This window comes from Rattus norvegicus, chromosome 1, assembly GCF_036323735.1.
Source record: "Rattus norvegicus strain BN/NHsdMcwi chromosome 1, GRCr8, whole genome shotgun sequence".
NCBI lineage: Eukaryota > Metazoa > Chordata > Mammalia > Rodentia > Muridae > Rattus > Rattus norvegicus.
In genome coordinates, this window is record NC_086019.1 from 216,757,574 (window position 1) to 216,865,949 (window position 108,376).

Consider the following 108,376-nt stretch of genomic DNA (forward strand, 5'->3'; position numbering starts at 1 on the left):
GGGACACTGAGACCTGCAGAATGTGGCTTACCAGGATCTGTAAGGAAAGGCAGAAAGGCACCGGAATTCATGGTTTCTGGGCTTGGGCAGTCTCTTCCTGGGGTGCCGTGGGGAATGGATGCTGAGCGTCTTGAGATGAGGAGACAGAGATGCTCAAAGCTATGGGCAGCTGTCAGATGTCTGTAGCTGCCACACATTGAAATTCTTTGCCTGTCTCCACAGCATGCCAGACCCGCAGCCTCGGAGCAGGAGACAGGGACCATAGGAGCAGTCACAGCTGAACTGGCAGCAGGAAGCCGCAGGTGGTGCTACAGGTTAGCGCTGGATCATGCCCAGCTTGGCAGCCCACAGTGTTTCCTCCTCTCCTCTGTTAGCATGGCAGTGGCTCATAAAATCACAAGCACCTTCTACTTGGACTTTACCAACTGGAACCAGATGTTGTACGAGCCATGTCTACCCTGTGGTCTGCACACACCCTGGGATAGCTAAGAATGTGCGTGGCCCAACACAAACTTTGAACTTACTCAAAATATTATGAGACTTGTTTTGTGTGTGATTTTGTCGTTGTTGTACAGTTGTTGAATGTGAGCTTTGAAGTGACATCATGTTTTGGGGTTGGAAACACATTTTCGTCTTTCTTTGGGGAACCCATGGTTGGGTTGAGCAGCTTAGATGAGGCTGAAATTCGGGACTTTTTGCCTCTGTTGCTTGAGAGCATTCTTGGAGTGTAGAGGGCCCTGGAGATGGGAGACCATACATGCTTCCCGAGGTTCTTGTGACGGGGATCTAGCTGGGAAATAGGGCAGGTCACTGGAAAAGGTCAGGCACTTTTCTGTCCCAGTGACTGCCAGGCATAGGCCTTGGAACAGGTGCTGATGCTAAGTTCATGTTTACCTGCAGAGGAATGTAGGAAGCAGGATCTACCAAGGTGGGGCCATCGCTGCGTGCCACATGGTCACATTGGGGAAGATTAGACAAGAGTGTTTACTCTCTCCCTAGCTCTATCAGGGGCTGGGTACACCTTCCAGGAAAACTGGAGAGGGCAGACAAAAGCAAACCAAGAGGGCAGAGCCATTGTTACAGGTAGACATGAAGATAGGAAGCTTATCCATGTGGCCTGAGCCCAGAGTCAACTTGGCTTGGTTGGCAGCCCTGACTACCCTACCTGGATCACAGAGAGCTATTCACTTTCAGCCCAGGAGTCAACTATGAATGAGGCCTTGAGGTCACGATGGGTAATGGGGTGCGGAGGTCCACTGGGTGACTGTGTTAGATTCAAGTACAGAGGGAAGGCTAGAGGGCAAGCTTGATTACCTCAGGTCCTTGCAATTGCAACCCCTCCTTTCTGGGATGTTCTTTTAATTATGGTTTCTTTTCTTCTTTAAAACATTTTAGTTTTATTATTATTATTATTTTTTTCAGAGCTGAGGACCGAACCCAGGGCCTTGCGCTCGCTAGGCAAGCGCTCTACCACTGAGCTAAATCCCCAACCCCAGTTTTATTATTTTTAAGTGTGTGTGTGTGTGTGTGTACACGCATGCATGTCATGCATGTCTGTGCAGAGGCCATAATGGGGCATCGGATCCTCTGGAGCTAGAATTAGAGGAGGTTGTGGGTTACCTGACCTGGGTGCTAAGAACTAAGCTTGAGTTCCCTTTAAGAGAAATACAAACTAGTGAGCAATCTCTCTAGCCCCATCATGGAGTATCTTGACAGAGGATGAGTTCTGGGTCTCTCCTTGGCATTACACATGGGGAACTAAGTGCCAGGAAACAGAAGGGACTTGGCTAAGATTAATGTGGTTTAGTGGCACAGCATGAACTGGGACTTGGAACTGGAGGGTCCCAGGTTGAGTCCTGGCAAAGTGTCTTCCAGCTGTGAGGTTTAGTCAGGTAGCTGGGAGTGGTCAGCTGAAGAGTTGAAAGGTTAGTTTGTGGCTTCCTGGCCCAGCCTGTGGGTCCAGAGGTGTCCTGACCTCCAACTAGTGTGGGGCTGCTTTGGGGATTCTATGAAGCCATGTCAAGGCATCCTTCCTAGTGCCTCCTTTCACAAGAGACCATTTCCTGTCACTGCTCTCCCTCCCTCCTATCATGCTCCAAGTCTGGTTATTCAAAAAGTCTACCACCACAGCTTGGCATTGACTGACCCAGTGTCTGCAGCAGGCTCTGTCTATTTTTCAGGTTCTGGTTGTTTGGGCTTTAGCTTTAAAAGTTTCCAGCACCTGCATATAATGATGCACAAAATGGAGTCTGCTTGTCAGCTGAAAATTAAAAAAAAAAAATCACACAGCATAAGAGATGACAAAAACAGTGAGGTTCGCTGCCCTGGCTGGCTCTCCCAACCATAGAGAAATTGTCAAGCAGGCTTTCTGGAAGCTGCTGTTAACAGTCCTCACTCTGACTTCTCGTTCTTGCAAAATGATATATTTGCAAAACAAACAGCATTGAGCTCCAGCGTGTTGACTGGCACCCAAAGAGTTGGTAGGTAGCACCTCAAGCAAGGCATCTGTGTGTGTAGCTGTCTTCTGTCCTGATTCCTTCTGAGTAACTGTGCTCAAGGTAGGGGATGTGGTTCAGCTGGCAGCGTGCTTGGCTAGCATGTGTGAGGTCCTGGGTTCTCTCTCCAGCATGGCAGCTGTGCACCTGGCAGGGAGAGGTGGGAGGTTACTCTTGACTACTTTGAGAGTTCTAGGACAGCACAGGTGACTCGAGACCCAAGAACCCTGTCTCAAAAAAAAAAAATCTGATTGATGAAGGTGGATTATGTGACACAAAGCCCATGAAGTAAAGGGGAGGAAGTTCTGACCAATGGGAACGATGATGATCATTTTAGATCTAGAACATGAAGTAGAAAATTTGGGATATCCTGTCGAAATTCGATGACCTAAAAGAGAAACTCATGAAACAGACGTTCCCAGGAAAAAAAAAATGGCCAGGGCTCTGTTTATAAGGCTGGTGACGAATAAGAACTTGATTGTGGGGGTTGGGGATTTAGCTCAGTGGTAGAGCACTTGCCTAGCAAACGCAAGGCCCTGGGTTTGGTACCCAGCTCCAAAAAAAAAAAAAAAAAAAAAAAAAAAAAAAAAAAGAAAAGAAAAAAAAAAAAGAACTTGATTGTAGGGGTTGGGATGCTGCAGATACAAGGTCACATTGTCCCATAATTATTGTTAGTCTCCTTAATAACCATTGCTCATGTCTTACCACATATCAATGTGATTATCAGGTAAACCTTTTGGGATGCAGACTCCAAAGCTAAAATGTAGTCAAACAGCATCTCAGACCCAAGCAGAGATTTCTCCTAATTCCTCATTATCTACTGACCTGATGGCCTCAGAAATGTATCTGAAAAATGCCTTGGTGTATGCCTTGTTCTGTTACTTTACAAACTTCACAAAACACTTCTACATTGGAACAGGTTATTTAAGTCAAACTGAATTTGTGTCCCATGTCATGGTCACTCTTACTTGACTCAGAACAAAGTGTCTCTTATTCCCGTTGAGATGAGAGCTGCTTTGTGTGGACAGAAGTCAGATTCAAGTGCAGGAGGAGGCCTTGCATGACAGAGCCCAGGCATTGACATGGTTTTCTTAGGCTGGAAGCTAATATCCCAGGGTCCCCATAACCACTGTGGCCAAAAGGGAATGGCGTTCACCTCTTAGGTCTGGTTTGTTCTTATCCCTTCCTGGAGCTTGTCACCCTGGGCGAGTGAGGATGGATGAAGTCTGATGCTTACACAGAACTACCCATCTACAGACGACTAAGTGCAATCTAGGGTCCTGACAAAGGGTACATAGCAGGGTCTGAAGGGGACACTTAGGACCTCAGCCATTATAGTCTTAGGGTCAAACTATAAAAAGGAGTGTGCACAGCAGGTCAGGGATACCATGGTGCAAGACTAGGCCATTTGGACTTTCCCTTTGGAAATTCCATGCTTGTTTCTCAGGATACTTCAGAACTTTTGTCAAATGAAGCCAAGCCTGCAAGTCTGCGCAGGCGCACTAGTAATGGGCGGAGCCCTGCGTCGGGGGCGGAGTTAGGGGTGGGGCCTTCTCTGCGCGGGCGGGGCCGAGTGGCCTTCCGCGGGTGTTGCTCCTGAAGCCACCCGCGTATGAGTGCCGGTATCGTGGCCATCCCGAGGCCCACAAAGCAGGACGCCGGGAGCGCGGCGGAGGGGCACTGCGGCTCGCTCCCGGCTGGACGCGGGAGGAAGTCACATCCGGTAGGGGCGGGCTCGTGGATTCCGGAAGTGCAGGCAGCGGCTGATTGCCCGTGGCGGCGGCTCCGGTAGGTGAGCACCGCTGGGGAGGGTCTTGGGCAGCGGCGGACGGTGGCGAACCGTGCTGGGGGCGTTGCCGGCGAGCTCTGAAGCCTTCCGCCGGCTGGGTTCCTGGCCGAGGCCAGCGATTGGGCACAATGGGCGCGTGACTCCCTGTGGGCCTGCGCCCCTGCAGCACGGTGGGAGGGATGGAAGGTGGGAGGCTGTCCTCTCCGGTTGCCTCAGCCCCGCCCCCTCCCACCTATCCGCTAACGCCACGCAGTCCTTCACCCTCTGTAGGAGTATCTTGTGGTCACTATGTCATTGAGAACCTCTTTGCCTCTTGTACGGTTTGGGAAACTGAGGCCTGCGTGTATTCTGACTTGCCCCAGCGATATAGTGGAGTTGGAGGGACTCTGACCTTTGTTTTGCTGGCCTGTGTCTTTCCCCAGGGTAGCAATAGGTGGGGTTCTTCCTCTTTCTTCTGGATCCCGACTTGGATGTCCAGCATGGCTGAGCCATCCTTACTTCTGGGTCTTCCAGGTGTCAAGGACAGCAGTGTATGGTCCCAGCATGTGTCTGGTTCTGCTTTGATTCTTCCCTCACAGCTGGTTAGGGGTGTTCTTCCACTTTTTTGGCGGATCAAGACATTCCCAGAGATGTGTTTGAGTTACTGGTAGAGTTGACTATAATCAGGTTCACATTTCTTGAGTCCAGCCTATACCTTGTCAATCAGATTAGGGCTATCCAGCTTGAGCTAAGGAGCCTCACAGAGTACCAGGGCTCCTTCATTGCTCCATGCCTATTATCCAGGTGTCTCTACCTATAGTGTGTCACTCTATATTCAGTGTCAGCCCTGCAGCTAGAAATGGTGATGAGATAGGGACTTAGAAGGGAAAGACTCTTCTTTGCTTAGTACCTAGGAAGGGACCTGATCTGGGGATTGTGGAATGGAAGGCTGCTGTGTGAAATGGTGGACTCTGAAATGAGTCTTTGTTCTTGGCCATCATAGTGCCCAGAAAAGCCTTTTTCGTAAGATTGTCTTGGAAATCTGGCCCAGTGCCTTTGTCATTTCCATTAAGTAGAAAACATGATGGAGTGCTTCAGTGGGGCTGTTTTTCTGTTGCTGCTTTGCCAAGCAGTAGTTCTGGTTGCATGTTCCGTTGTCCTGTGCTGGGTACTGTTTTGGGGGATGTTTTGAACTGGATTCTAGATACAGAGAACACCTCTGAGTGACTGGTAATCCCAGTTTACGGAATTGGCTAGTATCAACTAGTGAGTGGCTGTTAGGATTTGTTTAACTCCCTTGTCTCTTTTCAAAGCAAATGTGACTTTAACTCTAATACTGCCTCCCAGATGCCTCAGTTGCCCTAATGTGTTGGAGCTTAAGAATTGTTTATGGTAATTCTGGTTGAAAATGCAGAGCCCCCATCTCTGTCTCCAGATGTTATCTGGCCAGAGCCCCAGGAGTTTGTTTTTAACACACACACTGCCTGGGTGATTCAGATCTTGATGCAAATTTGTAGATTTGCTGGGCCAATGGAGCTTGGATATGAGGTGGATATCAGGATTCTTGTTGCCTCTTGCTTATTGCTTTGGCATGTGTTAATGTGCCATTCAGAGGGCTTTGAGATAAATAGCCACATGACTCATTCCTGGACACTTTTGGCTCCTAGTAGTGGGGTTTTTCCAGACGGACCAATGAGGTCATTGAGGACCTGCATTGGAGCAGTTGAATTGCTGTTGTGGGCGGCGGCGGGGGTGGGGAGGTTGTGTTAGCAGTTTCCTCTTGGGATCTGGAGTTCCTGGAAGGTGCTCATCTGTCCCTACCCAGACTGCCCTGTGACACAGGTTTCAGTGATGGCCACAGCCTTTAGGTTGTGTGGGCTTTGGCTGCATGTTCCACAAATCCCTTCCTCCATTCTCTCCTCTTTACCTGCTTTCCCTGGCTGTCTGGGAGAAGGTAGATATCAAACAGGTTTGCCTTGATTGGGCTGGAGTTGACAGGTGAGGCCCTGGGGCTTAGGATGGGCTCCAGAAGGGAGTCTCCACTGTGAACTTCAAGGTAGCTTCAGCTAGCTGGGCCTCTTCACTGAAGACCTGTGAGTGTTTTAACCCCCACAGCGAAGGTATCCATCTCCCCGACAGGTTCTCAAGCAGCAGAAGGAGCAGGCTAGGATTGTGCTGTTACTTTATTTTCCTGCCCCATAAACAGCAACTTTGCATTTAATATCTTTGTGAGCAGAGGGCTTAATGTGTTGGGTACTTTTCCTATTGCTGCGGTAGAAATACCTGGACACAGTCCATCAAAAAAGTGAAGGGGGTTAACTCAGGGCACAGACCTTTCTGAGGTGGAGTGATGGTGGCAGGAGCTTGAGGTGGTTGATCATGCTGCACTGTTGTCAGCCATCAGAGCCGTGGATGCTACTGCTCAGCTCATGCTCTCTGCTCAGTCCAGGACCTCAGCCTATGCTGCTGTCCAAGCTGAGGTGGGAAGACCTCTTTCAATTAAGTGAGTAAGACAGTCCCTCACAGGCCTGCCCTGGTCTCCTAGGTGGTGAAAGACCTGTCTCATTGACAAACCACCATGGTTACTTTTTATTTTATCATCTTTAGATGGGGCCTTGTGTAGGCCAGACTGGCTTTGACTTGCTCTGTAACAGAGGAACCTTGAACTTCACCTTCCTGCTTCCACTACCCAAGTGCTGGGGTTACAGGCGTGTCCTACCACACCTGACTTGTGTCGTGCACGGGATCACACCCAGGGCTTCACCTGGGTCAAATAAGCACTCTTCCAACTGAGCCAGGCCTTGATTTAAACTGTTTTAAATTTGCCATGACTCGTGTTGTGTCCTAGGATGTGGTATATCTTGGCAAATGTTTTAGGAAAACTTCAGAAAAAAGCGTGCCCTGCGGTCGTGTGGAGTGTTCTATAAATTTCAGTGGTCAAGTCCAGTCTGTTGGGAGTGCTGGCCACTTGTTTTCTCTCGTCTTGGAGGGAGACACCCCAAAGACCTAGTACCCTTCATTCTTAGTATTATGGCTTTAGGTAAGTGGCCTAGGGTGTAGGGAGGGACCTCAGCTCTCTGTTTTATCTCTCTGAGCTTCTCAGCAGCAGCAACTAACTAGCAGCTCTTCCTTAAACTCCCAGCAGCCAGAGGCTCGCTGCTCTCCCACAGTCCCTTGCCTTTTGTAGCTTCTGTTCTTGCTCTTCACAGCTTTTCACCTCTGCAATCTGCTCCCAGCACGTCCATCTTTTTTCTCAGTCTCTGTCCCTGGCCGTAAGAGGCCACTGCCACCTGCTAGCTGCTGCTGGGTGTGGAAAGCTGGCAGCCCTGGAGTTACCTGTTCTTCACACAATCAGCTTGGCGTTCTCTACTCCTTGGCAACCAGAGTACCGAAAGGAAGCTTTCTTGGGGCCTGTGCTGCAGCATTCAGGACAGTGTAGGGGAGCGAGGAGGTTTCCCAGCAGAGGGAGAGCATACCTTTCTTAGCTGACCAGTCAGTCCTACAAACTCACTAGCTGTCCCAGGTTGGGGCAGAGCTCCTCCCTGACGGGGTTGAGGATTTGCTGCTATGAGGTCCCTTGTGATGAAGTCCAGAGTAGTAGCCATGGTCTTGGCTATCTGAAGGGCATCCTTGCTTTGATGTGGCCTCAAGAAACCAAATTCCCCCAAGTAAAGCCTTTGTGGGTGTCCTGGCCTTGACAGTTGTATGGTCAGAGCAAAATCCTTGGAGAATGACTGTGTCTGGCTTGGGTTTCCTCTGGGAGACTGAAGTCCTAACAGTCGGAGGGGTTTTGAAACAGCATGATTTGTCAATTTACAGAATTGTCAGAGAAGTGGCTAATTTATTGGCAGCTTATGCAATTTTCATGAAAATGGGGGTTTCTTAAGTTGGCTGTCTCTGGTAAAACTTCGGGAGTGGAGGAGGCCACAGTGTTCCTGACAACTCTCCCTCAGTCTGGGAGTCAGGGAAGATTTCCACCTCCTCTGTCCTTGCCCAGCCTAGGGCAGGTTGTTTAAGTACTGCTCTGGGTAATTACTTACATCTGGGAATGCTGGGAAGAAGGGGCTAATGGTTGCCAGTCAAATCCTACTTATGCCTGACAGCTTCCATAAATCAAAAGGAAAAATTAATTGACACTTCTAATAAAGATCTCTTATACAATAAACATTTTATTTACTTATTTTTCTTTTTTGAGACAGGGTCTCTACATAACCCTGGCCATCCTGGAGCTTACTCTGTAGATCAGGCTGTTCTTGAACTCAGAGATCTGTCTGCCTCTGTCTCTTAGGTGCTGGGAATAAAGGAGCCTCCCACCATGCTCACAAGTCTTGGGTTTGAAGTTAGGGTTAGTGGAGTTGACTGAGACTGCCAAGGAACCCTGCAACTGAGTGACGAAAGTTGACAATTAGAAGGTGGACAGAGGACTAAAGCAGTATTTCTCCAGAGAATATATGAATAATGACCAAAAGTCCCTAAACAGATATGTGTGCATCATTAGTCAGGGAAATGCAAATTAAAACCATAGTGTAACACAAGTATGCTGGCTGGATGAGCACTAAAAATAGGAAAAGAGCCTGGTGGTGGCTCAGTCGGTACAGCGCACAAGGACCGGAGAAGCCGAGTAAAGGCTGAGCACGTGTCACAAGCCTTTGCTGGGGAAGATGGAGACAGGAGACTCTGAAGCCCATTGGCCAGCCCATCTAGCCAATCAGCTAGCCTCAAGTTCACTGAGAATGCCTGTCTCAAAAAATAAAGATGACTGGAAGAGAGATGCCCAAGTCAGCCTCTGCATGCACAAATACACATGCACACACTAATAAGAATTTACATCACATTTACCACACACACACATGTATACACACACCAGTCAGAATATACATCACATATACCACACACATACATGTGCCCACACCAGTCAGAATATACATCACATATACCACACACACATACATGTGCCCACACCAGTAAGAATACACATCACAGGGGCTGGGGATTTAGCTCAGTGGTAGAGCGCTTACCTAGGAAGCGCAAGGCCCTGGGTTCGGTCCCCAGCTCCGAAAAAAAAGAACAAAAAAAAAAAAAAAAAAAAAAAAAAAAGAATACACATCACTTATACCACACACATTATTAAGAATATATATCACATATACCATATGCTCACACACATACATGTACATACACCAATAAGAATAAACATTACAGTCACCACACACATGCACATGAGTCACACATTAAGTGAAATAGGAAACAAGTGTTAATGAGAATGTGGAGAATTGAAGGCTTGTGGCAATGTGAAGTGGTTTACCCACTGTGGGAAGCAGCACGGTGATCCCGCACCTGATCACTTACTGAGTGACACAGCAGTTCTGCTTCTGTATCTGCGCTGAAGAAATGAAAGCAGGAACTGGGACAGCCATTTGTGTATGAACACAGCAGCGCTGTTTATGACAGTCGGAAAGCAGCCACTTCCCCAGTGTCTGTGAACAGGACAGTGACATGGAATGAGGTACAGGTATCCGGCAGCCAGAGTCCGACAGTCTCACATGGATGAAGCTCAGAGACAGCGTGTTGTGTGAAGGTGATGTCCAGAGAAGAACAACATTTTGTTTTCGTTCGGTTTGGTTTGGTTTGAAACAAGGCCTCACTGTGTAGCCCAGGCTGGCCTGGGATTCACTGCAGTCCGTCTACCTCAGCGTCCCACGGCCCTGGGATCCCAGGCATGAACCATCACACCTGACTGTGGTTTTTCTTTTGTGAAGTTTCTAGACTAGTCAGATTCATTGGTGATTGCCAGGTCAGGATAGGAAAAAGAAGGTCAGTATTTAATGGGTGCAGGTATGTTTGTGTGGGGTCATGAAAAGTTCTGGAGACAGATGGGTGGTGATGGTTGTACAACAAAGTAAATGTATCTAAATGTCCAAAACTGTACACTTCAAAATGGCTAAAACGGGGATGATAAAAGGGCTCAGTGCAGTGGTTCTCAACCTTCCTAATGCCGGGACCCTTACACAGTTCCTCATGCTGTGGTGACTCTTACCGTATAACTATAATTTTGCTACTGGGATGAATTGTAATGTAAGTCTCTGTTAGAGGGGTCGTGACCCACAGGTTAAGAACCACTGGCTTACTGGGTAACAGGCTTCAAGCCTGATGACCTGAGTTTAATTCCCAGGGTCTATTTGTTGGAAGGAGAGAACCAACTCCTGCAAGTGGTCCTCTGACCTTAACACACGTGCTGTGGCACACATGCACCCATATACAACACATATTATAAATGATAGAAAAAATTAAAAATGACAAAATGATAGGTTTTATAAATATTACAATTAAAGATTAAAACTAAGGCATGGCTTAAAATCTTATAAACTTTTAGTATTGAAGATGGATCTCTTACAGGCAGCACACAGAAAGGTGTTGCTTTTAAAAAAAAGTCAGAATTATTGCCTTTAAAACTTTTTAAAATTTTATTTTATGTGTTTGGGTATCTTACCTGCATGTATATCTATATACTGCTTGAATGCCGGATGTGAGACATCAGATTGCCTGGGACTAGAGTTACAGATGGCTGCCATGGCAGTGCTAGGAATTGAACCTGTATCCTGTGGAAGAGCAGGTAGTGCTCTTAACCACTGAGCCCTGTCTCCCACCCCCCAGTGTTGCCCTTCCTTCCTTCCTTCCTTCCTTCCTTCCTTCCTTCCTTCCTTCCTTCCTTCCTTCCTTCCTTTCTTTCTTTCTTACTTCTAAAGATGTATTTATTTATTTCATGTATGTGAGTACATGGTCTCCGTCCTCAGACACACCAGAAGAGGGCATCGAATCCCATTACAGGTGGTTGTGAGCCACCATGTGGTTGCTGGGAATTGAACTCAGGACCTCTGGAAGAGCAGTCAGTGCTCTTAACCACTGAGCCATCTCTTTAGCCCCCAGTGTTGCCTTTTCATTGGGGGTGATTAGACCACATTCCTGTGTGAGGGAGACTTTTGCTGTTCCTTTCCATCCGCCCCACAGTCTTTGTTCTTTTCTTCCATTTTTGTGATTCTTAGGTGCGGAGTGTCCTCACGTCCTCCTTTTGCTGTTCTGTTGGCGTCTAACAGGAGCACGTCTTTTTAGCAGCTGCTTTAAGCATATGCAGTGTGCGCTTCTCATTTGTCACAGCTCGTTTCAAGGGCCCTGTGCCTCTTTACCTTCAGGGTTGAACCTTGCGTGACGTGTCTGTTGCCCCCTCCACCACATCCTTCCTCCTCCCCCACCCCCGCAACCCCCTGACCCCGCTTCATGCTACAAATCCTAGTGCTCTGCACAGTTGCATTGTGAGGAACATAAAACAGAAAGGCCAAGTCTTCTGTTTGTTTTCAAGTGCTCTGTGTTCCTCTGTGCTGACCCGGAGCTCTCTCCTTGCGCGTTCCTCCTGTCTTGCCGATTTCTTTGAACATTGCTTGATGGATTCTTTCCGCTTTCAGAGGGCTAAGGGAAGTCTTTGTTTTTGCAAGAGGCCTCCCCAGGCCCGGTCTCTCAGTTCTTTACAGAAGCTGTTCCAGTGTCTACCGCTTGCTGTCTGCCACCAGTCTTTGTTCTTTTGTTCTTGGCGCTTCTTTCCCCACCTCTAGCTGCTTTCTTGTTACTAGGCTTAAACAGCTTATTTCTCAGTTACTGTATAGATGTTCGAGGTCCCAGGCATTGAACTTTGGGTTCACTTACACTAGGCGAGCATTCTACCACTGAGCTTTGTCCTCTTCCAGCAGTTTGATTGTATTGTGCTCAGCCTACTTTCTTCATGGTTCTCATTTGGGGATTCACTGTATTGTTCTGTGGCTTATAGCTTTCATTTCCAGCCATTAGTTCTTAAAGCTGTCATCCCATCCCTCTCCCTTCCTCTCCTCTGGGGACTTCCGTTATATGTGCTGAGTGCTTACAGTCACCCCTCAGAATTCCTATTCTTTTCCCTTATCATTTCCTCTTCGTGGTTCACTTCAATAGTTTATGTTTGGGTTGGTTTTTTCTTTTTTCCTTTCTGCAGAATCTAATCTGCCGATGTCTAGTCCGATATACAGTATTGTTTTTCAACGTAAGAATAACCTTTTCTCTTGACACAATTATAGTTCAAGTCAATATTTCCTGTATTCAACCTTTTAAAACATAAGCTTCTTGAACATATCAAATATAAATTATATGTGTGTGTATTACATGAAATATGCTTGCTATGTTAATATCCTTGCTTGCTAATTCTGTTACCTATATATTTTAAGGGTCCATTTTTATTGGTTGTTATGTCCTGTTTTAGTCTTTCTGTGTTAAGTTCTGATTGGAGGTCAGATGTACCTTGTTGGATATTTTATTTATATATTGTATGTATATTGTTACTTAAAAAAACCAGAGCCTTGACAGCCTGCTTCTACGCTTTGTTAGCTGTGATCAGACAGCTCTTACAGCAGAGCTGGGTTTCCCCGCTATGAAGGTAATGTCTTCTGTGGAACTCTAACAGCCTGCAAACACGAGGTCTTCCCTCATATGCTGGCCACACTAGTGCTGATTTTCTTGACTGGCTGGGACCTGGGGATCCTCTGTACATTTATGGGGCTTCTTTCTATGTAACTCCTGACCCCATGGTTCTCTGTCCTGTGAGTGCTGGCACTCTTGGTTTCCTGGACTCTCAATCCTCTTCCCAACTCCCCGAGCCATCTTGAAGTCTGTGAGAGTAAGCTGGGGGCAACCTTACAACTTACTTTGTCCTGTTTCCCTGAGCACCATTCTTCTAGGCTTCCTGACAGCCTGTATTTAAAAGCTATTCTGCACTTCTGTTGTCTAGCCTTTTGGTTCTTTGAGGTCATGAGTGCAAGTGCGAGTGTGTGTGTGTGTGTGTGTGTGCACTCGTGCGTGTGTGCATGCGTGAGCGTGATGGTAGGGGACTCTACTCTGAAAGTGGAATCCCTTAGGCACTCATTGAATGCCTGGTATGTGTTCTGCATTTGGGGATGCAGATGTGAGTGATGGGCAGAGAGCTTTGCTTCTTACTGGAGAACTATGCTGTTTTGTCATAGTAAATGCTGCATGATATTTACGTAGAACCGTAAAAGGGCATGGATTCTAAAGAGGAGGAGTGAGCAAGGAAAACTTCACAGAGATGTGGTATTTGAGGAATAAGCAGGAAAAAAGGCAGGGCCACACACAGTGAATTCCTTCAGAGCTGCTGTTATTATTACTGAGTGACTGGAAGTGTGTTTCCGTGCTGGGAGAAGGTTAGGCAGGGAGAGTTGGGATGAGCAGAGCAGCCCATGGGTGCTGGAGGGCTCAGGGCTGGATGGAAAGGGAAGTTCAGGGTCAGCAGATGTCATATGTCAAGCTAAGGAGCACAGATCGAAACACAACAGCAAGGCGCTGGGGAGCCATGGGAGGTTTCATAGCAGGGGCACGAGAGCTTCTAGGGTATTCCCCTGAGGTTTCCAGACATGTGGAAGAGGGCCGAGTCCTTTGGAACCCAGTAAGTCGCTTCTGGAGAGGTGGTTCGTGACAGTAACCACCTTTTGGCTTTGATGATGGCCTTCATGGTTCCTTCCAGAGCCAAGTGCGTATGAGGAAACTTTCCCCCAGTTTCTTGTTTTCTGTGCCTCTCCTGTTGTCCTTAGGGGACTAGTCTGCCTGTTTATGACTCTGCCCATCCCAGAAGTTTCTGGGGCTGGACTTGACCCTTGTGAGGGTAGGTTCTGCAGCCACCCCATCTAATCAGCCTGGCATGGCCGTCTACCAGGATCCCCTTGTTGTGAACTTGGAACAGAGGCACCTTGTGACCCAGGCCTGACCTCATCTTAATCTTTCTGTAGGGATGATTGACTGTCTGCTCAGCTTGTTCTGTGAGGGATAAGCTGGGAGGATGGACAGCTGTCTTCGCAGCTTTTAGAGACAATGGTTAGGGCATAAAGGAAAGGAAGGAAGGAAGCCTGTGTGTGGTCATTGAGCACAGTTTTCTTTCAACTCTGAGCCACAAGTTAAGGAAGGAAGAGAAGGAAGAGGCCCTGCCAGTGGCCGGGTGTCTCTTTCAGAAAGTTTGAAGACTGCTGTCTATTCAGACATCTGTTTCATGGCAGTTCTATTGACTGACGATGAATGTTATTGATCTGGTCAGATCCTGTCATCCAGTTCTATCACTCTGAGACAGACGATGTCTTGGGAGGAGTCCAAGTACCTGTTAGAGGAACTTGGGAAGTGCTGAGTGGAAGAGGTATGACCGTGTGACTATATGATTGGGCACTGTGCCAGCCTAGCCATGGCGAGCCCTGTCCAATAGCAGGGGGGTAGACCTTTGTAAAGCCCCCTCTAAGGAAAGGAACTAAGGCACAGGGAGATTGTATTCCCTGCCCAGGCTGCCCAGCCAGAGAAGGCTGTTAGCTTCCCAGATGTTAGGTCGGCCCCACAGAGCTGAGATCTGGGGGAGGAATGGTTCTGGGGGATGCTGTGCCCAAGCAGGCCCTGGCTGTGGACTTTAGCCTGAGTGCTGGTAGAGGATTGCAGGCTTCATACTGGGTTTGCTACAGATTGTGTTCTGTTGGGTTCTGAACATAGGCTAATAGGCCCTGCTCCTTGGAGGCTGGCTGCAGTCTGTCTATAGTAACCATCCTTTACTAAGTTTGTCCCCAGAGCCAGACACTGGTGTATAGTCATGGAATCAAGACGTATATGTTTAGCCTGGTGTGGACCCCTCTTTGCCCTACTGAAGATATCATAGCTAAAAGGAAGTAGAAGAATGGGGCTTGGGGAGTGGTGCAGGTCAGTGTCAGTAGATGGGGCAACTTAGGACAGTATTCTCCAGGCTTCATCCAGCTTCAGGAAAGAGAATGGGAAGCCAGAGGGACCCAGCTGACTTAGAGAAAGATCAACCCAGAGGGGCTGAACAGTTATGGCAGGGAGGAGGCTCTGGAGGTGGAAAATCATCTTAGAGTCTGTGCCAAGGCAGCAATGGCTGGATGGTGCTCTTCAGAGACTCGGGAACACCGACTGAAGGAAGCAAACTTGATGGTTGGGTATGGAAAGTGAAGCCCATTTCTGGCCTGAAGAGGGATACTGAGGCACTGGGGATGACTTTGAGAAACTGACGTAAATAAGTGGTTGCTGGAGGGAGAGAGAACCTGGGGTTGGGTATCTCAGCAGGTTTGGGAGAGGTCTCTCCAGCGCACAGACTAGGCCATCAACGGAAAGCGAGGAGTCTGCTGGGGACTCAGTCTCTGTAGCTTGCCTTTGCTGGTAGGGTGCTCAGCCAGCCGGTGACAGTCCAAGTATGGGCAAACCCGGTTGATACCAGAAGTCATTCTGGAGGCCCCACACTTGGCTTGGTGAGCTGTTCACTCCCTCCAGCAACGCCTTGCACCAGGCCCGGCTTCAGGCAAAGTAGGGAGTTTTTCAGTAGGCCTAAAGAACAGTGGGCTAATTGTGTAAATATTTACACGGAGGAGGCAGTCTCTTTCACAAAGCCTTATCCTGAGCGATTGCATTCCATGCCTGATGCCTTTTATTCGCAGACTTGTCCTTGTGGACTTGGTTCGCAGTGATGTGGAGTCAGTTTGAGAAGCTACACCTGGCTGCTCTGCTCCGATGCACACCTAGCAGGCGGGCAGCCTGGCAAGGCTGACAGGCAGCATTCTGTAACCATAGGTGTGAACGTGTTGTGTGTCGAAGTTGTTGTGTCCTGTCTAGCACTTTAGAAATTGTTACCTTCTTATTAAATCCTTCTAGCCCCTTGATGATGGTAGCATCAGAGCCCAACAGCTGAGTAGGTCACCAGAAAAGGCTCAGCGGATCCAGGTTTAGATGTGTTTTGCTACAAAGCTCTGATCTCTTTTGGGGACCCTTCACACTTGAGGGTGGGGAGGAGCCTCCCGCCCCCATCCTAGCATTGCCTAGAAAGAGTGAAAATCGGGGCCGGCAAGGTGGTCCAGCAGGTAAAATATGCTTGTTGCACAAACCTGGTGACTTGTTTGTTCCCTGGGACACACATAAAAATGACAGAACCAACTGCAGGAAGTTGTCCTCTGACCACTCTCCCACTTGCATACACTAATAATAAAGTTAAAAAATATAAGATTAGTTTGGGGTTGTCTCAGAAGTAAATCTCTTTCCTAATGATGATTCATTTTGGTTTTCATCCTGATCGGATTTAGAATTGCCTCAGAAACAAATTTCTGGGTTTGCCTATGAGGGATTATCTAGATTAGGTTAATTGAGCTGGAAGATACATCCTAAACATGGTGGTCCCATCTCTTCGTCCTTAGTGTGGATGCCTCATGGTCTTGCCAGCATGCCTTCCTACCCACAATGGACCATGTCTGGAGTGTGAACCAGAAGCCCTCCTTCCTGAAGGGTGGTGTCGGGTATTTTGTTTCAGTGGTGACATAACCTAATTCGTGTGAGGCCTGGGGTCCCATCCCCAACATGGCAGAAATGGCAATGATACCTAAAGTCCCCCCCCCCCCAATGACTTATATTCCTTCTTATATTTCCTTCTGTGATTTATATTCCAAGTTTTCAAATCACAGGGAAGATCAGTTCCATGATACTGGGGCTCCCTTGGGACTCCCATACTTGGGGCCATGGCTGGAGTCATTCTAGGAACAAAAAGTGGAGCAGGTAAACTAATGTTTCTGCTTTAAGCACCAGGATTAGGAAGGTTTCCAAGGCAACAGCAGGTATCTTTGCTGTTAGGGGTAGGTCAGGTCTAGTTCTCTGGAGCTTGCACTTTGTAGGTTGCTATGGTAGCAGCTTCTTCCCAGGCTCTTGGTAGGTGGAGGGGTTTATGAGAAGCTGAGGGGCATCACCTCTCCCTGCAGTGTGATATCAGGCTGGCAGGTAATGCTGGCTGCTGCAGTGAGTGGGGGATGAGCCCACGGAGCCTCATCCTAGGGATGTGTTAGGATTCGGTACTTTTGTGCCTTCTCCCTGAGCAGTTCTTCAGTTGCCTCTGCTGTGGGCTGGGGTGTGGCCAGAAATAACGCTCCAGTTGGCCTAAATCCACTGGTCCTAATCTGGCTTATGGCCTCCCCATCTGGGTCATATTGTGTTGCCGTTGTTCAAAGCTTATGGAATGGTTTGTCAAGATATGAAGTCATGAAAAGAAGGTGAGACCAGCAACAGTGTGGATGGCAGCAGACCAGCAAGACACAGGCCATCATTTTGTCACTGTGTGCCCACCGGGAGGGAGCATCAGAACATGTGTCGTGGCTTGGCTCTCCCTCCTTCGTTGTCTGCCATTCCCGTGTGCGTGGTCACCAAAGGGCATGGTGTCAATTTTAGTTACAGACCACAGCCCCGGGTTTTTGTGGCCCACCCCAAGTGGGGCCGTGCATATAAGCTGGGCATTGTAGCTCTCCTGGGGAGTTGGCCAGTCTGCACAGCCATCACTGTCTCCTGCAGTTAGAGTCCAGTGTGGGGTCAGGGTCCATGACTTTAAAAGGGTTCCTGGTCCTCATTCCATGCTTGGCCTCTGACTTGGGGGCCTGGCCTTCCCACATGACCATAGGTGAGACCCCTAGTGACGGTGAAGACTGCAGAGGAGGCACAAGTTAAACAAAGGAAAGCCAGGGATGGGGTGGGGTGGGGAAACAAGCCATGCTCTTTCCCTTCCCAGTGCCGGCTACAGGGGCCCATTTTCTACCCCTACTAGGAAGGTGCTGCTACTTCCCCTCTCTCTGTCAGTCTGATCATCTCTGCAGAGGTGTCAGTGTCACCTCCCTAAGACCTGTTACCCTGCCGTACCTGTGACACTGCACAGCTGCCTCACCAGGTCCCCTCCTAGAGGCTGCAGTGGCCCCTCAGACCCGCCCAGCACCAGCGAGCGCCTCTCTGGCCTTTGCTGCTCTGAGCTCTGGTTCTCTGGTTCTCCCCACCTCCCTGTCACTGACTCCTTCACTGGCTCACAGCTCATGCCTCTCCTCCACCTGTGTTCATAAGGACTTACGTTTGTTTGTTTGTTTTTTTAAAGGCATTTTTAGAAACTGAGTTCCATAAGAGGAAGGAGAAAGCTTTTTTTGTTTTGTTTTTTAATGTGTCTACTGGACCAGACTCATAAAATTCAACGTTTAAATACTTCCCTCTGCCCCAGGATATGGGACAGCATTGGTCTTGGCATATAGTAATTGCTCAATAAATGCCTGTAACTTATAGGGACAGTGGACATGAAGGAAGGCTTGAGCAAGCAGGAAACTGGGCTGTTCTGATTCTGCAGCTTGTTGAACTTGTCCTGGCTGGCCTGGTGTCTCTGTCCTCTCCTTCCACCTTCACTTGGCAATTCTGAATTGCCTCCAAGCAGGTCTGTGCTAGGTACTTGAAAGACAAAGATGAATGCCCATTCAAAGATGAATTACCCATTCTCACATGGCTCCCACTTTCCTTTCCCCAGCAGCCCACTCCACTGTCCTCAGGGGACCATCCAGCATCTCAGTGCCACAATGGTCATGAGAAGGGAAGTCTGTCAGAGCCCTGGCACCAAGGCCTGAGGAAATTTGGACTTGCCAGCCCTCTAGAAACAAAATCCTAAGACTTGGTCCCTAAATAATGTGTCATAAGCCGTGCTCCCCACCCCCACCCTTGCTACACCCCTGGTCGTTCTACCATGTTGGCTGGTTGTTGGAAGTTAGAAGTTGCTAGCAGCAGAGACCCAGCCACAGGGCCACAATTTTAGGTAGCTGCTTCACGGGCCCTGGGCAGAGTAGTTTTTCCTTCTCACCTTTCCCAAACAGAGGCCTGAACAAGTGCTTGCTGCTTTCAGCGGTGGCTCTGAAAAGCAGGTGATACCTGACTTGTGAGAGCAGCCCCAGTAACATCCAGGGGGTGATGCTGTGAGAGTTCTCACAGAGCAGCCTGTGCCGCTTGGTCCAGGGATGTGCTGCAGCTGCGTGGTGAACTACCACTAGCCAAGAGGCAGGGACAGCAGCCACCCAGGTAAGCAGCGCACTGCTTTGTGGGGCTTGTGACCTCTCCTTTTTGGCTTGGTCTTCATCACACTCTCAGGGCAGAACAAGTGTGTCAAAGGAAAACATCAGAAGACTGCCTCAGGGACTCTCAGCTCTGCTCAGGGCTTGTTGAATGGATTTCTCTGTGGGGAGAGGTCCTGGCGCTGCCGGGGGTTGCTAAACAGCTGTGTGTGTGGTTAGCCAGCTACCATCCCACCAGGCTGCCAGTGTCTACTGCGCTTAGCCCTGAATGCAGAGCAGCAGGTCCTGGGCTTGGTGGGTGGGGCTGTGCTCAGTGCAGCTGCTGTGGCCTAGCAAGTTCTTGGCTGCCACCCTGGAGGCCACCATGATCCTGCATAATTTCTGTGGTGTTGGAATCTTTGGCCAGCATTTGTTCTTGTGCTGAGCTCGCATGTTGTGTCACTGAGCCCGTGAGGGAGGTGCCGCCATTTGGTGCCTCTCATAGATGAGGAACCTTAGGCTGCGGGAGCTTCCATTTGGGTGAGGACGTAGCTGACAAGTGGCAGAACTGGTCTTGTGCTAGGTCTGCGTTAGTAAGCCTGCATTCCATGTGTTTGGGTATTTTCAAGTTGTTTATATTTTTGAGACTGGATTGAACTACATAGCCCATGCTGGCCTTGATCCTCTGGCTTCTCCCTCTCAAGAGTACTGGGATTTCGGATGTGTGTGTCACTATGCTGGTTCTGTACTGTGCCAGGGATGGACCCAGGGCTATATGCATTCTCAATAAACTGGGACTTTACAGGCAGTCTACAAACTGAATTTCATTCTCAGGCCTTTTGTGATTTTTTTTTTTTTTTAAATGAGGCAGCATTCACAGAGTCCAGGTTAGTCTTGAACTCCTGATGTCAGTCTGGGGTTAAGGGGATAGCGGGTCTCAGGACCTTTAAAGTGCTGTTCCTTTTTGCCACAGGCACAGTTGTGTTTAGGTGGAACAATATTGTTTCTCCTCAGAGCTCTGGTCTAACACAGGGCCTCTTCTCCTCTGTTCTGACTTCTAGACCTGGAGTTTGGGGGAGCAGTGTGAGGCGTAGACACAATGCACGGTGGGATTTGGGTTTCCTTCCTTTTGGGTCTTTTAGTTATAAAGAATTTCTCTATAAGAATTTCCTTCCTTCCTCTCACTTGTGTGTGTGTGCGTGTGTGTGTGTGTGTGTGTGTGTGATGTGTTCATATATGTGCAGACGCACATACATGTGAATGTATGCATATGTGGCCGTGGGTCCAAGGTTGAGATGAAAAGTCTTCCTCTATCACTCTCTACCTCTCTGTTTAACCAGAGCTCTCCATGGTGGGCAAGTCTGAGTACCAACTGGCTCCTACGTCCCTTGACTCTTCCCTTTAGAGCACTGGAATTAGAGGTCAGCAGCCATGCTGAGCCTGACGTTGCCTGGCGTCTGGGGATCTAAGTGCCTGGTTGAGACAGTGTAGGTTATACTGTAGTGTGGTGCTCAGAGTCTGTTGGTCCTGCATGAGGTAACAGGCGTGGACGGATCTTTTTCTTAGACCAGATGTATCCGTATCCCCAGGACGGAGTCTGGGTTTCTGGGCTCTGTCCCAGCCTATTGGTGCTGAGGCTTGGGTGGGCTGGGCACGTGCCTCCTGATGCCTGGCTAAGCTTGTTTAGAGGCTGGGTGATGTGAAGCCTTCAGGGGATGATGGCTGGTGGTGCTCCCCACTTAAGAAGCTCCTCATTAGCAGTGGACGTGCCACTTGTTCTCTAAACCAGGACAGTTGGAACCTGGAAGGAGACAGGTCAGGCCTAAACCAGGATGAAGGCCTCCGCAAAGGCAGCTTGTCATCATTGCTCATTGCTTTCTCTTTTCTCCCAGGGATGCCATTCCCTTACCATTACAGAGGGAGAAACTGAGGCCCAGAGAAGGTGGCTTCTGCCTGTCGTCACCTTGGCTCTTAGTTCCCAAATGCCTTCTAGGCCGAGCCATCACCCTGGCTCCCAGGCAAGCTCTATCAAGGGTAGAAGGCCCTTGATCTCTGAGGAGCTAGAACCTTCTGGAAACTAGCAACCTTTACAGTAAGAGCACCCAACATGAGCACTCTAAAGCATGTGCCTAGGAAGATAAGGAAACATAAGCATGGAAGGTCCTGTCAGCAGAAAGGCGATTGATTCCTGGTGTGTTCACTTCCTCCTGGCTGCCCCAGGCCTGTCTGTCACTTGGGGCAGTGGCAGGGGGAGGACTGCTGACCCCTGCCCTGTCAGAGCAACCTTCTGCCTGGATCAGTTGGTTTTTTCTCTCTGACTGCCCATGAAGGTGATCTGATGATTTTTTTTTTTTTTCTGTTCCAGTGAGGGCACAGATGTGACAGTTTCCTTCTGTGACATGTGGAGAGGACTGCAGTCGCAGAATACTGAGGGAGACCTGAGGTCACTAGAACACTGAATATAACAAGCAGGACATGGTTGGGCCTGTGCTGTTGCGGCGTGTAAAGCCCTTTGTGGGGGATGGGATGGGTGTTTACATCAGGTTCAGACAAAAGTAGTCATGGACTAACTAAAGTCTGGGGCCAAATTTAGTCTGTATCCCTGCAGCCTGGCCCCTCTCTTTTCCAGTCAGCTCCATGCCATCTAGTGCTGTGGCTGCCAAGTAGGTTTACAGATTTCTCATCTGTCTTAGGGTTTGGCGGGCAGAAATGGCTGGGGCTCCATCAGTGTATTCCCAGGGACCCTCATGTCTCCTTGGGGCCCTCCTGTGGAGGGACTTTGGATGACTTTTTCCTTAAACTGAGTATTGCTTTGTGTTTGTAGGAGAAGATGGAGGGGCTGAAAGACAAGACCCTGCAGGAGCTGGAGGAAATGCAGAATGACCCAGAAGCCATTGCCCGGCTGGCCTTGGAATCGCCTGAGGTACAGGGAGACTGGCAGATGCCGCTGCTGTTGCTGCTGCTTTTTCTTCCTCTTTTTCCTCCTTCTCTTCCTTTTTTTCTTTAAGTAACTGGTCACTTAAGGTCCTCAACAAATCAATCTATCTATCTATCTATCTATCTATCTATCTATCTATCTATCTATCTATCTATCTATCTATCTCACTGTGTGTGTGTCTGTGTGTCTGTGTGTCTGTGTGTGTGTGACATGTGTATGAATGTGCACCAGGTGTGTGCAGGAACCCGGAGAGGTCAGAAGATGCTGGACACCCTGGAACTGGAATTACTATTGTGAGCTGCCATGTGGGTGCTAGGAGTTGAACCCTGGTCCTCTGTAAGAGCAATCAGTACTTTTAACTTCTAAGCCATATCTTCAGCTTCACTTAAGGTCTTTTAAATTTTTATTACATTTGTTTAAGTATGTTTGCATGTAGTGTGTGTGTGTGTCTCCATGTGTCTCTGTGGGTGTGTGTCTGTGTGTGCGCACGACAGGTATAACTTACAAGAAGTGGTTCTTTATTTTTAAAAGATGTATTTATTTATTTTGTATATGAGTACACTGTAGCTGTCTTCAGACACACCAGAAGAGGACATCAGATCTCATTACAGATGGTTGTGAGCCACCATGTGGTCGCTGGGAAATGAACTCAGGACCTCTGGAAGAGCAGTCAATGCTCAAACCACTGAGCCATCTCTTTAGCCCCCCCCCCCCCCCCCCCAAGAAATGATTCTTAAGGGCCCCAGAGATTGAACTTATGTCGTCAGCTTGGTGGCAAGGGCCCTTACCCACTGAGCAATCCCACCTACCCTGCAAACACTTGTCAAGGATCTGTGCTTAGCAGGGGCTTCAGCCTGGACTCACCTTGTGCAGTGAATTTTACCTTGGATTTTACTAGAGGAGCCCTGAGGTTTCAAGCCAGGGCCTGGGTCCTCTGGGGCCCAGACGGCTCAGGAATCTTCACACTGTTCCAGTGTGGGTCCAGTAGCTCCCTGATGCACTAGGGATCCGGGCTGGGGGTGCCCGTCTTCCCCCATTGTGATGTTCTCGCTCATGTCCCGTACTGTTCCCCATTCAGCCAGCACCCCACCTCTTAGCTTCCAATCACAGGAATGAGCTCCACCCTCCCGTCTGTACAGAGCTGACTTGGCCCTCACTGTCACTGTTCCCCGTGACCTTCCTGTGAGCTGGAGCTCAGGTGCCTCAATGAGGTCACCAGGCTAGAAATACCACAGGTACCCCAGAGTAGCTGCAGCTGGTCATTGACCCGGAAGCATCTGTTTGAGGGAGGGAAGGAGGACAGGTAATAGTAAGGTCCTCCGATTTCCACTCATGTTTGCCCCTTTTCCTGATGAGCAGATATGACATGCGTTCTATGAATTCACTGTGTTAGAGAACAGGAAGTCGTTGAATTAGCATCCCAGTCAGCCCTGCTTCATGGCTGCACATGCTACATAGTCCTGTGTTCACCTCTGCTGTGCTTTCTGCTGCCACCTGCTCCCCAGCCCTGGTCGGGCTTCTCTGCTGGATTGGAGGTGACCCAGGGTTGGGTTAGGAAGACCTCCTGCCGGCGGAGAGTGGGAGAAGTCTTCCTGTGACACATCTTACAACCCCCAAGGCAGGATGATCTTGTTTCAGCGGCCTAGGAGCAAAGTCATGTACGGTCTGAGTGTCCCTTACCCCAAATTCTTGGGATGTAAGATTTTCTATGTCTTGGATCTTGAAATGTTTTGTGTAGATTTCCTAGTTAGATATCACAATACCAAAAAACTCATGAATTCTGGGACATTCTGAAACCCAGAACTTCATGAGTGTCACATTAGGCTCTTTGAAATCCAGAACAACACTGATAGGTGTCTGCTTCTTAGATTTAGTGTTGCTGAGTGTTTGCCATTAAACTCCAAGGGCCTCTTCTTATTGTGTCCTGTCTCTGTGCACACACACACGTGCATACATGCCACATCACAAGTGTGGAGGTCAAAGGACAACGTTCAGGAGTTGGTTCTCTCCTACCATTGAGGACCGAGGGTTCAAACACAGGTCAATCCAGCTTAGCAGCAAGCACTTTACCTACTGAGCCATCTTGTTAGTCCCAAGTATTTCTTCAGTCAGCAATGAGCAACAGAATGTTAAGGGGAGTCCCGGACTCGTTCCCGAAGGGAGCGGAGCTCAGCAAAACCAAGCCAGTACCCAGCTCTTGTTCACCTCTTCCTAGCTGAGCAGGTCCTCAGCACTATGGAAAAGCATAACCTCCTGTAAAAGTAAGGGATGCCACCTCCTGGCTAAAGGACAGACTGAACCTTCCGGTGTGGCCATGTCTGAGCAACTGAGTCGAATTCTCAGAGGGGGAAAATACTTACTGTGGGACAGACAGAAACAAAGTAGGTCAGCTACTTAGTCTTTCAGAAAGCATTTGGCTGGCTGTCACAGCAGTTTGTGTCACTGTGGGGCTGTGAGAAGAGCTGGCAGGAGAGAAAGGTGTTGGGAGTGTGTTCATCTATGTGGAGAGTGAGTGCAGGGGCTACACTCCAGGGAGCTGTGGAGCTCTACTGGCCTCATTGGTGTTTGTAAGAGATGGGCTCAAGGGTAGGGAGATGGAAATGTGTAGACAAGCCTCAGAGAGGTTGGCACAGCATGGAGGTAGTGCTCCAGACCCAGGGAAAAGCCATGGACATGTAATGGCGCTCAAGGGCGTGTGGCCAGGAAGGGCAGGCCCCACACTCATATTGGCCACAGGAGACAGGAGTGGCCCTGGCTTTTTTTTTTGGTATTGTTTAACTGACTGGCAGTTAAATAGGGGCCTGAATGAGGGCTCAGTGGTGCCGGCTAGGGAAGCATTTTGAGCAGACAGTATTGAGGGACTATACAAAGCTCTGTAGTCTGTGTTTGACCTGGGAGGCAGGGGTATCTTTGTCTGCCCCCTCCCTAAGACCTCACGGTATTTCTAGCTTCTGGTCTGATGTGGACTACATGGTTCTCCCTAGCAGCCTTTCGTGTGTATGCATGTATGGTGTCTGTCCTCATGTCTTTTGCACTTGGGGCTAATGATGGGCACTCTGGGTTTCATCCCTCCCGCTAGAGCGGATCTTCTCCCTCATCTGTGGCCTGCACAGCACAGAACCACTTACAGCTGCCTTTCTGTTGGGAAGCCGTGGGTAGCTGGTTAGCCTTGGTGTCCGTTTCCCATGTGTCATCCTCACAGGCTCTCTTGATCAGGATGAGGTGAGGCACCTGGGTCACAATGCCTGCGTAGCCTTTAAACCCAGGCTCCTGTGACTGGTTGAGGGCTGAGCACCAAGGTGAGCAGTTCCAGGAGCGCCCCCTGCTGGAGGCTGACCAATTACACTTAAGCTTATTGTTAGTTGTCCTGCTTTCCCTAGGTTCAGGACCTGCAGTTAGAACGGGAGATGGCTCTGGCCACCAACCGGAGCCTGGCAGAGCAGAACCTGGAGTTCCAAGGTCCCCTGGAAATCAGCCGCTCTAACCTCTCAGACAAATACCAGGAGCTGCGGAAGCTTGTGGAGCGGTGCCAGGAGCAGAAAGCCAAGCTGGGTACGAATGGCTGACCAAGGACAAGTACTCTGGCCATCTCCCCTGTTGGTTGACACTTCTGTTCAAGGCAGGATAAGGGAGGCAACTAGAAGAGCAAGGATGCTCGGATAACCAGGATAGGAAAGGGCCAGCAGCCATTGTAGCCACTGTGCTTCATACTGTGGGCAAAGTACTTTGAGTGACTTTACATGATTATAAGCAAAGACACTATGGTTAGTCTAAATGTTTGCATATTTATACATATTGTATTCCCTGGTGATTTTTTATAGTATTAAAAATGGCCTGAATTTACTATTTTTATAGATGAGGAAAACAAGGGCTTACCTGAGGTCACGCCACTAGAGTTAGGTGGAGCTGGGATTTGCAAACATAGCCTTTAACAGCTGAGCGTCTCTCCAGCCCTGGTATTGGGATTTGAATGTAGGCAGGCAGTATCTTTCACTGCCTCTGTCAACTTAGCCCTGAGCCTTGCAGAGCTGGCCTAGGCCTTGTGGAGATAGGAAGGATCCTGATGGCTGTGCCTGCGGGAGCTCTGTCCTTGAGCTTCTCTTTACTCAAGATGGTGAATACGTACATGAACCAAAAGGACCCCACAGCAGAGGGCATGTCACATGTCTTCCCTGAAATCAGCGTCCTCAGCTTTAATTAAAGCAATGCTTTTGAAATGTCAACCTTTTTGCCCTTCCTTCCAGAGAAATTTTCCTCAGCACTGCAGCCTGGGACCTTGTTGGACCTTCTACAGATTGAAGGCATGAAGATCGAGGAGGAGTCTGAGGTGAGGTGGGGAGTGGCAGCATCCTAATCCCTTGGTCAGGTCTCAGGGGAACCCAAGAACCACAGAACAGAAGGGTTTAGAACATAGCTTGGGTAGATGGCACTGGAGTACTAGTGCACACGCTTTGGTTGCAATGATAACTCCTGAAACCACAGTTAGCACTCACTTCTATGCAGACAGTACTGTTTTCCTGTACACACATGTCTATGATAAAATGTAACGTATAAAGCAGTCAGTGAGAGCTTAAGAACAGTAACACAGGCTAGGGAGATAGCTCGGTTGATAAAGTGCTTGTTGCCCAACCTGAGTTTGATTCCCTCATACCCACATAAAAAGCCAGGTAAGGTGGTACAGTGTCAGGAGGGAGGGCCAGGCAGATCCCCAGGGTTTGCTGGCATAGTCTAGCTGAATTGGTGAGCCTGTAATAGAGACTCTGTCTCAGGAAATAAGGTGAATGGTGCCTTAGGAATGATACTGGAAGTTGGTCTCTCAGCCTCCACATGCACTTGTGTGCGTGTTCACTCTTACTCATGTGTATTCATACATGCAAACACATACACACATGAACAGTAAGTAATAATAGAACAGTTATAACAATGTTTTATAACAAAAGTTACTTAAAACTTATAGATTATTTCTAGAATTTTCCATGCAATGTTTTTGGACCATCAGAGGATCTCTAGTGTCTGAAATCATGGTTAAGGGGGCTTTACTACACCAGGACCCCAGTTGAATCAGGAGTGGGTGACCGACAGAAGGCCCCAGGGAGTCACACACATAGATGGGTGGCGGTACAGAGCTAGGCCCCTGCTCCTGGGCTCTCTCCTCCCTCTGGAGGTGCCTTTTATCTCAGTTGACAGAGATTTGTCTTTTGGATGTAGCACAGTGGCCAGCATACAAGTCACTAGCATAGGCCCGGCTGTTGAACAGACTTGTGTGACCACCAAGGACTTGGCACAGTGCTGGGTAGAGGGGCAGTGTGACCATGGAAGACATGGTCCTGTCGTTAAGGAGCTGGCATTCTGGTGAGGGAGTCGCTCTGAGTGGGGGCCAGGGAAGGCTGTGGAAGGCCACTGTTGTTAACAGTTCTTGTGTCCTGTAGGCCATGGCTGAGAAGTTCCTGGAAGGTGAGGTGCCCTTGGAGACATTCTTAGAGTCCTTTTCTTCCATGAGGACACTGCTGCACCTGCGTCGAGTTCGTGTAGAGAAGCTCCAGGACGTGGTGAGGCGGCCTCGAGCTCTGCCAGAGCTGGCTGGAGATGCCCCTCCAAAGCGCCCACCACCCCCACGCCCGGCGCCCCAGGCAGCACCCCCTGAGACTGAAGAACAGACTCCGCAGCCCTCTGTAGTGACTCCCTACCCTTTGCCCTACAGCCCATCCCCAGGCTTGCCTGTGGGCCCCACAGCCCAGGGAGCCCTGCAGCCAGCCCCCTTCCCTGTGGTGACCCAGCCTTCCTCCTATGGGGGGCCCCTGGGTCCTTCTTACCCATCACCTCAGCCAGGACCCAGGGCCATGGTGGGTTACTCTTGGTCTCCACAGAGGAGTGGCCCGCCCCGGCCTGGCTATCCTGTGGCTCCGACTAGCACCTCTGGTCCAGGATACCCCTTAGTGGGGGGCCAAACTCCTGGTCCTGGTTATCCTCAACAGTCCCCTTACTTCCCATCAGGAAGCAAACCTCCCTACCCAACACAGCCTCAGCTCCCTGGCTTCCCAGGACAGCCCCCGCCGCCAGTGCCCCCTCAACCTCCATACCCTTCTGGGGTAACACCCCCCTATGGCTTTCACCCTCCAGGATCTGCCTGGCCTAGGTATTAGTCTGGTCCATGTCCATCTTCTTCCTTCTACACCACAGCCTTTGGCCTCCATTTGCTGAGATTTGAGGTTAACACTGGACCTGGAGGTGACATGCTCTGAAATGTTTGGACACACAGGAGCCTTGAGCCTATAGTTGGAAGCACATAGGCCTCCTGAAAGGCCCTGAACAGTACAGCATGAATCCTTCTGGGAGCTCCTTCTGCCAGGGACCAGCTCAGCACATCCTGAGTGGCCTGGTGGGGGGGAGCCCAGGGCTCTCTGGTGTCTGTGTGAACGGGTGTGTTCATGTCTTTGCACAGCTACCTGCGCTTGATCCCTGACAGCTGAACCAATGTAGAATGATCTTGATGGCAGGGTGGCCCTGGGTCTCAGACCCTGCTCATCCGGGCTGTCCCTTGGAACTTGGCATGTTTGATGTGGAATCACATGCCAAGTGAGGTCAGAGCTCTGACTGTCCATTTAAGGACAGTCTGTCTTATTTACCACAGTTGGGTCCTAGGAAAAACGGGGACTTCGTGCCCTGAGAGCCTTATTTTAGTTGCTGTGCCAATGTCAGGCAAGTGTATTCTATGTGCTGACAAGGACCACAGCAGCAGTGGTATCGTGAGAGAGTTGGGATGCCGAGGGAGACCCAGGCCTCAAACTGTATGGTTAGATGTCCTGGGGTCACCCTGGAGCCCTTGGCTGGAGTGGGGGACCAGGGTTACCTCCCAGCCATTTTCCACTCCTGGGCCCCTCCACTTCTGGCTGGCTTTTTCTGAGGTTCACCCACCCCTCCACTCCTTTAGTGCCTTGACTCTTATTTGCTAGCTGCCCCTTTACCTTGTGTATTTCCTTCCTTCTCCCAGTGTCCCTGCAGAACAGACACCAGACCTACCCTTTCAGAACATCCCCATGGTGCTTCCCAGACATCATCACTACACTGGGGCTGCTTTCTCTACACTCTGTTTCCAGACTAAAGGGTAGGACTGTGAGCGCAGCCCCAGCCCTGGATGGGGCCGAAGCCTGCTTAGTAATGAAAGTGACTACACCATATACTGAAGGGGTTGCAGCAGATGATGCATCTGTATGGCTGGTCCAGATGTGAACCAGGTCTCAGGGTGGACCCTGGAGCTGCTACGGGTTAGGAAACTGTATGTGCCTTGAAACATCCCCTGCCTGGGTACCCAGCCTCTGGTGGACCAAGGTGCTGGGGGTCAAGGAGGAACCCCATCTTCTGGTGCCACTCCGCCCACAGACCAGGGGTGCAGTACCAACTCGGCTTGCTTCTCCTAAGTTATTTATAACGTGGAATCACTAATGGAGTCTGTGGTAGACTGCTGCTGAACTGGATAATGACTGCCCGTCTGTTTGTGCAATTGCCATAATAAACGTCGATGAGTTCCGTGGTGTGTGGTGTCTCTGATGTACTTGTGGGGTGGTGGCTTCTGCAGCCTTAGTCTACCTTCCATCTGTGGCCACCTCTTGAGTCCCCCACTCCCACGCCACTTCTTCCTAGGGGTTGGCTCTTCCTACCTTCTTTTCTGTGGTTTTCCTTGGCTGTTTCTTGGAGCCTACAATGCTTGCTTTGTTCTAGGCTTCATGCGTAGCCACGCTGTCCCACCAGAGGGCACCAGTGCCTCAGTCCAGGTTGGGAGGTAAGTGCCCTGTCACCTGGTGAGCATGGTTGTGATCTGTTCATTTTCTAAACCAGGAGAGAGAGAGGATGGGAATCGGCGTGTGACTGGGTGTGCGCGCGTGCATGTTTCTGTCTCTGGTACCTTGTGGGGTTGGCTCTGTTCACAGCATTCCTTTAAGCACTGTTGCAGGATGGCTGTCCTGAAGCCTCCACGGATGTGGGAGACTGGCAGTCTCTAGTCATCTCTCTGCCCTTTCTTCCCGGCAAGGTGATAGAGGTAGATTGTCTGATAGATGCCCAGAGATGCTAAGAATCACCAGAATTACGGCATGTGTCGCCTAGTGTCCTCTCCATAGCCACCCTAGCCCTCCTTGCCCCGGGCTTAAACAGGAGGTAAACCTGTTTAAGTGGAGCAGTGACCAAGGTACAAATGGAGATAGGAGTTAGGTTTTGATCTGCAATCCCAGGGCTGCAGGGTTCCTGTACCATGTATGCACTGTGGTACTTAGAAGTCTCGAGAGAGTGACACAAGAGTCACCAACTTCAGTTCAAGTTCATTGCCTGTCACTCCCTGCTGTGCTTGAGCTGCCTGGCAGGCGTCCAGGGCTGGGCACACGAGACATCAGTCAGAACACATTGCAGACCTCACCACAGCCGTTCGGGTTATACCAGGGTGGGGGCAGGGGGCATAGGGCCAACTTTTCTCAGAAAAGACTTGGAGAGCCACGCGGTCTGCACGAGGCTCCGTCTGCCTTTCTTCCCTTCCTTCCGGCTGCATTGCTAGCACACACTGTCATGGGTTCTTTCTAGCTCCTTGGAAATAGTTACCAGATCATGTAGGCCTCTTGCTGCACCTCAACCGTGACAGGTCCTGGGTACAGAAAGGGCGGAAGAGATCTAGCCTAGAGACCAGCTGGGGAGGGCCTGAAGTGTCCTCTACCTCTGAGGCAGGGATTGCTGCCTAATGATCCAAGGAAGCTTCCTGTTACACTTTCAGTTTCTTTGACCTCTGAGAGGAGGAAGAGGTTCTAGAATTATGAGTATACAGATGCCTTCAGAGGAAAGTGGGCAGGAAGGTAGGGCACCGAGAGTGGTTCCTGCTCTGTTCCAGTCCTGTAAAATGGAGACCCCAAGCCCAGGTCACAACAGAGCAACCTTGGTGGGTGAGGGGGATGTGTGTCATGAACTTCCCAGGGGACAAGTGCTGGCTGGGGGCCTGATTCTGCATCTGAGTCTAGAACTTGAAAAGAGCTGTCAAGGAATTAAGTTGTTCTTCCTGGACTATGTGACCTGGCAGGTCTTGTTGGGACATATCTCCCAGGCCCACATAGCTTGAGAGTTTTGTGTGTATTCTGTATGGAGGTCTTCCTCAGTCTTCCACCTAGACAGGTAGGGTCTCTCACTGAACCTGAGCTTACTGGTTGAGGTAGGCCAGCTGACCGGGGAGCTCCAGCCCTCTGCCTGCTTCCCCCCCTCAGTGCTGGGAGTTTTGGTACTTTCTGCTATGCCCAGCTTTTATGTGGGCGCTGGGGATCTGAACTCGGGTCCTCATGATTGCAATACAAGCATTTTGCTGACTGAATCATCTCTCCAGCCCCACAGTTTTCTCTCCCCTCCCCTCCACATGGAGAGGTTTAATGAGAGAAGAAGAGTAGAGGAGAGGAAAGGCCGTCCATGAACACGAGGAAGGAAGGGGTGGGTGGGTGAGAGAAGGGACAGGGAAGAGGGGAAAGGCAGGGAAGTGAGAAACAAGAGCAAGAGAACAGTAAGAGTTTTCTAATGATTCCTTTTCTGCTAAAGTTTTTGGTGTATTTTTCTGTTAAATAGACTTTGGAAGCTTTGAAACCGCTGGTAGACATAAAGAGCTTTACAAGGAAGATACCTATGGTAGGCAGTGGCTGCCTTGTATCTTGCTTCTTTCTGGTAGCAACCCTTTAATTCCCTTTCACGGGGCCCCTTCACCCCATTAGGTATGAGCAGGCACATGGTAGACACTGTTTCTGGGTTCCTAGTGTGATTAGTGGCAGATATGTGACCTGGACTATTAGAACAGAGGCCTAGAGCTGGAGAGTTGACTCCGTAATCATGAGTGAATACTGCTCTTGCAGATGACCAGAGTTCAATTCCCAGCACCCTTCTAGGTGACACTCCATCTTCAGGGGTCTGAGCCTGCACATCCATTCACAGAGACACATCATACATTCATACATACATAACTAGAAGTTAAAAGAGTGAGGCTTGGACGGGCAGAGGGTGTTGTAGGAAGGGCAAAATACTGATCAGACATCTAGAATGGTGGTGATCCTAGCTCCCTGATTCTCTGTCTCCCACTTCACCCCATCTTCTAGTGACCCCCTCATTACTTTCCCAGAGTTGGATGTGATGTGTGGATCCCTGAAAACTGTGCCTAAAGGCTTCATGGCCAAGGCACAACCTGGGTTAGACTGGGGAGCAGGGGTAGGTGCCTTCCCCTAGCCCATAGTCAGGGATGTCAGAATGGTAGAGGAGACTGTTTTGTTGAAGGGAATTCTTTAGACTCTAGGAACACACCCATCTCCATTCTACCACACCTTGATTTGAAGGTTAGCTGACAGTGTTTGCACTAGGGATTTCTAACTATTGTGAGAAGTAAGAAGCCTAATGAGAATTGCCTGGGTGTCCTTTTATGCTGGGCTCTGGTGGGGACAGGGTATCAGTGCCCTTGCTGGCCAGTGGGCCTTACGCTCTGGAGGGGAAGGTGCCTTTGGATGAGGAATGCAGAGGGCAGGGAAAAAGAGCCTCTCCTTGGCTTAGGTGTGTAGCTGTGACTATGGTCTCATTAGAAGGTCGGGAGGATGGGGCCCTGAACACAGCAGCCCCGGAGTACTCATGTTCTTGGAAAGTAGAAAAACCATTATTTACAAAGAATATATTAAAAATATGCTTGAGAAAGGAGTTCTTGTACGTATCCCACTTGGGTGTATCACATCATTCGTTCATGGCGTCAAGAGTCCAAGGAGAAAGTCAACCTCGCTGGTCATTGCTCCCCAAAGGATTGGGACTCCTCTGGATACTGGGGTCTCTGCTTGCAAGGATCGGTTGCTTGAAGGCTCTGTCTGCTGAGTTTTGGCTTTTGGAGGAAGCAGCCAGGCTACCATGGCCACAGGATATAGGAGCTGGCCTGCCACTGCAGGGCCCAGGACCTTGTCCAAAGGACCTTGGCTTCTGTCCAAGTTCTGGCTGAGGTGGAAGTGGGCAGTACTCAGAGTGGTAAATGCTTCCTCAGGACAGAGGGATGTGCTTGGTCTTTGTTGCTGGCCTTAAGTTCTGTGAGGTGCAGAGGACACATGTTAGAGCGTTAACACTGGTGCTGTGCTGTGGAGGGGAACCCAAGTCGGGACATGGGTTTTTGCTTTGGGCTGTGATTGGGGAAGCTGCTGTTGTGCTAGGGAGGTCTCCTTGCTCGAGGGATGGTGGATCTGAAGGCTGTAACTTCTCATGATCCCTTGTGTGTGTGTGTGTGTGTGTGTGTGTGTGTGTGTGTGTGTGTGTGTGTGTGTATGTGTATATGTGTGTGTATGTGTGTGTATGTGTGTGTGTATGTGTGTGTATGTGTATGTGTGTGTGTGATGGGAGTACATATGTGTGCACTTGCACTTGGAGTTTAGAGGACAGCCTTGGGTATTATATTGGTAGCCTCTTCTACTTCCTGTTGAAGACAGGGTCTTCCATTGGCTGGAATTTGGCCACATAGGCTAAGCTAGCAAACTTACATGGCCTGTCTCTGTTCCCATCACACCATGGCTGGGATTACAAAGCGTATGCCATGATACCTAGCTTTTTCTCTTAAATATGGGTTTAGGGTTTCACACTCAGGTTCACCCGCTTGTAAGAGAGCTATCTCCCCAGCTCTCATATTGTTTTCAGTGGATTTTCATGATGGAATTTTACAGGATGGCTTTACGATTAATGATTCTTCTTTCATTTGCCAAGGTGGCTCCATCATCCAAATTGTTAGTGTGTGCTGAGATATATATATGAAATTTATTTTTGAGACAGAGGCTTGCTATGTATCTCTGGCTGGCCTGGAATTGGCTATGTAGACTAGATTCACCTTAAACTTGTGACTCTTCCTAAGTGCTGGGATGACAACCTTGTTCACTCCCCTCTCCCCGTTTATGCGAAGAAGATTCTAGGGGCCTCTGTCCATTATGGACAGTATCTCCACTAGATGCTGGGTCCCCTGGGCTGGGGGTAGGTCCTGGGTATCAAGCACCAGGCAGGGATGGGCTCACCTTTTACAGTCTCTGAGCCACTTGCAGGTCATAGTCACTGTCAGAGGAATTGTCAGGTTGTGTGGAAGAGCGGTGTAGGGCCCCTTCCAGAGCTAGAGAGAAAAGATTGCCCATTAAAGAAGTCCCGGAGGCTGCACAGGGCCCCAGGAGATGAGTGGGTTGCAAGATCACAGAGGTTTTCTGAGATGGTGACAGCCCCGGATCAGTTTTGATCAGACTAGCCAAGTGCTTACTAACGATGCTGAACTTCAGGCCCCCTGGGACTTAATTGTGAGTGCCTGTGAGGAGCCAAGTGTTGGAGGCTCCTGTGGACCACTTAATGGCTCTGTCCTGGCTCAGAGAGATCTGAGGGGCTCATTTTTCATCGAGCCCCCCAAGGCCTGAAGGCAAACAGGCCCATTAGGTCACAGCAAGGCTGGGGTTAATGGCGTCCATCCAACTGCATTCTTCTCTCTAGCTGAAGGTTTCAAGGTCTCCAAGGGACAGCAGAGGCCTGTGAGGGCTGTATCCCTGCCGCCGCCCTGCTGGGACCAGCTGTCAAGCAGGCAGTCTCATCCTCCACCCCCTGGAGCCTCCCTTTCCCTCTTTGGAAAAGCACAGAACTTCAAGGTCAGCACTCAGCCCGAGCCCCTGTCCCCTCTCCCACCAGGCTGCCCGACAGCCCCTGCCTCTCACCTGGATAAGCCGACAGGCGAGAGTTCCTGGGAGGCTGGCTGTACTCATTGTCCACGTGAGAGGCTGCCGGGTTCTCAACCTGGGACCGCACAGTTGCCGTGTGGCTTCGATGGAAAGACACTAAGCAGACACAGGAGGCCAGTGGCACTGTTAGAATCAGAGCGCTGCCCTTCCCAAGCAAGACCCCATAGCTTTGCTTCCTGTTTCCATTAAGTCATGGGGGAGGGGTGGTACATTTCCCCTTCCTTTCTCTCTGGGGAGATTCACAGCCCCCAGGGGTCAGCCTCAGGTTTGAACAGTAAGTCTGATTGGCCCAGTGAGGCCTCCAGTTGTTCCCTCAGCCATCCAGCTTTTACCTTGCAGGAAACAGGAACACAGGCACTAGGGGGATGGTCCTGCCTATCAAGAACTGGGGGCCTTTGTATCCTTTAAAATCAAATAAAACTGAGAATCTTCTAGAAAGATTTGGGCCTGCGCATGGAAAGGGGAGAGAAATGGAGTGCTTGCTTCCGTCCATTAGTGTAGCTCTGAGTGTGGCTAGGAGAATGAAGGCTGGGGGAGGGGGAGAGCTGGCAGGATCAGGGTATTCTAAGCCCTCTGAAGTTGTTCTGGGCTAAAACTAGCTTGGTCAGTCCTTTGCCATGCCTTCCCACTTTGAAGAAGAGCCATTTAAAAAAAGTCTGGTAAGTCCTGAGCTAGACCACCGTGTGTAGCTTTGCTTTTAGCACTATTTGACCATGGGAGGAAGGGCTGTGGGGAGTCTCTGCTTAAGTCGGCCAGCAAGAGACAGCAGTGTCTGAGGCTCAAGAGGCCGATTATGTAGAACCACTTGCCCCTAAAAGAAGCCTCACCCCTCTTTGGTGTGGGGACATCTGTTGACCTCAGTCACACCCTAGTGATGTGGTGGAGACCAGAGGCCCTTAGCAGCCGCTGGTTTGCTGGATCAGCAGACACCTTGACTCTGCTTTGTTGACCTGAGTCCCGGGACTGAGGAACACCCGCTTCTGGGGACACTTACTGCTCTGGTTCACTCCTGTGGGACCAATCCACTGACGCTGCTTCTTCTGACGAACTGGGCAACAGACAGGAAGCTCATGAGGCCAGATGGTAGTGAGGGGGAGGGTTGAGGGAGGGGAGGCACAGATGCCCTGGAGACGGGACTAATGGGGTGCACCACTCCAGGCCTACTGCCTCATTTCCTAACTGACTGGGGAGAGAGGTTGAAACCATCGGGTCCCCATAGAAATGACCAGGGGTTTATTTAGAACCAGAATGGATAACCTCAGAGGGCACCAAGGGACTCAACACTACTGCCCCGATCTCCTTTATCTTCCTTCCTTGTCTCTGGGTAATTTCTCTAAGGTGTGCAAGGCCAGGCAGGCAAGCCTCCTTCTTCATAACGTATGCAGCTTTCAGTAAGCAGGGAAACTGAGGCTCCGATGAGAGCAGCAGCAGCAGAGTCAGTGGTCATCGGGAGCTGCGGAGCTGATCTTGGTCCACATATTGTGATATCAGAGGCTGTGCTGACATCACGTGTAGCCATGGCTTTTTTTTTTTTCTTTTCTTTTTTTTTTTCCTTTTTTTTTTTTTTTTTTTTCGGAGCTGGGGACCGAACCCAGGGCCTTGCACTTGCTAGGCAAGCGCTCTACCACTGAGCTAAATCCCCAACCCCGTAGCCATGGCTTTTATCAACTGCCGTAGGCCTTTGCCAATTCCAGACAAGAGCAAATCAGAGGGTACAGTTTGTCCTGACTTTCTAATACTTTAGACAGAAAAAGGCTAGTGGACAGCAGGGGCGGTGGGTGGCGAGGGAGGAAGGCTTGGGGCTTGGCACCTACATTTCTTCACCAGCTTCTTGTAGATCAGAGGACCGCACATGACCATCAGCACCACCAGGAGTACCAGGGTCAGGATGATGCTTGCCACAGTGCCTGGGGCCAGGCCCACTGGGTTTGGGTCTTTGCCTGGACAGGGGGATTCTTAAATCAGACCCAGCACTGGCGAACAACTCCAAGGGCAGTGACTGTTCTGATTTCCCTGGCACCTTGGCACTTCCTGCCAACCCGCCAGTGTGTTCAAAGTGGAGCTGTCTATTTGTCCACCCACCCATCCATCCATCCACCCATCCATCCACCCACCCATTCACCCATCCATCCATCCATCCATCCATCCATCCACTCACCCACCCATTCATCCACTCATCCATCCATCCATCCATCCATCCATCCATCCATCCATCCACCCATCCATCCACCCACCCATCCACCCATCCATCCATCCATCCATCCATCCACTCACCCACCCATTCATCCACTCATCCATCCATCCATCCATCCATCCATCCATCCACTCACCCACCCACCTATCCATCCACCCATCCATCCATCCATCCATCCATCCACCCACCCATCCATCCATCCACCCATCCATCCATCCATCCATCCATCCATCCATCCATCCACTCACCCACCCACCCACCCACCCACCCATCCATCCACTCACCCACCCATCCATCCATCCATCCATCCATCCATCCATCCATCCATCCATCCATCTCCATATATTCATTTGTGTATCCACTGTGTATCTGTTTACACAGTCATCTATATAGTCACTCATCTACCCATCCACCTATCTACCTCCATTCCACATCACCCATCCATGTACCCTTCTCTCTTTTAGACATTATTCAGTTACCATCCACCCCCACTCCCCCAACCCCCACTGGATTTTCTAGCTTGCATTATGGGAAAGCAGGAGATAGAAGGGAAGGGAGAGTCTGCCATCTACCAGCAGCTTGACAGTGATCCACTTGGGCCTTGCCTACTGTACACGTCATTACTGATTTTTGCTCCCAGAACCCCATTTACTGTCCTTTTCCCAGAAGCTTTTTCTACCTTTTCAGATCTGCTCTTTAGAGATTTGCTCACTGACTAGGTCCCAGAGGAAAAGGCTCCAATTGCCCTCCACCCACCGAGACCTGCAGTCAACTCACATGTGATGAATACCCTCTTGCAGTGGGTTTTTTTCTGAAGCTGGTAACACTGAGACAGCTTCTCCTGGGTACAGAGGACCCCCGGGGAGGTCCTGTCAGCATCCATCACATGGAAGGAGATGAGGTTGCCACACTGCTGCTCTTGGCATAGCTCCTCCCACCGTCCTGGACCCCTGGCTGCAGAACTGTCACACAGGGCAGCCCACTGTGACCTCTGGCGAACTTCAGCGATGCCCTCACACACGCTGCTGCCCCCCACCAGGCGGCTCTGAACCTTGGGCTGGAAATCTGCAGAGAGGGAGTGATGGTGAGGTCGCAGGCCTGACCTTGGGGCTTTGTCAGTGTTGATTACTGCAGGGTAGGGGCTGCCTGTTCCACAGCCCCTCCTCACGTCCTCTCCAGCACTTCTCTGACCAAGCCTTGTCTGGTCCCTGGAACCTCTGGGCGGCTGGTGGCAACTATCTCAAGACAACAGTGGCAAAGGAGCCGGCAGGGTGACCATGCCTTCTTATCCTCTTGCTTAGGAAGAGGGAGGGCTTTTTAGAAGGAGGAAACCGAGGCCTGGGGACTGGAAAGAGCTGGTGTACTTCACTGGTGGGGCAGAATCCAGGAATTCTGCTGCCGGGCCCCTAACCCTGTGGCTTAGGCTTTTGGCCAGGTACTTAGAGGTATTTGTGTCTGCTAATCAGGGTGGGGCTTGGGAATCTATGGCAGAAGCTACCTTGCTTGGTTGAAAGTCAATAGTGAGCTTACCAACTTTGGCTAGTTTCCATGGCAACACCCACCTTCAAAGCCCTAGTGAATCTTCTATTTAGAAGAAACTTCAAAGCAAGACCCCGGGCATGGCTTTGCAGGTTGGAGCCTGTACTAGGGCTTGAGGAGTAGGTGGGGCTGGAGCCAGCCACGAGCCTCTCATCTGCCCAGAGAACCTTGAGGCTGCTACTGCCGGAAGACCAGTTTATATCAGGTCTCCATTGGAGCGGGCTGCCCCGCTTGTAGACCTTACAGTTCTGAGCCATGCATCCGTTATTAGTGCAGGAATCCTGGGGACCTGCTGAAAGCGGCTCTCGTTAGGGGCGTGGGGAAGGGTTTCTGGAGACACTAATACTGTCTAGGACCACACCTAGAGTAGTCCCCATTTAGAAAATAGGCTTTGGATTGACATTGCTTGAGGGTGAATCTCAGCTCATGCTCTGTGATACTGGAAGGAAGTGGAGCTTCTTTGAGCCCTGGCTTCCCCCATTAAAGAAGAGGGTAATAATAGTTCCCACCCCCAAGGTGGGGATGAAAGCCGAAGGATGCCCAACACCAAGTCAGTCTGTTGGGAACAGAATCCAGAGCAGCCTCCAGGGCACCTCCAGCAATGTGGACCCCCTCCTTCCCAGCCTTGGTAGTTACTCTGCCTTGCTTTGAACCGTGGTTTCTTCCCATCTGTACCCCATCCTGCTTTGGGCCCTATAGAGTCCCGTGTGTTTAGCTATCCCCCTCTCCCCATTTCAACTGCGCCAGCACCGCTGGTCTCTTGTAGCTCACGACCCTGGCCGAGCATTGCAGGCCGCCTCTGTAGCTGTGCTCTGAGCCAGGCCTTCGGGATCTCCCAAACCCTGTCATTCCCCAGCCTCCTTGCTGAGGATTCAAAAACTCCCCATTGGTAGAGGCCACCCCTCCAAGTGCCTTTAACCTTTGCTCAAGCCTCAGTTTCCCTTTCTCTTCTTCCTGCTGCGATCCCAGCTGCCTCCATTTCTCCAGATGGTGGCTCCTTTGGGCTAGGCAGGAGTCGCTCTGTAGGTGCCTGGATCACCACCTCATCTGTTGTTTAGAGGCCATGGACTCAGGCCCCCATTCCTCTTTCATTTCCACTAGGCTTCTCATAAAGCTTGAATATTTGGTCAGGGGATCCCATGTCCTTACTCAGAGGCAACAGATAGCCTGATGATGGGGTCAGTTTCTAGCTTACCAGAGCAGACGACTGCGAGTGCCTGGCTGCCCTCCTGGACCGTTGTTTTCTGGAAGCATTGCTGTAGTGAGGTGCAGCTCCCATTCTGGGCCTCCCATCGAATTGGCAAGGGCCTGGGGTCCCTCAGCTCTGCAGGAGCTGGAGTTCCTGCTGTCTCTATCCGGGACAGATGTGTCAGGAAAGAGCCACACTGCAGAGACTTACAGATGAGGTTCCCCAGGTCCACGGGCCTGGCCTTGGCCTTATAGAGGATGGTGCCACCCCGGCTGCCATTGTAGAATTCCACCACACCTGTGCACCTCAGGCCCTCGTGTCCTGGCACCAGCTGCAATCTGGGAGGGGCTGGAGAGGGGAAAGACATGTGTGAGTGTGGATACCTTCCGAATGCCTCGTTGCTGAACCCCGATGAATAGATGAGTGCTTGGAAGATGAGAGTCCCAAACATTCCCTAGGACACACCTGAACCTTTCCTCCGAAATTCAGATATAATGGGCCTCTTAGTTTTTGTTTGTTTTAGTGATTCAATGAATCTAATTTGGGCCATTTACAGGAACATGGGTACCTTACCAGTGGCTACAGCACTGAATAAATGTTTTTCTGCCCCCACAACCATTAACTGTCTCTATTTTCTCAAGGAGGGGTGAGGTCTCATGAGTCCCTCCTCCCTTGGTTAAGGAATGTTGATAAACACAGATAACCACAGCTCCTGAGAGTTCAAGAGTGCAATCATTACACCATTCCTGGTCCTTGGGTCTTTGTTGTCTATGTCAGGCCATCCTCTCCTTTCCCTCCATGAGGCCCAAGCACCCTCTTACCTGTGGGCTCCGGCATGGTGGTGGGTAGGGTGGTTGTGGGTAGAGGTGTCGTCTTCTGGGGCTCTGCAGTGAAACACACAGACAAGGGGGGAAGTGGGGAAGGGAGGGGAGAAGGAGGGGGAGCTGGTGGCAGTGTGAAGACAGGGCTCATGACTTTAGTGCCCCTTGTCAGTAAGCTGACTTGACTCCCGCCCCCATGCTGCTTCTCAACTCCCTAAGAGGCGGTAGCCCCATACATCACAGGCAGGAAAATGGAGGCTCAAAGAACAGCGAAGTTGTCATTTGGCAGAGCCAGGTCTTACTTTTCAATCTTGGTAGATGGATGTTTAACGCCCTTTGGCTAATTCATGCCAGCCAGTTCTCTTACCTGTCTGTGGTCAGGGCTCTGTCACTGTGAAGCCCCTTTCTACCCACTTGCCCTCCCAGGTCTCAGCCCAGGGTGTCATACACCATCACCTACCTAGGCAGACCAGGCTCAGCGGAAGGCACTGGCCCAGCGAACTTGTGCTGCAGTTGGAGAAAGACCACGGGGGTCCTTGGCAGAGGATCTGGTTCTTGGGTCTGTTCCATAAGGTCAAATGGCCAAGGGCCAGAGGGTTACCACATCCCAGCTGCTGGCACACTGTAGAGGCCTCATTGGCGTTTTTCCAGAGATCCTGGCTCAGCCTCCAACTGGAACTGCACACCGTTTTCATTCCATTCATCTGGACCTCCACTAGACCCTGACACTTGGAGTTGGAGCCACTTAGCATCACCTGGGCACCTGAGCGTCAAAAGAGGAGGTGGGAGGCGTGAGGTGATGAAGGAAGAGCTCAGCTCTCATTTCCCCTTCTGAGTCCCCCACCCCCACCCCCTTTAGGGCACCGTTGAGGCTTCCTAGGAACTCAGGCAGGTCACCGTGTTGACTCTGTGCTGTGTATGCTCAGGTTTCTGAACTAAAGGGAACCTTGGGGCTGTGGACAAGATGTCCTGCACCTTCTGCACGAAATCCCCCCAACCTTGAACGTTCAGGCCTGAGTCCTGATATCTATCTGTTGTCTCTGTGTATGCCTGCAGATGTGTGTGCACACATGTGCACATGTGCATCAGAGGTCAGTTCTGAGTGTCCTTCCGCAGGGGATAGATGTCCATCTTCCTTTTTGAGACATGTTCTCTCACTAGGACTTGGATATTTCAATTCAGTTAGGCCTGCTGACCAGGAAGCTCTGCCCAGCTCTTCCTACCCAGCATAGGATTCCAAGTGTGCCACCACGTCCTGCTTTTTTGTTTTGTTTTGTTTTGTTTTCGTTTTTCAAGACAGGGTCTCTCACTCTGTAGACCAGACTGGCCTTGAACTCAGAGATCCGCCTCCTGAGTGCTGGGATTAAAGGCTCATGCTACCATCCGCATCGGGCCTTTTTTTTTTTTTTTTTTTTTTTTTTTTGTTAAATGTGGGCTTTGAGGATTGAACTCTGGTCCTCATGCACGAGCTCTTTTCTGGACTGAGCCTTCTCCCTGGCTCTTTCTCCCAGGATCTTTTTATCTTAAAATTAGTTGTATTAGCTGGGCGTGGTGTCCCAGGACTTGGCAGTGGAGGAAGGAGAAGCAGGAGTTTAAGGTCATCCTCAGCAGTAAGTCTAGTTTGAGGACAGCCCAAGGTATAGGAGACCCTGTCTCAATGAAACAGAACATTGAAAATTGTACGGAGGCACATGTTTCATGTGGTAAGATGCGCTCATTGTAAGGATTCTGTTCTGTGGAGGTTGATGAAACATCTACAAGCACGTGGTTATTCCATGATCTAGACACAGAGCCTGTCTGTCATCTAGACACATCCTGCGTGCTCCTCGACCGCCAGTTCATTTCCCTGGCTCCAGCCTCCGGGAAGGACTGCCCTGCTTTCTGCCATGAAAGATTAGTCCCTGCTCTTCTACAGGGTCACATAATTGAATTGAATCACAGAGCATCATTGTCTGTGGCCTCTTGCCCTCTACGTATATTTGAGGTTTATGTGTGTTCCTTGGTAAATCAGTAGTTCGTTCCTTTTTTAAAAAAATTTACTGTGAAATAATATTTCATTGTGTGAATTTTCTCCATTTCTTTTCTCTGCATCATCATGTGGGTTGCTTGGGGGTTTGCCCACCATGTATCAAAATGCTTACAAATTTACATGTGCGGCTGGCACGGAGGCTCATCTTTCCATTTCTCTTGAGTAAACACCTTAAAGAGAAACTTTTTGGCTATAGGCAGGCTCATGGTTTTGACTTTATAAAGCTCAATGGTGGGGAGAAGACTGTACACTATGTAGAGATAACCCCCAGGACCCATGGAAAATGCTTCTAGGACCTCTTGCGGTTACTAGAATCCACGGGTGCTTAAGTTCCTCATGTAAAGTGGTCTAGGACCAGGCAAGGTTGCACATGCCTGTCATCCCAGCACCCAGAAGGTGAAAGATGGAGGGTCGGGAGTTCAAAGCCATCCTTGGTGAGTTTGAAGCTCATCTAGACCAGGCAGCTCTCAGGCGGGCAGGCAGGCGGGCAGGCAAGTAAGCTAGCCACACCCCACTCCCAAGCGGGAAGGGGCTGGAGACGTAGCTCAGCACTAGAGTGTGTTTAACCTGCTCGAGGCCCCGAGTTCCGTCCCCAACGCTGTAACAACAAACACGATGGCAAAACGTCTGCACCTGACCTACACAGTCCTCTGTATGCTGTCATCTCTAGATTCTTTAGAATTCTAACCCAGTGCAAAACTGTAAATGATTGTGACTCTGTACTGTTGGGGGAACATCAGCAAGAAAGGCATTTGTGTATGTGGGGTGCGTGTGTGCGTGCATGCATGTGTGCGGTGTGTGTGTGTGTGTGTGTGTGTGTGTGTGTGTGTGTGTGTGTGTGTGTTTCCTCAGGCAGTGTCTACATTTTTTGAGACAGTGTTTTCCAATGCTCTGAAGCTGACTAGTAAGTCCCAGGAACCTGTGTGCCTCTGCCCCCATGGTATCTGGGTTTTGTTTCTGAGTTCTGGAACCATACTCGCATCCTGTTGCTTGCAAGGCCAGCATTCTTCACACTGAGCCATCTCTTCAAATCCTGTCTCATCTTCAATTGTTTGAAGCCACAGATACTCTGTTCCCTGTCTCTCTCTCTGTGTCTCTGTCTCTCTCTGTCTCTGTGTCTTTGTGTCTCACTGTCTCTGTGTCTCTCTGACTCCAGCTGTCCATTGGTTCATCTCTCTCTCTCTCTCTCTCTCTCTCTCTCTCTCTCTCTCTCGCTCTCTCTCTCTCTCTCTCCCCCCTCTTTCTCTCTGTCTGTCTGTCTGTCTGTCTGTCTGTCTGTCTCTGTCCTGTTTCTCTCTATGTGTGGTGTGTGTGTATGTATATGTGTGTATACAAAGAGATTCTGGGAGGATATGTAACACAATCATTACCTGGGGTATTGGGTGAGAGGCAGGAAGGACAGGTGAGGAGCAGAGACAGAAGTGAATTCAGCAGCAGATCTTGTCATAGGAAGTTTTGAGCTGAGCAGGAACACATTTACAAATGGGAAGGCTGCTCAGCTTTGTCCTTGGCTTAGAGCCACTGGCCGGGCTGCCTTTCCTTTCCTTCCCACCCATGGGGATGTGTGGAACACGGAGAGCAGGACTGTGGCTAAGCAAGGTCATACGGTAGCTGGGTGGAGAGGCCTGGTCCCACATCTATTCACTGTAGATACTTTGTGTGCTCTTGGCCTAGTAAGCACCTCAGGTGAGGCTCAGATAGCAAGTAACTTACTAGAACCGGAGGCTGGGACATCATCCAAGGGCCCAAGTCCTGACCCAGGGCCTATTAAGGCCCCCGAGGTTGCATGGTGGTTTTTACAAGACCCTCATCTCTCTCCAGATAAATTCAGCACAGTGTTATCTAGGTTGGAGTGGAGATGGGACTGTGGTACAATGAATGTGGAGACTGTCAACTTAAATGATGTTAGGCCTGGGAATGTAGCTTAGTGGTAGAGCACTTGCCCAGCACCCACAAGGCCCTGGGAGTCACCCCCTAACATGGAGAACTAAATCAACAGGCTCTGCACTGCGGACATCTCTGAGCCTTCACTAAGCCAGTATACACTGTGAGTCTCCATTAGTTACAGAGATGCTGTGTGGCCTGACCCCTGGAGAAACGGTGGCTTCTGAGATTGGGGTGTAGACACTCTGCTCTTTGCAACCTGACACAACCTTTCTCGTAGCCTATCTGCAAGTGTCCATGACAGAGGACTAGAGAGGAAACAAGGCTTTGTGAGGTGCATTTGTGGGTGGGTTTGTTTCCTATGGGGGGCATGCTACCCAACCTTCGTGTAGTGATTATGAAGGGTGCCACCTGTGCATGCACTGACATGGCTGATGTGTGTTTGCAAGAAGCAGGGTTCACATTGTGGTGGAGGCAGGTTCTTTTTTTTTTTTTTTTTTTTTTTTTTTGGAGCTGGGGACCGAACCCAGGGCCTTGCGCTTCCTAGGCAAGCGCTCTACCACTGAGCTAAATCCCCAACCCCGTGGAGGCAGGTTCTTAACAGGCAAATCCTCACGTACCTACGAAGCCCCTTCCTTTCTCATGTTCCTTCTTCCCTGGGCCATCCCTTCCAGACTGTCCAAGGCAGAAAGCAGCTGTGGAAAAGAGAAAAATAGATTAGAATGTGAAGCTCCCCTCCCCCCTTCCCTGGCAGGTTGTCTCCCCACCCCACTGTCAAGGAGATTCCAGGACAGGGATTTTCATGCCTTAGCTTAGAATCCAAAGTGGTTACAGAATCAATTTAGTGAGCCGCAGCCATCAATTCTCTCTCTTTTTAAAGTTTATTTTCCCAGTGGATACACAAGTAGGATAGATTTTTCTTTAGTGCACGAATCTGTGAATGTTAACACGTGCCACATGCATGACCTCCATCACAGCCAAGATACAGACCAGCTTCGCTGCCCACAGGGACTCTGCACTCTGTCTGTCCCTGTGTAGGAATGCAAGCATTCCTCTTGTTAGGAGGGAAATGGAGCTGAATAAAGGACGATGCACTATGCTATCATCGAGAGGGTGCGAGTTGTTTGGAGGGGTAGTGCCCATGAGGAGATGGCTCAGTTAGGAAATCATTTGTCTTGCAAGTGTGAGGACGTTCGTTCAAAAATCAGACATTGTGAATGTGCTTGAAACCCTAATCCCAATTCTGGTAGCTAGAGATAGGCAGATTCCTGGGGACCCTGGCCAGCCAGCCTGGCCTACAAAGCGAGCTCCAGGCCAGTGAGAAGTAAAGTGGGGGCTCATGAGAGACATCACCAGGGGCAGGTGCTCGCTGCCAAGCCTAGTGACCTGAGTCCCCTATGGTGGAAGGAGTTGTTCTTTGGTCCCACACACACGTGCCGTGGTGTGCCGGGCACGTGGAAGCAGTGTCGGGGTCTAGGGATGCAGCTCTGGTGGCAGAATGCTTGCTTAGCATCCACAAGGCCGTAAATTTCATCCCTAACACCACATAAATTGGATGGGTTGGTGCATTCTCACAATCCTGGCTCTGGGGAGGTGGAGGTAGAAGAGTCAGGAGTCAAGGTCATTGTGTACTATATAGTTAGTTCAAAAAGGCAGACAGACAAGAAAGAAAGGAACAAAATAAAGAAAGGAAAGGAAGGAAGGAAAGAAGGGACTGCGTTTGATGATCCCAGGCCCCTGTGTAGACACCATACAGAACAGCATTGGGCTTACTCAGAGAATTTCCTTAGGAGAGACTGAGCAATGAACACAAACTACCATCCTCAAAAGGAAAGTAACTGGGGTTGGGGATTTAGCTCAGTGGTAGAGCACTTGCCTAGGAAGCGCAAGGCCCTGGGTTCGGTCCCCAGCTCCGAAAAAAAGAAAAAAAAAAAAAAAAGGAAAGTAACTTAAAAGAGTTCTGCCATGCAAGCCTGATGGCTTGAGTTCCGTCCCAGAACCTACAGTAGGAAGTCAGGTACAGTGTGCTCATCGGTAATGCTAGCGTGCCCAACACAAGAGCAGCAGAGACAGAATTGCTCAGACGCTCAAGGTCTTGAGAGAGATGGCTGTGCATTCCAGGGTGTGGCTCCTCCTGTTTGGTCCTCAGATGAACAGTATTTCCTTTCTCCCCATCACCGTCACTGTAACCATCACCACGGTAACTACCCCCCTCATCACTATTGATGCTATCACCGTTCTCCTCACTACCACCACCTCCATCGGTATCACCATCACCACTATCCTCAGGACCATTGCCACTGTCCCCACCATCATCACTACCACCACCACCAATCCTCACATCATGGTCATCACACCACCATCATCCCTGTCGCCAGTCTCCTCATCACCACGTCCGCCATCACCATGGTCATCGTTCTCAAATCACCTTGGTCACTGCCGCTGCCGCCACTGCACTTGCCCACTGTGACTACCGCCCTCACCTCTGCCACCACCACCATTGTCATCACTACTGCCATCTGCGTTTTAATTTTTCACTCTTGTGGGAATTCTTAGTTTAAATCTCTCAATTTTCTCCACTATGCCCTTTGATAGATATTATTGCTCTTTGAGAGAAGAAACTGAGAGGTGAGTATGTTGCCCATACAACCAGCGGCCCAGAGGCCATGCCCTTCCCACTGGGCCAGCTGTCTGCTGTGCTCTCTGCTACATCAGTTCCTGCATATTTCCAGCTGTCTCCAGCAAATAGGGCTGGAGAGATGGCTCAGCGGTTAAGAGCACCGACTGCCCTTCCAGAGGTCCTGAGTTCAAATCCCAGCAACCACCTGGTGGCTCACAACCATCTGTAATGAGATCTGATGCCCTCTTCTGGTGTGTCTGAAGACAGCTACAGTGTACTCATATATAATAAGTGAATAAATCTTTTTGTTAAAAAGAGATAAAACGAATATATCATGGGAAGGTGTGGCACTGAATCTGTTGTGTGATGTTGGCAACTCGTTCACACTGTCTGGTCTGTAAAGTGGTGAAGCTCAGTTTCTGATCCTTTACCTTCCTCTTGGCCTAAGCCTGCCTGATCTCCATCCTGTGTTTCAGCGAGTCTTAGTGTCTGGCAGAGCAGGGCGATGGCTGCTGCCTCTGCTTATCTGAGGATGCTCTCAGGCTTTCTTTGTCCACAACCCGTCTTCATTCATTTTGCCGCTTCTCCCAGGTACCCACAAACTCCCTCCTAGCCCTGAGCCCTGCAGGCTGTGCTCAGCATCCCCCTGACCTCCTCTGATCCACACTTCACCCATGCCCAGTGCTTTCTGAAACTCCTGTAGCCAACCCCAGCTCAGGACGCAGCTTGGAGACCCTGTAGGCTGCAGGGATGAGGGACATGGAAACGTTACACCATTTCCTCCTCTACCACCCACACCTCTCCTTCAAGCTGCTGGGACAGCTTCTAGGAATTCCAAGGCCTTTTCCTTCCCTATACAGCATCCTCCAAGCTCCTGAAAGTCATGGCTTGGGCTGAGCAAGCCCAGACAAAAATCTCAGCAAACGAAGCCATCGTCCATGACTCCATCTCTTGTCTCTACACGGATAGAAATCCAACTATTTTGAGACTTCCTTTTATTTTACTTTAAAAATAAATCCAAATGAAAGTTAGGGTGGATGAAAATCAGGGAATCTGGCCGTGGACTGTGTCCCCATCACCAGGGCCTCAGCCAGCAGTCTACTCTTTTATCTTTTCATTTGCCAGAGCCGATGACGGGTCCTGCTCTCTCCCCGAGAGCCCTGCCAGGCTTTAGGCACATGAAACACTCTCATGCCTACCCTGAATGGGTGCATCAGGATTAATCAGGATAAATAGCCTCCCATGACTTCGAGTTACCTCCAATTTTGCACCAGACCTGTTTGCCAGGAATTTGAAGTATGGATTTTGGAATGGCTGAAAATGTTCATGATCCTCTGCCACGGATTCCCTGAGCAGTAGCCAGGCTGCTGTTGTCCACGGGCGTAGGTACTCTGCAGGACAGAACCTGGCTCAGGGCAGCTGGCGGCAAAGCCAAACTCAGGTCTCTGCCTCTGAGCTGCTCAGAGGTCCTGCCTGTCATTTGCAGCCTGGACATGCTTGCTGAGGCTGGTTTAGTATCTGGTAGGCTCCTGGGGTTGGAGGCAGGGGCTGCGACCTTAGCAATAGCTATAGTTGCTATTGGCAAGCCCCCTAGTAGTAAGCCTCTCTCATAAAGGCCCTTTTCTTGCCTAACACCTCAAATGAAGATCGTGCTCCGTAAAGGCCACCCTGCTCCAATCATTTCATGTAACTTAGAGATCAGATGACCTTGCTACTCCATAAACAGTGATGCCCTGGCAGTTCGTGGAGCTCCCCACTTTCCATTGGAGGCTGACAGCTTTGGGGAGGACCCTAGGTTTTCTTCCTTCATCTTCTCTCCATTGACTGACTTGGAAAGTTCCAGAAACCCCAACTTTCTTTATCCTTTCTTCCTTCCTTCCTTCCTTCCCTCCTTCCTTCCTCCCTCCCTCCCTCCTTCCTTCCTTCCTTCCTTCCTTCCTTCCTTCCCTCCTTCCTTCCTTCTTTCCTGCCTTCCTTCTGCTCGTTCATTCGTTCTTTATTCCTTTCTCGTGACAGGGTTTTATGTAGCCCAGGTTAGCCTAGAAGGCACCATGTCAGAGGCTGACCTTGAGACTCCTTGATCCTCTTACCTTCATCTTTCACGTGCTGTGATTACAGATGCACGACCTTCCTCACATACCGCAAAGCTGGGTGCTGCAGCCTGTTCTTGCCAGCACAGGCCTGTATAAACTGGCTGTGTTTGCCTCCACCTTCAGGAGGGAACACTGAAGTTCTGAGGGGATAGTGACTTGGCCATGGTGCCAGATGTAGCTGGAGGTAAGCAGCATCGTGCCTCACACCCACCATCTGACATAGCGCGTGGGGTTCCTCTGGGTCCCCCATAGCCCAGGTGTCGTAGTGGAAGTGGAGTGTTCTGTTCTGCAACCCAGCACTGCCCCGAGATGAGAGTGTGAGGGTCATGCAGCTCTTTAAAACGAACCGTCCACATTAGGAAAACATCTGGATTCCAGAGCATGTCCGGCTAGATGTCTGGTTGAGGACTCAGCCCTGGAGAGGCTAGAGGAAAGCCTTCTGCACTGTGCCACTTTCCTGTTCATAGGAGGGGAGCTCCAGTCCTCTACGAGGCTCTATGGGCTCCCTCTCTGCCTCCCTCCTTTGGAGCTGCTGAGCCAGGCACTCGGTGTCAGATTTGGCTCACTTCCCACACCTAGGTGTGAACACTTTCTCTGTTTTGTAAGACTCATCCTATATAAGAACAGCATGCCCCCTCTTCCCACCCAGCCCTCCCTTTCTGATCGCCACACTCGTGAGTGACCTTCTAGCACCTACAGACCCACTGTCATGATCTCTTGTCTATCTCCCTTCACACTCTTGATTGCTGGGTCAGACCTGCCAGGACGAAGACCTTGTCTCTTTGTTCCCTGTGTGTCTCTGGCACGTAGTAGGTACTCAACCAGTGCTTGTTGTCTGGATGAATCCACAGAAACTACCACCGTTATCCTTTGGAGCACAGCTCTAGGCTTTTGATAGTCTGTTTTGTTTGTTTGGTTTTTTTTTTTTTTTTTTTGGTTCTTTTTTTCGGAGCTGGGGACTGAACCCAAGGCCTTGCGCTTCCTAGGCAAGCGCTCTACCACTGAGCTAAATCCCCAACCCCTTGGTTGGTTTTTTTGAGACTGGTTACTCACTGTGAAATACAGGCTGCCCTGAACTTGTGATTTTCCTATCTCAGACTACCCAGTTCTGGGATCCCCTTCATGCCCAGCCCGTTTTGTAGATGAGGAGACCAAGGGCTGGAGAAGTTCTTGTTACTATGGGCGACTAAAAAGAAACCGAATTAGATACTCCCCTGCGCCACACACTAACTGTACACACATACATGCATATAAACACATAGAGAATCGATGCTCTTAGCTCTCTGTCCGCTCTCCCTGAATTCTTGTCCTGGTCACTGTAGGGAGACCATCTGACCCTTGGTGGAGCCATACTGAGTGATCACAGAGCTAGTACAACAGCCTCCGGCTTCCAGGAACTGTGGATCAGTCAGGGTTCTTTTCCTTTGTGCTTAGAGCCAAAGACAACTCAGCCATGGATCCCGGGATAGCAGCTTACAGCCTGCTCTGAGCTAGCACATACCCAGCCTGTCTTGTCCTTACGACATTTACCCTGTTGATTCCTCTGCCCAAGTACCTCCTCCCTCCTTTCACTAGCTGGTTCTTCTTATCATTTCGGGCTCAGGGTGACAGAGGAAATGTCATTCCCTTCAAATGGTCCCGTGCCAGCGCGTCAAGCTCTGTGTGCCAAGTAGGGACCCTCCGATGTGCACAGGCTTCCAAACCTGAGGACTGGCTTCCATAATTCCTGTCAAGTCTCTGTGAGCTGGGCAGGCCCATGGGCCAAAATGTCTGCCTTGGCTCTCCATGTCCCCGCTGCTGTTAAAGAGCTGAGTAGCATGTGCTCAAAACAAAATTGTAGATGAATGAATGAGTGAATGAATGAATGAGCGAGCGAGTAGCGAAGGAATGAACAACCTGTGCAGAAGAATTGGGGAGAGCTGTGGTGTGGTGAGCACTTGGTAAGATCCCTGCTGACTCTATCCTGCCTTGCCTTGCTTCTGGATGACCCTTGTGTCCACTGAGCACGATCTTCCCCTACATATAGGCTAGACCTACTATGAGCCAATTCATTTAATTGCCACCAACACCCACAGGGTACTGTTTTATTCTCTACTAGACCGAGGATTGCCAAGCCAGCCCAAGGTCACCTACCCAAAAGTGGCAGAGTGGAATTCAAACTGGATTTTGGAGTTACTATGGTGGTGTCTGAGCCACCGTCCCCAACCTGCTTCGATGATCGAGGCTCAGGAAAATTGTAAGAGGAGACAGTGTGGGAACCCCTGGCTGTCACCCTAACCCAGCCAGGTTATAAAGATCTTTATCCCTCAGGTCCTGGGGTATCCCCAACCCTATGCCTTGATGTCTGTGTGTCTGCTGATGGAGGCTTCTCCATGGGCGTGCTCTGCCGTGTGAGCATGGCTTTGCGGATCTATTACTCCTACGAAGGCGTCGGAGCTGTATGGGCAAAAATGTGGGCCAGGCTCTCCATGCTGCTTACTATCTGTTCCACCATGGGCTTGCCACTCCTGGGCCTCAGTTTTCCTTCACTGTAAAATGGGACGATACTTTCAGAAGTACTATTCGGAAGCGAACAGAAAAAATGGATTTAGAAGAATTTCATGAAAGTCAGGCCTGGCGGCACAGGCCTGTAATCTAGCTACTGGAGAGGCTGAGACAGGAAGCTTGAAAGTTGAAGGCCATCTTGGGTTATGGAGTGAGTTCAAGGCCAGGTGGTCATTTATGGAGACCATGCCTCAAAAAGCTAGGGGTCAGCGAGACGGCTAAGTGGGTAAAGGCATTCTCTGCCAAGACTGATGAGCCAAATTCCATCTCTGGGACCCACAGGGCAGAAGGAGAGAACTCATTCTTGCAAATTGTCCTCTGACCAGTGACATTCCTGCATAACGCACAAATGTCTAAAAACTTTTTTTTTTTAAGTAAAAACTGGCAGGGTGTAGTTCAGTCAGTCATAGCTTGTCTAGCACATGTGAGGTCCTGGGTTCAATCATAGAACATTAAAAATAAAAGTAAAAATAAAAATAAAATTGTGAACTGCTCCCCCCCTCCCCACCCCTCACGACCGTGGAACTGTTTTGTACCCATAACGCTCTAGCCATAGGGACTGTGTGCTCCCAGGCCTCCCAGTGATACCTCTACTGGGGCTGAAGATTCGCTTCCGTCTCTTCTGGACTCTGGGTTCATACCCAGTGGGGAGCATGGGTGGGTCCTGTCTCCCTGTGTGTGGGTTTGAGGCTGCAGAGAAGGGCTGGATTGGGGCAGGGGCTAAAGGCTTGGCTTCTGAGATTCTCAGGACCAAAGGGACCACCACATCAGTGTCCTGGTAGGATCCAGGGAGCAAGCCAAGATTTGTCAAGCAAGCATGGGGTACCTACCTCGTGCTGTCCTATGCACAAGAAGTGTGTGCCTGGGCATCCAAGCCACGGTAACATGAATGAAGAGGTCATACAGTGTCCAGGAGAGTGCACACATGGTTCTCATATATACACACATTCAAAACGCACCCCCTCCACATCCAAACTCACACATTCCCACACTCACTCACTCACTAGCTCTTGTAGGTGTGGAGTGGGTGCCTGAAGCCCCAGATTTTTCTCTGTGAAGCAGGAAGCCATTTCCTCTTTTCCATCCCACCTGGCAAACAGCGAGCCCTACCCGGGCACATCAGCTTATACCTCTGCTGTGATACATGCACAAGCTGGGAGCGGGAAGATCTCCTCATCAAATTTGGCGCCCAGGGCTTGGGACTCCACGCATAACTCCTACAGCATACCTCTGGCTAGTCAAGAAGCGCCTACTTTCCCAATGTCACTGACGGTCCACCAGCAGGGTCTCAGGTTTGGAGCAAGGCTCATGAGTTGGGAACTCCTTTAGGACTGACCAGGGGCTGCCGTTTGACCTCGGCATCTATCTGTTCTTCCGCCTCCCTGTAAAGGGACCGTTCTGCCGCGGCCTCCTCTGCCTGGAGCCTCCCCAATATCAGGTTTCTACCTCCCTGGAGGTGACCGAATAAAGGCCAGGCATTTCTGGGTGGCACACTGGAGAGGGTGACTGCCTAGGTTGGGAACTGAGTGCACGCTGACTTCTAGCCCAAGGCTGAGAAAGACAGAATCAGGCTCGGCAATGTTTGAACAGAGCCCAGCGGAAAACGGGGAGCTGACCTAGCCTCTGTGACCATAAACCTCCGATAATGCACAATGGACCCAGAGTCAGACCTGGGAAGAGCTGAGATCCCCTTGCTGCACCCCAGTGTGCCCAGGTACTCTGCCTGGCAGTACCGGGAGGCAGAGACTCACCCAGTGTTCCCAGCAGGTATGTGGCAGCCAGCAGCACTTCGTGAGAGTCCATGGATAATGGCCTTCTGCTGCCTCAGCCTCAGTGAGTTCAGTTGGCCAGCCAGGAAAGGTGTCTGGCTCAGTGTCTTACTCTCTTGGAGTGAGGGGGCATAAACAGGGTGCAAAGGGGAAGCAGGCGTGTGGGCCCGTGTCACTGCCAACCCTGTTTGAAGTTGAACTGTCAACTTCCTCCCTGTGAAACCACCTGCCCCAATTAGAATGGAGGCCTGAGTCTCTGTCAGCTTCCTGCATGAGGTGCCTGGAGCTGCGGTAGTGCCAGCTGGCCATTCTCATGCCTGGGCAGAATCAGGTGTCCTTGTGGGATGGGACTATGCGACAGAGAGAGGCTGGGAACTCCAAAGAGAGGCAGTCTACTCTCATGAGAGCTCACCAAGGTGAAAGGGCAAGGGCCTGAGACAGGAGTTTTCAGAGAGGATTCCGAGTGGGGCTGGGCTGTGCGGGTGAGCAACTTCAGGTCTTATTGCAGGGTTAGGGAGGAAAACTAAAACCCAAGCCCTGCTCACTCTGATGGTGGGCTGGGCTGGAAGTCTGTGATCTGAGTTGAATCCCTGTGGAGAATTAAGCAAAGAAACAAAACAAAACAGGGCCTTGCTAGGTAGCCCAGGCTAGCCTGGAATTTGTGGTAATCCTCCTTCCTCGGTCTCACAAACGTTAGAATTAGAAGCATGAGCTACTGTGCCTAGGAGTCCAGGAGTAATATTTTACCAGCAAGTACAGGGAGGAGAGTGTCTTCATTTAAATTGAACTTGCACCAGTGTGTGTGTGTGTGTGTGTGTGTGTGTGTGTGTGTGTGTGTGTGTGTGTGTGTGTATGAGAGAAAAGCAGAGATCTCCCTGTTTGTGTGGCATGCCCATGTTGGGTGCATGATCCCCAGGTTGAGATGCATGATCTCCATGTTAGGTATGAGATATTCATGTTGGGTGTGAGAGCTCCATATTGTATGGTCTATGAATCTGGATTCATTCATTCACTCACTCATTCATTCATGTTTTCATCCATTCACTGAACATTACTGACGCCATGCAAGAACTAGAAATGCAGCTTACATGGTGGTCCATGCCTTTAATCCCAGCACTCGGGAGTCAGAGACAAGGTGATCTCTGTGAGTCTGAGTCCAGCATGGTCTACAAAGTGAGTTCTAGAACAGCTAGACTGTTACACAGAGAAACTCTGTCTGGTGGTGGTGATGCTGGGTACAGTACCTACCAGGTATTTTTTTCCTTTGCTGGTGCTGGAGGTGGAACCCAGTGTCTCATGCTTACGAGGCAAACACTGTGTGAGCAGACCTATGTCCCTAGTATCCCTTTCTATTTCTTGAGTGCTCCTCATAGCCTATTTCCTCACAGTTATAGAGAGCAGCTGGGGAGAACTCAGCTTCACTGTCCACTGACCCCCGCCAGGAGGGTGGGAACAGAGTGCAGCTTCTAATAGAGTGCACATGCATGCACACAGACACACAGACACAGACACACAGATACACACAGACACACAGACACAGACACACACAGACACAGACACACAGATACACAGATACACACAGACACAGACACACACACAGACACACAGATATACACAGACATAGACACACAGACACAGACACACAGATACACACAGACACAGACACAGACACACACAGACACACAGACACAGATACACACACACACACAGATACACACACAGACACACACACAGATACACAGACATAGATACACACAGACACAGACACAGACACACAGATACACACAGACACAGACACATACAGACACAGACACACAGATACACACAGACACACAGACACACACAGACACACAGACATAGATACACACAGACACAGGCACAGACACACAGATACACACAGGCACAGACACAGATACACAGATACACATAGACAGACACACACACACACATAGACACAGACACACAGATATACACAGAGACACACACAGACACAGACACACACACAGATACACACACAGATACACACACAGATACACACACAGACACAGACACACACACACACAGACATAAATACACACAGACACAGACACAGACACACAGATACACATAGACACAGACACACACACACACATAGACACAGACACACAGATATACACAGAGACACATACAGATCCAGACTCAACTGCTTTATCAAAAGCAATCCAAACCCCAGCTTTAGACTTATTTCCCCTTCACAGCCCTGCCTGAGGTGGCGTCCACTGTGTTCCGTCCTTTGCAGAAGTCTGAAAGTATTACCTCAGTTACCGGCTGTGTACCCGCGGGAACCCTAGTGGTGGGGTTCCTGCACTCCGGGTCCATAGGCCCTTCCCCTGCCCGGCTCCCTAGTAATTACCCCACACTGTTTCTGTCCTTGCATCCTTCTAGGCCTCGGGCCCTGTGCCTGCTCAGGACCCCAGACCCCAGTCGACAGTTTCCTGTCCTTTCACCAGCACTTTCCATGACACAAGAGGAAGTCAGCTGAGCTGGCTGGGTTTTCCATGCCGCTGCTTGGTGGAGGCAAAGGTGGGGGAGGGGGAATGAGCCCCCTAGGCCAGTGTCAGAACCTTGGCGGCCTCCGAGGGACAGACTGGTGCCCTATTGCCTTGGCGACACCAGGTAACCTCTGGAGAGTTGCCTTACTCTCTACTCTTCTGGTTTGGGTCATTCCTCAGTAATTCCAACACCGGTCCTTTTGGGTGGGGGGATGGGAGAAGGTGGCAAAGGAGCCACAAGGAGGCGGGGGTGGGGTGGGGGCTTGGGGGTGGAGACAGAAGCTGAGGATAGGAGGAGAGCAGGGAGAGGGCTGAGGAAGGAGATCAACATTGGTTGAATGACTGAATGAAATCTGTAGGATGGATACATTCCAAGTATTTATTTGTTTAATGACTGAATGACTCAGTCACTGGAATCTCCTGTACTGGCAGCCCTGAGCAAGACCAGTGGTGGAGACCTTTTGTCTGCTGAAGGGACTATGTGAGTGAAGAAGGGGTGCTGCCTTCCAGCACCTGCTCTTTGAATGAGTCCTTTGCTATGTGACCTTAAGTGAGTCCTGTCGTTGAGCTGGGTCCTGTGTAGCATGGGGGGAGTTAGATGACCCCAGGGCAGCTCTCTTCCAGATGCCTACCCATGGAGATTGTAGGGGGAAGGTGTGCCAGGTGCCTTCAAGAGGAGGCACTTTCTCTGTTTTGGGACCTAAAAGATTTGGCTCTTAGTGGAGGGACATCAGCTTGAGCTCTTGGGGGAAGCAGAGGTCTGAGGCTTTCAGGGCACTCCCCTGAACACCAGAAGAGCCAGGCCCTCAGCAGGCTCCCTGTGGCCTCCCTTGGGACAGTACCAGCCTCTCGTATATGTGGTGATACTGAGTCAGTTAATGAAGCAAATTACCTAAATTCCCCTGTGTGATGTATTTAAGAAGGCTACCTTATGACATGCCCCATGGAGTTTTAGCACAAACCAGTGGCTCAGAGGGAAGGTTCTAGAATCCATGGTTGTTAGCTTCCAATGACAACCTTCATAGTTGGGTAGAAACAACTTGGAGTCTAGAAGCTGGCTTAAATTCTGAGGGGGGATCCTAGACAAGTTACTTCCTCATTCTGAGATCCATCTTCCCGCGTCTCAGGGCTTCTGGGAGCTGCCATGATGATGCTGTGCAGAATTTGTGGAGTGTAGACTGCTCCTAGTGTGAGACCAGTCTCCCAGGCTTGGCTCATGCTTTCCCACAGGGGCTGTTATGTGGAGACTCTATCTAGAATAAAGTGACCAGCCTTCCCCACCACCGCTGTCACTCTCCCTCTAGTCAGCCCACAGTTACGACTCATGCTTTCTCTTCTGTTGCTTTTGTGAGTGACTCTGAGCCAGTTTGACCACAGGGTAAATGTGAGAAAACAAGGCTGCCTAAGGACATGCGTTAACCAAGCCCATTTTTCCGATGGATCACTGAGGTTAGGTGAATTCCCCGAGGTGCGCAGATCACCAACAGTGAGCTCCAGGTCTCCCAGCTGGTAGATGTCCCTTTTCTTACATGCCACCTGTCTCTTACTTCAGATGGCTGCATCCATTTGCCCAAAAGGAACTCTTGTGGGTTAGAGACATTGGGGGACCACGAGGCCACAGATCCTGCTGTGGCTTTGGTCTGGTGACCATCTGTAAAGCAGGTAGACACACTGCTTGTGTGAGGTGGACAAAGACATCTGTAGGAATCACATCGTGGGTCCTCTATATGGTAGAGAGCTGGGGCGTGGGGGCCGAGCTTCCTATTAGAGGAGGTGGACAATTCCAGCCCCTAGAGCAGAGTTGTTCTGGAAGCTGCCTGCCTTTTTGATCACCCATCCCAGGCCTGTTTTCCTTGAAAGCAGGAGACATTCTCTCAAGGGACATTAGGACAGCATGTGAGAAGGGCCAACCTGAGGGGACTGTAGAGAAACCGTAGCCATTGCAACTTGTGCGGAAGTCAAGGAGGGTAGAAGGGCACTGGAAGGAGAGAGGTTTCCCATTTACTGGCAGGATGGGTTTTCTAGGTTGAGGGAAGAGTAGACACAAAGGCTTCTGGGGCCTGCAAGGTAGTAGCTAGTCTGGGACAGGTGAGAAGGGTACAGAGTTGAAGCTTGGGCCATGAGTCCTGGCCTTAGTGATTATCACTGTGTGTTTGAGGTGGAGGCTCTCCCCTAGACTCCAGTTTCCCTGTGATATAAAGGGCTTTCTCCAGACGGTCACTGAGAATCCTCAGTCTGTGACCTAACTGTCAGGGTGTCAGTTAGAAAACTGGTCAGGACCCGAGCAACCTCTGAAAGTTTTCTTAAAAGTACCAGATGCTGAAAGTCATGACACCCTTTAGAAAGCTCACACGCAGGGCCAGCAAGGGGGCTTAGCCTGACAGCCTGAATTTGATTTCTGAAACCCACATGGTGCACAGAGACAAGTAACTCCTGCAAATTGTCCTCTGACCCCCATGTCTGTGTGCATGCACACACACACACACACACACACACACACACACACACACACACACACACACACTAAACAGGTGATTTGACAAGAGTTAATAGTTCTTAAAAAATAGGAAGCTCACTCATAATGTCTTAGAGAGACTTCCTGGGTGGGAGATGGAGTCCTGTGTAAGGTATTTCAGCCACCCAGAGTGAAAGGAAAGAGGAGAAGAAAGGAAAGGGAATTCCAGCCTCTCCACACTCCAGAGCCCACAGAGAGGTGACAGCAGGCCTGGTGTGACCCTGACCTGATGTTCAGGAGGTTCAGGCAGGAGGATCTTAAACTCAAGGCCTCCCCACACTACAAAGTGAGTCAAGGTTTGCCCATACACATTTTTATTTAAATAAAGAGTGAAATGAAGACGGGGATGCAGCTCAGTGGTTGAGCATTTGCCTTGCCTGATGGAGACAAGGGATCCCTGCACTGAGCAAAGGAGATATGGAAGGACGCTCCCGGGCTCTGGTGCAGAGCTGAGCAAACGGTGTCATAGCTTACACATTGCCAGCTATTAAAACAGGCATGAAACGAACAGGTAGGGATTCTGCGTCCACATAAAGGAGTTTGCAGAATTTTGGATTCAGGATAATAAATTAATAGTGGGATGGGTTTGAAAGATCTGGAAGCAAGCATGGGCGTGGGTTGACTTTTGTTTTTACCGATGGCTGTTGCCGACCTTCAGTCATTTTCATATCCACGTATATTATCTAGGAGCCATTTACAGACAGCTTCCAAGGGGTTTGCAGAAAACCTCTTAAAACGGTTCAGTGCATTTGTGTCTGAAACATCTGAGATCTTCTCAGTGTAGCTCTCCTTACTAATAAAAAGAATTCCTACTGATTGAGAAAAGAGGGCGAACACAGTGGCTCACAAAGCAAAACGTAAGTGAAACTGCCCACGATCCTGCCGTCTGGTATAATCGGGGCGAACATTGTAGGCCTTACAGAAACTTTAGTGGGTCTCTTTTCTGTTCCTAATTACAATTATGTTGTGTTTTAAAGTAGGCAGCATATGTGAATGAAAGAACATATTTTATATTTATAATATATATAAAATCTATATTGCATATAGATTATATATATATGCAAGTATCTATAAATACATATTTTCCTAGTGCTGGGATGAACCCAGGACCTCATATATGCTAGACTGACCTCTACTTCTGCGCTATGGTCCAGCCCTTCTTTATTTGTATCTGTGTGTGAGTGCGGACATGCCTCAGGGCCAGCGTGGAGACCAGAGGATAACGTTTGGGAAATCCATTTTCACTTTCCATCTTGTAGAGAAAGAGTCTCTCTGTTTATTTTGTGACAAGATCTTCACTGTGCATTCTTGTCTAGCCTAAGCCTCCCAGAGATCCACCTGCCTCAGTCTTCTGAGTGCAGGGCTTACAGGCGTGTGCCACTGTGCCAAGCTGGAGGGTCCGTCTTCTTTCAGCTGCACTGTATACGCCAGGCTGGTAGGCCTAGCGAGCTGCCACTGACTCTCCTGTCTCCACATCCCCTCTCGCTGTAGAGTGCTGGGATTACGGACTCCGTCAGATTTCACCTTTTTTTTTTTTTTTTTTTTTGGTTCTATTTTTCGGAGCTGGGGACCGAACCCAGGGCCTTGCGCTTCCTAGGCAAGCGCTCTACCATTGAGCCAAATCCCCAACCCCAGATTTCACCTTTTTTATGTGGGTTCTAGGGATACAGTTCAGATAATCAGGCTTGAGTCACAAGTGAATTTTACCTGCTGAGCCATCTTCTCAGCATGAATTTTGTAGACACACACACACACACACACACACACTCACACACACACACCCCACTGCCATGGAACTTTATCCCTAGCCCATTCATGACTCTGAGATACAAGAGCTTTAAATGTCTGTATGGCAGCTGGCGCACAGACCTGATATAGAAGTGATCCTTACTATTGGACATTCGTGGATACTCTTTCGGGCTTAAAATCCCTGTGCTATTTTTTGCATGATCATCTTTTGTTCCAATAGATCATGGTTTCCCTTGAACGACAGCATTTGAATCAAAGATTCTGATGGTTTTAAACTGTGAAAGATTTTATATGTGGTATGAATGCCCGTCTGCTTGGTTTACTTAAAAGGGGATGACCTGAGTAGGTTTGTTGGATCACTGCAGGGTTCCATAGGACAATGAGGGAAGGGCCTATTAAGGGGACAACTTTCAACAAAACCTGTAATCCCAGCTACTCAGGGGGCTGAGGCAGGAAGATCACAAATTCAAAGCCTGCCTGGGCTACAAAATAAGGCTAAGGCTAGCCTAGACAAAATAGTGAGGCCGTGTGTGTGTGTGTGTGTGTGTGTGTGTGTGTGTGTGTGTGTGTGTGTGTGTATGTGCGTGTGTGTGTGTGTGTGTGTGTGTGTGTGTGTGTGTTTGAGGCAGAGTTTCTCTGTGTAGCCCTGGCTGTCCTAAAACTCACTCTGTAGACCAGACCAGGCTGGCCTTGAACTCACTCAGAGGTCTACCTGTCTCTGCCTCCTAAGTGGAGTCCCTGTCTTAAAAAAGTGGAAAGAAAGAAACAAAAAAAATCAGTGTGCTGGGATAAAAGAAGGAAGGAAGGAAGGAAGGAAGGAAGGAAGGAAGGAGGGAGGGAAGGAAGAAGGAAGGAAGGAAGGGAGGAAGGAAGGGACAAACACCTTTTCTGTGATGTACCGTCTGAGCACTCCCTGGACAACTGTACCTTTTCCTCTGAAGGTTGAGGCTGTGATCTGTCAACGGCGAAATCTGAGAGGAGCCTTTGCAATGGCCTGGGGGGAGGGGGAGGGGCTCAGTGTGGCCTGAAAAGTGGACTCTGCCTTCCTCTCTGCTCAGAGCCCTCACCAGGATGTGCATACTTGACAGCCCCCGTCCTTCCGGGAAGCCCTGTGTTACTGGGTCTTTACTCTCTGTGGAGTTCAGGGGCACGCCTGGCTGGACCTAAAGGACGATGCGGATGTTTTCATCTATGCTTTTGCATGTGTGATATTCATGCTGCTGCTGCTGATGGCGGGCGCAGCATCAGAGGTGGTGATGTCCAGAGAACAATATGGTGGTGATGACGGTAATGATGATATCAGTGGCGATGCTCTTGCTTACTGTGGCAGTGACAATGGCTTGCATAGTGTTAGGGATTTCAAGATGGCTCAAGGTGGCTTATAGGTGGACATTTTAATCTTAGTATTTATGACTTTGTTTTAATTTGTCTCAATTCAATGTAATAAAAGCCTAACAATTAATATACCAAAGCCATGATTTATGCAAGGGATAGAAAGCTTTGCTTTTAAGTCAGGCAAGGTGGCACAATTCTAACACTTCAGCAATGGGGCCGGAGGATTGAGTTAGATAACATTCTTGGTTACGGGCCAGTCTGGACTACAGGAGATCTCTCAAAGAAACAGTTTTGTTTTGTTTTAAAAGAGAGTTTTATTTTGGTTTATTTAGAGTGTAAATCCACTGAGCTGACTTAGAACATTATAGCAGTAACAGTGCTCATACTGAGAGACATGAGCAGAAACGTGAGGTCTACCGGCTGAATTGCTGACCATCCACCAGTGCTGTTGTCTGTCTTGCAGAGAACAGAACGGGAACTTAGCATTTCGTACACCCGAGATCACTCTGGTGTAGCCATAGAGCTGGAACTTGACCACAATGCTCAAGTTAGGAGAAAACTACTTTAACTTGTAGGATGCTCTCAGAGACATGTGTGTACCATGACTGAGCAGGTGATGTCACAAACCGAACACGCCTTGCTTCCTCTGACTTCTTCTGCTCAGGTATCCGTTAGTCTTTTCTTGTCATTAGTCAGTTTTACCTGTTTTTAGATTTTCTTTAAATGGTATCACCCAGCTCATATCCTTTCTCTTCTGAATTTACCCATGGTATTTCGTGTAGACTGTTCATTCTCTCTTCATGGCTGTACAGTATGTTGATGCATGGTCAAACAATAGCTGATTGATGCACTCTGCCAAGATGGGTGCATGTGCTGTACAAAGCATACAATTTTAACCTCGAGGCTCTGCTGCCACCCACAGATACCTGTACATCACAGAGTAAATAGGACTTTCAGAGAGCTGGAGATTGGGGAGGGTGTAAAACACAAAGCCACAGTGACTGAGAGAGCTGCTTTTCTGAGGCCAAGTGGCCTTGAGGGTGGGGCGCTCTCACGGTGAATTTTAACCTCGGTCTTTCTAGTCAATCTGGTTTTCATAACAGCCTTGGCTGTTATGGTGAGACAGCCCACCTGTTGTCATGTGACAGGTTAAGGAACCAACAGGGATCCAGGATGCTGATTCTGAGCCTAAGGGTGCCACACTGGGCACTGCCCGCTAGAGGAAGTCTTTTGTGAGGGCACACCCAACCCTGCGGCCTTGAGGTATAAAGCATAGGTTGGGGGGGCATCCATGTTGGGGGATGAGCAGATTATAAACACGCAGCAAAGGTCGCACGAGCCATTGGCTCCTTTGTCTGGCCCTCTGCGGGAGGCTGGAGATGAGGAGACTGAGTATTGGTGGAGGACCTCAGGATAGGCTTGCTCTACAGTTCAGATGCCCTGTGGGGTTGTGGGGTTCACTCACTCTGAAGCTGTTTCTTTGCGTGCATCTCCTCTCTGAATGAGGCGGGGTCCACCAGGAACCACTCCTTGGAGGATTCTTCAGACTGAAGGACTCTTAATGGTCTTAAGGGTAGAGAACTGCTTTTGGGGGGAGGGGTGTCCCATTATCCATCAGCCTCTAATTGTGAGGCTGTTGGGGACTGGTGGCAGGACTGTTTTGTATTGTGCAGGTTTGGGGACCTGTGGGTGTTGAAGTGATATCAACCAGGACACGGTTGACTGTTGGGAGCCACCTGGCCCACAGTTCTTTCCTGCTTCCACTGAGAGCTGCCTCAGGCCAGGGACAGTTCCAGGTTTCCCTCAGCCATGACCTGTTCCCTGGGGTTCCCCCAGCTGCCTAGCAGTCTGTGTGTGCACCGGACCATTTTGCTACATGGAAGGCCTGGGCTGTGAGTCTGAGACCTGTGCTTCCCTCACACCAGCTAATGTTCTGTGAGAGGGGTGGTTTTGTGTTTTCTTGGTTTGCTGCAGAAAGCACATTTGCTCTCCACTCAAGAAACTGCCGATCTTGTGAGCTGTCACTTGTTCTCTCTGAGGTGACATGGGCCTGCTCTTCCGTTCCTCCCCAGTGCCGCCCTGAAGCATCCCTGGGTCTAGCTGCTGGAACCCATTTTATTCCTGTTCAGGGCAGATATGAAGACACTTCCAAGGTCAAATGCCTGGAGAAAGGATGGTGCCTGGGAAGTCAGATCCTGCCCCGGGGACCTCTCTTCCTTTTATCCCCCAAGCTCACCTTTCTCTGTTGCTGTGGCAACAACAACAATAACCACAAAAGAGCTAGAGGAAGTTAATATTTTTTAGTACTTTCTTTGCAATGGCCACTTAGCCTATAGTTCCCTACAACCCTTGAGAGGAGAGGAGGCACAGGAGATCTTGTCTGTATGTGACAGCTCCATTGTCTGACCCTTGAGTATGTGTGCCTCTCCCGCTCATCTTGTTCCCATGGAAAAATTTTTATTTTTATTCGAGACAGAGTTTCATGCATTCCTAGGCCGCCTTTCAGGTTGTTACGTAGTCAAGGAGGACTTTGAACTCCTGATCTTCTGCCCCCAAATCCTGAGCACTGGGATTACAGAAACGTACCACTGTGCCTGGCTCAGGGTCTGACTCGGGGCTCCAGGATCTAGGCAAGCCCTCTACCAGCTGAGCCAGGTTTCGGGGTCATCACCTCAGACTCTGAGGAGAGACCACTTCTGTGCCAAGCCAAGGTCTACTTCCAGCTCCTCAAAGTCTGACCAAACACAGTGGGCCTCAGTGACCAGCCCCACACACTGCTCCATCATCAGATGACAAAGAAGCCTGAGATACTAGAGAATTGGAGGAGGCAAGCAATAAGAGGAATTGGGACCACAGTTTGGTCTGCCTGAGGGACTGGCCCAATCCATTCTGAGAAGTGTTTCTTCCCCTTAAGGTGGAGCCCCTTTTGTGGTACTGGGGATTGAACTAAGATCCTCATACGTACTGGGCAAGTGCTTTACAGCCGAGCCACATACCCAGCCCTTGTTTTTGTACTGTATTTGGAGACAGAGGCTCACTAACTTTCCCAGACTGGTTTTGAACTCTATGGCTCAGTCTGGTCTCAAACACATGTTGTCCTATGTTGGCTCCTCAGTGTCACCAAGCCTGTGTCATCAAGGCTGGGGTAATTGTGGCTCTTTGTTCAATGCTTCTTCGTTGTCTCAAGGGTCTGTAGGACATGAGGGCTTTGGAACTCTCGTCTTGCTTGACCAGGCCAGATTGAATTCTAGGGTCTCCTGTGGACAGGCAGAGGGGGTGGGGCAAACACCCCAGTTTCTCAGAGGAAACAACTGATCTACAAGTGTCAGATAAATGCCGTAGATCACTTATCAGCCACACACTGCACAACGTACTCCTCTCCTGTTTGCTCTGACCGTGAGAAATGATCCGTTGAGTGTTGATCAGCAGGTTAGCAAAGAACAGGCCTTAGCGTCTGTGACTAGAGGACAGTGAGGCTCAAGTGGGGACTGGAGAGACCTACAAGCTCGCCCACTGGCTCGGCAGGCAGGCAGGCCCCGTCCTCCTGTGAACCCTCTAACTGTCAGATCCTGTCTCTATTAGACTCAGTTTCCCTCCTAGATCTAAGGACCTGGAGTTCAGTTTGCTTTCTTTGTTTTCCTTTTGAGACAGGGTTCATGTAATCCAGGTTAGTGTAGGATAACCTTGAACTCTAGATTCTCGTGTGTCCTGCTGGGACTTCAGGTGTGTTCCACCATACCTTCAAGCGTGTTCCTTCCCTTCCCCTTCCTTTCCTTCCCTCTCCTGTCCTTTATTTCCTCCCTCTTTTTCTCTTTTTCTCTTTTTCTCTTTCTTTCTTTTTTCTCTTTCTTTCTTTCTTTCTTTCTTTCTTTCTTCCTTTCTTATTCTTCTTTTTTATTTATTTTTTTTGAGATAGTTTTCCTCTGCTTAACCCTGGCTGTCTTGGAACTCATTCTGTAGACTAGACCAGGCTATTCTCAAACTCAGAGATCTTCCTGCTTCTGCCTCTCTAAGTGCTGTGATTAAAGGCATGCACCACTATGCCGATCCAAGATTGGTTTTCTTATGCCATTTTTCTTCTAAAATTGTTCACTAACCCTTGGGCAATGTTCAAAAACTACATACAATTAATGGGCAAAAAATTAACTGCTCTCACACTTCCAATATCCAGAGGGCCATGGCTGCTCTCAGTACAGTACCGGTTGTCTCCCAAGTTGAACCTTCCTTTTCTTTTCTTTTTTCTCTTCTTTTCTCTTTTCTCTTCTTTTCTCTTCTTTTCTCTTCTTTTCTCTTCTTTTCTCTTCTTTTCTCTTCTTTTCTTTTCTCTTCTTTTCTCTTTTCTCTTCTCTTCTCTCCTCTCCTCTTCTCTTCTCTTCTCTTCTCTTCTCTTCTCTTCTCTTCTCTTCTCTTCTCTTCTCTTCTCTTCTCTTCTCTTCTCTTCTCTTTCTCCCCTGCCCCTTCTTTCTTTCTTTGCAAAGGTGGCAAGGTTGCATGTTCCTTGGGCAAGATCTTTTCTTGTTTCTTTAAGCTAAAAAAGGAAACTTCTCTTTCCACCTCCCTAGATAAACCACTGTTTGAAGGTTGGAACCGCTTCCTCCTGTCCTTTTTGGAGGTTTTAAAAAGCACGTCTTTCTCCCCATCAAAAGCCTACTATGCAGAGGATTTTGGGTCCAGGTTTGCCGTGCAACTGTGTAACACAAGCATTTCCATGTCTGTGGAAACAGCAGCACTCACATCTCCCAGAAGGGCTGGCTCTTTGCAGGCCTTGGGTTATGGAAACATCTCATTGCTTGGTGAGGCAGGTATTGCATGTTGAGCGTGCAGATGAGGAGGCCTGAATGATCCCAGCCCCACTTGTGTGTGTGTGTGTGTGTGTGTGTGTGTGCACATGCATGCACAGTTGGGGCAAAACAAGTTTCTTGATAACCTATCTGCCTACTGACTTTAATGACTGTCACACTTCCCTGGGGTTGGACTTTCAGTTTCAGAAGTGATCTCTGAGTCTATAATTCATATATAAATAATTCACATATTAAACCAGCTCCTGAATATGACCGCTTCTATAAGTTTGTTCTGGATTCCCAGTCTTCGAGTTCTCTGCTCCCAGGTGGCTCAGAATTTACTATGGAGGCCAACTTGGCCTCACTCGGAGGTCTACCTGCCTCTGCCCCAAGTGCTGGGATTAAGGGCCATGTCACCAAGCCCTGTGAGTTTGTGTAGCTCTCCATGTGCTCTGTTTACTGATTTCTTGGTGCTTTAGTTTAGCAGCACTTGGTTGGCCCTGAACTAGACGATCATTTGCGTTCTCGTTTGCTTGTGAATCGAATTGAATGGTCCAAATTCACACCATCCAATTGCGGCCAGCCAGCTGTTCTAGTATGGCCTGGGGCTGTTGTCTCGGGCAACCAATATTAAGGTTATTTTGCCTTGCACATGGGGTCTCAGCGGCTGATCTTTATTGATTTATGAGTTCTGCATTGTGGGTCTTCATCTTCTGTCTCAACTGTCACAAATGTTTTCCTCAGGTTGTTGTTTGACCTTTACTTCAAAATGGTAGGCAGCCAAATCAAGTTATCTTTTTTTCTATTTGTTGTGGTTTCTGATGCAGGCTAGAGTTCGAAAGGCTTCCCTGGCAGAAAGAAAGGGTTGGGCGAAGGTTTTCACCGACTTTGTGCAAGTCTTTCTGTGATTCTTTTACCCTCCGTCAGCGCTTTAATCCGCCCAGAATCAGGTTCTCTGTGTGGTGTGCCTGTGTCGGTCTTCCCAGTGTCTCACAGAGATGTGCTCTGTGAGCTTTATCTGAGATGGGATGCTCTGGTATGGAATGCAATTGCACATAAAGTACCACATTAAAAATTGATATAGCTTTACATTTCACTTATTTATTTACTTACTTTTTCTTTTTTTAATGAGAGAGGGCATCTCAGTGTTCTGAAACACACTCTGTAGACCAGGCTGGCCTCAAATGCAGAGATCTGCCTGCTTCTGCCTCCCAAGCGCTGGGATTAAAGGCTTGTGCCACCACTGCCCAGCTATGTCTTTACATTTCAGTATTTATAAAGATTGAAAGTATTATTTTTGCATTTTATTAATTTATTTTGTGTTTGTCTGTGTGCATGCATGTAAGTGCCACAGAATGTGTGTGGGCCCCAGAGGATAACTTTTTTTTTTTTTCTTTTTATCGGAGCTGCGGACCGAACCCAGGGCCTTGTGCTTGCTAGGCAAGCGCTCTACCACTGAGCTAAATCCCCAACCCCCAGAGGATAACTTTTAAGGAGTGGCTTCTCCTATGTGGATCTCTAGTTCTGAAGAGAAATGGAGGAGGAATGGGGGAGGGGGAGAGAGGAAAGGTGGGAAAGTGACTGGGGAAGGAGAGGAAATGTTGGAATATAAAAAACAATTAGGTTCCAGGGCTGGTGGCAGGTACCTTTACCTACTATGAGGCCTGTCACCAGCCCAGATGATGAGGAGTTTAATGCTCTAAGAAAATGTCCACTGTAATTTTAAAATATAAAAACTTACGATATTAAATGTGTTTAAGATGCTAGAAAATGGGTTGCGGCTATAACTCAATGGTAGAGTTCTAGTCTGGCATGAATAAAGTCTTGGGTTCAGGGTTCAGTAACACACACACACACACACACACACACACACACACATGGGGGTGGGGAGAGTCGTGAGTAACCAAACTATTAACAGAGAGATTTCAAATTATTAATGGGAATTACCCCAAGGCATTCACTATCCCACCTCAATCCTGCTTCTTAGCAACACTGTGTGTATTGTATGGTTACAATTCTGTCATGGTCAGAAACCTTCTTAGATACAGAGCGTGGCTTGCTATCTCTAACTTCCCATGGCCCTTCTTCACCTCGGCAGGCAGGCAGACTTCATGTGGCCCATTCTTCATATAGGGAGGGTGGGCTGTGGTGAGGAAGGGTATTCCCTTAGGTTTGGAATGACACTGGGCCCCTTCTTCGCTGCTCACAAGGTGCGAGCTTCTTGGGTAAATAGTACAACCCAGGATTGCCTTCTCATTTGAAAAATAAAAATACTCTTAGCTTTGCCTTGGGCCATGTGGTTTATCGTGCAGGCACAGACACAGGATATGTATGTAGAATCGCAGGCTCTGTCAAAGCATACTCAAAGAATAATAGTGCAGTGTTTTAAAGCCGTGTTTCCCCATGTCTCATTGTGTCCTGCTCACCCATTAGGTTAAACGCATATATCACTGAAGCCTAGTCTGGGTTTTGTTCCTTTTCTAGTCTTATAAAGATGGATATTGTCTTAGGTATTACTGTGTGAGTGTTACTTTCTCCTCTGCTCTCTGATAAATCATGAGTGGCTTTTCCTGACTGCACCTAAGGATTGGTCGTCTTCTTTAGGACCAGGGTAAATGTCCACAGTTGGGACCCATTGCGGCTTATTTGACCTCCTTCTGTTCTTATGTTACAGCTCTCCTGGTCTGAGGAGAGGCAGAGGAATGGGATTTGAAGCAATGTTCATTCCAGTATGTTGAATGTCTAGGGTCCACTTGTAATCTTGCTGGAGGAGCTGAGCACTTAAAGATTTAAAAGTCCACTTCTAAATAGTTCTTTAATTAAAAGAAAATCGAACTAATAGACATTATAGGAGACCTTAGTGGCCCCACCTCAATTCTGGATGCTACCTATGTTTTAAACTTTACTAGTAGGTCTAAATATATAATTGTATTGCAAATCTGAATTTCTTTAGTTGGAGAGGAGCCCGGACCTTTTTGAGCTTTGAGAGCTATTTCTCCATTTGTCAGTTCTATGCTCCATTCTTTCCCCGTCTATACTTTGTGCCATTTTTGTCTTTTTAGTTGATTTCTGGGTGCTCTTTATATATACTGGCTATTTTTTTTTGTCTTTTGTATGCATCACAAGTACCCTATCAGGCCTGTTGATTTGTTTGCGATTATTTACTTTTTTTTTTTAAATTTAGAGAATACTTTATTAGTTTTTGTAATCAAACCCACGTAGATAAGACCTTACATATTTAATACAGTGTGTTACCCCTGTACAAATGGAAAAAACTTAAGTTCAACATTTCTAGACCATTATGGCTGTTAATTTCTGTACAGTCCAACTCAACACAGTAAACGGGGATACTTTTTTCCAAAGTTGACAGCACAGCTAAAGTTTCAAAAAATTCAAATTATATATCTGTATATATATATATTTATATTTATATAAAAAGACCAATAATAGCAGTGTGTTATACATCAACAGCAGCAACAGCTTTTCCAGGTTCTGCAGTCATCTGAACAAAACTGTAGAGACATCCAGCACACTCCATTAAAAAAAAAAAAGTAAAAAAACAAAACCCGAGAAAACAGCACAGTTCTGTTACTCTTGTGGTACCTGGCACCATTTTTTTTTTTAAATTAGCTTCTCAATCATCATCTGGAAAGAAAACATTCTGAGCAACATCATTAAAAACAGCTCTGATAAAGCACGGTCACTACTACGTATCATAAAGCAGGTACAAGCTATTTTACATCCACAGAGGTATGATACAGTACTGTCCTACATCTATAATACTAGAGGATACAATTTAAAAGGCATTATTTGAGACTTGATTCTACTTTTCCAGCAGAGGGCCCAAAGGATGGTGTGACACAGCTTTGTAAAGAAACATACTCTAGACAGGATTTCCTTTCACTAGTGGCACAGTTCTAAGGATTCATTCTCTCCATGAATGTCAGCTAAAACCGTTATTAAAAAAATGAAATATCCCTAGAACAAAACCGTATAACCACCGGATTCACATGAAGATGACCTAGTGGAGACAAGCTGGACCTCACCTTACCAACAAGCTATCAAATCTGTTATGTTTAAACAGTGAGACCTCCAAGGAAGGAGATGCCAAGTAGTGCTTCAAAGCTTCGGACCACAATCAAACACAGCATCCTTTTCAACAGAAGCAGAAGCTCATCTGAATATGCTCAAGGATGCTGACATCAACATTTAATCATCTCCTCACTCATCCAGGAAGAAGGGGAGATCAGTTACTATTGTACTTTATTGTGTTCAACCAAATCACCATGTTACAAAAATAGCAAGCTGCCATAATAAAAAATAAGGCTCCTCTATCCAGCACCAGATAGCATCATTTTATTTTCAAGCCTAGAAATTGCACACTTGTATATAAACCAACCGAAGATGAGGATTGAGAGTTCATCTTGGTGGATTTTTCCTTTGATGAATATGAAGTGTCCTTCCTTATCTTTTTTGATGACTTTTAATTGAAAATTGATTTTATTTGATATTAGAATGGCTACTCCAGCTTGCTTCTTCTGACCATTTGCTTGGAAAGTTGTTTTCCAGCCTTTCACTCTGAGGTAGTGTCTGTCTTTGTCTCTGAGGTGTGTTTCCTGTAGGCAGCAGAATGCAGGGTCCTCATTGCGTATCCAGTTTGTTAATCTATGTCTTTTTATTGGGGAGTTGAGGCCATTGATGTTGAGAGATATTAAGGAATAGTGATTATTGCTTCCTGTTATATTCATTTTTGGATGTGAGGTTATGTTTGTGTGCTTTTCTTCTCTTTGTTTTGTTGCCAAGATGATTAGTTTCTTGCTTCTTCTAGGGTATAGCTTGCCTCCTTATGTTGGGCTTTACCCTTTATTATCCTTTGTAGTGCTGGGTTTGTAGAAAGATATTGTGCAAATTTGGTTTTGTCATGGAATATCTTGGTTTCTCCATCTATGTTAATTGAGAGTTTTGCAGGATACAGTAACCTGGACTGGCATTTGTGTTCTCTTAGGGTCTGTATGACATCTGTCCAGGATCTTCTGGCCTTCATAGTTTCTGGCGAAAAGTCTGGTGTGATTCTAATAGGTCTGCCTTTATATGTTACTTGACCTTTTTCCCTTACTGCTTTTAATATTCTTTCTTTATTTTGTGCGTTTGGTGTTTTGACAATTATGTGACGGGAGGTGTTTCTTTTCTGGTCCAATCTATTTGGAGTTCTGTAGGCTTCTTGTATGCCTATGGGTATCTCTTTTTTTAGGTTAGGGAAGTTTTCTTCTATGATTTTGTTGAAGATATTTACTGGTCCTTTGAGCTGGGAGTCTTCACTCTCTTCTATACCTATTATCCTTAGGTTTGATCTTCTCATTGAGTCCTGGATTTCCTGTATGTTTTGGACCAGTAGCTTTTTCTGCTTTACATTATCTTTGACAGTTGAGTCAATGATTTCTATGGAATCTTCTGCTCCCGAGATTCTCTCTTCCATCTCTTGTATTCTGTTGGTGAAGCTTGTATCTACAGCTCCTTGTCTTTTCTTTTGATTTTCTATGTCCAGGGTTGTTTCCATGTGTTCTTTCTTGATTGCTTCTATTTCCATTTTTAATTCCTTCAACTGTTTGATTGTGTTTTCCTGGAATTCTTTCAGGGATTTTTGCGATTCCTCTCTGTAGGCTTCTACTTGTTCTCTAAGGGAGTTCTTTATGTCTTTCTTGAAGTCCTCCAGCATCATGATCAAATATGATTTTGAAACTAGATCTTGCTTTTCTGGTGTGTTTGGATATTCCGTGTTTGCTTTGGTGGGAGAATTGGGCTCCGATGATGCCATGTAGTCTTGGTTTCTGTTGCTTGGGTTCCTGTGCTTGCCTCTCGCCATCAGATTATCTCTAGTGTTACTTTGTTCTGCTATTTCTGACCGTGGCTAGACTGTCCTATAAGCCTGTGTGTCAGGAGTGCTGTAGACCTGTTTTCCTGTTTTCTTTCAGCCAGTTATGGGGACAGAGCGTTCTGCTTTCGGGCGTGTAGTTTTTCCTCTCTACAGGTCTTCAGCTGTTCCTGTGGGCCTGTGTCTTGAGTTCACCAGGCAGGTTTCTTGCAGGGGAAAAGTTGGTCCTACCTGTGGTTCCAAGGCTCAAGTTTGCTCGTGGGGTACTGCCTAAGTCCTCTCCGCGGCGGCAGCAACCGGGAAGATCTGCGCCGCTCTTTCCGGGAGCCTCTGTGCACCAGGGTTCCAGATGACGTTTGGTGTTTTCCTCTGGCGTCTGGATGTGCACAGAGTGCAGTCTCTTCTGGTTTCCCAGGCGTGTCTGCCTCTCTGAAGGTTTAGCTCTCCCTCCCACGGGATTTGGGTGCAGAGAACTGTTTATCCGGTCTGTTTCCTTCAGGTTCCGGCGGTGTCTTAGGCGCAGGGGTCCTGCCGCTCCTGGGCCCTCCCCTACGGGAGCCCAGAGGCCTTATACAGTTGCCTCTTGGGCCAGGGATGTGGGCAGGGGTGGGCAGTGTTGGTGGTCTCCTCCGCTCTGCAGCCTCAGGAGTGCCCACCTGATCAGGCGGTGAGGTCTCTCTCCCACGGGGTTTGGGAGCAGAGAGATTATTTACTTTTATGACTTTCCCCACTGCTTATAGGTTTGAAATTTTTCATTTTTTTCAACTTTGTGATTTTTAAATTTGAAGTTGCCTTTTAGTATTTTTTTTTTTTTTGGTTCTTTTTTTCGGAGCTGGGGACCGAACCCAGGGCCTTGTGCTTCCTAGGTAAGCGCTCTACCACTGAGCTAAATCCCCAGCCCCACTGAGCTAAATCCCCAGCCCCTTAGTATTATTTTGTAAGTAAGTGTGCATGTGTGCTAGGGTACCGTATGTGTGTGGAGGTCTGAGGCATGCTTGGGATGGCCTTCTCCACACCGAGGTTGGAAATATTTCCCCACAGTTTTTCTAGATCAGTCTTAAATCTAGTTGCGTTTTGTCTTCAGAATGGTGTGAGATGTGGCCTGGTTCAATTATATCAAACCATCTTTGAGGTTTTTAATTTTTTTCTGGGGGGAAGAACAATTGTTTCAAACCCACTTTTTGAACATTTCTTTCCCCCTATTGATTAGAAATGTATCACACGAGGCTGGCGTACAACTCAGTGACAGAGGGTCAGCTGGCAAGGTCAAGGCTTCAGGCTCGATTCGAAGTACTGCGAGGAGAGGTAAGGGATGGGAGAGCGATGTTGTATTACATCATTGAATTCCTTATAAATGGTGTGAATTTTCTCTTCTGGAGTCTGTCTTCTGTTAAATAATCTGTTCCTAAAATGGTGGCCACAGTTTTAGCTTCTGGAAACTTTAAATTTAACTAGATTCTTGATAATGCAGAGGGACATTGTCCTTTCTCAGTACCATCCATTTGAAAATTGCCACCTCTTCTGACTATGCAAAATTCCCCCTGGATTTATTTTCAATTATAGTAAGTATGTATCTTTGAGTTTTAAATTATATTTCATGTGTGCGTGCGTGCATGCGTGCATGTGTGTGTATTGATATGTCAAATGGAGGACAGAGAACAGCCTGAAGAATTGATTTCCAAAGCAACAAGAGCAAAACAAACAAACAAAACAAAAAGTGGTTCTCCTGTCTACCTTGTGGTTCCTAGGGATGGAACTTAGGTCGTCAGGCTTTGTGGCAGACATTTTTACCCACTGAGTCATCTCTCTAGCTCCAAGTATATTTTATTGTGAATCTTTAAGGTCTACAACGTGAGGTTATGAGACACACATATGCAAATAATAAAATAAATGGTCATAATCAAGTTAGCAGATCCATCCCTTCATAGGTACCCTGTGTGTGTGTGTGTGTGTGTGTGTGTGTGTGTGTTATACATGCACACGAATGTGTATGTGTACATGAATGAGTGAAATCCACCCAATTATCCAAATACCCAGAACACAATACAGTGAGATGGACATTTACTTGAATTGTGGATTGGTCTGAGGGGACTCGGCCTCAGTACTGAGCCTCCACAACTAGGATCTGGTATTTGGCTAAAACTTTGCGCTCAGGGCCTCAGCTCCTCTTCCCCCTCACTGGTAAAGAGGAGGCCAGGTTAGATTCAGAGTTCTGTTTAGGAAGACAACATCAGCACAAGTGAGTAGTCACTGTTCTAGGGCTCAACAGCATACAGGATACCGAGTAACTGACAAGCAACACACATCCTACAGTTCTCAAGGGGCTTTCTGTGCAAAGTGAAGTCCTAGCTGGTGTCAGGACCAGGGAAGGAACGCCCTGTGGACGTGTTCCAGATCTGTGTGCAGGAGCGGTTTTACAACTAAGGACGTGGGTGAAGGAAGCTTCAACTGCTGGCTGGGCTAACAGCACTGTTGGCATGCTTTGTATAGGTCAAAAATTCTCTCTCTCTCTCTCTCTCTCTCTCTCTCTCTCTCTCTCTCTGTGTGTGTGTGTGTGTGTTTTGATCAGGGGGAAGTCTCGGATTGTAGCCTCAGCTAGCCTTGAACTTACTATTTTGCCTCAACCTGCCAAGCATTGGTTTTATATGCCATTTGGCTGTTTCTTATTCTTAGTGAAAAAAAATTAGATGTTTTAAAAAGTAAAATAAATTTAGTAAAAATGAAATTATGGTGGCATCTGTAATACAAATACCTAGTTCATATTTCTCTTTTTGGTATCTTTCTATAGTTAATATTCTTGCCTGGTGTGGTGACACACACCTTCAATCCCAGCACTCCTGATGCAGAGGCAGTCGGATCTGTATAGGTTCAAGGCCAGCCTGGTTTACACAGTAAGATCATGCCTCAAAAAAAAAAAAAGTCTAAAATGAATATTCCTGCTTCACACGATAACATTCTCCAGAAATCCCAACACTCAAGAAGCAGAGGCAGAAAGACTGAGACCAAGTTCAAGGTCAGCGTGGGATACATAGTGATAGATTGTCTTAAAAACAAAATCTGGGGTTTGGGGATTTAGCTCAGTGGTAGAGCGCTTGCCTAGCAAGCACAAGGCCCTGGGTTCGGTCCCCAGCTCCAAAAAAAAGAAAAAAGAAAAAACAAACAAACAAAACCAAAAACAAACAAACAAACAAAAAAAACCCCCAAAAAAACAAAATCAGAAAATGAGTCTCGGGGAGAGCCAGGAATCTGCCTAAGGTTGCACAGTGAGTGAGAGCTGGGCAATCTGCGCTTTGTCCTGTTCCTTGTGGACACACAGGAGATGGAGGACACACTCTACTATGTGAGCACTGCCCAGTGCCAGTCTGGGTAGCCAGAAGGTCTAAGAGTGTTGGAAAGGTTGAGGGAGGGACTGCCCCTGGGGCAAACAGATACCACATCCTGCTGAGGTGGGCCTCTCAGATGCCCTGAGTCTAATCTCCACAACTCCTCATGGTGCCCAACACCTGGAGTCGGGGGCCCTGGCTCCCATCCAGATTTGGGGACCAGAGCAGATGATCTCAAGTTCCCATCAGGATTCCCAATCCCATACACACAGCACAAACTCAGTCTTGGTCTGCTGTTCTCCGTGTTCACCCTATGGGTATGTGACTTGTGACCAAGCCTGTGTGTGAGGAGGTTGTAGGGGGTCAGAGGTCAGTGGGGACTGTCGTAAGTTTCAGTGTTAGTGTTGAAGATCAGGGTAGAGGCACACAATAGATGGTGTCATTTTTGTGCAAACAGGGGCCTCTTTCTGCTCTGGCACCAGGCTCCACAGGGTAGCCTGTTTAGCCCAGGCATAGGCCCACAGAAAGTCTGAACAGCCAAGCTCAGCAGCCTAACCTGAGTTGCCCCAACTGGGCAGGGAAGAAGCCAGGAAGAGAAAAACTCAGCTCCCAAATCACCCATGTAATAGTCCTTTCCCCTGAATGGCGAGAAACTGGGGCCTTGTACATCATCTCCCATTGTGGGACTGCCCCAGGGAGGCCCTTCTTTTTCCAGAAGCCAGTTCCTTATGCCATGTGTTTGGGGTTGGGTCCTGGCCTGTTTGTAACCAGGCATGTCTTTGTCTGCCCTGGACTTCCTGTCCTTCCTCTCACACACTTTTTCCTTAGGGTCATAACTCTTGCACACAAGCACACAAGGTCAGAGGACGACTTGCAGAAGCCAGTTCTCCCCGCCTATCATGTGGGTTCAGCCAGGCTTGGTGGCAAGCCTCTGAACCATCTCGCTGGTTCCCTATCCCGTGCATCCTAACCCTACCTAGGCGAGCAGCTCTCTCTTGAAGGTGGTTGATGACGTGGGTCTGTAAAGTTCTTCCAGGCTTCCAGGCACCTGCCTAAATCGTCCTTGGAGATAGTTGGGGGTTCCTTCGATTGCCATTTTGTGCTCAATCTTACATCATGGCTCCATGTTCAGCAGGGTCCGTTGTTTGGGAACTTATCACCTGCAGGTCTGGTCCACCTGCCACCCAGGGAGTTGGGGTGGAGGGCTGAGGGGACTTGCTCTGGGTTGGGGCTTCTCTCCCAGAGCCACTATTATTCCCAGCCCCCACGGGAAGTGTTTTTTTCTGTTTTCATCTCATTCACCCAGCAAAGCTCTGCACACACATTCTCCCACGGTGAATGTGAGTCCTGCTGCAGGCTGGATGTCAGCCTGTCTGTAGGAAGACTTTGGAGGACCGAGTTTATAAAATAATTGGGTGCAGCTTTTGTGGTTAATGTGCTAAGCGTATAGGTAGGTGCTCGTTGTAAGATAGAACTTCATATAGAAAAGGACAAGAGGATGCTTGCTGCAGGTTCGCTGCTAGGGACAAACATGCCTTTCAGGAGGCATTTCTGTGCACACAGCAGTTTTAAACAAAGAATGGTTTGAGGGACTGTGTGACTTAAGGCTTCCTGTCCTGGGAAATGCAGCAGATGCGTGGCGCTGGTAGAGACAACATCTCCTGGCCCCTCTTTCACTGGCACCGCTGTGACAAACGAGTGTCCTTATCCTTGTCTTCTGCACCATGCCGTGGGAGATTTGCCTTAAGTCTCTAGGTCAAGGGACACCATCTCACAGTGATGGGCATCGAAAAGACAAAGGGCTGTTTCCTGTGTTGTGAGCATGATCTGCTTTAGGTTGTGGGAAAAGCTGAGCACGGGGGGAATCTAAGATGACCTCCCAGACCTACCTGAGTCCCCATACCCCATGCCATCTATGTCCTCTGCCCAACCCCTTTCGTCCGGATTTTCTCTGACTCAGTTTCAGGGTCAGAGCCTTTATGTTTACTGCCAAGTCTGAAAATAGCAAGTGTCAGAGACAGAAAGAGAGCAAAACCGAGTGACAGACATCCCTGGAGTTAGGACGGGGGTCCTGGCTCCTTCTGTGTTGCATGGCTTTAGTGACCCCTCTTAGCCTCTGTGGATTTTATGTGGGACTTAGAATCATCGCTAAGGCAAGACAACACTTGAGGCTTTGGATCTGAGCGGACATGGGATCCTGCTAGAAACACACAAGCACCTGTAGTCCTGCTCTGAGTGAGGATAGTGGGTGGCCAACTGTAGTCCCAGAGGAAGCTGCAGCCTGGATTCTTTATTTATTCAGCACCTTGTGGAGTAAATGTCTGTTATCCACTCTGCGTCAGGTACTGTTGGTGGCTACAACACTAAGCGGAGCAGACAAGACCTTCCTGACTGATGTGCTTCTTACAGTCAATCTTGGGGAGACAGACAGTAAACTAAGCAAAAACCCACTGTGTGACAGACTTTCAGGACTAAAGTCGGGAATGAGAAGAAATGGGGATGTATGCATCTCAGGGGAAGCCCCTGGGTTTCTAGAGGAAGAGAATTCCAGCAGCCAGCGGTGGCATGTACAAGGGCCCAAGGGCAGGAGTTGTCCCCAGTGTTGGCTGGCAGGAAGGCTGTCTAGTTCCAGCTGTGGGATGGAGTAAGGCAGCGGGACTCGGGGGAAGAATGGGCAATGGGACCTTTATTTCAGTGCCACCGTCCTCTGTATGAGGTATGGAAAACACACCCAAAAAGCAATGGCAGGAAGCAGGGAGATCAGGCAGGAGGTGAGGGATGCTGGAGTGAGTATTCCCAGTCCTAGTGTGTGTATGGATGGAGGATTTGAGGTGACACAGTGGTTTTGGAAACAGCCCTTCTGAAGATGGAGATGTCTGCTGTGGCCATGTTCCATGATGAGTGCCTGACTGCAGAGTGTGGGTCACAAGAGAAGTCTTAACTGGGGACATGCTGGTGTCATTACTGTGGACAAGAAAGATGTGGAGCCTGGTACTTTGCCACCATTATAATATGAATCACTAACATCTCTCAGCTATGCTTCAGAGCAAAAAGAGAGACATTTGCTCCTGAGCCTACCCAATGCTGCCTGTCCCTCCTCCCCAGCCTTCTTTTTTTAGTCACTTGTCTGCTGTGGCTTTGGGGAGGGGCTTCTATTTTGGGCTCCCTACACCCCCCACCGAGGCTGGGAGCCATCGACAACCTGTCCCAACAACAGGCCTGAAAACTAGGTCACCCCCAAGCCTGGAGCTTCAACACCATGTCTGCCATTGACCACATGTCCGATTCCCAGCAATGACCTCATGTGCTATATGTGGCTCCAGTCACCCATGGATCCTCCTCCTTGGAGCCATGGTAGATGAATAAGCAGTAGAAAGGGGCTGGTCCATCTGCCATAGCTCCAGAGGCTCCTGGCTGGCAGGAGGACTGTCCACTGAAGGCACTGGGACATACAGTTGGCTCGGCAGCATCCCCAGTGTCATATCTCATAGGACGGATTAACAAACCCAGGCAATGCTGGCTGGCTGAGACTCACACTGCTAATCCCTCTGCGTGAGGAAGTTCTGCAAACATAGACAAACATGGCAGGACTGTAAAGCGCAGACCTCTTGTGCAGTGTGTGAGTTGTGTGCTCACGCCAAAGCACGCGTTTGGCGACCAGAGGACACTTTGTAGGCATGGGTTCTTTCCTTCCACCATGTGAGTCCCAGTGATTGAACTCGGGTGAGACTTAGTGTCACATACCTTTACCCACTGAGCCATCTTGGGAGCTACTACAAACTCTGTTGCTGTTGTTTTGCTTTAGGAATGACATGCAGTTACATAATAACTATGCAGAAATAGACTGTTTCTTCCTTCTAGAAGGCTCCCTGAGCTCCTTCCCATCTACTAAAAGCTCAGCCCCATTTTGCCCATTATTACTGTTGGTCAGCTTGACCTCTTCTGAACTTCAGACCAAGAGAACCATGGGGTGTTTGTTCTTTTGCATCTGGCCTCTGGGGCTTACGTTGGAAGTGGGACTCACCTGTGTTTTCTGTGGAGCAGGGCTGTGCTGTGTTGTGCTTCTTTGTTTTATTGCTACACTGTGTCCATTAATACACATTATTGATTTTCCTCTGAGTGGTAAAGACCTCAATGCCATGTCCTTTTCAGATCATGGCTGCAGGCCTGGGCACAGGTTTTTGAGTGAGAGAACATGGTGCAACTGTGTTCTGACCAATAGTAGAGTTTAAACAAGGCTGGATTTAACCATGTACTGGTCATGATATTCATGGACTGCTCTTCAGACGCTCTGAGAATCTCTGTGAAGAGCATGCAGTCACTCATGAAAACCTCTGGGGAGGACCCAGAACCCTCAGTCCTTGCTCCCCTCCCCAACTTGGTCTAGAACATGCCCCTGCTCCAGTAGGCACATAGCAGTCAAATGACTATCACAGCCCTTGTCCTGATCCTGGGGTTGCTCAAGCCTGTAATGTGATCCCTTGGTTCTCCCCTTGGGAGAAGGAATTGGGACCCTTCTGCAGCAAGTAGCCTAAGGTGACGCTTACAAGCGGGAGAGACATGCCCTGGTCAGCATGAGGAGACTGGTTCTCAGAGCCTTGCGGTGTGTCCAAGGCCCTACCACTCACTGCCGTCTCTGCACCTTGCTTTTTATTTCTGCACTGCAGGATTCTTGTTTGCCTTTGCCAGAAATGGCAGTGGGAGCCCGTGGGGAGGGACAGGTGGGTGGCAGTCCTCTGTTGGCTGCTGGAGCCTAACATTGTCATCCCAGAATGGCTTTTTTGCCCCGGGCAGAAGAGCCCCTACCCCCTCCATTCACACACACACACACACACACACACACACACACACACACACACACACACACACACACACTCTGCCCTGGCCCCTGTCTTTGATGGTAACATGTGAAATCAGGAAGCGGCTAGCTCTTGAGTGAAGTTGTATCGAAATGAATCCATCAAGACAAATGGGATCTTGATTTTCTCTCTGTTTCCTGGTTGCCGTTTCCTGGGTGGAAGCATAGATGGTGACAGGGTGCTTTCAATAGAAAACGGAGTGAGATGGATGGAGGCATTGACAGAAAGTCGAGCCAGATTCTCGGTGTGCAGAATGGCTCTGCCTACAGACACCTCACCTCCTGCCTCCAAATACTTAGTCTGGGGGGTGGCAGGGGTGGGGTAGGGGTGAGGTTGTCCACACCAGTGACAAAAATGACATGATACATTTAGGATGACTCCGTTCATATCCTCCTGACAGACATTGCTGATTAACTGCTACGCTTATTTCTGCAGGGTTCAGATGTGCTCAGACTTGTATCTGAACTCACCACCATCTGTGGTTAATATCATCTCATCTGGCCTGTGAATTGAAACTCTGTCTGTGAACCCTGGCCTGTGCAAAGCCAGACAGTGTGGAGGCTTGGAAGCTCGCACACATCAGCCTAGGGTCGATCCGTTTGGCTTATCTTTACTTCTGTCTGGATCATTGGCTTAATTTGATATTGATGTTCACTAGGTTGAATTAGGGAGCCCAGAGACACCGCTGTTAGAGAGGTACTTATGGGAGCTTGGCACACGCCAAGGATTCTGGCACTCAGGAGGATGAGGCAGGAGGATCATGACTTTGAGGCTGGTCATGTGGCAAATTTGAGGACAGTTTGATATTTATAATAAGAAACTGGGGGGGGGCGCAGATTGAGACTTCCTCAAAAGTTTTTATTATTTATATTTTATTGTTTATATTATATACATTTATATTTATTTGTGTGAGTGTGTGTGTATGTGTGTGTGTGTGTGTGTGTGTGTTTACATTTACACAAGTGAGGACCAGGGTACAACCACCTGTTTCATTCCTTTGGCATCACCTACTGTTTTTACCCAAGGTCTTTCTCTGACCAGGAACTTAGCCATTAAGCTAAACTGGCTGCCACTGAGCCCCGGAGATCCACCTGTCCCTCCTTCCCCAACTCTGGGATTACAAATGCAACCATTACACCTATCTTCTTTAAAATGTGGGCTCAGAGAATTGAACTCGGATCCTCATGCTTTGAGTCGAGCACTTGAGTCTCATCCTTAATATTTCAATATGGATTTGGTCCTTAGCACCCAAACCGAAGAAACAGGACAGGTTAGGTTAGTACACACCCACGTGGTGTGACAACCGTCCCTCCTAGCTGCTCTCCTCACTCATGGGAGCAGAGCGACAGGAAGTGATACTGACCTACACTGACCCCCTTGGTTTCAGGTCAGGTGAGAATAAAGCCAAGCTAGTCCCCCCCACCTCCTCCTCCCACCTCTCGGTGGTGTGAGTCACGGTGTGTCATCCTTCTTGGATGCGTTTTTCCCTTCCAGAAGCTCAAAGCTCTATTGCTATGGGCTGAGAAACTCGAGTGCCAAATGACTGTGTCCCGAACAGGATGGTGTTATGGGTGTCTGGTAAAGTACCTGGGAGTTTTCTTTGAGCCCAGTGGGGTCGGAGGCTGAGCTGTGGGGCCTTACGGTGATGTTATGGTCATATACAGTAGTGATCTGGAACCTTTCAGCCCTGACAAATCACCCGCCTTTGAACTGAGGATTTAAAAAAAAAGACAGAATCTCTCTGTGGTCGCAACCAAGATGTGATGATAGACCGAGCCCCGAGAGTCTCATCCAGCCCACTGGCACGTTCTGAGGGTGCTGTGAAACTCAGCTAAGCCTCCCATCGTCATAAGCGAACAAGCAAGTGGGGGTACGAAAGGGAGATCGCACGGTTCTGTTTCTCTCTCACTGGCTATGCAAACAGGAGCCTGCCGGAAGCTGCATAGTGGGAGCAAAGCCTTGTGAGGCTGTCTTTTCTGGGAATGATTGGGGGCCGGGGGGTGGGGTGGCGTTGGCTTTTGTTTTCTGTTTTTCCATTTTCTCATTTTCCATGACTCTTAACATATTTATGACCTGGGGCTTTTTTTGGGTGGGATCCTGACGGAATGTTAGTGCTATTCAGTAGTTCTGGTGGGAGTTGGGGGTGGGCAATGGGGTGAATCTGAAACTTGCCCCAAATTTGCATTCTAGTCATCAGTACAGATTCTATACGTCTTCGATGTTTGATTAAGAGGTGCATGGTATGGGACTGGCAAGATGGCTCAGCCAGTAAAGGTGCTTATAGCCAAGCCTGAAGATCGGACTTCAATCCCCAATCCTCACATGGTGAGAAGAGAGAGCTTACTCCCCCAAGTTGATCCCTAATTTCCATGCACTAAATAGATAGGTAGGTGGATAGGCAAGTAGATAGGTCGGTAGGCAGATAGACAGACAGACAGATAGACAGGCAGGCAGGCAGACGTGGTATGGCTGGTATGAGTTGGAGTTAACTTGGCCTTCCTCACACAGCGAGGTTGAATAAAATCCTTGACCTGATTCCTTACTTTAACACTTGTATTCTGGGATGTCGGGGAAAGACCTGAAGGGACAATGTTATTAAAGGTCAGAAGGACCATGGAGCTATAGAAGATCAGTCCTAGGGCGATTCATCAGCACAGTCCTTGCCTTGTCTGAACCGTGTCCTTGTCTGTGTAGTTAGGTATTAGTTTGTCATCTTGGCCACCGGATCACTTTTGTAGACCCTTACACTACCTTTACTTTGACTATGAGGAAGCTGGTTTCCAGAGAGCCCAGCCAACCCGAACAGTTTGCTGTTAGGGGAGCCATCAGCACTCTGCTTACCTGAAGTAGTCTTCACTCCTACTGACTGTCTCACTGTCATTACTAACTCTCTCCTTTGTGTCCTGGCTCAGGGGGTAGGGGTGGGGTGTCCATCACAGACTATGACCACAGGGTGAACCCAGAAATGTAGATGGACAAGCAACCCCAGGCCCTTTGTGGGAAGATTCCTTGTTCTAAGCCTCTGCAGGTACCTTGTAGCAGCTCCACTCCTGGCTAGACTTGATGCTAAGGCATGGCCTGAGCAATTCTAAGTGTGAGTGGCTGAATGCTGCCAGCATTTGGTTAGCTGGAAAGCACATACTTGGGCCTCGGTTGGGTGGGGTCCTGGCTAGTTGGGACTCTTTGGGGCGGGGGTGGGGAACTTCGTGATTTCACTTGTTTCGCTGAGGAGGTGTGTTTGGAGTTGAGTCTTTAGAGGGGGAGGCTGGAGAGCAGCTGTGGGAAAGTCTGGGATCCGGCCGAGGTGTTTTCCCAGAGGACTGTGGGGGTGTCGCCAGGGCAATGGGGAGAGGAAGGAGACAAACCCCTCTCCTAAGATAGCCCATGACAGGGTGCTTCCCAAATGAGCCAAGATAGGACAAGAACCCAAATGTGGCCAAGCTGTAATTCCATGTGGCAGTGCTGAGATCCAACCTGGCTTTGTGGGGTTTTTGTATTGTATTGGTCCTTGGAGGTCTTGACCTCAGTTTTTCTAGAGGATGCTCAGGGGGAAGGTGTCTACAGTTAAATAAAACACTGTCTTTGCAGGTGTCTTTCAGACCCATAATTAAAGACTCTGTGATGAGCGGTTGGCCAAAGGATTTTCTGTTCTGCCCTGCCTGGGCTTCAGGGGTGTTCGTATGTGGAGAAAACCAAACACTTTTAAGTTCTTTAGGATGTCCAGCCAGTTATCCTGTCCATAACTGCAGGTCCACAGCTGGTTGTAGGTACCTAGAGCCACTGGGCGTCACTATCCTGGCTTCCCCTCAATTTCCCACTCTATGCATGAGGCTCTGTGCATAACCCTATGAAAAGGCAGCATGAGGGGCTGCATATCAACACCTCAGGCTCACCTGCACACACGTGGGGCACCTCAGGCTCACCTGCACACACCTGGGGCCACCTCAGGCTCACCTGCACACTCCACACCTGGGGCCACCTCAGGCTCACCTGCACACACCTGGGGCCACCTCAGGCTTACCTGCACACACCTGGGGCCACCTCAGGCTCACCTGCACACACCTGGGGATACAGAAAATTCAGTCATCATATCTTTTATGATTGATTGTCCATGCAAAGAAGTGATTGGTTCTGAGATCAGCTCTCCCTCCCTCCCTCCCTTCCTTTCTCCCTCCCTGCCTCCCTTCTTTCCTTCCTTTCTCCTTCCTTCCTTTCTTCCTTCCTTCCTTCCTTCCTTCCTTCCTTCCTTCCTTCCTTCTCCTTTCCTTTTATTGGATACTGGGGGTCAAATCTAGATAAGCACTCTACCACTGATCTTGGTCCCACATCCTTCACTTGTGTTTCTTCATTATTTGGGGGTGGCGTTTTCAAACTTCTTTAGATTGACTCAGGTATTTTTTATTTTATTTCACTCTATTCTTTAATTTGGTGCAGTCTCCATATTTCCAAGCCAAAGAATCTTTTCAGTTTTCCTGGTAAGGGGCCAACGTCCTTCATTTTCATTAATACCTTTGGTCTAGCGTTATCTGGGTGTTTTTCACAGTGTGTGTGTGTGTGTGTGTGTGTGTGTAGGAGCAGAACTTCCTTTGCTCTCTCTTTTGATCCCAGCTTCTTCTTTAACACTTCTCCTTTGGAGCCTGGCACTCGTCCTTTGCAGAAATAGATGGGGTTTGACTCCTGCTTGATTATTTAAAGCTGAGTGACCACGGAAACGTTGCTGCATCTCTGAGCACTTGTTTCCTTGGACTGAGGCACAATACAAATAGTCTTCAGACAGGTGGGACTCTGAATTGCTACACCCATGGCTTCTTCCTGACCCCAGATCCTTCCTTACCTACCCTTGAGACCCATCTGGGGCTTGAAGGCAAACTTCACATCATAGGTGATGCTTAAGATAGAAGCAGTCATGTTGGGCAGAGTCAGCTTCGGACAGAGTCAGCTTGGGCCTGGGTGGTGAATGTGAGGAGGTTCAGGACAAATGTCCAAGTCTGGTTTGAGGCTCAAGGAGTTGCAGAACACAAACCATGGGACAGGACATGCCTTGGAGAGCCAGCCTGTGCTGAGCTGCAGGGATAGGACTGTAACGGAGGCAGTGACGGGGGCAGTGATGGAGGTGGTAACGGAGGCTGTAGTGTGCAGAGCTCAAGGCCATGGGCAAGGCCAGCACTAAAGCTGTCAGCCATTTCATCTTCACCACAGCCATGGAGGAGGTTGGTGCCATCTCTAGAGGGGGGGGTATGGGTCCCAGAGGCAGAAGTCATTTACCCTGTTAGCATTCTGTCTAAGCTCTACCCTACAATTACCTGGCAATAGTCAGGTAGGGAAAGGGGCTGTTACCTCCCCCCCCTCTCTTTTTCTCTCTTGCTCTCTTCTCCTCTTCCCCCCCACATGCTTATGGCCAGCCAGCCTCTTCTCCCCCCCCCTCTCTCTGCCTTTCTTTGTCTCTACTACCCTCTTAACTCCCCTCCCCATGCCCCGAATAAACTCTATTCTATACTATACCATCCATCGTTGTGTGGTTGGTTCCTCAGGGGGAAGGGATGCCTTGGCATGGGCCTGCAGAGGCATCTCCTACCCCCACACCTCCATAGAACATATTCCCCCTGTCTTTATCTTTTTAGAAACACATCCCCTCCCTCAGTGCCGGCTAAGTGAGTGCTGAAGCCCAGAGTGGATTCTGGGCTTGGCAGCCTGGCAGAGCTCCCTCTGAGCTGCAGCCTAGTGCATAACGAAGCCAGCTAAGGGGCAGCTTGATCCTCAGAGCCTTTCCCATGCAGGCTCTGAACCTTTCATTGCAACCTTTTCCATGTACTGGGGAAAACAGCTCTACCCAGGCACCTTGCATGCAATACGATTCATTTAGTTGGACCATCGAGTGGCGTTTTGTTGCTGTTTTGCTTTTAGCAAATTTTCAAGACAACATAACCCATCAATATCCAATTGTATTGCTTACCAGGAGTCAGCAATCCCAGCCTGGGTGGCTTGACCAAGCCAGCTCAGTCAGTCAACAGGTTCTCCAGAGCAGGAGTGAGGTTTTTGTTTTTTGTTTTGTTTTGTTTTTTTAAAGGACAATTAGACCCCAGCCAGTTCTGTGACTAAAGTGGGTTTATTTTTTTCCAGTCTGCTTTATACCACTTTAAGTACATGCAAAATAATAAGATCAATTCTGGGTCAAGGAACAAGCAAGGCAATAAACAAAATTCCGCAATGAGGATGACTGAGACAAAACGGATGTGCACAGGCCTCAGTTGAGCCCGCTCTGAGCTTTGCATCAACTCAAATGTAAATGTTCTTACTCTGAGCCTGCCCGGTGGTCTCCCTCCCCAACCCCCACCCCCACCCCCGAGTCCTGGCCCAAAGTCAGATCCCTGCCTTCAGTTTATTCTATTGTCCTGGCCTGATATCAAATTTCCCGCCAAGTTCCTAGAAGCGGCCCCCAAAAGCTCTTCACAGTGGCTTTGCTAAGTGACTTCTGTTTCACCTTGTATGGCTACAGTTCTTGGCCGGGACGCTTCACACGCATCACTTATGCTGTGGGCTCCTCTTGCTTTGCTCTGAGGGAGGCCACGCTTGCTGTTCTGTCCTTGCAGTACTTCTCTCGCTCCCTCACCCCATGCACCCAACACCTCCTTTTATCTCATCTCCCCTTGCTTCCTTTTTATAAAATAAATACAGCCTCATGGAGCCCAGGCTAGCCTTGGACTCTTCATGGAGCCAAGGATCACGTTAAATCCCTGTTTCTCGTGCTGCTACCCCTGAAGTGCTGGGATGACTACCAGTGTGCCCTGCCTGCCTGGGACGCTCAGAGCTTTCGTGCCACACGACTCACATTTTGTCCACTCCCTCGTTGATGGACATTTGGGAATTTTTATTTTGCCCAGCAGGTTCTTTGGCTGAGCATTTTGACTGCCCCACTGTACACCTGAAATTCCTTTGACCTGATTTGAAGTGCCTTGGGTCCTTTTCAAGCCCACTCCATGGTCTCCTAAAGCCTCCCCCCGCCCCCGCCCCGCTTCCCAGCAACAGTCCACTCAGATGCTTTCTCATTTGTCTTTGGGAGTCTGTTCTCATCCCTCCAACTTGTCTGCCAGGGGACTGCCGCCAGCCAGCCAGCCAGCCAGCCAGCCAGCCAGCCAGCCAGCTGTGGAAATCAATTTAAATCGAATAGTGGCTTGCTCTCTCCCAAGAGGCGAGGTAATTTTCTGTGATGGGAAGGAGGATAATGAGGGGCGGTTTGGACTTGACCTGGCTCCTCCATGAAAGAGCTGGGACTTCCAGAACTCCACTGTCTTGAGTGTTAATTAAAACAGCTCCTGGGGTGAAGAACAAGAGACAGAAGCAAGCCGCAGTGGGGCCCAGAGCCTGAACTTTCTGTTCTCTGCTTCCCTTTTCACAGTGTCAGCAAGCTTATGCTGTTCAGAGTGCTCAGTGTGGGACAGTAGTGTGGCTCCTGGGACATCCATTTTCCCTCTCTGCAGCACCTATGTCCCTCAGGGCTCAGGTCATGGCTGGGGTCCCATGAGGGTATACCACCTAGCTCCCTGTACTTATGTGGATGGGAGTTCATGGCAAAGACAAGGATTTCCCATCTCCCCATGTTCAGGAAGCTTGTGATGGGACGATGACATGGGGATCAAGGGCAGGGACCTGCCTACTGCTCCCTGCGGATGGCATCTAGCCACAGGAGTGGATGGGAACGGAAACATTAATGTGATGTCACTGTACATGCTTGCTTATTCTGAGCGCCTGTCTAGGATTTCCGATGCTCATCTCTCCTTGGGATCCTTGGGGTTGGGAGAGCATTAGATGGGTTCAGCTGTATTTGCTGGCATCCCAGTTCTGTCACTTATCTATGGGACCCTGTTCCTTCACTCGACTGAACCTTGGTGTCTGTACTCTCCCATGAGTGTGCTCTAGGTCTTGTCAGCTACAGAGGTGCCCTGAAATGTGGTTTCCCTATGACCTGTGAGGCATAAAACCCCCCATTTCTCTGATTCCTTTGGAGGCCCCCAGAAGTGGTCGATACCAGAGCTCACAGGGCCCAGAAAAAAAAAATTCTGTTGAAGCCCTTGGAGAAAAGACGCTCACTGCTTGATTCCCTTTGGAAGCAGACCGTTCATTTTAGCTGGCGTTCATAAATCAAATGCTCAGGAAGACACTTTACCGTTTCGCTAATGAAGCTGAGTGCAGCCGGATTGGAAATAGCTTTTGAGGGCCTAGGAAAGGGGATCTAATGATTCTCCTGTTCTGACTGTGCTTTTATGACATTGAGAAGAGCAGTTGGCGCTGCTAAAAATAAATGATTCAGCTTAATGGGAATTACCTACCAAACAGGGGCGATGGCATTCCACCAGCCAACTTCATGTGGGGAATGAGATAGTGACCACAGTTACGTCCTGTTTTATTCATTTAAAAAAATGTTTCGTCAAATGTTTTCCTTTGATCATTTTATTACAATGTGTGTGATGTATTCTGATTCTACTCACCCCACCATCTCTTAGCTCTTCCAGATCCCTGTCAAGACCCCTCCTCCCTAAAACTCCCCTTCCTGAATTTGTGTCTTTTCGTTTGGTTTTGTGACTTGCTGAGTTTAACTAGGGCCGCCCGTGTGACCATGGGTTTGGAATTGTCCACTGGAGTCTGGTTATGTCATGCATTTCAGCTAGTAACTTACAGATCTGTATTCTTGGCCTTTAAGATCTTAAATACGTAATATGCGAATAGGATTTTAATTCGTAAAATAGTGGCTACCAAGATTTTCCCTATGAAAATGCAAGTTTCTGACTGGTCCTGTTTAATGGACACCAACCCCGGCTTGGTGTGTCCTCAGCCCTTCTTGTGCCTTTTGTTTATTTGTGTGAAACAGGGTCTCATGTAGCCCAAGCTGAGGGCAACCTCAGACTTCTGAGCTTACCTGCTGTCGTGTGACACCACATATGCATTTTGCAAGGCTGATAGAACCCAGCACCTCCAGCATGTTAGATAGACACCCCACCAACTGGGCCACACGCCTGGCTCATTCAGTAGCTGACTTTATGGAGACTTTGTACAGTCTTATGGAGCAAACTCTACCCCCGCCAACCCCCATCTCAAAGGTGAGGAAACAAGGGCGAGAAAGGTTAAGTGTCACATCAAGGCCACGCACTCAAGGTCATGTGACCTAGAGGTGAAGTAGCCATCTGGCGCCTGTGACTCTGTCTCCCTACGCATCACACCGTTCTGTGAACATAACTTTGCTTTCCAATATGCAGAGTGGGGAATTGGAGCAAACGATGTGGAACTAGGGCACTTCTGGTCTCAGAAGTAGAGAGGTTGCTTAAAGGTAATTTATATTGTTTTGTTCAAATGTTTATGCATTTTCTAAGACGGTAACATGGGACTATGCAGGGGGAGGTAGGGCTTTTGTTTTGTTTGGAAAACAAAAAAAAACCTTTCTCCCCTTTACTCTCTACCTTTTTAAACTCAGCAGCCACACTCTGGTTTCTCTTCAGATCGTATAAACTCAGCAGCCAGGGACTGAGAATCCAACAGAAAAAAAATATTAATATCATGGAAAGAAGTAGAAACCACAGGAGCGAGGCTTGGGGGCTTGTAGCACACTCATGGCAATAACTGTGGAGAAGGAAGTAGACAGAAAGGCTCTAGGGTTAGCTGACTGTGGTAAAGATGTGGGAAGAGGAGTGTGCCCTGCAGATTCTAGCTGGAGCTTGTCCACTGACTGGCATTGTCGGTCCCCAGAGATGCAGAACCCCCATTCTCTCCCTATGGGAGTAGGGACACCTTTCCGAACAGAATTCTGTATCACTTGTGTGAAAGTAAGTTTGCAGCCTGCTGTAAGACAGAAGAGAGAGGCGTAGGGAGCCTGTTGGTCTCAGCTAAAAGTTATCCTCACATGGTAGGTTCATTTTGGGGGGCATACCTGAGTGCTTCCACTGTATATTATATTTAAACCGGAAAAATGTGGTCACACCTCTTTCTTTAAATGAACTAACGGAAAGGACTCAATTTAGAAGAAAAAGGTATGGGTTTAAAATGCTCGCGACAGGCTTATTATCTACTGGGTAAAGACTAATGTGTCACTTAGGAAGTAACTAAAAGAAAAGGACCAAACAAAAAGCCACTCAGACAAAAGTGCCATTCACGATAACAGGCGGAGAGGCTGGGATGTAGTCTGAGCACTTGCCTGGGTACACAAAGACCCGGGTTCTGTCCCTAGCGTCACTTAAGCCAAGCATGGTGCTGCATGCCTGTAAAACCCGCACTCTTGAGGTGGAGACGGGATGGTCACGAGTGTAAGGTTCTCCTCCACTACATAATGTGTTCCAGGCCAGCCTGGGTCACATGAAACCCCGTCTCAAAAACAAAAGCAAAACAAAGCTTCCCAGCGAAGCGACAGGCCAGGAGACTACAGAAAAAAACAAAAAACAAAAAACAAAAAACCAGGAAAGGGCCACAACCAGCCATGAGGCAGAATCCATCGAGGCCACATGGGGAAAGAGGACCATGCAGCAGGATGAGGAGCTGAGGTCAAGGCAGAATGGTTTGTGGGGGACAAAGAAGGGCTGTGGGTGGTTTCTCTCTCCAGACTTTGATGCTTCCTTTCTTTTCTTCTTTTTCTTATCTTTTATTCTCACCACTTACAGGGAGCTCAGTGAGACCAGTAAGACTGCTCACTTCCAAGCCTAATGACGTGAGTTTAGTCCCCAGGATCCCCATGGTAGAACTGACTCTAAGTGGTCCTCTGACCTCTGCATGCACATCATGATACACCGCTCTTCTCCACACACAGGTACATACACACAAAAGAAATAAGTAAGAGGAAAAAGGACCTTACGGGCTTGGGTGGTATAGCCAGAATCAGCCAATTTGTTCTAAAAAAAGAAAGGGAGGAAAGAAGGAAGGAAGAGAGAGAGAGAGAGAGAGAGAGAGAGAGAGAGAGAGAGAGAGAAAGAAAGAAAGAAGAAAAAATCAAGCTAACATTCTTTCACTGTAAAGCAGCGTTTCTCCACAAAATAAAACAGAAAGGAAGGGAAAAAACCTCTTCTCTCTCCACAGTGAAACTGTGGCATCTGTACAAAGAAGACAGTTCAGCACTGACAGCGTGTGAACAACAGACGCGACGGGCTCTGGAAACTTAGACAAACTGATATGGCCAGGCAGCACTGTCTGTTGGCGCTGGCTGAGTCCCATTCATACTGGGTACTAGCACAGTAACTTGATAATCAGACCATCATCCATACCTGGTATTTGTATGTGACTGACACCCCTTGGCACCACAGAATCACAGACACCCAAGGAGATGAGGAAACAGAGAAAGGAAATAAATGCTTCTAGGCACAGAGGAGCATGGTGGTCCTCGGCACTTCCCCAGATAACAGAGAGGAAGGCCAAATCCTTTCTCCAGGTAATAACAGTAAACATTACCATGTGATATCTGCATTTATTTCTTAGAGCCATTGCTCGGTGGTGTTGGGCTAAGCGTTGGGGCTGATCTGAACATGGATGCGGTGGAGATAACACAGTGTGGGGGGATTTAGCATCAATCCTGGTCCCAAACAGCTCTACAGCTTTATCTGAACATTTGTGAAGAGGGAAAGGCTGCATGCAGCCAAGCAGGAAATTGACTGATCTTTCTTGAAACGAGACTAGCATTTCAAGAGCCAGCATCCGCGAGGGACCCAGAAGTAGGGAGTGGGAAGGCATAAAACTGTGTTGAGAGATGGAGTGAAGGAAGGATGTCCCTCCATAGCTGTGGATGCTCAGGTCAGGAGGGTTTGGTACTAGAGATGGGGCTCAGTACTGGGATGGGCACAGAGGCCAGGCACAGATGTTTAAGACCAGAAGGAAGGTGCTGTGTGTGCCCCACAGTAGGGTGTGTACCTTATATAAGCATCCTTCCTGTGTTCTTAGATTCCTGTAGGCCATGAATGCAAAGTTCTGGGTTCACAGACACAGCTTATCAGAGATCCTTCTATACACTGACTTTGTTGTCTTAACCTGCTAGGAGAAGAGAATCAGGGTTGTTTCAGTGGGAAGGAATGTGCAATGGGAGTGGAGGGATGGCTCAGTTAGTAAAGCATTTGCTTTATAAACAGGAAGAACTGAGTTTGATGCCCAGAGCCCAGGTCAAAATGCCAGGCATGGTCTGTGCTTATAATCCCAGTGCTGGGGAAGTGGAGACAGGAGGAGTCCCTGGGGCTCACTGGCTGGCTAGTCTGCTTAAATGGTGAGCTCTGGGCCAGTGAGAGACCCTGCTTCAAAGGAAGTGGTTAGCCTTCTGAGGATGACACAAAGTTGTCTTCTGGCCTCTACCTATGCACCTACACACACACACACACACACACACACACACACACACACACACACCCCAAAAAAGAAGTGCAATGATTGAAGAAAGCAGTTACCTGTTCTCCTCTCCTTCCATCACAGGTATGAAGTAGTAGTGCAGAAAGTAACTGGATGATAAGAGTGCAGGGTATAAAATTAGATGGATTTGATGGGAAGGCTATCTGTAGTTTGTCAAACAGGTCTACCCACTTGGTAAGTGATGGAACACAGTTTGCTTCTGAGCTTCCTGGTAGACAAACCAAAGAGGTGAGCCCTCTCTGCTGTCCTGAAAGATAATCTCAATGTCCCCATGAGCAATAAACAGCAAGTTTCATGGAGCTGTTCCTTAGAGGAGCTGTTCCTTAGAAAAATCTCTTTGCCTGGAGGTCTGCCCTGAAGCAGTCACATGAAAATCACAGGGTCTCTCACTGAATCTGGACTCACCATTTCAGTTAGCAGGGCTGCCTTGCAAGTCCTTGGGATCTGCCCACGCTGGGGTTACAGACTTGCATTGCCATGCCTGGCTTTCAGAATTTGCACAGCAAGCTCTTTATCCACAGAGCCATCTTCCCAGCTTTGAATTCCACCCTCGAGGTTGCTCTTCAGCCCAGAGCTAAGAAGCCCATGCTCTGAACCCTGATGGGGGTAGGGACACAGTGTTGACAGCAGGTAGGGTGTGGACAGAGGTACCCTAGAGTCAACTCAGAGCTTAATGCATCCTCTCCCCACCCCGACTCTGACTCTGTTTCTGTCTGTGTCTCTCTGTCTCTCAGTGTCTCAGGGTCTCTGTCTCATCGTCTCATCTCTGTCTCTGTATGTGTGTGTGTGTGTGTGTGTGTGTGTGTGTGTGTGTGTGAGGGGCAGCGCAACTGTGCTTCTGAACACAGGGCTACACCCTGAGATGTTCGGAACACAACATGGCACTGGAAACCACCGAGGCACCCTAAAGATGGAGAACCATTCAAGCCAGAGGGCTGGCACAGCACAGTCTTACAGATAAACGAGATCCTTGGTTGCTTAGTTTACCCCCAATTACACTAGCCCTGCCTTGCACTGCAGTACCCACTGCTCAACCCTGATCCAGGCTCCCATGGGTTGGGGAAATAACTGGATAAGATGATAAAGCAGACATTGGCTCAGCTCGGGCCATCTATTGGTATGTCCGTGACCAAGCTAATTACTTCAAAATATGGATGGACATCAGAGAAAAGGTACTTCAGTAAATAGTGGTGCAGTCATGAGAGATGGAAATGCTTTAGTCCAGACCATTAAATAAGAATGAGGGAGATGGGGGCTGGGGATTTAGCTCAGTGGTAGAGCGCTTCCCTAGGAAGCACAAGGCCCTGGGTTCGATCCCCAGCTCCAAAAAAAAGAACCAAAAAAAAAAAAAAAAAAGGAAAAAAAAAAGAATGAGGGAGATGGACAGTTATTGGTGTGGAAGTGTGTCTATGGAATATTGACAAGTGAAGAGCAGCTTACAGTGTGTGTGTGTGTGTGTGTGTGTGTGTGAGAGAGAGAGAGAGAGAGAGAGAGAGAGAGAGAGACAGACAGACAGACAGACAGACACAGAGAGAGAGAGGCAGAGAGAGAGATGGACAAAGAAAGAGACCCACACACAGAGAGAAATGTAGATAAAGACACCTACCTATCAATGTACAAAATTATCTAAACCCTCATGAGGTTTTAGATAATTTTTGTCTTCCTCTTATGATTGATGCTTTTAACTTTTTTTTTTGATTGAGCCTGCATATGTTACGAGTTACAGTCATTCGAAATTTGTTTTTTTTTTTTTTAATTTTTATTTTGTGTGTCTGGGTGTTTTGTCTGCATGTGTGTATCTTTATATATGTCTGGTGCCGAAGGAGGCCAGGAGCAAGAGTTGAATCCCCTGAAACTTGAGTAGCAGACATGTGTGGGCTGCCATGTGAGTTCTGGGGCTCAGGTTCTCTGCAAAAGCAGCTGGTACTCTTAATCACCGAGCAGCTCTCCAGCCCTTAAATTCCTTTTTAAAAAACGTGTTAATTGACTCGTGTAAGATAGGTTATAAAAATAATCTCGCAACGCTAGGTGTGGCAACTTAAACCCACAACCCCGGCGTTCCTTAGGCAAAGGCAAAATGGCTGCAAGTTTGAGGCCAGACTAGACTACATAATGAGGAATGTCTCCCAACTAAACAAGTAAGCAGGCAAACGAACAAAACAGGTATCAAGGAAACATGTTCACGGTCTAAAACTTGGGAAATTATTCTTAAAAACTGGAAAACCAATAAATAAATAAATAAATAAATAAATAAATAAATAAATAAATAGGGGGTTGGGGATTTGGCTCAGTGGTAGAGTGCTTGCCTAGCAAGCGCAAGGCCCTAGGTTCGGTCCCCAGCTCTGGGAAAAAAAAAAACCTGGAAAACCAAACCTACATTTTGTACAATTAATATACCCTAAAAAATTAATAAGGATCCCGTCCAGTTCTACACTGAGCCTCACAAGCTGCTCTGTTCACTGAGTTTTAAAGAGAATCCTGTCTAAGCTAAAATTTCTCTGCTTTCCATACCACAGTGTACCAAATGGCTTTTGTAGATGCTAGACACCTGGTTTCTTAGCAGTTTCTAAATGTCATTCTCCCGGTGAAACCGCTCAGGGTAAAGCCGGCTTTTGGCTCCCAAAGAAAAATAGAAACGGAGCTTACAATTCAAAATCACAAGGCGCTGTGTGAGCTTGAATTTAAAACCCTCAGTATACATGTTCCAGCCACTTCAAAGGATAGTCTTTCCCTTCCAACTGCCTCGTGAGAGGTGCCTGTGTTACCGAGTTCATCGTCTGGGGGACTGATTTTTTTTTAACATCTTCACTAATTGGGCTGGGTGTACATAAATTAGTACAGTTTGCCTAGCGTGCATGAAGTCTGGGTTCTATTCCCAGAACCTCAAAAACAAGTGTGATGGTGCATGCATGTAATCTCAGCACTCTGGGAGGTGGGGCCAGGAAGATCAGGAGATCGAGGTTATCCTCAGCAACATACTGAAATTGAGGTTAGCCTAAGCTATACAAGAGCTTAGCTCAAAAAGAAAACAGCTGAAGAAGTAGCTCAGCAGTTGAGAGGAGCTGCTCTTGCAGAGGACTCAGGCTTGGTTACCAGCAGGCACGAGGCTGCTCACAGCTGCCTATAACTCTTGTTTTAGGGATCTGATGGATCCTCTGACCTTCAGAGAATCCTGGATGCACATAGTATACACACACACACACACACATACACATACACACAGACACACACAGACACACACACATACACACACAGACACACTCACGCAGACACACATACACACACACAGACACACAGACACACACACACATACACACATACACACAGAGACACACACAGACACACACACACAGACACACACAGACAGACAGAGAGAGAGAGAGAGAGAGGCAGACAGACAGACGACTGACTGACAGACTATGGATATGATAAATGTTGAGAAATGTGAGTTTTAAAACCTCCAGTCACTCCAGTAAAGACTCAGAGACCAGAGAGGAGGTGCGGAGTGAATGAAGATACCCAGAGAGCTTGTAGCACTGATGGTGCATTTGACTATTCTTTTTTTTTTTTAAAGATTTATTTATTTATTATATATAAGTACACTGTAGCTGTCTTCAGATACACCAGAAGAGAGCATCAGAACTCTTTACAGATGGTTGTGAGCCACCATGTGGTTGCTGGGAATTGAACTCGTGACCTCTGGAAGAGCAGTCGGGTGCTCTTAACCGCTGAGCCATCTCTCCAGCCCGCATTTGACTATTCTTAAAGTTAACCAAAGGATATGTTGGCAAATTTAACCAACATTGTTCTTTTCTTGAGTTGGTACTCCTATGTAATCGAAGACAGCCTTAAACCCAGCACCCTGAGTCTTGGAGTTACAGACATGCATCCTCCTGAACGGCTCTAAGATACTCTTAAACAACAGGAGTGCTGGAAAGGAACTTCCACTCCAGGCTTCAGGGCTGGGGCTGGGGTGCAGCCAGTGGCTGGGAGCTTGCCTGGCACGCATGAGGCTCTGGACTCCATCATCAGGACTGTGGTAGTCTAGGAGATGTTTGATTTAAGGATAAATCGAGAGGCAAGCTCCAATGGAGAAATAGAAATAGATCTGTCAATTCTGTAAACCACAAAGCAGTGTGAGCAGACGCGTAAGGTGTCTGATAAGAAAGAACAATGGGAAAAGGGCCGGCATCTCGAATTCGCTTTAGTCCTTTTAACCTTTGCTGAGTAGTGATGGGCACCGCTATCCGTGTCGAGGACTCAAAACCACGCAAATACTTAAAAGATGAGAGCTCAGGGGAAGATGAAAACGTAAGCATTTTTCTAAAAGATTAAAAATAAGGGGTTGGGGATTTAGCTCAGTGGTAGAGCGCTTGCCTAGCAAGTGCAAGGCCCTGGGTTCGGTCCCCAGCTCCGAAAAAAAGAAAAAAAAATAAGCACACATATCTATGCTTACTGGACATTTTTAATACATATATATATACACACACAATAACCAAAAATTTACTCACTGATAAAAATTATTTTTCCCTCTAAAATTACTTCATTTTTTTTAGAATGACAAGCAGTGTAGCACATTTTTAAAATTCCTTTAGTTAGTACCTCTAATATTTAATTTAAAGCCCTTGGGAAGCAGAGGCAGGACTCACACTGGACGGGGGCAGAGAAGCTTCACAAGTCATCATCTGACCTCTCTTAGGTGCACCACGACCAATGCACGCTTACTACATCCATAAAATAAATAGTTAATAAATATAAAAATGACTTTCAAGTTTTTCAGGATTGCATGTGTCTAAAGCTTTCGGTGCTCATGTTGTAGCATGCATAATTTTGAAGGGCTGAACGCATTTGAGGGATTTTCGAGCAGGTGAGTTGTGGGTTATTGGCTTTGGGGAGGAACCTCTTATTTCTGTCCTTACAAATCTCTAATTTTTCTTTTTTTAGACAAGGTCTCAAGAAGCCTTCTCAGAGGTCTCAAGAACGCTGTTCTCAGAGTTGCCACACAACTAAGGACGGCTTTGTTCGCTCCACCCTCCTGCCTCCAGCAGCAGGGGGCTGGATTTAACAGGAACATCCCACAGCATGGTCCATGAGGTGCTGGGAGGGCACCAGGGCTTCAGGCATGCATGGCAGCATTCTACCTACTGAGCCTTATCCCTGCCCACTTACGTTTGCACTTAATTTTTAAATTTTACCATGACAGGTCCTGCGCCCGAAAATAAGGAGGGTGTTTTAGGAACTGATTGTATCACTTTAAAAAGCGCATTACATCTCATTAAATGCACAGATGCCTGGCAAGTGACGCAGGGGAAAGTCGCACCGCGATGATTAAGACCCAGAGCCCTCATTCCATTCTTTTCAGTCTTAATTTTTTTATGTAACAAGTAATAGTGGCTTGTATGTATGAGAGGTAAAAATTACTGTTATAGCCAGGTGTACTGGCACACGCTTTTAAACAGAGCACAGAGGAGGAAGAGACAAGCAGATCTCTGTGAGTTTGAAGCAAGCCTGGTCTACACAGCAAGTTTCAGGCCAGCCAGGACTACACAGTGACTCTGTCTTTAAAGATAAACATAAAACCTTTGAAAGGTCATTGTATCCCGGAGGCCTGGTGTATCTTCCTTGAACCTCTACACACTTTCTCAGGTGAAGTGTCTCTAAATTATAAGCAATGATTCAAGTGTTCATTTGGGGGCTGGATTGCAACAAATGGTCACTGTTTAAGCTCTTGTTTCTAGACTTTGGATATTCTGCTGCAAACAAAAATAGAGCAAACAAAGAAACCATGTGGAACAAGTGGCTGACCTTGTAAGGTGGCTCCCACCCTGGGAAAGCTTTGGTACTTTGCTTTCTTTTTTGTACTTTAATCACACAAAATAGTACATATTTAAATATACATTGTAACAAAACAAAATCTGTTTACCTTTGATACAGAGAAATGTAGACACAAAACTGAGTTTGTCATGTAATTATTTTTCCTTATGCTTTTTTGTCTTTTGACTTTTTAAATTGTTTCTAAAAATAGAATATATTTTATTTTGACAACGTCATCTATTCAACACAGCAGTATATCTTGATCTCATCTGTCTTCAGATCCCCCAGAGCCCCTCAGCATGTTACCCACACCCTCCCCTGTTCACATCCTGTTGGATGCTGCCTCATTTTCCTGGCTCGGTCTTAAGCAGATATCAGTAGCTGCGGGGAGCTCATGCATGCAACGGCCGTGTCACGTCCAGAAGATACCGAGTCATAGCACATCGTCGTCTTCCTTCTCCGGCCTTACATCCTTTCCATCCTGCTTTGGCGATGGTCCCTGAATCTTCAGAGAGGGATTTGCTGCATGTCCCGCTTAGGGCTGAACTCCCAATACTGACTTAATCTCCACACTTTGACTCTTAGGGGTCTCTGCCTTGGCCGCTTGCCCACTGCAGAGAGAAGTTTCTTGGGCCAGGGTTGAGGGCAGTACTAATCTATGCATGGAAACATTTAAGTGATCGAAAGGCAGGTTGACAGGGTGTCCATTTAGCAAGACAACGGTAGTAGGCTCTCCCTAGGATTGGCAGTTTCTAACAGTGAAGACACATCTACATACAGTTCCAACAAATGAAGGAGTTTGCCCAACAGAAATGAAGTCTCATATCCTACAGGCTAGAAGAGGGGGTTGGGCCCTTTGAAGCTAGAGCTGCATGTGGCTTGTGAGTCTTCCAGAGTGATGGCTGGGAGTGCCACACAGATCCTCTGGAAGAACAGAAGGTGCTCACAACCACCAAACAATCTCCCCTGGCCCTAACTGTCACTTAAGATGGGCGCATTTTATTGCAGGAATGTTATGTGTCAGCCAAGTTGATTTTGTAATTTTTTTTAAGGTTTTCCCATGTGGGGCCAACTACGTAATTAAGATGGTTCTAGAGCATGAAATGCAGCCGGGGAGTGGGGAGGGGCGGAGTGAAGCAGTCCACACAGGTTCTGTGCCCATGTTGGCCCCGGGTGCTGTGTGTGTGTGTGTGTGTGTGTGTGTGTGTGTATGGAGAGAGAGAGAGAGAGAGAGAGAGAGAGAGAGAGAGAGAGAGAGATCGGTGGACACAATGCAATTTTCCTATTCATGCGTAGCCTACCTCATTTTTAGCTTGACAGTATGCTGGGTCTTCTCTGTGGCCCCATCTTTCACTCCCCACAGAGCGTTTCATGGAGGCTGTGCCACCCCAATCAACCCATCTCCCCACCAAACTTTAGGATGTTTTCTGTTTTGCACCATTATTAGCACCTCCCCTCCCTAGCACCTGCCTCTCACAAACCTAAAAAGAAAGAAAGATAAAAAAGCTCAGTAAGGAGTGGATTAAGAGTTCCGGGGGACAGGGACTGAGGTGATGGGACAGGGGCAGGTATTGGAGTTCTGTCCCACTGCGTCTATTTTAACAGGATGACGTAAGTTTTCTGTGTATCAGAATTCTATCCCACTGAGTTTATTTTGAGAGAATGATGTAAGTTTTATTTTAACATTTCAGTCTTGGAAATATGACATTGGACACGCGGTATGAGTCACATCCTGCTTCAGCAAGCCTTGGCGAGACCTTGCAGAAAACAGCTTTACAATGTGAGGGCCTGTGTACAACTTGCTGTCAGTCATTGCTGGAGATCAGGGGCATGAGGCCCCCAGAAGCACCTCCTACCTTCCACACAGACAGAAAAAGAAAGACTGATGAACAGGTTCCAGTGATTCAAAATTCATTTTTTTAAGAATCCTAGATAAATTGGGTAGAGATAAGTGTTACTGCATGGGACTCGGGTACGGATTTTTATGGTACAACGGCAGAATTGACTTCTACCGGTGTCTGTGTAGCCATCAAATCCCACGGTATTGACTGGTCTTGTTGCCTGACTAATAGCTGAACCGGCAAAAGGGCATTGTTTGGACAACATATCCTCTGGGCTGTGTTTCAGCTCTCAGAACTCTAAGAAAGCAGTTTGTGCTCAGGTATGCATGACCAGTGTCTCCCAGGAGAAGCCATCTTTTAAAATGACTCTAGAGAAGACAGGCCTCTTACTGAAGAAAGACCAGGGACTAATGGCTCCTCAGCGGGCAGTGGAGTTGGCTGTGGACATTTTGGGAAGGAGCTCTTCCCAGAACCTTCAGTGTGAGTGTTTGTGGTAGAAGTCTATCTGCTCACTTACAACCACGATGCAGTGCCCCTGGATGCCTTTCATGGCCCCTTCTCAGGTTACAAACTTCCTGGACCTGTAGCAGCCTCAGGGAAGCCAGGCACAGCAAACTAGAAGGGTGCTTACCCATGCCAGCACCACCCTGGTACAAGGACTGGCACATATATCTGTCACCCACTCCATGGTCAACTCAGGCAACTTAGTGAGAGTCTGTCTCCAAAAACATAAAATTTAAAAACTTGAGGAAAGGCTGAGCTTAGAGCTCAGTGACAGGGCGCTACCCTGGCATGTGTCGGGGCATGGGTCCACTCTTAGCATTGCAAGACAAATGGTCATCTATAGATTGATTGGCCTCTGGATTGCCAGTTTGAGGCCTTAGAGAGGGAAAAGTCTATACTGTGGACTCATGTCTCAGCTATGGCCTGTGAGACTCTCTCAGCATCAGTGATCTTGTCTCCAAGGTTTGGCAAAGTCCTGGAATTTGCCAGCAATCCTTGGCCTCAGTCACTCCTCTAGAGAGAGAGGAGAGGGTTTTGTGTCCTTAGGTCAGTCCTTAGGACACTGCGTCGTCTCTCCTGGTTGGGCATCTTGGTAATGGTTTCTGTTGATGCTGGGGTCAAGTTGGGTCTAGTAGATCTGAAGCCCCTATGGCAGCTCCATCCCTCAGTCACTCCTGGAAGTGAGGGCTGGGCCACTGGGGTTGTGTACCAATGAGCACTCTCCTCATGAGTGCTTAAGATGTTCTCAAAGGTCCCTGTGTAGGTCCCATCCCCCAAGGAAGCCTCTCAGACCTGAGTTACACTGCACCTACATACAGATCCAGATCCTGGGGAGGTTGCTGAGATGGTGACGATAAAATTGTTGCAGACACTTAAAGCTTTGCTTTTTGGTTTTTGTGTGGGTGCTGTCCTGGTGGAGGAACATCAGATGTCCTTGAATGGGTGGATTAGAGGGGTCCATTGTCTTGCCCCACCCCCTGAGCGGGAAGAGAGGCTGACAGTAGTAAGAGAGGAAGTCTTAGACTCAGTCTGGGCTGGGTTTGAGTCTTCCTGGGGCTAAAAACTATGACTGCCACTAAGGTTTGTTCCATGAGCACATGAGGGATAGGAAGAATGGGGAGCCCTCAAACATGAGCAGGTGACATATTTACAAAACCGTGCAGAATGTGGCAGCAGAGGAGTGGCTCTCATTCCGTATGAATGTGGTACAAAAGCCATTTCTCAGCTGTCCATGATAGCGCAGGCCTGCCATCCCAGCACTTTGTAGGCCATGAGTTAGAGTTAGCCTGGCCCACATAGTGAGCGCTATCCTCCTCCCCCTCCCCGTTTCTCTCTGCCTTAGCGACAGTAGCTTATGAGTCTCACTCTGCTCCTTTGAAGCCTCACTTCTAATTACTTTTAATTAGTTCATCTTGCTTGATTAAAAAGCGATGAACTTGGGGACCTTCCCGTTCAGATGTATTACTCACAGCTCTGGCTGGGCCTGAGTGCCTATAGCCTGGAGAAGGACACCCAGGGGTGATGTCAGGGAACTTCAAATTAAGAAGGAGGTAGGAGGGGGTCGGGGTGGGGGAGATGGTGACACTGGGTTCTTGTTTTAAATTGGGGCAGGAATGAAGGAAGGCAGTGACACTCATCTGTGACATTTGAAAAACCTTTGTGGGACACAGATGTTCAGGTAGAAGGGTAGCCTATTTATAGAAACCCATGTCAAAGGAAGAAGCAAGCCTGCTTCTCAAACAAAGAGAGACAATTAACCTAAGACCTTCCCTGGCTGTGCATACAGTGGGAGAGATACCTTGGAGGTCACTCGGGCCAGATGATGCTGGGCAGCCCCACGTGGAGGCTAGTCTAGTTCTCTTTCCCATCCCTTCCTTGAGGGTGATGAGGGTGCCTCCGGGCTGTGCGTGGACATTTTTCTGAGCAGTCTTTGGGGTAAGCTGGCTATTGGCTCACGCTCAGCTGTCACTGAGTTTGGTCATCAGTGTGCTTCTCTGCTCCGACCACCAGAATTAGCACCTTTGTGTCTCCGTTGGTCCTTGAAGAGCAGTGTCCTTACAGTGCAGTTAGGAAGGTGGGTGGCAGGCTGAAGGCCTTTCACCTGCACATGTAGGTGATCGGGCACAGCTACTGTGGAGCAGACCCTCAGCCTGCCTCACCTTACCAGAGACTCTGCTGTGATGGGGGGAAATCTCCTAAGTCCAGACCGTGCACTAGTGTTTCATAAAGATCTCTTTTCTTTCATTGATTAGGTAATTTATTTACTTTACCTACTGACCAAAGCTTACCTTCTCCTCTCATTTCCCAGTCCAACCCTCCACTCCCACCCATCCAAAAAAAGAAAACAACACGCCTTCAGAAAGCCGCTCAGGGTGTTCAGACTGAGCAGAGACTGTCCCCACTACTGCCGCAAAGAGGCTTTTGTTTGTTTGTGTTTGTTTTTGTTTTTGTTTTTAAAGATCTCTTGGTCTTGGGGTCAGCTGAGGACTTAGCACCCCATCTCATCTATCCAAAATAAGCAGAAAAAAAAAGAGACATAGTAGACATTCATAGAGCAATAGGTTGTTTTGTAAAAGACATTCCGACAGATGCTGGGAACAGGAACAGAAAGAAAACAAAGCCACCACGAAAACTCCACCCCAGGAACCGTGGTGCCCCCAGCACCCAGACCTTGTTTTCTATTCTTTGCTAGCAAAAGAAATCAGGCCTCCCTGGAGAAATGGTCAATTCTAAAGTTGGAACATCTTTCGGTTGTTCTGTCGTAGTAAAATACATGTAACATAAAACTTGCCATCCAGTAGACAGAGCTTCATGCTGCAGCCCAGGCTTGCTGGGAGCATGGTATGAAGGTGTTTGCACCCACCGATCTCCAGAGAAACCAGGAATGTCAAGCACACAGGAAAGATGAAAAAACCTGCTCTTCATTCAGAAAGCTGGGAATTGGAAGTGATCAATAGCCTGGTGACCTTTGCTATCTGTTGGGCCAGGCCATATCAAGCTTCTACAACCAGGACCAGAGGTGGCTAATATCTCACAGGACCCCTACCCTGTCTGCATGACTGAGACCAGGCCAGACCCTTAGGCTCCTAAGCTAGCACAGACAGCCTATCTCTAGAACCCATCTTCTTGGAAGAAATGGCGTTACCCTGAGTCGAGTTTCAGTGAAATTAGGCTTTCTTGTATCGCACCAGGAAACATTATTTTCCAAATTATACTGGGCTTAAATATACTGGGAATAGATGCCTGATACCAGGCTATTTAGAAGTCTTGACTGAGGATGATGAGGTCAATCTGACTGAGTTTTCATTCTCAGCTCTTCAAGGTTTGCATCTCTGCCTGACATCTGTAGAGACCACTCACAGGCTGGCCTCAGACTTGTTTATCCTCCTGCCTCAGCTTCCCAAGTGCTGGCAGTACAACCAAGTACAACAAGCCTGGTCAAAATTTAGCTTCGTAAAATATAATTTTTTTTAAACACTTACTTATTTTGTGTTGGGGGCAGGCTTGTGTTGTGGTGCGTGTGTGGAGGTCAGAGAAAGTTAGAGCCACCATCTAGGCTCTGAAGATCCAATTCAGGTGGTCAGGCTTGGCAGCAAGACCCTTTACTCTCTGAGCCATCTTACCCCCAAGTCGTAAACCTTGCTAAGTGTGTCGTTCAGTGATACTAAATTTGCTGGCAATCACCTGCCTCCATCACCACCACTCATTTTCACAACTGCAGAACTGAAACCATAGTGTTAATCAGCTCCTCCCACCCCCCACAGCCAACCCTGGACCCTCTCTCTCTCCCTCTGTTGGTTATCTTAAGGTTCCCTAAGACACTTACTTTTCCCTGTCTCATCCATTTCTCCTACAATGATGTAGTATGTGTTTGAATCCCCTTCCCTTTGAAAGCCAGAAGCATTTTGTAGGGCCTGAGCATCAAGCATTCACAAAACTGTCTGGAACACGTGTCGGCAATAACCCGAGTCTTTGTGCAGAAGCTCTGCTCGTGGAATAGAATCTCCACTGTGGGCTGTGAACAACAGCTGGTTCCTTCCAGAATATTCCAAACAAGCAGGACTGGTAAGCTTTAGCTTCACCGTGGAAAAAGCTGACAGAGCAGCTTCAGACAGGCACACAAGGTCAACAACTGTCATGGTGACTGACTGTGTGTGTCAGTCTAGGTTTTGGACCCAGACTCTTGGTGAAGGGGTTGGAGAAAAGATCAGACTGATTGCTATTGGCTTCTCCATTCTCAAGTGCTGGGTTATAGGCTTGTTCTCCTGTGCCTGGCTGCTATTCTTTTAACTGTGATAAATTCATGTTGCTTGTTGTAAGTAGTTCATAACAGGAAAGCGAGCCCAGGGTGTAGGGAAATTTTCCATGCCATCTATGAATGTCTTAAAATAATTTTTTTAAAAAGTTGTTTTAAAAGGAAATATGGCCTGAGGCAGATGGAGAGAAAGCTGCGCTGGCGGGCAGAAGGGAGCAGAGCCAGCTGGAGCCAGGAGTCAGGGCAAACTTTGGAAGCTCAGTTTTCTTGGTTATGGTGTGTGTGGGAGGAAGATGGGGGCTGCCCCTTGTCTCCTGGAGCTGATGATTTTCCCCGCTTCCTCCCCAGCTCCGCATCTATTCCTGGGATATGTGCTAACCCTGAGATTCACACCCTGAACTTCCAGGACCCCAGGAATGTGGGACTCAGAGGCCAGTTCTGCTGGAGTCAGTGCCACAGCAAGGATGCTTAGAGGATGACTTTCCCAAGGACACCATTGCTGTCGTCTAGGTGCCTGGACTTTACATGGAACTGGTGCTAACAACACATGCTGAGTGCTCCTGAAATGAAGTTCTAGAACCCACAGCCATTGGACAGGACTCTAGTGGCAAAGCAATGCCCTCCATGTTTGCTTGTCTATTTTTGAGGCAGGGTTTTCTGCCAACCAGGCTGGCCTTGAGCTCATTATATAGTTATGTATGATCCTGAACTTGTCATTCTCCTGCCTCAGCCTCCCGAGTGTTGGGATAACTGGTGTGTTTCCTAAAAGCTAGAATATGTCTTTACAGACTCCAGCATGGATTCAGGGCGTAAAACTTGGCCCTGCTTGCATCCTGTTACTTGACCTGTAGAGATCACCTTTTTGTGCCTGTCTATGTCTTCCTAGCAAAGGAAACCCCTCGTTGCATGGCTGCCTCTCTCAGGCTCCTCCGATAGGAAGCTGCCTTTCAGTCTTCGTATTTTGTCTTTCAAGAAACACATGTCATATGCTTTGTAAAATGTCAAAGAGCCCATTGAAAATAAATTTATTTTTATGTTATTTTCTACAAAATGAGTTTAAGGAAGATCTAGTAAGAGGGCCAGAGGAACAAGCAGTTCACAGATAAAATCTTGAAGACACTTGGGGAAAATGGGCCAAAGAAGTTCTTTGAATCAATGGTGTTCAGCCTTGTGTCCTTACCTCACTAGAGTGGTTGACAAAGGAACAAAGAGCTGACACTAAGAATGTCCTATACTGTGAGCAGGGAGGCCATCTCCTGGAGGGAAGTCGGGTGTGAGGCTCTCTCCCAGTTGCCCTAGGTGGCAGGGATGTGCTCCGAGAGGGGTGTGAGGCTAAACATGAACTTCAACTGTGGGTGTTAAAGGAGCCAGCTATAACATCAGGCTTGGAGTCAGACAAGCAGAGAACGCTGAGCAGGGACAGGCAGTTCTCAGAAGCCCCCAGCAAAGTCACTCAGGGTCTTCACAGGGCAGTGCCTGGAGCCAGTGTCACTGCTATTATCCTTCCCAGAGAGTGCCCTACTGCCAGAGCCTTTGCAGTTCCCACTAACAGGGCAACCTGGCTGCTATGGTTCTGCACTGACTGTAACCATGGTGTGTGCGTGCGAGTGCCCATGCAGGTGTGCCTGTGTGTGTGTGTGTGTGTGTGTGTGTGTGTGTGTGTGTGTGTGTATACGTGTGTCTATGGCTGGCCCTAAGCCACAAGAAAGTTGGCTTGCTCTTGATGAAGAGTCAATAGTCCTGCAGGGGACAGGCCTCTTTGTTGGATGTCTATGTGTCTATAACTGGTCCCTCCCTCCTACTGCTTCAAGCTGCAGAGAGCTGCAGGGAGGAATGAGGACCAAAGCAGGGAGCATAGTTTAGGAGTCAGGATTCTAGCCAGAGGTGGAACCACAGCTATGGGAGAGCAAAAGGTCATGTCCCAAAGGGGGTCATTGTGTTGTGACCAAGGATTAAGGATTAAGGGGCACTATGGTATGGACATTTTAGGGTATTGTTCTCAGAGGCACAGTGGGTATCATATTTGGAGGGCAGAGGAAGACCAAGGGGAAGGATGAAAACCAGGTGAGGGGGTAGAGGTCAGGGAGGGAGGGACAGAGGTCGGGGAAAGAATAGAGGTCAGGGGAGAGATGGAGCTCAGGAGAGGGATAGAGTCTAGGGGAGAGATGGAGGTCAGGAGAGGGATGGATCAGAGGAGGTTGGAGGTCACAGGAAGGGTGGAGCTCAGGAGAGGGATAGAGGCTAGGGAAGGGTGGAGGTCAGAGGAGGGATGGAGGTTGGGAAGAGATGGAATCGAGGGGAATGATTGCTGCACCCAGTCAGGGAGACAGCAGGGCTGGGCTGGACTTAGCTGGAGCTCCTTGACCTGAAGCCCAGCTATCTGGAGGTGTCTGCATGGCCGTGGAGGAACATGGTTCACGGGGCTCACTTTCCCACCTCTACTGTATGACACAGCACATGGAGAGAGCTGAGGCTGTGAGGGTGGACGCTGTGGAGACTGTCAGAGACACAGGAGGTGTGCTTGGAAGCTGGTGACCTCTGGGAGGCAAATAAGATTAGTCAGAACCCTCTCCATCCTTGGACTTGGGGGTGGCTGGGGTCGAGTGAGCCTGGATTGGGTGGGGGACATCCACCTGCATCCAGGATGACTTGGTTCTTCTGCGTCATCCATAAGTTTTACCCAAGAAGACCTACTCCTAAGCGTTCCTGGGACTCCAACCCACTTGGCCCCTCCAGCCATTCTTCCCACACATCTTTTATGCCATGGGCAATAGCTTACGGGCTGAATCAGGCCCCACAGTCCCACCTAGGTGATCTTGATCTACTTGGAAGACTTTTCTGGGCTCCATAGTTCTCATGGAAGAAGTGAAAATCCTGAAACCCGGGACCAGGACTTGCCACAGCTGCGGGATGCACCTTGCCCCTGACATTCTTTCTCTTACTCTGTCCCCCTCCCCTAGCTGCTATTTTGGTCCTTCCTCCACAATGGTGTGGGGTGAGCCTCTTTTCATGTCAGGATGCCAGGCCCCCGCCACCCCGTAAACAGCTGAAGGATGTGGTAGGAGACAAACTTTCCACTGAGGTGACTTTGAACTGGTCCCTTCACACAGGGGCTCC

General features: G+C 48.6%; 2 protein-coding genes, 1 long non-coding RNA gene and 1 other non-coding gene across 14 annotated transcripts; 3 read left to right on the plus strand and 1 right to left on the minus strand.

Annotated features, from left to right (window-relative positions):
- The first annotated feature begins 3,101 nt into the window (after positions 1–3,101).
- Positions 3,102–29,625, plus strand: Vps37c (VPS37C subunit of ESCRT-I). Of its 9 annotated transcripts, none has more exons than XM_063287864.1 (7): positions 4,033–4,287; positions 21,526–21,603; positions 21,985–22,083; positions 25,479–25,650; positions 26,343–26,425; positions 27,528–27,647; positions 29,090–29,625. In XM_063287864.1, exons 3-7 carry the CDS (start codon positions 21,991–21,993, stop codon positions 29,198–29,200), a joined length of 579 nt encoding a protein of 192 aa, XP_063143934.1. In that variant the 5' UTR covers positions 4,033–4,287; positions 21,526–21,603; positions 21,985–21,990; the 3' UTR covers positions 29,201–29,625.
- Positions 29,626–32,671: 3,046 nt separating this feature from the next.
- On the minus strand, positions 32,672–53,636 carry Cd5 (Cd5 molecule). The gene is given in 11 exon segments (NM_019295.2): positions 32,672–33,165; positions 34,134–34,225; positions 34,809–34,928; positions 35,827–35,880; positions 36,647–36,772; positions 37,804–38,091; positions 39,761–40,102; positions 40,576–40,638; positions 41,036–41,338; positions 45,109–45,183; positions 53,497–53,636. Coding segments are annotated over 10 exon segments (1,512 nt in total). The 5' UTR covers positions 53,549–53,636; the 3' UTR covers positions 32,672–33,165; positions 34,134–34,136.
- Positions 53,637–54,487: 851 nt separating this feature from the next.
- On the plus strand, positions 54,488–106,310 carry LOC120099989 (uncharacterized). 3 transcript variants are annotated; one of them, XR_010061201.1, is made up of 4 exons: positions 54,488–56,169; positions 73,508–73,602; positions 100,351–105,069; positions 105,608–106,310. It is a non-coding gene; the product is annotated as an uncharacterized LOC120099989 (long non-coding RNA). The 3 variants fall into 3 exon arrangements; XR_005499578.2 differs by lacking the exons at positions 54,488–56,169; positions 73,508–73,602 and having other exon boundaries at positions 82,493–100,552; XR_005499577.2 differs by lacking the exons at positions 54,488–56,169; positions 73,508–73,602 and adding an exon at positions 82,493–98,491 and having other exon boundaries at positions 100,351–106,310.
- Trnaa-agc22 (transfer RNA alanine (anticodon AGC) 22) lies at positions 75,361–75,435 on the plus strand. Its single transcript has one exon. It is a non-coding gene; the product is annotated as a tRNA-Ala (tRNA).
- Positions 106,311–108,376: the final 2,066 nt, after the last annotated feature.

What these genes read in the sequence shown, in the direction of transcription:
- Vps37c (XM_039104948.2), top strand. Translation starts at nt 21,991, where the DNA reads ATGGAGGGGCTGAAAGACAAGACCCTGCAGGAGCTGGAGGAAATGCAG. An exon ending in TGGCCTTGGAATCGCCTGAG is followed by an intron (nt 22,084 to 25,478) that starts GTACAGGGAGAC and finishes TGCTTTCCCTAG; the next exon opens with GTTCAGGACCTGCAGTTAGA. An exon ending in AGATCGAGGAGGAGTCTGAG is followed by an intron (nt 26,426 to 27,527) that starts GTGAGGTGGGGA and finishes TGTGTCCTGTAG; the next exon opens with GCCATGGCTGAGAAGTTCCT.